At 40.2% G+C, this 144,179-nt stretch overlaps 3 protein-coding genes, 2 non-coding genes and 3 pseudogenes across 7 annotated transcripts; 4 read left to right on the top strand and 4 right to left on the bottom strand.

The window, feature by feature from the left end:
* Positions 1-7,439: 7,439 nt before the first annotated feature.
* Positions 7,440-10,720, top strand: LOC118988344 (methylthioribulose-1-phosphate dehydratase-like; annotated as a pseudogene).
* A 6,644-nt stretch (positions 10,721-17,364) lies between these two features.
* LOC118989016 (small Cajal body-specific RNA 18) lies at positions 17,365-17,447 on the bottom strand. The gene has a single exon (XR_005066916.1).
* Positions 17,448-17,530: 83 nt separating this feature from the next.
* Positions 17,531-17,674, bottom strand: LOC118989026 (small Cajal body-specific RNA 17). Its single transcript, XR_005066924.1, has one exon.
* A 5,477-nt stretch (positions 17,675-23,151) lies between these two features.
* On the top strand, positions 23,152-84,279 carry PPP3R1 (protein phosphatase 3 regulatory subunit B, alpha). Of its 3 annotated transcripts, XM_037048073.1 has the most exons (6): positions 23,152-23,232; positions 59,587-59,626; positions 74,971-75,147; positions 76,437-76,496; positions 77,432-77,616; positions 82,184-84,279. In XM_037048073.1, exons 1-6 carry the CDS (start codon positions 23,230-23,232, stop codon positions 82,229-82,231), a joined length of 513 nt encoding a protein of 170 aa, XP_036903968.1. In that variant the 5' UTR covers positions 23,152-23,229; the 3' UTR covers positions 82,232-84,279. The 3 variants fall into 3 exon arrangements, with proteins under 3 accessions (XP_036903968.1, XP_036903970.1, XP_036903969.1); XM_037048075.1 differs by lacking the exon at positions 76,437-76,496; XM_037048074.1 differs by lacking the exons at positions 23,152-23,232; positions 59,587-59,626 and adding an exon at positions 74,813-74,861.
* On the bottom strand, positions 60,402-65,994 carry LOC118988956 (40S ribosomal protein S20-like; annotated as a pseudogene).
* Positions 84,280-85,840: 1,561 nt separating the features above from the next.
* Positions 85,841-93,790, bottom strand: PNO1 (partner of NOB1 homolog). Its single transcript, XM_037048072.1, has 7 exons — positions 93,515-93,790; positions 93,131-93,280; positions 90,789-90,872; positions 90,547-90,607; positions 90,192-90,309; positions 87,419-87,489; positions 85,841-86,762 (listed from the first exon to the last, which is right to left on the bottom strand). Exons 1-7 carry the CDS (start codon positions 93,719-93,721, stop codon positions 86,695-86,697), a joined length of 759 nt encoding a protein of 252 aa, XP_036903967.1. The 5' UTR covers positions 93,722-93,790; the 3' UTR covers positions 85,841-86,694.
* A 364-nt stretch (positions 93,791-94,154) lies between these two features.
* DNAAF10 (dynein axonemal assembly factor 10) lies at positions 94,155-120,241 on the top strand. The gene is made up of 8 exons (XM_037048071.1): positions 94,155-94,420; positions 102,324-102,424; positions 107,827-107,957; positions 109,984-110,085; positions 113,095-113,210; positions 113,858-113,992; positions 116,863-116,960; positions 119,298-120,241. The coding sequence occupies exons 1-8, from the start codon at positions 94,238-94,240 to the stop codon at positions 119,503-119,505; spliced, it is 1,074 nt and encodes a 357-aa protein (XP_036903966.1). The 5' UTR covers positions 94,155-94,237; the 3' UTR covers positions 119,506-120,241.
* Positions 99,031-99,129, top strand: LOC118989003 (uncharacterized; annotated as a pseudogene).
* Positions 120,242-144,179: the final 23,938 nt, after the last annotated feature.

The following is a 144,179-nucleotide window of genomic DNA, read 5'->3' as shown; positions in this document are numbered from 1 at the left end:
ACCTCATGGATCTTTTATGGGCAAAGGCTCATTCTTCGATGTATGCCAGCTTGAAGAAGAAATGCGTTCTTTGCTTTTTTTTTCAGATTATTTGCTTTTCGTTCTAGGGGAGGATTTCTCATGAGCCATCAGAATTATTTGGGGTGCTTGTTAAAATGCAGGTTTCTGCACCCCACCTTTTCATACCTGCCAAATTAGATGAACGCTGAGCAAATCCAAAGCATCTGCATTTTAATAAGCACCTTAGATGATGCTTATCAGAGTAAGGTTTGGAAATTACTGCCCTCAGGGCTATTCATTGCAATTCTTCTTTTTGACGTTCATTTAGTCATTCCAAACACATCCATGTGCCAGCTAGTCTGTGTGGCAGGAATTGGTGAGGGCACTACCGTAAGTATTCAGATTGCTCATTGTCAGATAAATACCATAAAATGTGGTAAATGCTCTAATAGAGAGGGATATAAAATACATGAAAGGCTAGAAGAGGAGCCTGCTGGAGTTGGAGGTGGCTTCATAGATGACGCTTGGGCTGCATCTTGACAAATGAGTGCAACCTAATCAGGGCAACAGAGGACAAAGCACATTTTGGGCACAGAGAAGGTTGTTGCAGTGTGTTGGCACAGGAGGACACACGGTCCACTCTGGAAGCAGGGATTCTGAGCTGCTGGAGTGGAGGGAGGGTGGGAGAGGAGAGAGCCCTGGACCACATAGGGAGGAGGTTCGCACACCTGCTGAACGGTTTGGGCTTTGCTCTACAGAAAATGGGAGCTGGAGGGATTTTTTAAGCATAAAATAGCAGAACAATCTGTGTGTTATAGAGTGACCTCTCTGGTGGAAGTTTGGAGGCAGGGAGAGGGTTAGAGAAGCAGTCTGCAGAGGTGAGGTATGAGAATGCTAAAGCCAGACAATGGCCATGGTGGCAAAGGGTCTGCATGGAAGCAAGAGAGCTCTCCGAGGTGGAGTTAATGGACTGTGAGAGGACAGGAGAGATGGACGCTTGGACCCAGATGGCCCATTGCCAGCTTAGGCCACAGGATGGAGAGGTAGAGGGCCTGTCTGCTGCTTAGGGCAGGGAACACGATAGAGACCAAATAGGCAGGGGAATTGGTAATGGCTATGGCTAGCCTGAGGCAAGACCCTCATCTAAGGGAGGGCATTCCAGGCGGATTTTGACAGCTGACCCGACATTTGAACTTGTGAGCAGGTTGTAGTGTTTGGGCCCACTGGTGGTAGCTTCTGCTGTGATAGGGAATAGATTTAAAGATATGTCAAGCAATATATATATATATATATATATATATATATATATATATATATATGTTTTAAACCAAGAGCATGGAGAGAGATTGAGAGAAACAGAGGTAGAGGCAGAGACAGACAGAGAGAATAAAGAGAGAGACTGGGATTTGAGGAAATGCACAGATCACTGTACATAAGGACAAGGACTGGGACTGGGAGAGGAAGTGAAAGACCCTTAACAATCTGCTCTGAATTCTTAAGTGCGTTTTTAAGTGTGTTAACAATGAGCTTTACCAATGCATGCTTCTGTAACGTTTTAAACCGATTTGCAAAAGGACGCTTACACATCTTCCTGGCTGCCACTAGGTGGCACTAGTGACAGGAGCGATGGGACGGCCTTTAAGCCTCCTGTGTTCATCCGCCGCGCCTGCACAGGGGTCTGACTTGTGACTCTGAAGGGTGAAATAAATTAATTCACCCCTTATTGTCAGCGTGTGTGCTTGCAGCTTAGAGCTCAAGGCCCTCAGACTTCCCTTTTATTCCCCTTCAGATATGAGATACTGGATTTTCTATTTCATTTGTATCAAAACATTTTCGAGTAAAAAAATGTTTTTTCTGGCCTTGGCCAGTGTGGCTCTGTTGGTTGGAGGGTCATCTCATAACCAACAGGTTGCGGATTTGATCCCAAGTCAGGGCACATACGTAGACTGTGTGAACCCGGGGGCCAGACGTGTGCAATCCCTGTCTGGGCACCAATTCAGGTCTGGGCATGTATGGGAGGCAACCAATCGATGCTTCTCTCTTGCATCAATATGCAATCAATATTTCTCTCTCTCCTCCTCCTCTTTCTCTCTTGAAGCAATGAAAAAAACATCTTCAGGTGAGGATAAAAATAAATAAATAAAACATAAGGAATGTTCTTTCTGCATTAATCTAAGATGTACATAGTTTGGTTTACATATATTCAGATTCATCTCAAGATCTCCACTCTACAGTTATATTCCCAAGTCAAATCTTAATTAGATACATACAAATAACTTATCATTTCTCTGTGATGGTACCCTTTATCTGAGGTTCCTTGATTCCAAGACCAGGCCTTTCTTTCCATCTACTTATCCTTAATTTTCTTGGGTAGTCACATCTTCCATCACCATGAATGATGTGAGCAAGAGAAGGAGATGTTACCACGTATTATCTACCTCCCAAGGTAATGCAGCATTTGTGATTTCACCTTTAGGGGCTTTTTCCTTTTTTAGGGGGGCTTCTCTCCTCTTCTGTCATGAAGTGGTCTGAACTAGCTAACAGGTTGTCCTTTGTTCTAAAGCAACATTTCATTCCAACACTAGCTGCCAATATTCCTAATCCTAGAATCATCAGAATCTCACAGGACTCAGTGAAAACACTCATGGACTCTCTTTGGGGTGCCAATGAGGCCAGCCTGGCACACACAGAGCTCCTAGTCCCACAGGGTCAAAGCCAAGAGGTGTCTGCACTGGCTCCTGGTCTTGATTCTTACTGGACCTGACATGACTCATCACCTTCTTACTCCCCACCCCCACCACACATTGCAGCAGGGGCCGCCGTTTGCTGGGTAAGCCCTTGGAACAAACCCAAGAAGAAAGTGACAGATGTGATAGAGCTGTACTTGACACTCCCCACGTGGCCAGGTGAGTCACCCGTAAATGCCAGAGGGGAAAGTTAGAAACATTCCATGCAAAGGACACTTGACATTAAATGGATATTAGCCACTGCCTATCACTAACAATAACAAAGACTTGTTTATTGAGCTCTTGCTATTTGCCCAAACCTGTGCTAAGAACTTTATGTATTATGTCTTACTTGATTTTCTCAGCTACCCCGTGAAGTAGCAGTATTGCTCCCATATCCTTCATAGATGAAAACAGAGAGACTAGGAAAGGTTCAAGAGACAGGATCAGGTTTATGTATTTCCAAGTTTGTCTTGTGAATTCCCGTCCTATTCTGAAGACAGTTAAGGGCTCTGATTCTTCAGAGATCTGCTTACCGAGGACCTTGACCTTTCTTCATCCTCACCCCTCAGTTCACTCTGATTTTCAAAGTCAAGAAAAAAGGCCAAGGCAAGAAAGTGAATGTAAATTTATCCATGTGCTTTGTACATATGTTTAATCTTAGCCATATATATATATATATATATATATATATATATATATTTAAAGTCAAGAACTATGGCTTTTTGTCACTTTTTGCCTGTTTCTCAGCCCCTCCCATCAGATTTCACCCACAGTGGTGAACACTGTTCACCACAGTTCAGAACACTGTTCTGAACACTGCGTTGCTTCAGTGACTGGCTGGCCCCTTGTCCACATCTGAGGTCAGGAAGGTTAGTGATAGGATATAACTGAAAGTCTGTGCAATTTTGTAGGTCATGGTTATTTTTACCACTTGTTTCTCCTTACCATGAATCCTTAAAAATTAAAGGTAAAGTGGTTTCACTATTGAAATATGTAATGTAATTTTATATGGGTTTAATTCTATTATTTTAAGCAAAATGAATTAAGCATGATTGATTGAAAGTAGTCAACAAAAATAAACCCACCACAACCTTCTCTTTCCTAGGACATTGGAGTAGGAGCTAGTTTTCATGATATAATTAGATAGGGACTTCTGTGACTTAATTTAAAAGCCTGAGTTATAATCACCTTTCTTTTTTTTCAAAACAGTTTTCTTCTCGGCTACCCCTGGATGAACCTGGCTAGGCTTTTTCAAATTCAATGATGTCAGGTCCGCAGGGAGCAAATTCGAGACTGCACAATTCCCATCACCTGTTAGCTGGGGAGATCTCTTATCCCCAAGGTCTAAGTTCAGTTCCAAAGGGCATGTTTTCTTTTCAACATACACAGTTGCCCCTTATTAACAGGAATGGGTGTTGTGTGTGAACATGCACAAGACTCTCTAAACCTCCCAGACTTTCCCAAGCATGAATCGTATGAGGCTAAAGTAAACACATTTTTGCTTTTCCGCTCCATTCTCCTCTGCATGTAGATAGAAGCTGACACCTGAGTAAGAAGACAGTAGGCGATGAAATGCCAACACGCACAGCTTCTGCATATGTTATCTGAAGGACGTGGTTTTTAAAATGGGTTCCTTTCTTCTCTGTTTAATTCTTGGCCTGGCAAGCCATTGTAACTCTGTGAGGGAGGCGAGAAGGCATTTCTGAACAGGTTCTTTCCCTGCCCAGGTGTACAACATGTGGCTGAGTGAGATATACCCAGTACTGCATTAATGTCCTTTTCTGATATGCTTGCATCCTAGTCTGCCTTCGGTTGATTTGATCAGTATCAGATACACTGGTATCATCCAATGAAAAACAGGCATGAAAAAAAAAGTGACTGGAACATGAATAACAAACTGTTCAAGATGAGACAGTCCTAGAGGGCTGGCTCCACTCACCTAAGAGGCATGTACTGATGCCAAATAAGCCAAACAGGCACTCCTGTTGGACTAGTGCTTAATAGGCCCCAGAGGGAAAAGGGGCAGCTCAGTGCAACTGTCTCTCCTGATTTCCATGTGACTCATGATTTAGACAGCTTCCTAAAGTGTGACGGTTTTGAGAACACCAATCTGCCAAGGCCCTTAAAATGTATGTAGTTATCAACAGCAGCAGGGACATTGAGCATGTACTTGAACTCAGCAATTTCTGCATAGGAAGCGCTTTCCTGATGTTTACAAATTCTTTGCCAGAAAAAAAAAGAGTGGAAATAATATGATTAAGAGCAATATTAAGACTCTTTCATTTTTTCTGAAACAATGTTCAAGGCCATGAACAACTCACCCCTCATTGCAGGTATCGACCTACAAAACACAAACAGTCAGCATGTGGTTAACTTTTCATGGCTGTTGGCCTCAATTCCTGGCTCAGGAGATGATACAAAGCAGCTCAACTGGTTTTGTCTTGTTTGAGAGACCAAAATTAAAATTTCAGGACTTATTTGTTTTACCCCAGACACAGGAAGGAACACAGTCTATCAGAAAAAGTCATAAAGACAGTTTTCCGAATAGATGGACCTTTTTAACATAGTACCAATCTCATAAAAAGTAAGTTTTTAAAAGGATTTTTTAAATGTGTGGTTTTTTTATATCTTTCTGTAGTTGCAACTTGACACTTTAGGTTTTATGCTCATCTTTCAGCTACTGGAATATTATAATCTAGGGAGCGACGGCCTAAATTACTATATCCATAAATATTCTAGTGGAAAACATTTGCAAAGCTCATTTTCAGAAATATATTGCAGTACCTTGAAGCTGAAACCTATCTCATAAGACCAAATTCAATCCTATTTTTCTATATTACAGTCAACAATTTCAAGTTGTTATTTTAAGTATTACAACTTCAAAAGTATGACAGAAAAGAGTTATATGGGTGCTCTATAAACCAATATTGCAGTTTATATGGGAAAAAACTACCCAGTGATGGTGAATTCTATTTTTCATACTACCTTACACTGTGACTTGAGCCGTCTCTAGCATTTATTCGTGGCTAGGATAAGTGATTTTCTGGAAAATTAAATTTGGACAAATGTATGTTATGCTGGGTTTTGACATATTCAATCTCTTTCTGTTTTATAAAAATCATAAATCAGACCCTAGTTGTCCAATTTTTAGCTTTTGAAAAAGAAATAGCGCTAGATGTTTATTTACCAAATGTAACTACATTGAAGTCATCACAGATATCTTTGGCTCATTCCTAGGATTCTTGTAATCACAAATTACTTGCTTAGATGAGTAGATGTGCTATGTTAGCTGAATGTTCGAGAGAGTAAAGTTGTTTTTACATTGTGTTGCCCACTATACAATATTTTATACTAGTTACTGCTCAATGTATGACTGAGAAGGGTACTATGCTTTGGCTAATAAGAGTCTGTTATGCACGAAATGGGTGGGAGAGAGAAAGAGATTACACAATAATCGCAGGATTACCTTACAAATTACAGTTATTGAGACAAAAAATCTAAAAGTAAAACCACAATAAACAAGTAAATCACTTATTCAAAAAGGGGAAGATCCTTTTTTGTTGTTGTTGCTCTTAGTCTTCATGGTTCTTCTTANGGTACTATGCTTTGGCTAATAAGAGTCTGTTATGCACGAAATGGGTGGGAGAGAGAAAGAGATTACACAATAATCGCAGGATTACCTTACAAATTACAGTTATTGAGACAAAAAATCTAAAAGTAAAACCACAATAAACAAGTAAATCACTTATTCAAAAAGGGGAAGATCCTTTTTTGTTGTGTTGCTCTTAGTCTTCATGGTTCTTCTTAAATTCCATTTTCAGTCTATTTAGAGGAAAAGTTTGAAGCTCACTAAACAACAGTAGGCCTCCAAGACTGAAGTGTTCGCATTACCAAAAATCATTTGCCATTGTAGTTCTTGGAAACAAAGGGCTAACGTTTTTGAGAGTCTCCGTAGGACACACAACCACTCCTGCCCCACACGCTCTATCCACCTACAGAGAAGCAGAAATGTTTTTGTACACGAGGAAGGGAGGAATGATTCTCTGCCTCACTTGTGAACAATGGAGCTCCAATTCCAACCTCCGGGGCTTTCTTTTCCGGCTAGGCTACGTCTTCCACATATCCCCAGTGTGAGTTGCTTGGTCTGCATCCTCATCTCCCTGTCTGGTAAAGGGGAAGGGGAATAATAATGCTCTCACCACAGGGGTGTTGGTAAAATTTAATTAGGATTTGTAATGTGCTGCATTAAGGTCCTCAGGTAATTCATAACTTAGAATTTATATGGCACTTGATCACTGCTTATAGTTTTTAAAACAGTCCTTGGTTTTTTTAACTCAGGCAAAAAATACAAGTCCCTCTACTTTGAGCAGTAGGGTTAAGTGGGGAATATTATGGTTTTCCTAGGAACAATTACTTTCCTGAGGTGAAAATATCAGCATGTTACAAAAGCTTATTTCCTCAACTTTAGACTATGAAAATAGAGTTGCTTTTCATTTATAGCTGATAAAAAGCAAAGGAAGAAAAGGATTTATGAAAACCATTTTAATAGTTTATTCTGCCATCTATTGTGGTGTTTTCAACTACTCACTGCTCAAGGGGAGTCAGTTCATCTGCTGTCTCCTGCCCGCGATGATAGAGTGGAGAGCCCACTCTGCAAAGCAACATTCTCAGGCTGTAGATAAGAAAACTGAGCCCCAGTGAGCGTAAGCAATGGAGCAGGGATTTAAACCCACACCACGGAACACAGCCCGCATTCTCTTTCCACCACCTCCAACAACCGCCTTCACGAAGTTACCCCTAGAGCTGCTTTGCCCCGTACAGACGGGTATTTCTTCTCTTTGTCCCTATCCGCTCTGAACTTAAATATTAAACTAAGACATTCTAATAAAACTTTAGTCCCCCCCCACAGAGCTCAAGAGTACCCCCAAATCATCAGTTAAAGGTTATTTTGAAGGATAAGTAGTTTGAAATCACTTCAAAATGACACTTTCATAAAATTTGGTGAAGAAACAAGAGCCACATATATCCTTTCTTGAGAGGTGACTTAGTTTACTCAGTCTTTGTCATTTTTCACGCTAAATTGAAGTGCACATTATGTTACCAGAGCCTTTTAAACTTTGTATTAAGGTATAATATACATACAAACACAAAGTACGCTTAATTTTTCAAACGTCTAAGATTCATCCTATCTTCATCTTGTAATAGGAGAAGATGCCATTTCACATCTCAGAGAAACGTATACAAGTAATAATGAACTCTAATAATGTATAAATTAGCTCACATACTTGAGGGTGCCTTGAAAGGTTAAGCTCATTATTTAAATTAAGGTATTATTATTAAAGTATTATTACACTTGTGATTGCTATCTTAAAGAATAATAATGTATTTTATATGACTTTGGACTGCAGGCAAGATAAGATAAGATAACAAGATGGTATAGGCACCTCTGCACACTATCTTTAAATAGTGATCAATAACCTGCACAATATACGAACATGGATAAAGTTTTATTCATACAATTTGCCTCCACATAAATTGCATAAATCATCTTCATGGCCTATTATTAAAACAGTGTGGCCTTCAAGTCCAGAAGTACTTAAGGATTTGATTAGCAATTGAGAAAACTCAGTCATACGTTGATGTCCACCTTTGTCCTTTCATTTTCACTCACTCACCCTGTTAACACTCACTGACAGTTAAGGGAATGGAGGGCCCTTCTCAAACAGATATCACTGTTCTAAACTAGTAAATACCAGACTCCTAGTTGTGGAGACTGGATGATGTTCCGGGCTTGGAACACAGATTTACTGAAACATCACCAGTGAGCAGAGGTCTTTCATTGTAGTTGGTTGCACCCCTCTTATCTCTAGACAATAAATCATCCCAGCTCTGCCTTAATTCAGGTGCAAGGACATAGCCCACCAAATATCCTTCTCTATGTTAAGACTCAAGTTAAATGAAAACATAATAGCCATTCCCCACACACCTGGAAAGACTGGCACGGACCTAAGCCCTGTTCTCAGCGTCTGAGCAGCCCTCTGGGGACCGCAGCGCAGGCGCGCAGCTCCCTCCGGACACTGGGGCTCTGGCAGCATTAGCAGAAAACACCCCGAGGAGATTCCTCTGTGGGCCCAGATTCAGTTTTTGTCTGCCTGGTGAAAAACATAATTCTTCTCCAACAAGTCCCCTAGGATTTTCCCTAGGAGGGCCATATAACACTAAATGGACCCATGTTGAAGAACAAGTTAGCTATGGGAGAGAGAAAACAATGTCCCTTAAATCTATTGACTGAAACGTCAGTAATTTGAGTCTAACTTGTTATATGAAGTTGATTAATTATTCTATTATACCACTAAAATCTGTCGATAAGGTTTCATGGAAAAAATCATATTTTAGGGAGTATGAAATATAAATGCATGTATTAAAATATCATAAAAACTCTCTAATTGAAGAGCTTCATTGAGAGTAGATTAAGTTATTTATGAAATGTGTTGTTGTCCAATACAATGATCTATTTTAAATCATTTGGTTTTCTAACTTTTTTCTATAGAGGTGAAATTTGTACACTGTCTCAGAGCAAAAAAAAATATATATATATATTTACATAGAAATATTTTTAAAGTTCTTTATTTAATAAACATTATATAGTCCTAAAACTTAAACAAACAACCAATAAAATAGATGTCATAGGGTAAGGGGTGGGGGCATCGGAACTGATTCATGGACACATAGTACATATTCCTGCTAAATCAGACAGGAATTCTAGGCCAACGGATAAAAAGCTATTCCGGTTTCTCTCATAAATGCATATCCATATTGTAACAACTCCCATGGTGAGGAAGAGTTTTCATGCCAGTGCCATGCTGTTTTGATTACTATGGCCTTGTAGTATAGTTTGATATTTGATATCAGGTAGGGTGATTCCTCCAACTTGTTCTTTCTCAAAATTGCTGTGGCTATTCAGGGTCTTTTGTGGTTCCACATAAATTTTTAGAATATTTGTTCTAGTTCTGTGAAATAATGGCATTGGAATCTTGATAGGAATTGCATTGAATCTATAGATTGCTTTGGGTTATGGACATTTTTAATGACAATTCTTCTTATCCATGAACATGGTGTATGATAGCAGTGAAGATCAAGTTTCCCTCTTTAAAACTTGACTTCAATTGCTAATAGATTTACTAAATTAAGGTTGGATAATCACTGCTCTATGAAAAAAATTGCTATGAGAGGAAGTGTTTTCAGGTATCTAAAGTAAATGATAAAGGATTTCCAGGAGCAGAGCCTGCGAATATTGAAGGCTCAGATGCCCTTAGTACAGGCCAAGTCCTGCTCGGGAGGGAGACTTGCTGGAGGCAATGCAGCGCGCAGGACAAGGAACATCTGAGATACTGACCCCGGAGCTTTGGGAAGAGTTTCACCCTTTGGGCTGGGTACTAGAGGAGGAGAGGAACTAACTTGAAGAATGGCGATGAAATCTACATTGCTCCCTCAGGAGTGCAACAGGGACGGATTGAGCCTTGGAGACGTGCTTGTTTGTGACGTCAATGAACAGTACACGAGTGGACCTTCACCATATAAGAATCTAAAAAAAAAAAAAAAGGAAGTGTACTCCTCTTTCAATGAATGCTCACTCCCCGAGAGGCGCAGGTGCAGTGATTCATACCGGCTCTAACACTGCTGTCATTGTGGCCGCCCTTCTCTCCCCAGGACGGGAGTTTAAAAATACGCATCAAGAGAGGATAAAAGGAATAAGATATTGTACCTCAGGCGGGCATTGTGGATATGATGATATGTTGGCTCCTACAGGGAAGGAATACCCAGACTCCTGTGCAATGCTAGTCAGAAGTCACGGCGTCTCTGGGGGAAACGAGGGAGAAGGCTCAAACTGCGCAGAATGGTAAAACCGTCTGTTTGATATTGCCATATAAATGAAGAAAGGAGAGCTGGTGCCTACACAGCTTCCGGTTGGAGAAAATGGGGCTGTCTAAGCCAAATATTAATAGGAGTTTTTATAGAGACAAAACTTATCTTATTACTTAAATGAAACAGTTTTACTCCTTTTTACTTGATTGAAAATTTCCACTCTGCCATTAATTTGTCACTAAATATTTCACCCCTAATCTCTCTCTAAGATTTTATCTATTTCTTTTTAGAGAGAGGGAAAGGGAGAGAGAAAGGGAGGGAGAAAAACATTGAAAGATGTGAGAGAAATGTAATTCTTTGCCGCTCCGACACACAGGTCTGGGTACGGAGGACACCCTCCCCCACTACCCAGCCCCCAACCCAGGCACGTGACCTGACCAGGACTCCAACCCCAGACCTTTTGCTTTGCAGGAGAATGCCCAACCAACTGAGCCACGCTGGTCGGGCCTCAATCTCTTCTGCCGGTTGGGTGATATTTGCTTAAATTATTGTAATTTTAAGTGACAGTGTAGTAGAATAAAAAATGTTATAATGAATAAAATCAGTGATATAGAATGAGGGGTCATTATCTGCATAGAAACATGGTATTTTTGGTATAATAACTCAAAAACTAAATTTATAAAACAACTAAAAATAAATAAACAAATTCTATATGGCGCTTTCAGAGATGAAGTCTCTTGACTAGTTCAAAAAGTGTCCGTCGTCCCTCCTCTTCAAACATTCACTTGATTTCCTTAATTTATCTAGTTATATAACTGCTTCTGTGACTTATAAACAAACAGCCTTGTTGCTTGACAATTCTGGATCTGTGGGTTTGTTCTGCTGTTTCCCTGTGTAGGTTGAGAGCTGCATAATGATTTATTCTTTTTCCGCCCCTGCCTTCTTTTCCTACTTGGCTTCCTTTTTTTTTCTAAGCAGGTTTAAAAAAATCTAAGGAAACTACGTGTGAAAACAAATCCTGGTGCTATAGGATGGAGGCCATTAATTTAAATACCATTTAAACACACACACACAAAATCAAAACATGAAGGTCTCCGACTCGGAGGAGGTGCTCACGGGGAGACATGTACTTTTCAGCATCCCCTTGAATCTTAACCGTATGCTTTTTTGTATAAGGCAGCTTTGATTCCCCTCATTCCCATGCACGAAACGCTCATAGCTTCAAAGAGAGCTCTGCTTGCAAAAGATACACGGGGGTGTAGTTCTGGAGGAGAATGGGGCTAGTAGGCAGAATGTGGGGGAATTAACATGCCAGTCTGTGCTTTAATTCCAGTGCCACCTCTCACTGGTGTGCCCGTTATAACACTCACTGCTGACAAATTAGAGACATTCTATTTTGGTGATTAGACCTAATCAATTACCTGGGACTGAAACACACCTAATTCTACCTTAGAGAAGTTGAAGTCCAGGTTGATTTTTAGGCTGTGAATTCTATTTATTTTTGATGGTGCAGTTTCAGTACAGTTTACATGGTGGTGTGGTGTGCCATGCACTGCTGCCAGTTTGTGTTGCTGATGGAATCTTCAGGAAACATTTTTATTACATCATAATTTAATGCAGGTAAAATAAATCTAGAATAAATTATTTTGGATTTTTAAAATCTAGAAAGTAATGCAGTCTTAAGTAAAGAAAGACAACAGAGCCTTTAAATACCTTCAAAGATTACCTGACATTTTAATTCATTTCCTGTTGTCTATTTTAGAAGACCTTTATTTCTAAATATTTTCAAACATTTTTCTCTCCCATGTATTACCTTTTCTTCTACCACTAGGGGCATTGTAAGTCATTTTTGTGCCAAAGTAGCTCTTAGAACATTAAAGTCTAATCTACTAGTAGACTTTCTTCTTTTAAAACACCAGAGAGTACTTTATTAGCTGCCCCAGGGCAGCAATAAGGGTCTTTTGAAATTGCAAAGGGCCTCTTTAAACGCTGTCTTTGGACATTTGGTCCACATCCGTGAATGTAAGTAATTTGTGATTAGGGAATATTTGATGATCTCTGTATAAGAAATCAAATCTACCCCCTCCCTTAAAAATTGTTTTGTCATGGGAACTTTTTTTATGTTAGTGCATTTCCTAGCTTTATTTTTAAATGAACTTTTATGTGTATGTTGTCCATAAGAATATCCGATGCTCTCTGCCCTTGATCCATGTGATCCAGGTTGAAATGGGAGTGGCAGGCCCCAGTTCTGTAGCCAGCAGACGTTATGAGATTCTGAAGTCACTGAGCCAAGAAGCAAGAGAAGCCTCGTGTTGCTCTCAGAGGCTGCAGCGGGAGCCTGCTGGGGTTTGCTCTGGAGGTTTTCAGAAAGTCTGTGAGAAACATAGAAGCTCCAGCCTTTAGAGCTGGAAGGGATGATTCCTAGCCTTCATCTCTTCTCAGTCCCTCCTGTTAGAGATGAGAAAATGCATCCTAGACAGGAATTGTGGTCTTGAGAAGCATGTTTCCTATTTTTATTACTTTTTAAAAAGAAATTTTAAATTCAAGTTCATCTTAATTTTTATACCCTACTAATGGACAGGAACGCCTGAATGACTGTCTACATGGTGGAGAAATTGGAGGGAAAAAATCATTTTCTCCTCTGAAAGGACTGAGAAAATACAGAGCAAACCATTGGATAAAACTTAAGCACCTGGATCTGTAATGGAGAGTGGATATACTCTACTTACATAAAGCTGCCCATATTAATCTTAGCAAATATTTTTTTTTAATTTTTAAAAAGATTTTATTTATTTTTCTTTAGAGGGGAAGGGAAGGAAAGAGGGAGAGAAATATCAATGTATGGTTGCCTCTGATGTGTCCCCTGTCAGGAACTGGCCTGCAACCTAGACATGTGCCCTGAGTGAAAATCGAACCGCGATCATCTGGTTTGCAGGCCCGTGCTCAATCCACTGAGCTACACCAGCCAGGGCTAATCTTAGCAAATATTAAACCCAGCTTGTTACTCTAACCTGATTTTTCTCTCAACACTAGAGTCTACATGTTAAAAGTTTCTTTTCTAAGTGTACTTTACAAGCATTAACGGGGTTCAGTTCCTTTGTAAACCTAAGAAAGAGTGTGACCTTGGAGTCCCACCAACTCAAGGACGCTGACCATAAAGATCCACATCGAGACCTGCAAGAATACTGCCTACATGTCCACAATCCCTCCCCCTGATCTCTTTGTTCTGCTTTACCTCGTCTCTTTCCTATTAAAAACCTCTGCCTGCGCTAAGATGCATAATTTTAAAACTAAGATGCGTAACCATAATTTAGTATCTCCCAGCTAGTAATGAAAGTAATGTCAACCCTATGCTCTGGTCCTCCTTGCAAATGCAAGCTATGCTGGTGCCAGCCAAAATCACAGGTCTCTGGGGAAGGGAGGAATGCTGATGCAAACGGAGAGATAAGCCTTTCCGTTCCCCCTTCTCTGACTCCCAAGAGAAACAGCATGTTGGTGCTCACCCTAGGGATCTTCCCCCTCCCCAATCCCTACCAACTCCCTATAAGAATCACTGACGTGACCAAAGATGTTAAGATGGACTTTGAGACACAAGTGCCCCATTTTCCAGGTGGCTGGCATCTGAATAAACCACTTTCCTTTATACCAGAACCTGTCTCTTGCGTATTGGCTTTCAAAGATGCAGGTGGTTGGGCTTGTATTTTGGTTACAGATCTAATTCACCAACTTCCATGTTAGTAAAACATACCATCATCAGATGTACTTTATATAATCACTAAACTCCAAGTATGAAATATAAGACAGTGTTATTGAAACCTACATATTCTTTGCAATGGAATCATAATTGGTTTTTTCAAAAAGGTTGTTTAAAAATCCACTTTCTTATTTCACATATCAGCTTCCTGTGTACTTGGGAATCACATTTATTTACTGTATAAACAAAATTAAATTATTTTTAAGTTTACTGTTATATATTATTATCCAGTGAGTAGAAACACCAGTTGAGGAAACAGTAGAGAAGATTATATTTCTGCTATTCTAGACCAAAGCCCAAAACATTCTAAAAGAGAAAAAGTTGGTGAGTCTATGGCCATGAATGCTCCCAAATGTCTCCGTGAGTTTGTGTAGTGTTTGGGAAATGTGCATTGCTGGTGGGAGGCTATAGTGGCACAAACTTTTTTGAGAGTAATCTGACTACATATATTTCTTTAAAGATTTTATTTATTTATCTTTAGAGGGGAAGGGAAGGAGAGAGGGAGAGAAATATCAATGTATGGTTGCCTCTCGTGAGTCCCCTGCTGGGAACTGGCCTGCAACCCAGGCATGTGCCCTGACTGGGAATTGAACTGTGATTCTCTGGTTGGCAGGCCCGCACTCAATCCACTGAGCTATGCCAGCCAGGGTTGACTACACATATTTTTAAAACCTTTAAAATGTGTATAGATTTTGGTTCTGTAATTACTCTACTACAAATGTATCCTTAAAAGAAAAATCAGAGATGTGCACAAAGATTTACAAAGACGTTTAGTATTCTGTTGTCTCTAATAGGAAAAACTAAACCTAACTAAAAGCAGAATTAAGTTGCAGAAGTTTTTTAAAATAAATTAAGGCATACATTAACATTGTTGAATGTATAAAAATTAAAAATCATGTTCTCTAAGAATATTTACAGATATGGGAAACATTTCTCAATTATTAAGTAAAAATGTATGCTACAAAATAGTAGGTCCCAATTGTATATATAATTTTTTTCTGTGTATCTAAATAGAAAAAAAAATTGGATATACAGTACATCCAAATCTAAACAATAATTATCTCTTGCTGGTATGATTACAGATGATTTTCCTTTCTTTGTAGTTTTCCTTATGTAACATATTTTCTCTAATAACCATGTTGATCCACTGGTTTTCCTCCAAGGGTCCTTTAGAATTTAGCTATATTATTTATGTCACCAAACAATTACACAGTGTCCAGAGTCAGGCAAAAGAGAGGAACAGGCTTACTCCAAAGTGGAAAGTTCTGAGTAGCTCCCACTGTGGAAACAATGGAAGTAAAGGATAGGTTACTAACATCTAATATTTAGCCTCAGTTTCCCCATCTAAAAATGCCATCCTAAGCTCTGCCCCAGTTATGGTCATTAACCATAATTAATAACATTGCAATGGCATTGTATTGCTTCCCTACCCCCAAGAGAAGACAGTGGGAATTTCTGAGGTTGGCTACCCAAAGTCAGTTCATCTCCAGTTCATCTCCAGTACCAGTGGACTAGAACTGGTAAAACTTGTTCCCTTTCCTAGGGGTCAGCTTGATTCTGGTGCGTATACTTTTTCAAATGTCAGATGAGTTAAAATTATGGATAGTCTATGCCAAACTAACCTTTGTTTGCTAATTTACTTATTTCCCCTCGTTTAGAAGCCAAGGTCTACCATAAAATTCCCTGAGAAAAACCCTGACATTGGGAAGGACTGGGTTCAGAATGTTTCATGCCCTGATTCACCACTAAGGAGTGTTCGTTTTAGATGGAATATAAAACTGAAACACTGACCTTCTGTTTATTAAAGATCTCTTAAGAATCTTTGTGGGCTGACAGGGTCAATACTTTCTCCTCTGTACATCCTTGTTACATTCTAAAAGTTCTCTATAGTGTCTTGATTGTTACTTGGAATCTATGAGTATATTAACACTGTGGATAAAATGGAAAACTAAAATTATAGTAAAAAGTAAAAATCATTAGTGAAAATAAATGAAATCAGTTATTATTTCTCTGAAGTTGCTAAAAATATATCAATTTAAAATTTTCTTGTTTGTTATAACATATTATTTGATTTTGAAAACACTACAGTAAACATTTTAATGTAGACTATATGTATTTTTGTCAGTAAAGACACTGACAATATTTTTATATTTGTTTCTCTTAATGTACACAAACACATTTTTCTTCTGACATTAGCATATTTCATTTGTTCAAATATATTTTTCTGAATTTTTTTGAGTGTCTATTATATGTTTGTTTAAACATTGAGGGCACCTAGGGTAGGTTCAATTAACTTGTTACATTTGGCCCTAGCTGGTGTAGCTCAGTGGATTGAGCACGGGCCTGTGAACAAAACGATCGTGGTCTGATTCCCAGTCAGGGCACATGCCTGGGTTGCAGGCCAGTTCCCAGCAGGGGACTCACGAGAGGCAACCATACATTGATATTTCTCTCCCTCTCTCCTTCCCTTCCCCTCTAAAAATAAATGAATAAGATAAGAAAACTTGTTATATTTTAAATTTGCATACCCAATAATAAAGAAACATTATATTAGTGGTTAGTGATGAATATTTTTAGGTAAAGAACTCAGATGAATGCTATTCAATAGAATTTTCTGTGAGGTCCAATATAATAGCCACCAAGGTATACAGCTACCAAGCACTTAAAACATACCTCAGGAGACAAAACTGAACTTTAATTTTCTTCAATTTTATTTTAACTAATTACTATTATCATTTATCCTTACCCAAGGGCACGCTTATTAATTTTTAGAGAGAGGGGAAAGGAGGGAGAGATGGAGACAAACATCTATGTGAGAGAGAAACATTGATTGGTTGCCTCTCGCACACTTTCTGACTAGGGACCAAACCTGCAACCCAGGCATTCCCCCTGACTGGGAACTGAGCTTACGACCTTCTGATTTACAGGAGGATGCTGCAACGGAGCCACATCGACCAGGGCCGATTGTAATTTATTTATTTATTTATTTATTTATTTATTTATTTATTTATTTTTCGGTCTCAGTCTGTTCTCCGAACACACTCCATCACCTGGTTTCCAGAACTCAGGTTGTGCAGTGGTCTCGTCATCATCGACCAGGGCTCACAGGGACAACGAAAAAGGCCTCCCTAAACGTCCCCCATCTGTAGCCTAACCCCTTGCTCCTCATCTCATCTCCCCGCCCCCGGTTCCCTGGCCCCACTTCGCCAGACTCGGTTTCATAATCCTTTTAGGCTCCGGGCAAGCACTGCCACCAGCCACAGGGCCCGATCATATAAGGAAAATACTGCAGGCTCATCCTGGGGGTCGCAACCGGACCCGGGGGCACCCCGCCCTACGACCGACCCTCCCCTTAGGGCATCCCTCCTACACCACCCTCCCCGCCCCCAACTCTGCGCCCCACCCACGGCAGAGCCACCGGCCCTTGGTCCTTAAGGTAAATAAATATTCACATAGAATGTGAGAGCTAGTGTCTCCCATATTACACAGCACAAACATAAGACTTAAATTACTACCCAAATTCACACAGAAATGGACTGGAACCAGAGGTGGAATCAGAACTAGAGTCTCACCCTAGTCTGACACATTGTCTTATGTGGAGCACATGTAGATATAATGACTGTGTAAGTATGTTAGTAAGTTAACAAGTATGACAAACAGGTATTCTCTAGTGTCATAATATTGATATGTCTATTTTACATTCAAATCGTATTTTCTGTTACATTGAAGTAAATACTGTTTAGGTAAATGCTATACGGTAAACACTCTTAGTAAATTAGTAAAATGGAAATACTATCAAAGCCTATATAAATGGTTTTTGTAGTTCTCATTTTTATATGCAAGAGACCAAAGAAATAAGTGATGCTTGTAATTCAGAAAGACTATTTCAAGACATAATCTAAGACACCTCAGTGGATGTATTCAGATACGAACCAACTGCCTGGACTTCTCCGCCTGTTTGGCCCTCCTTGACCACACTCTGTCTTTCCTCTGAACAGCTCTTGGGCAGCTTCCTGCTCATCCTGGCCGCTGAGTCCGTTGTATTTTCTGTCACTTCTTTCTCTTTCCACTACTTATGGAATAAGTATACGTTATGTAACGTATACACTCATGTATACGTATAATAAGTAACGTATACACTCATGTATACGTTACCTTTGTTTTTGCCCTTGGTCTAGTCCTATTGCTTCTGTGTTTTCTAATTTCTATCCTCTGCCTCATGGTTTCAACTCTCATCTTCATACAGATAATGACCCAACCAATTATCCTTAGTATATGAAAAAATAATCAACACAGAAAGGGAATAAAGCCCATCACGTGAAATGTTAACAGCCTTAAAAAAACACTGGAGTTTTCCTCCAACATTTGAAATTAGATGTGGATTCAAGAGGTTTAGGAGTAAATCTTAGGAAGCCCTTTTCCCCTTTCTTTTTGGTCCAGTAAGTAGTGTAAAAATAATGTACATAACCAATTTATCACATAAAATTTGAAAACTTTTCCTAATTAAAAAATATTTCTAATTTGGGATTCATCTGAAAAGTGAATAAGAGTTTATTTTCAACAAATTCAATGTTATTAATTCCCTTATCAGAATGAGAAAATTTGCATACAACCCTTTAAAAAATTTTTTTAATTAAAAAAAATGTCATCCAGTATGTGGAATACATCTTCCCCAAACTCATTAATTCATAAAGCTACATATTTTTAAGAGCATTGTTTTTCTATTATTGTCTTCTTAATAGCAAATATAGAGTTTTAGCTATGTGATAATTTACATAGGCTTTGTAGGAGGGTCATTGTTTACAGAACTTTGTAAAATGGTTTCTATGGAGAATGAGGTTACAAGATGAAATTTAGAATCCGTGGTTCATGCCTCTGCTGCTTAGGAAGAAGGAAACTGGCCATTTCTCTGCCACCTCAGGTGTCAAGGAACCTCTTCTCAACTACTCCCTGGAGCCAGGGGCCAGCTGGCACTCCTGCTTTCTTCTCTGTACAAAACAAAAAAAGGAAGGAAGGTAATCTATTTTACACGCAACCCCAGTGCCCCCTGAAAAAGAAGTCTATGATGTGAAACTAGGTGGAGAAAGATACAAAATACTCTTAAATCTGGGTTTTTGAGCTGGTACATATACATTTATCCAGGAGGACTGATAGTTGCTTCCTCTTCAAGTGGTTTTAATTAACTCTCCATTTTAATTGGCATTTTCTTTCATATAGAAGTATAAAATTAAATATGGTTTCCAGTCAGTATTATGCAACGTAATCATGAATAAGAGCAGATATTTTGAGGTAATGCTGCACTGGAATACCTTAAAAACTACAGGATTGGTAATTTGTTTCTTCTGTCATCCTTAAATATTATATGTAAACATATGACAGTGATCAGTCCTTTAAGAATAAGGCAGATTTCTAGATATCACAATGACCTTAAAGGTCTACACATGACCAAATTTCCTGTGACATTTCTAACTTCAAGATAATTGCAGAGACACTGAAGCTTGAGGTTGCCTAATAGTCCAATATAACTGTAAACATTACTTTCTTAAAACTTTCTTTTCCTTTCATTTTCTTTATACTTAGCAGCTTTATTACCATCTCTGAGTTTTTTCTTTTTATTAACACTAAAAAGGGAGAGTTTGAACATTTCACTTTCAATCTGTAATTTTTTAATTTTTATTTATTTATTTTAAAAAGATTTTATTCATTTCTAGAGAGGGGGGAAGAGAGGGAGAGAAACATCAGTATGTGGTGGCCCCTCACACACTCCCAACTGGGGACCTGGCCCACAACCCAGACATGTGCCCTGATTGGGAATTGAACCAGTGGTCCTAGGGCTTGCAGGGAGGCACTCAATCCATTGAGCCACACCAGCCAGGGCTCAATCTTTTTTTTTTTCAACTTGATTCCTTTTTAATTCTTCAATGGAAATATTTTCTTAGAAATATGTAATCCAATAAATTTCGTTTCTTTCTAACCTGCACTTCCAGCTTCCACTTGGGTGCTTCTACTGGGATATCTCATCAGCACCTCAAATATAGCATTTTAAAATCCATACTCATCTCTCTTTATTCAGCAACCAAACTTCTCCCGACTTCTCCGTTTCTCTAAAAGGTGGCACTATTTTCTGTCATCCAAACTAAAACTTTCCATCTTTGATGTCTCCCTCTTCTGTTCCCTAGATCCACTAAGTTGCATAGTCAGTCCATTTTTGCTTCCTGTCTTTCATATTTACTCCTTTCTTTTCTCTGCCATTGGCAATTCTCATTATCTCGTGCCTAGTAACAGCTGTTACTGTTTCTTGTAACTGGTATCTCTGTCTTCAGTGTCTTTCCTTCCAACTTATCTGACATCATACTTCTCAACAACCATCTTTTGGCTGCTAAGTTTTCTGGATAAAGTAATCCACTTATTAGAATCTTTTCTTTTTCACTTACATATTTTAAAACATGTATGCTTTTGGCAGGACATTTGGTACCTGTTCCCTCTCCTACCAAGTTTTACACCAAAACAATGGAAAAAGACAAAAAAGGAGAACTATTTACCACATCTCTTTCTCTCTCTTTTTTGGCCTTAGGGGGAAAACCTCGGTATTAAAAGTGCATTTTAGATTACTTTTCTCAATGGATTTGGAATGGACTAATTAGATTCCATGTCAAAGATGCAACCTGCTACATGCCTGCATTTTATGCAGTATAAGATAAAGCTGAGAGAATGTAAGTGGTGAACTCTGGGAGATTTACAATATGTGAAGGAGCGAGTGCACTGACTGACTGTCTTGTGTTTCTTGCTTTGGTCAGTAACAGAGGTTAACCCATCTTTCATAAAGCCTACATCTTGTATTTCTGATTTAGTCATAATAGACATTTGTTGAATGATTATAGTCTAAATTGGCTCAGATTATGAGCCAATTCCTTCCAAACACACACACAACATCGGTTACAGCGACTATCTCTGAGAAGTGGATTTAAGAGTTTTTAAATGTAGTATTTATTAAAATGAGCATGTCTTAATTTTACAATAAAACTAATACTCTCAAATGACACACATTTAGTTTAGGAACTTTCCCGTTTTGGAACATATCAGTATCTAAACACAACATATCTAAATCAAGAAACTTAAATGGTGGAAGAAACTGTCATTTCCGGACCATTCCAGGATACATTCACCATGTTATTAGTCTGAGTTACTTTTTCTGGTTCATCCTGACACAAAACCAAAATAGTTCTTAAAAAGAAAAAAAAGTAGGGGAGGGGGTAGACTAGGGCACATACCTGAGCCTCTATTAGAAAAAAACAAAAACAAAAACCCAAAACAGTGCTATGGCTTTTTATAAAATTCTCTAGGATTTGTCAATAAGGAGTTTCTAATCATTCAGAAAATGTTCTTTCCCTCTCTTCCACACTTATGCAAAGATGAGTTTATCAAAATTTGAAAAGGAATAACTGGTTAAAATTGCTGCGAAACGTTTTCTTCACTATCCTTATCACACTTCTCCTGTCAGCTCTCTTCTATTTTTCCCTGAACATAACTTTCTTTCCTCCTCCTGTTTTACTGGACTCCATTTCCCATTCTAGTCTATATTTTCTGGGAATGGTAACCGCCACCAAGTGGATACAGCCTTACTCAAGGAACAAGTGGGCGTCTTCCTTCCGAAAACAAACACCGATGCACCCTACAAAAGACAGGTTGGGCGGTTTAACGAAAATGCTGAGCTGGGTGGGGAGAACCTTGGCGCGAGTGGGAAGCAGCCCCTTTACTCGATTGTCCTGTGGCTCCCACGCCTTAAACTGCTTTTCTTCCCTAAGTTTCCAACCCGGCTCCTGACCGTGCCAACCAACTCAGACTTGAGTGTAGGCCTGCAACTGCTGCAGCGGGGCAACAGTGCAGATGCGCTAAATTGCGTCCAAGTCCGCGCACTGATGGAAAGATACCCCTCTTCGGAAGCAAACTGATTCTCTCCAGCTTGGATTTTTCTTTTTAGTGTGATGTCTGGATGGTTCTCACACTCTGGTAGCTCATCTGCTGCTCTTCCCCCTACTCCTGCTCCCAGGCACCCCTCCGCTCCGGGCTCCCTCACCCCTCGCATTTCCTCCCTCCAGGGAACCCTTGCATTTCCTCCTTCCCCATACAGCCCCGTCTTCCCCCTTGCCCGCCTCCAGCCACGTGACAGGAAAAGCTTCGCCACGCAACGTCACCGACGTCCGCGACCCCGCCCCTGTCCTCCCACAGCACCGCACGCAGGGGGGCGGCCAGCGGAAGGCTGAACGTGTCGGCGCGCTCTGCGATCCCCAACCAGAGCTCGCCAGAGCGCCACGGCCACCGCGAGCGAGCCGCGCGCGGGTTCCCGGATGTGCGGCGCTCGCGGAAGCCCCGCCCCCACCGCCGGCTCCGCGCGCCCCCGCCCTCTGCCCCGCTGCGCTCTGCTTTCCCCTCCCTCTCCCGCCCTCCGTTTTTTTTCGTGCCTGGAGGTTGCGGGTCAGCGCGAACCTCTGCAGTGAGTCCGTCACGGCTCCGGCAGGAGCTTGAGCGCGAAGCTGCAAGCCCCCAAGCCTCCTGCCCCCCTCTCTTCTCTCTCCATTCCTCTTTGCCTCTCCCGCTTCTCACCGTCTCTCCTCTTGCTCCCTCAGTCTCTGAATCTTGACTTTAATTTTCCTTCTACTCCGCCCGCTCCCGCGTGCCCAGTCACCCGGACGGCGCGGGGCCCCGCGGCGCCGCCTCTCCTACCAGCCCGCACCCCCTCCCTTGCGGGCGTCCCGAGGGCCGCAGCCGCCCCAGCCGAGCGCAGCTGGGCCGCAGCCGCTGCTGTTGCCGCTTCCCGCAGGAGCCCGTTGAGCGCCGACCCTCTTCTCCGTCCGAGCGAGCCGCCGACCGCTGAGCAAAATGGTGAGACCTCTTCCCTAATGCACCAGCCCTTCCCCACCCGCTGCTTCCAGGGGCGGGGGCGGAGGCGGAGGCGAGCCCCGATGCCCCGGGTCGACTGCCCTCGGTGGAAAATTCGAGAGACCCGGCCCAGGCTGGTGCCGCGGCGCATCCGAAAGCTCTCAGCGGCCTGGGTATCTTGATGGCCGCGGGGGCGTCGCGCGGTTGCCTGACAGGACAGTGGGGCCCCCGCGCCCGCCTCCGGGCCTTTGCGGCACCCCCTCCCTTCCGGCCTCTGGGATTCCGCCTCTGCCTCGACACCTCCCCCCCTCCCCCGCCGAGGCCATCGGCTCGGTGCGGTCCCCTCGCCGCCCCGCATTACTTCTTTCGGACCCTCTCCAGTGTGAAGCTCCCTTTCACCTCCCAGACTCTGTAAAGTTCGGGGACATTCCAAAATCCTATGGAAATAATGTGTGACAAATGGCTGTTTATATAAGACCCAGTTTCTCTCCAGGGCTGCTCTTTTCTCCCACTCACACTCCATTTTCAAACAGTGCGTCTTGGCAGGAATCCTGCCACTTAGTTCCCCCTCTCCGGTTGATGTTTATTTCGCTTCTGTGTGCAATCTTTCGGGGGTTCTCTCGCTGCTGCTTTTTTCTGCACTGGCGAACCGGAAAGGGCCATGGTGTATATTCATGAAAACATAGCATAACTCGGTCTTTGATAAATGGGGATGCCTTTTTAAAAATGCTTTCTTACTACCTAGGGTTTTCTTTGTTACCTTCGTAAGTCTCTTTCTTGTGGCTGTTTCTGAATCATGGCGATTTAAATTTGTCTTTCCTTACCCACAGTAATCCCTAGGTAGAATTCACTGCTGTAGTGTTTCAAACCGACGCTAGGGGTGTGTCTCCCGCCTCTGTCACTGTAGCCAAGAAATCAACGACGCCCTTTTAGCCAGTTACCGGTTCTCTCTCTCCCGGGTGGCCGGTGTAGTTTCCTTTTGTAATCAAGAATTGTGTACAAGGTAGCAAAGGTTCGCAGTGCTTTTCCATCTGTATCAGGGATTCGAATACGTGATTTGGTTGCTTAATGCTTTTTCTGAAAGTCTTTAAACATTTTCAGGAGATATTTAGATTGACCTTAGGTAATTTTTTAAATTGCATTGCATCCTGTATGTAGAATTTGGGTATTTCAAAATAGAGTGATGGATTAGTGAAGAAATCCTATTGATTGCAACTTAAAGTCAATTTGGCGTGAATGTGCGGGAAGAACGTGAAATTAGGATGTTTAAGTCTGCTTTTATTTAAAATACAGTTAAAATTATTTTAAGTGCACTTATGAATATACTTAGAATCCAAACTAGAATAGACTTAATAAATGACTAGTGATTTTGGTATGTATAAGTTTTTCACTGACAGTTTGGGAGGCATCTCAGAAACAACTTTGGCTCACAGTCAGAAAATTTAGGCTTTTTCAGGCTTTAAAAACAACTTAGATCAGCGGCGTTCATACACAACTTCATTATACCTGTATTTTACTTGAAGGTCAGGATCTTGAAGATCTTCCTGTATTGCAGCGGGTGTTTTCACCTGTATTTATAAACAGTAAATTTTGAGGAACAATGATTCATTGTTTTGTTGTTTGTATATTGTATAGAAAAATGATCTAGTTTGCAAATAGTTTTGCTTTCTTGTAGTGTTTTTTTTTTAACAACAGACTGGATTTGGGAAATTCTCCTTTGACTCTTAAATTTATCTTTCAGTTATATTTAAAAAATATACCTGAGTGCAAGTCTCCTAGGAATTTCCCCAAATCTTACTAATGGTCGGTTGTCTTTGGTAAAGTAAATAAATAGATGTTGCTGAATAAATAAACATATTTTCAAAATTTCTTCTCTAGGTAGACATTTACAGTTTTAAACTGTCACATGTAAAGGAATGGAAAAAATTAAAAAGAATGTTTAGGTTGCTGTGATTGAAAACATTTTTCTGAGTAATTTTTGAAGGAGTAAATTTTGGAGGGGCATTTTCAGAAACCAAGTTAACTTTAAACAAAAATAGTTCTTACTATGTGCTCAGTGTAGTTTAGAAAGGTGATGCTGGTTTTGTATCTGTTATTGGGACAGGTATATGGGTTTAATTTGAGTGCATATATGAGTATAGTTCATAAGTCATTACTGCGTAGGTAGCTACTTTAAATTTTGTTACTTAGGGCAACCTTAAATTTTATAACTTTATGATTTTGTGTTTTTAAACTTTTTATTAGTTCAGATTCTTTGACAAAGAAAGGCTACTTCCAGAACAAAACCCAGCAACGTGTCCTATGGCCAGCAGAATTAAAAATCACATCAGTCAGGAGAACATTTCTTTACTCATTGTGTCCTGTGGTGTGTGAGAAAATTAAAAGGGCTCAGAGTACAAGGTAAAGAAGCTGACTAAGGGTAGGTCAGGAGAGAGGGACACAGACCACTGTGGGAGGATTAAGCATCTGTCATACATAGCAAGGCAAGCAGAAGTACAAAGCAGTATAAGGAAGTCAGCTTGGGCCAGAAGGATTTAAGAGTTAGACAGGGCCCAGAGTCTGGGCAAGCAGCAGGGATTCATTTATGTTAACAAATACTTAAATAAGATTTTGTCTGTTGTTCACTGATTATTGTGCTTGGTTGTGGAAGATCATAAAATGGCAGTAGGTGTGAAGAAGGGTAGCATGAGTTACCCTGTAAATATAATATGCACAAAGCCAAATAAAAATTGAGAGAGCAAGATCAGTTTCATCTGGGGTTAGGGAAAGGTTTGTGAAGGAGGTGACCATTGAGCTGAGGCTAAAAGGATGATTAGATTGTAGTAGGCAGAGGTGGGGGCAGCTAGGAAAAGACTCTTTAAAATCCGTGAGATAGGGAGAGGGAACATATATGAAGCACTGATAACGTAAAATGTGGTTCCTAGATAAACAGCATCAGCATTATCTGGGAATTTGTTAGGCTCTGCACTAGGCCAGCTGAACCAACCAGCTTGGAATGGTGTCTAGCAGTATAGATTTTCCAGGCAATTCTAATGTATCATACTTTTGGTCTATAGGATGCATCCCACCCCCAATTTGGTAGGAATAATGGTTGTTAATGCTGCTGTTGAGTTTTGTTTGCATTTACACTGGTGAAATACTGTGTTATTTGTGTTACTAAATATTTTACCATATTTTCTGCTTCAAATTTTTTTTCCTATTTTCCTCTAAAACCTAGGTGCATCTTATGGCCTGAAAAAATACAGATCTGGTAAATTTTGAGAGTCACTGTTTGGAGAAGAGCAAGAAATGTATTTGTTTAAATTTTAGTTGAGTATCTCTTGATATACTTAGCACTGACTATACAAACATAAGACATAATAGTAATTTCCAAGGAACTTAAGTAGGATAGATAACTAAATATGGGTGCTGTAAGAGCACGTGTCAGGGGAGAGACTTAATCTAAACTGGAGTGGGGTGGGGCAGGGAGATCAGTGTCACTCAAAGAAAGCTCTGAAGAGATGGTGTCTGAGCTGAGTCTTAAAAGGATGAGTATATAGCCAATGGAGAAGTTGCTCTAGATGAAAGCTTTGTGTTTAAAGCCGCAGAGGCATGAGATATTCATGTTAAGGGGTTAGGGTAGAAGGGAGAGACGGTGTTCAGGTAGACTGAGTTAAGATCATAGTGGGGTTTGCATGTCCTCCAAAGGAGTTTATATTTTTCCCCCTAAAGCCAGTGGGAAGTTGTTATTTTTAAGCAGGAAAGTGACGTTATCACATTTACAATAGTTTCTCTGCTTTTCTGAGGGGTCTACTTTCTAAGACTCCTGGTAGATGCTTGAAACCAGGGATAGTACTGAACCCCATGTACTATAGAGTGTTTTTTCCTATACGTACATACCATAAAATTTAACTTATAAATTAGGCACAGTAAGAGATCAACAACAATAACAAATAACAAAGCAGGACAAGTGTAACAGTATACTGCAATATAAGTTATGTGATGTAGTCCCTCTCACACACAAGCCAGGCAGCTACTGAGTGACTAACGGGCAGGTAGCGTACACAGAGTGGATCCTCTGGACAAAGGGATGATTCAGATGGGCGGGATGGGGTGGAACTGAGCAGGGTGGTGTGAGATTTCATCATGCCCCTTAGCATGGCACACAGTTTATAACTTATTTTATTTCTGAAATTTTACATTTAATACTTTTGGACTTTGTTTCACTACAGATAACTGAAACAGTGGAAAGTGAAATGTGGCTGAGGGGAGACTGCTTTTTTAGAGATCAAATTGATGGCCATGTTGAATAATAAAATAGGATAGATGAATCTAGACATGGGGACCAGTTAAGGAATTACGGTAATTCATGTGAGAAATAAGGACTTGAAAGAATGTAGTGACAGTGCATATGGTGTGAAGGTATGAGACATGAGACACACATTTAAGAGATAGAAGGTAGGACTTGGTGACTGTTGGATTATGGGGAGAATCCTGTGGGGCTTCTGGCTTGGGTGACTCTAAAGGTGATAGTGCCATCCATTCAGCATATATTCATTGAGCACCTCCTTGGATAGAATCCGGTTTAGGGATACATGGAAAATGTTAGCCACCCTCAAGAAACTTATAGTTTGCTGGTTTCATCTCTAGGCTTCTATTGTCTTTTGGTAGTTAATGTTCAGAATGCTGTGTTGCAGGATTCTGAATTCAGTACGACAGGGTGCTCTGAAATATTAACAGTCCCTGTTGCATAGATACAATAATGGCCAAGGAAATAGCAGGAAGAACTTCAATACAACAACTATGGGACATTTGTACAATGGAATACTACTTGGCCATGAAAAGAAAAATTTCCCCTTTGCCACAGGATGGATGGACCTGGAGAACATTACTCTGAGTGAAATAAATCAGAGAAAGACAAATACATGATTTCACTCACATATGGAATCTAATGAACAAACTGAACTAACAGGGAAAATGGGGACAGACTCATAGATGGAGAGCAGGATGACAGCTAGTAGGGGAGTGGGTGAAGGGGTGGAGGGATTCTTCGAAAAGGAAAAAAGGACTCATGGGCATGGACAACAGTGTGATGATTGCTGGGGGGAGGGGGATATAAGGGGACTAAATGGTAATGGAAAAAATACAGTAAAGGTTAAGTTTAAAAGGAAAAGAATTTGTTAGTTTGGATATAGGAAGAGGCAACATGTTTGAGCATTGATTCTCAAAGTGTTGATCCTGGATTCTAGTAGTATAGCCATCACCTGGGACTTGTTAGAAATACACGTTGTCTGCATAGAAGATACGGGACAGTGAGATTTGGAGGAGTGATGATGATTTATATAGTGGACATGTTGAATTCAAAGTAGTCATGGGTCATCTGGGTAGATAAAGCCAACAGGTAATTGGCTCTATATCTAATCTGTATCTGGAGCTCAGAAGAGAAATTGGGGTTGGGTTAAGGATTTAAGCATTGTCTTTGTATTTCTATTAGGTGTTACTTGAAGCCATGAAACTTGCTGATACCCTGTAGCGAAAGAATATAAAATGAACAGAGTGCAAACCTTAAAGAACATTGCATTAGAGGCAGGTAGAGGATGAGGAGTGTGTGAAAGCTCAGAATAAATAGCTATAGGAGTAGTTGGGATATTAGAATGATGTCGTATCTGAAGGAGTCTGCAATGTCCAGATATTGCAGAGATCAGGAAAGAGGAGAACTTAAAGTGTCTTCAGGAGGGATCAGGTGACTTGGGAACAGTACAAAAAAAACTACATACTGGTTTATACTGGTAGCAAGGAAAGCCAGGATGCAGTGAGCTGAGGAATAAATAGATGGTGGCTAGACATTGAGTGTAGATAGTTGTTTGGAGCTTTTGACTACTGGGAGAGAAAATCAAAGCTAGAGAGTATAGGTTTGATAGGAATTTATTTTGAGGCTAAGGGAACATGCCGGGAAATAAGGTGCAGTTGAAGATTCAGAGGGATTAAGATGGAATTATTGGTAGTTTGAGCAAGGAGGTAGGAAGGCATATGACTCTCCTTAGACAAGAGAAGAAATTTTTCTTGTCTGTCAACATGAGAGGTAACAGGATGAAAATGAAGGCTAATGTAGAGGCCTTAATTTTTAAGAGAGGAACTCAGTTAAGTTCTGGGTAATGAAAATAAGATTTCAAGGGAATGTAAACTGAGAATGCAGAGGCTTATCTTTTGTTTTTTCATTGTTATATTCCAAATATTTGGTATATAATAGGTACCAAGTAGTGTTTGAAGAAGGAATATGTAAATGAGTAAGTGGACAACAGGACTAAGTGTTGATGAGATGGTGGAGGCAGTGAGTGTGAGTTCCTTTTTTAAGACATTTATGAAGAAAAGGATAAAGAAAAGTTTAATAGTTTACAGTTAGGGTAAATTCTTTTTAGCATACAGAGATGAAGGTATTCTTTAGAAAAAGGAGAAAAGCCAGGAGAGGGACCTGTAAGAAAGAGGACGATTAATAGAATGAGCCCTGGAAGAGATGGAAAGAGAGGGATTAAACAGCAGGAGGGACATCAAAAGAGAGACAAAATCAGGGTGAGGAGAGTAGGCCAGAGCAACAGATAAGTGGTTGTTTTAAAAGTTTTAACTGTATTTTATTATTACCATTTACTCCCCTTTTTCCTTTTGTTCTTTTTCCTTTTTGTTCGATGCAACAGATATGTTTTCATGAGACGTTCATACCATACGGCTTAAAAATCATCTCAGTGTCTTGAGAATAGTTTGAGGCAAGATAACCTGCTGAAGTTGAGATTGAGGTTGAGGCAAATGAGGTAAATTAGAGGGTGAAGAGTATAGAGAAGGATTATAATATCAATTCTGGGGGATTCGATAGACAGTTAACAGGGCATTAAGTAAATATTATTAAATAGTAGGTGGACCCAGGAGAAGACAACAGTGGGCCAGTGACCTAGGAAATGAATCTGGAAAACAAGAATTTTAACGAGAAAAGAGTTTACTGCTTTGTCAGTCTTTGCTTTACTAACTTCTGATCAAATTTCATGGCACTAAAAGGAATGGATTGTTTTCTGAGTTTGGTTTTTATTGTAAGGGAAACAGTTGTAGATTGATATTGTTAGTTTTTTTAAAGTTCTAAAGACATTATTAATACAGTTGATTAAAAATTAAAACACACCAAAAGGTATAAAATGGAGAGAAAAATCTTTGCTGGTCAGCCCTTCCCCTTGTATTGATTATAATTTAGTTTTTATTAAAAAGATTACGAAGGTCAAACTTGGAGATTTTAATGATGCCATGCTGTAGTTTACTCTTTGCAATCAGTTTATTTCAAGATTTTAAATTGTATTTCAAATGTAAACATTGAGTCAATAACAGTTGAGCATAATTTTTCTAATGAGGTAGCGATTTCATAATGGTCGAAGTTGGTACTTTAAAAGAGTCTGAACTATGATAGTATTGTTATGAAATTACTCATAGTGACGATAATATATTACTGATATATTGTACTTTTCCCACTTACCACCTTATTAAACATTAACTACGTGGATAACAGTCACTACTTAAATTAAAAAGAAAATGACCTTGGAAGTGTAGTGGATAAAGCATCTATTTTATTTCAGGCTTACCAGATTAAAACTATTCCTCACTTTTAACCTTCCAAATGAGCCTTTTCTTCAACGGCCTACAGCTACTCTGTCCCGTTCTGAATTGTTTCCTTGGACTTCCTCTTTGTGGTCATGAGTTTGACAGTGTAGTTAAAGCCAATGTATAGATGTAGCACAGGAGTAAAATTTTGAAGTGGAATGTGACTAATATATGTTTCTGGGTTTGTCTTTGTTTTTTATAGTCTTGTACTATAAAATATTTAAAACACTTGAAGATTTCTGTAGGAAATCCTTTGAAATTTAGCACTGATAATCAGGACAAGTTCTTCTAGGTTCCCTCCTCAGAGTTTTGTTAGTTACAGACCTTCCTTACGAGCATCATAAGGAGGGTCATGTTAATACCACTCTTGTTACCTGTAAAACATATTTGTAAATGAAATAGCAGTTTGATTTGTTTCTCTGGAAACATCATTAAATTCATATATCCTCTAGCCAGGTCTTTCTTGTCTTTCATAAGTAATACAGAGTATTTATTTTTATTCATGTGTTAGAATTAGGCATGCATTTTAACACTTGGCCACAAGAGAACGAAGCATAGCAGCCTACAAAAAGGATCAAATCTTTATCATTAGCCTTATTAGAGCTATTAGCATTTTTATTTATTCTTAAAATTTTTTCTATGAGGATTTTTTTTTGCTTAATCCCTTCCCTTTTCCATCCAGCACCCCCCAACTCTTCTCCCTTCTGACAGCTGTCAGTCTGTTCTCTGTATCCATGACTCTGTTTCTATTTTGTTAGTTTATTTTCTTGATTATATTCCACATGTTTGTGAAATCATAGGTATTTGCCTTTCTCTGGTTTATTTCACTTAATATAATACTCTATTTGTATTCTTTTCTTAAAAAAGATTTTATTTCTTTATTTTTAGAGAGAGGGGAAGGGAACAAGAAAGAGAGGGGGAGAAACATCAATTGTGGTTGCCTCTAGTACCCCTACTTGGGGACCCAGCCTGCAACCCAAGCATGTGCCCTGACTGGGAATCGAACAGGTGACCCTCTGGTTCACAGGCCGGCGCTCAGTCCACTGAGCCATGCCAGTGAGGGCCCATTTTTATTCTTAATCTGCCTAGTTTCAGGATGATTTTCTTTCATATTTTCCTGAGTGTGATGCCACAAGCAGTGTCCTATTAGAGGCATGCAATAAAGTGGCATCCTGTCATATTTACTTGTAAGGTAATTTTTAATAAAAACTAGAATGTTAGGAAAAATAGGTACTAATAGATAAGTGAAATCTGTGATTTTTGTATGTGCTTATGTTGCAACAGTTTCCTAACAAATAGAATTCTGTGACTTGTAAACTAACTCACAATATTTATCAAGTAAATAGTGAATTTATGTACAGGTAAACTTCATCTCTGCTTTTCTGTCTGGTCGTCACTGTCTCTCTCTACCTTTACCATCATATTTCTTGACTTTTCGTCTCCTTTTGCTCTTTTTGTTTCTCAGTCTGCAACAGTCTAGATCCTCTGATGTCCAGTTAAGTAGATACTAGCTACCTGTGGCTGTTTTTAGTTAAAATAAATGAAGTGGAATTCAAATAAAATTACAATTTAATTACATGAATTAAAATGAAATAAGATTATAAGTTCAGTTCTTCAGTCACAACAGCTGTATTACAAGGCTCAGTAGCAACTTGTTGCTAATGGTTATTCCCTTCAGGTAGGTAAAGACCATTTACTTCCATTATTGTAGATGTATCAGCATTTCGCTGAAACTTAGTGGTTGGCAGTAATCTTATAAACCAGCATGAGTTTTGGAGTTGGAATGATTTGAAGTTTTAGATTCTGATTCTGCCATTTATTAGCTGTGTGACTGAATAAGTACCATAAACTCTCTAGGCATTATTTAGTACATTGTAAATCGGAATAACAGTATCTCAAATTGTGACAGTAGTGTCTGGAAATCCAGTAGGTACTCGTTAAATTTACTTGGTTTCATTCTTCTTCCATGACTTCTTTGTAATATTGGATGTTGTTGGAAATTCTTAATTCTCTCCTCTTTTGGCTTCTGAGACTTTTAAATATGATTGTATCACTTCCCATTTAAAATTTCGTATATTATAAAACTAAAATATTTGACATAGCCTATAGACTCCATAGGTTCTACCTGTTATTTGCTTCAGCTTCTTCCACATGTTCCTGCTTTCTCTCTATACTGTAGCCACTATGTTTTTCTGTTTATTCTATCATCAGAGCCTTTTGCATGGGCTGTGTTGGAATGCCTCAGTTTCCTCAAGGAAAGGCGCCCGCAAGGGGAGCCTTGTCCCCCTACACCATGTTAGGCTGTATTCCTGTGTGCATTTTTTATGTCGTCTTGGTAGCACATGATTAATTGGTGCTGTAGGTGATGGCTAGCTTTCTGTCTTCCCATGATTCAGTGTGAGCTCCCTCAAGAGTGGGCATTGTGGCTGTATTGTTCTTCACTCTTATATATCCCTGATGCCATAATAGGCCCCTTCCTACATCCTGTAGAAATTCAATAAATATTTGTTAAGTGAATTCTTTGTTTATTTTCAAAGTTTCGTAATATTTTACATAATGGTTTGTATTTAAGTCTACATCACTCGCCAGTCCATGAATCAGATTGCTTACTGGGTGGATATTTATTTAAATAAGAATATCTGTAAGACACCAAACACTTCAACATAACAAAAACTACATTATTATCATCTTACTTATGCTTCATTATTCCCTATTTCTTCTTTTCTTCCTAATTTTTCTTAATGGAAACCCTATCTGTCCATTCACTGCTGTCTGGAAACCTGGTATTCCTTTCTCTCCCCTTTACTACTACCCATGTCTTAAGCAGTCACCAGTTGCAGTCTGTACAAAGAGGGACTTCTGAGCCATTTCAGTCTGGCTCCCATACTATTGATAAAGAGGAAAACGGGTAGATATATAATGTTCCCAGCATATTAGTACTTCATGCCATGAAGCAGTGGCAGCTAAGTCCAAAATACACTAACACAGTTGAAAGCAGTGAACTGAAGAATGCAGTACTGTGTGCTCTCCATATAGTCCACATTCTTTCTCTTGACTCAGTTTGGCCATGGATCAGTGTTGGAAGAATTTATTTCACAATTTTTCCAGATGTTTGTGCATTTTCCCTTTGTTTTTATAATTTAGCTGGAAACAGACCTTGTACTTTTTTCCTGTTACTTTCATCTGTACCTTTAACAAGCCCTATACTTAATTAGTACATCTTATGCTTATTAGTATTTTTGTTATACTCTGGTTACAAAGTGGCATGGGTTTTGAGTGACTGCTTCCAGCTCTCCCTTAAGCCATGTTCTTTTTAATGCATAGTGTTAGGAACATATGAAGTATTTTCAGAAATGTAAGTATTAAGTTATAGCAAACATGCCCTCATTTAGGTGCCCCAAATGTGACTTGTATCAGCTTCTTCATCCCCATTGCCACTGACATTGTTGCAGTCCCATGTATTTCTCCGGAGGACTATTTCTATAACCTACTTAATGCTTTGCTCTTTCTGCCTCCAATTTCTTCCTCCTCCATTCTGTCCTCTGTATTGCCACTAGAGTTTTTCATGTGAAGGGAAACTCTAGTGTCATCGCCTTATTTGAATGTCAGTGCTACATCTTTTAGGATTGAAAATTTAAACTCCTTTCATTAACACTCATGTTCTGATCCTTAATTCTGGCCATTCTTATGCTTTATCCACATCAAGTCACTTGATTCTCAGATGTTTCATCCTTTTTTATTTATTGGTGCATTTGTATATACTCTTTCTTCCATCAGCAATGTTCTTTCCCTTTTTCTGTCTGGCAGACATCAAGATCCCATTCCAGTGGCATTCTATGAAAACTTTCCCACCTTCCACAGGCAATTAATGGCCATTTGTAAATAACTTCTAATGCATCCTATATTTCATTGTGTTTAATTGTCTTTCCTCCTAAACTGTGGGCTACTCTAGAGCAGGGAATGCATTTTAATTCATCTTTGTAAAGCCAGTTCCCATTATAGGTTCTTTTGTGGGACTTAAATGTAAATGATGATGGGTGAGTAGGCTTTTGTCCTGCTGGCTTGGGAAGCCAACAGCGGTGCAGTTGAGTTAAATTTTATTTATAGTCATTGCTAGAGGCAAAAATGACAAAACTGAAGCTGCCCCACTTGAGGCACATGGTGAGAATGTAGAATTCTTTGGAAAAGATAATAATGTTGGCAAAAATAGAAAGCAGCAGGAAGAGAGGTGGGCCAAATATGAGATGGATTTATTCCATCAAAGCAGCCATAGGCATAAGTCTATAGTAGAGCTGTAACAAGGTGCTAGGTTTCTTCTGGTCACTCTGCTTGTCCAGTTTGAACTTAACATGTATGTAGCAGCTATTTGGGCATTTTATCATTCAGTCTAGTCACTTGACTCATCAAAGAGAGTTGTATAGTGTCAATCAGTTATTTAGGTGCTGAAAGAATACTGTAATTTTTGATTGTGTCACTTTCAATGAATTTTGTTTGATACTATGAGACATAATATGTGATGGGACAAGTATGGAATATAGAATTGGATGGATTATAATAGAGTAACCTGAATCTACAAAATGGCCACAAGACTGCCTGATTTAGAGTTCTCGTGGGTGTTGGGCAAGGTAATTACCCAAGGTGCCTGTAAAGTGCAAAACGCTGTTTAAATTTTTGAAAATCAAACTACTAAAAACTTGCATGTGTGAGTAGTAGTCTTGGCAGATCTGGATTTCATATACTTCATTTTAGTTTGTGTGCAGCTAACAAAGTAGAAAAAATACCAGAGTGTTTTGGGCTACAAGTAATAGAATACCTACCTAACTAAAAAATGGTCCAACAATAAGGAATATATTATTTGCCAAAATGAGAAGCCCAGAGCCAGAGTCACTCATCAAATTCCGTCATGGACACAGGTCTTAGTTTACTGTAGAGCTCGGCATGTCGGGAGAGAGTTGCCGCAGTTTCGTGTGCCAGCATGTGTCTGAAGGTGAGGGCGGGGGAGTAGTACTTCCTCAGGTTTTTCTTTTTATTTGTGAGGAAGAAGGAGAGGAAGAATTTTCTTGCAAGTCTCATAGCAGGTTTTTTCCTTAGGTCCCATTTTATTCTTAATGTTTCTTTGCATACCAGAAAAAGATCAAATTCGCTACTCTGGCAGGGTTTTTTTTTCTTCCAGTTTTATTGAGAAATAATTGGCATACATCAGTATAAGTTTAAGGCATACTGCATGATGGTTTGATTACCACAATAGGTTTGGTTAAAATTCAACATCTGATACAGATACAGTGAAAGAGAAGAAAATTTTTTCCTTGTGATGAGAACTATTAGGATTTACTGTCTTAACTTTCTTATGCATGATACAGCAGTGTTAACTATAGTCATCATGTTGTACATTACATCCCCAGCACTTTTTTTTATCTTACAACTAGAGTTTCATACCTCTTGACCGCCTTCCTCCAAGGCACTTAAATTCTTAAAAACTGGCTGTAGCTTACCACTTACCACTGATTAGGTCTTAGAGCAGAAAAAACAACCTCTTTTATTTTAAAGTACAAAATATACTTTTATTTTGTACACTGAGCAATCTCTTACTTGGTACTCTGATGGGATTGTAGGCAATGAAAAGTATATTCGGCTTCTGATATTATACTGTACTGCTTCCCTCACCGGTACATGGCAATTATTCTGTATTGTTAGCCTATTCACGAAAGTATTTTCTGTACCTAGTTTACCTTAACCAAAATTCCGTTTCCTTTCAAAGGATATCATTTGCCTTGCAGCCCCTTCTGTTGAAGGAACTCTGCTCCTTTTAAGTTAGAGGTGGATGGGAGTTGGCCATTGTGTTAAATCAGATGTTGGAAAGCGTTTTCTGTAAAGGGCCAGATAAAAAATATTTTAAGCTTTGTGTGCTGTACAATCTTTTGCAAATTCTAACCTCTAGCATTGCAGCTTGAAGCAGCTATAGACAACATACAAACAAGCAAGCATGGCTGTGTTTCGATAAAACTTAACTTACAAACACAGTTGACAAATTGTTGTTTCAAATATAAATAAGTAAAAGCAACAAAAAAAGAAAAGAAAAAAGATAAATTGAACAATAAAAGATAAACAATAAAAGAAAAAAGATAAATTGAACATCACCAAAATTAACATCTTAAGTGCTTCAAAGGACACCAAGAAAATGAAAAGACAATCCATAGAATGGGAGAGAATTTTGGCAAATCATAGATCTGATAAAAGACTCCTATCCAGAATATGTAAAGAATTCTTAAGACTCAGTAACAAAGACACACCCAAGTAAAAAACAGGTAGAGAATCTGAGTAGACATTTCTCCAGGGAAGATAATCTCACATTCAATAAGCACATCAAAAGATGCTCAACATCATTAGTTATTAAGGAAATGCAAATCAAAGCCACATGAGATACCACTTCACACCTGCCAGCATACAAAGACCAGATAAGTGTTGGTGAGAGTGTGTAGAAATTGAAACCCTCCTAACATTGCTGGGGAGAATGTAAATGTTGTAGTTGCTTGAGAAAACAGTTCTTGAGGTGTTAAACATAGTTACCTGGTAATTCCATTCCTAAGCAGTATATACCCACAAGAAATGAAATGAAAGTTTGTATGCGAATGCTCATAATAGCATTCTTCTTCTTTTTTTTTTTAGAGATTTTATTTTTTGTTAGAGGGGAAGGAAGAAGGGGAGGGCAACAAACATTAATGTGCCAGAGATACACATTGATCAATTGCCTCTCTCACACACCCCAACCAGGGACTGGCCTGCAACCCAGGCATGTGCCCTGACTGGGAAACAAACTGGCGACCTTTCTCTTCGTGGGAAAATGCCCAACCAACTAGGTGACATGGTCAGGGCTGGTATTACTCTTAATAGCCATTAAAAACCAAAAAAAGAAAATGGTCCAAATGTCCATCAGCTGATGAATGGATAAATAACATGTGCTCCATGCATACAAGGAAATATTTGGCAGTAAAAGTATTGACTGTTGCTACTACGTAGATGAACTTTGAAGGTATTGTGCTAAGTGAAAGAAGCCAGTTACAGAGGAACACACACTTGATATATAATGTCCAGAATAAGCAAATATACAGAGACAGATTACTGGTTGTCTAGGATTCAGGCGCAAGGCAGAGAGATAGGGAATGACTGCCCGTGGATGGGGCTTTCTTTTTGGGGTGATGAAGATAGTCTAAATTTGATTGTGGTAATGGCTGTACAACCTTTGGGGATGTAACACACAGCATGGTGACTATAGTTAAGAACATCATATTGCATATTTGAAAGTTGTTAAGAGAATAGGTCTTAAGTTTTCATCACAAGAAAAAATTTGTGGTAACACGTTAACTGTAATGTGATCATTTTGCAATATACATAAATACTAAATCATGCTGTACACCTGAAACTAATATAAAATGTCAGTTATATCTCAGTTAAAAAAAAGATACCACTAAAATAAAACCCAAGAGATAGTAGGTCTGATTTGGCCTGGGGCTATAGTTTGCTGACCACCCCCCCCCACAACAGATTATTACTTATTTAGTCTCCTACAGTCATTTTCTTGTATCTGACTGTCCCTCCCTCCCTTCCTTTTAAAGGTTTTGTTTATTTACTTTTAGAGAGGGAGAAACATCTATGTGAGAGGAAAACATTGATCCATTGCCTTTCTTACACACCCCACCTGGGAACAGAATCCACAGCCTAATTAAGCATGTGCACTGACCCGGAATCAAACCTTTGATCTTTTGTTTTGTGGGATGATGCCCAACCAACTGAGCCACACTGATTGGGGCTGTACTTCTCTTTATTTATTCTCATTGTTATCATCTAACGTCTTTCTGGATGCTCTAGTTTTCATTCAGAATTTAGGTTCCAGTGTCACACATTTTCCCACTAGGTTCCACCATCACTTGAAGTCATTATGCACATCCTGTTTTAGTGTTCCTTGACCCTCTCCATTTTACTAACCTGTACTTTCTCTCTACTTCCACTGTTTCATATGGCCATAGTCAAGGTGATCTCTTACCATCATCCAGAACTATTCCACTGCTAGGACTTTGTTTTCTCTGTTTTGATATTATTTTCTCAATTATAATGGCTTGAAGTGCTATATCTGTAGAATTTTTGTTTGGTTTGGGGATTACATGTGTTTTTAAATTAAAATACAGTACCAAATTAGTATTGCTCTATACAGGAAGTTGTTGGATAATTTCCATGTAGTAATAATTTATATTTTCTATCCCTTTATGACATATCCTCTCAGCTGTCTCCTCCTGTCTCCTACCCTCTTAGCATCATGTTTCTGTGATTGTGACGACTGTATTAGATGCATGAGCACTGTGTTTGATGTTGCTGTGCCTGTGTGAGTTGGCCTTGATGAGCCCCTTGAATTTGTGTTCTAAGATGAAAAGAAAATGGCTTCGATAGCTTCCTGCTTTTCTTGTATAATGCAGAACAGGTGTAGCTCTATGCTATACAATTGGTAAGGATACTGTGGGAATTACATTAGTTTAAATTAAAATTTGGTCTGTACCACTACCAGCTGTGTGACCTTGTACAAGCTTCTTAACAGTAACACCCATTTATCCAGAAGATTGTTTGGAGGGTAAATGAGATGTATGTAATCTCTAACAGAGGGTCCAGGACATATGCGTTACTTCATTTTCTTGTGTTGAGTAAACTTTCCTTTGTTCCATTCATGTTTGTATTCACAACGTTAACTTTTAAGATTAGTTTCTAGATCGATCAGTTTTTACCTTTTAAAAACTCCATTAGAACTTGACAAAGCAACCTTCATTGTGTTTCATATTCAGTTTGAACAAAAAAGTAGTTATTGCAATTTAAATTAGTATATCTGAACTGTCTGAAGGATTTTAGGACTTTAAGTAAAAAATTGTCTTAATTTGAAGAAAATTAATTCCATTGTTAGAATAAAACCAGATGAAAAGAGCCGGCAGGTTTTTTAAAAGAGCTCTGCATTAATAAAGATTTGTTGTGTGTCTGTTGCTTCTTGAGGGATATTTTGTACATTTGGGAATGAAGTTTTATTAAATCCTTGGCTTTACTGATTGCTTACAGTGTGTTAAGTACATTGTAGGTTATCATTCTTAACCTTTTGGACAAATACTTTGTCTTCTAAGAGTTTTCTTGAGACAGGACTTCTGGCCAAGATGGAGGCATAGGTGGAAACACTGTGCCTCCTCGCACAACCAAAATTAAGGACAGTAAACATTTAGAAACATAACAGACAGAAAATTGAACTGTATGGAAGTCTGAGAACCATTCAACCAGACCAGTAAGAAGGGTGGAATTGGCGGCCTGCAGAGAGGGATCAGGCAGGAAAAGGTGGTGGCTGGTAGACCCTGGGCACACAGGTTGCGTGGGGCTAGCGGACCTCTGACACTGGGAGGAAACGAGCAGAGCACGCAAGGTGGCTGGCTGACTGTAGTCACACATTTGGGCGCAGATAAACTAGGCAAAAACAGGCAGTGAGACAGACTGCGCAACCCAGGGCCCCAGTGCTGGGAAATAAAGCCTAAAAGCACCGATTAAAAAGGTGCGAGAGAGACTCCCAGCCTCACAGGAGAGTTGGTTGAAGAGACCCACAGGGTCCTAGAATGTACACAAGCCCACCCACCCAGGAACCAGCACTGGAAGGGCCCAAATTGCTTGTAGGAAGTGTCAGAGGGGACTGGAATCTGAAAGAGTGTGGAACAAGCGCAGTTGTTCCCTCCCTAACCCCACCTCCACACACATACAGCATCACAACCCAGAGATGTGGATTGCCTTGCCCTGGTGAACACCTAAGGCTCCGCCCCTCATACAGAACAGGTGTAAACAGACCAAAACATTATGGCTCAAGAAGAACAGCTCAAAGCCCCAGAGCCAATACTTCTAAGCGACCAAGAGATACCCAACCCATCAGATGCACAGTTCAAAGTACTGGTGATCAGGATGCTCACAGAATTGGTTGATTTTGGTCACAAGTTAGATGAAAATATGAAGGCTACACTAAGTGAAATGAAGAAAAATGCACAGGGAACCAATAGTGATGGTAAAGAAACTGGGATCAAATCAAGGGAGTGGACCAGAAGGAAGAAAGAAACAACCAAACAGAAAAGAATGAAGAAACAAGAATTCAGAAAAATGAGGAGAGGCTTAGGAACCTCCAGCACTTCTTTAAACGTTTGAACATCGAATTGTAGGGTACCAGAAGGGGAAGAGGAAGACCAACAAGTGGAAAACAAATATTGAACAAATAGTAAAGGAGAACTTCCCCAGTCTGGCAAAGGACATAGACTTCCAGGAAGTCCAGGAAGCTCAGAGAGTCCCAAAGAAGGTGGACCCAAAGAGGAACACATCAAGGCACATCATAATTACATTACCCAAGGTTAAAATGAAGGAGAGAATTCTAGAAGCAGCAAGAGATAAGGGGACAGTCACCTACAAAGGAGTTCCCATCAGACTGTCAGCTGATTTCTCAAAAGAGATCTTACAGGCAAGAAAGGGCAGGAAAGATGTATTCCAAGTCATGAAAGACAAGAGATACATCCAAGATTGCTGTATCTCACAAAGCTTTCATTTAGATTGGAAGGACAGATAAAGGGCTTCTCAGATAAGGTCAAGTTAAAGGAGTTCATCATCACCATGCCCTTACTATATGAAATGTTAAAGGGACGTATCTAAGAAAGGAGAAAAATATAAACAGTGAAAGGACAGGAAACTCAGTTACTAACAACCACACCTAAAACGAAAGCAAACTAAGCAGACACCTAAAACAGGAGCGGAACCACAGAAATGGAAATCACGTGGAGGGTTAGCAACAGCCGAGTGGGAGAAGGAGAGCAGGGAGAAGATACAGAGAATAAGTAGCATAGATGGTGGGGAGAAAATAGACTGGGTGGGGCAAGTGTGGGAAATGTAGAAGCTAAAGAACTTAATGACACATGGACATGAACTAAAGGAGAAAATGTGGGGGGAGGGATGTGTAGGGGGAGGGGAATGAAGGGAAATGGGACACCTGTAATGGCATAATTAATAAAATATATTTTTAAAAAAGTTTTCTTAAATGTTGGAAGCCTCATTCCTGGAAAAATTGTGAGTTCACATAGAGGTGATTGATTGATAAATGAAAAAGTTTAAAGTTCACATACCAGTTGTTTAGGACATGATACATTTTTCAAAGAAATAAAAAGGATAATGAAGATTTACAAAAACATGTTTCAGTAATAATTCAAAATGTTTTAAGTATTTTTTTGTGTATTATACATGGAAGAATAACTAGTAAAAACAAAAAAGTGCTTGGCTCTCGTAGAGCTTGCAGTGTAGTAAGGTAATCATAGTAGGTAACTGATGCCATGTCTGGAAACAACTCCTTTGCATTTAATTTAGGTCTAGTTGAAAAAGAATCTTGGTCCTGACCAGTGTGGCTCAAGTGGTTGGGGATTTTCCAGCAAAGTGAAAGGTTGCTGATTTGATTCCCAATCAGTGCACATGCCTGGGTTGTGGGTTCAGTTCCCTATTGAGGTATGTATGATGCAACTGATCAATGTTTCTTTCTCACATTGATGTTTCTCCCCCGCCTGGCAAAAAAATAAATATATAAGATCTTAAAAAATAAGAGATAGCCTGGTTAGTGTAGCTCAGTGGATTGAGCATGGGCTGCGAACCAAAGGATCCCTGGTTCAATGCCCAGTCAGAGCACATGCCTGGGTTGCAGGCCAGATCTCCGAATGGGGGATGGGTGAGAGGCAGCCACACATTGATGTTTCTCTTCCTCTCTCTCCTTCCCTTCTACTCTCAATAAAATTAAATAAATCAACCAAATCTTTAAAAAAAAAATAAGAGAATCTTATTCCATCCACACCCACTGTAGCTGTGTGTCTACTCAGAAAATATTTTTCTCTGATAGGCCCACAATAATGTGGTTCATTTTTGTGTGTTCATTAAATAAGAAAGTACCTAGAATTGTGTGTTACAATAAATTGGCAGATCATTTAAAATACTGCATCCATGAAGGTTATTTTAAAGATAATTTTGTAGGGCTACTGTTGGTAATTACTCTTAGTATAGCAATCTGCATAATTTAGAGTTATTATTGATCAAATTAAAGTTATACTCTTTAATAGTATGATTTAGTAAAGTCTGAACCTATCAAAAAAAGTAATTGTTCCTTTTGTCACTCTTAATTCTTTCTGACTTAAAATTTTTCCTTGGGTGATTTTTTTTTGTAAGATTTTACTTGCTTATTTTTAGAGAGAGGGAAAGGGAAGGAGAGAAAGAGTCTGAGAAACATTGGTGTGTGAGAGAAACGAGGGTCAGTTGCCTCACATACGCACCCCGACTAGGGGCTGACCCCGCCACCCAGGCATGTGCCCTGACACCGAATCAAACTGGTGATCTTCGCTTTGCGGCATGATGCCCAACCAACCAGTCAGGGCTCCTTACATGATTTTTAAAACCATATTAGAATATGAACCATAATAGAACCAAAGTAATATGTGTGCTCCATTATGAGAAAATATTATAGTGTACTATAGATCATGATAAAGCTATAATAAAATACTAAATTATTAGACTAGAACCATATTCTGCTGATTCTCTTTGTATTTAATCATTCACTTTGTTTTTGATGAACTTCTCTTGTATTAGTTTTCTAATATTTTATTTTCCATGTTTTATGAACTTTTTCTTGAGTGGTGAAGACTACCCATCTGTATGCTGACCATTTCAAGTTGTATCTTTAGTATGATCTTTCCCTTGAGTCTAGGTTCTATGCTTGCTGGTACATCTACCTGGATGTCCATAGACCCCTGCATTTTAAAAATTGTATTTTTGAAGAACCTGAGAGCCTGTAATATTTATTACTTGATTTATGCCTAACATACTGCAATGCACAAAGCATTTGAATCCCTTCTCCCTCTCACTAATGGTTCTGTAAAAGGGTATAAGTAGTGGGCTCTTGCCTTTTTTACATGCAGAAAATTGCTTCAGAGTATTAATAACCAATATAAAGATACAAAATCATATAGTAAAACTTACATTTAGGTAGCCCAGTAAAAATAATCGGGTGTGCTTAGAATTAATCATAGTTTAAAATGATTAAAATGAATTTAAAATTAGATGATTAAATTAGGCTACATGAAAGTTAAGGGCCTTTCTTCAAGTGACACCATTCTGAGCTAAAAGGACCCCGGCTCCTTGGAGAAATAGCTGATTTCAGGACTGGGACAGAGAAAGGACAATGCTTGGAACATCCTGTGCCCAGGACATAATAAGTGCCGAGAGGATGAGGGGGACTTGTTAAAAGGACACAGGAGCCAGACTGAAGGGGAAGGACTCCCATTGGCCAAATGTGAGACAATTTAAGAATCAAATTTGATAATGATAATAAAAGATTATAACTCATTAAAATAAAACCCCTGCTTTCACACCAAAATACATGTAGAAATGGAGGAGAAAAGAAAGCCTTCCCCTATAGGAGAGAGGCAAATAATAAATGTTGAAGGAATGACAGAATTAGAAAACTACCATATGGCAATTATATGAGTTAACCTATTGCTCCATAACAAAGTACCCCAAAATGTAGTGGCTTAGAATAACACACATTATTTCACAGTTACTGTGGACTTAGCTGGGTTCTCTGCCTCATGTTCTATCAGAGGCTGAAATCAAGTTATCAGCCTGGATATGAGGTATCATGAAGGTTTGATTGGGGAACGATTCACTTTCACACTCACTCATTGGTTGTTGGTGGCATTCAGTTCCTTGTCAGTTGTTGGCTGCAGGCCACCCTCAGTTTCTTGCTATGTTAGCTTCATTAAAGCATGTAAGCTGAAAAAGCTATAGAAAATGACTCTTGGCAAGACAGAAATCAGGCTTTTGAAACCTAATCACAGAAGTGATGGCCTGTTAATGTTGCCATATTTGGTTGGTTAAAAGTAAGTTACATAAGGGATGGGGATTGATTATGCAAGGCTGTGAATACCAGGAGATGGTGATCAGGTTAGAGGCTGGCTCTCCCCAGCAGTCATAATGTAATGAACTCACACAGAATTATCAATGGATGTTAAAAGCGAATGGGGGAAAGTTCGTGGAGTAACTTGATTATTTAAGTAGTCTCTAACTTCCCATGAGATGCTTATTAAGTATGAAGGAGAAAATAATAACTTTGCAATGGAGAAAGCTGGCAGACCTTAACTAAGAAAACATTACCAGTAATGAGAAAAATAATCATCTCTCTCCTGGTATCTGGGAAGAACATATCACTAACTTGGTGATTATTTTACTGGAAGGGTATAATCTGAATCTAATAATGATGAAGCATCAGGCAAATCTGTTGAGGGGGACAATCTACAAAATAACTGGACAGTAATCTTTAAAAATGTTCAAGTCATGAAAGACATAAACAGATTGAAGAATTAATTGTTCCACTTTAAAGCATGCTAAAGAGAGACATGACAATTGAATACAATATGTAATCCAAGATTCTTTTTTTTTTTTTTTTGCTATAGAGAATGCTATTGGGGAAAAAAGATTTTAAAGAAGAATGCTATTGGGACATATTTATGTATTATAGGATAATATAAAGTATTATTATAGAACCATAATAGAATACTAGGACTCGTAGAGTTATATCCATGGTGTACTGGTTCTGTTGCTGTATTGAGGTGTTTTCTTTTTCATTGGTGAATCTCATTTCAAATTCTTTAAATGTTGTTATTCCCTATTGGCAAAATATAAGACAGATCTTTAAACTGTATCAACAGTTTTCACAAGTGGTCCGTGGATATCTGCAAATCCCAATATCATTTCAGGGGGTTCACAAGGTCAAAACTGTTTTCATAATAACACTAAACATTATTTGTTTTTATTCACTGTGTTTACATTTGCACTGGTGATGCAAAACCAGTGGTTGTAACTGCCGATACCTTACATCAGAGGTGTCAACTCATTTTCCCCAGGGGCCATATCAGCCTCGCAGTTGCCTTCAAAGGGTCAAATGTAATTTCAACTCCCTAACAGTTAAATGTAATTTCAACTCCCTAACAGTAGTTACATTTATACAATCCCAAAATTATTTCGACCTTTTGAAGGTAAAAGTGAGGCTGATGTGGTCCTTGGTGAAAGATGAGTTTCACACCCTTGACTGACTTACATGAATCAAAACAGTGACAACATATCGTACTTGTAGTCCTTTTAATTCTTCACTGCCATGCATTTGCAGTTTGAAAAAACACCAGCTTTGCTTAAGAATATCCTTGGTAAAGCAGTAAAGAGTATTTTATTAAATCTGATTATTATGTATGTATATATATCTTAATACTCTATATTGTAAAATGATATATGTGCAAGGTACCACTTCTGCATACTGAAATTAAGATGGTGGTTTTGAGGAAAAAAACAAGTATTTATGTGATTTGCACGCTGAAGGAGCTGTCTTTTTCATAGAACACCAAAATAACTTGAGAACAACTGACAAAATCTGGTTATTCACACTTGAATATTTGGCACATATAGTCTCAAAAAGGAGCAGTGAGCCTGCCACCTCAACAGCTTGATACATAGGAATCATGAAAGAAATAGAAAACCATGAAATAAATAGAAGATATAAAGAAGGACAAATAGAACTGAAAAATATAATAACTGATAAAGTGGCTCAGTTAGTGAGCAAATAGAGCAAAGGAAAAAATTAGTGAACTGGTAGGTAGAATACAGGGAAGTGCCCAATCTGAACAACAAAAAGAAAATACCATATTTTGGCATATTTATTGCACACTTGTTTGTCCAGATTTTTGAGGGAAAAGTAAGGATGCGCATTATACATGGGTATAATTACTACACACTATGGGTATAACTAATAGGACAATAATCCTGTGTATAATGTGCACAAAAACGTGGGTGCACATTGCCACGGGAGCACGTTATACACAGCAAAATATGGTAGACTGGAAAAAATTATCTACAGAGCCTCAAGAAACTGTGGGACTATAAAAAAGATTTAACACTGTGTCACTGCATTCCCAGGAGAGGAAGAAAGAGGGCAAGGATGAAAAAGTACTTAAGGAAATAGTGGCTGAAAATTTCCCACATTTGTCAAAAGATGTTTAACCTACAGATTCATGAAGCTGAGTGGACATTAGGCAAGATAAACCCGTTGAAATTTATAAGAAGATACCTTAAAGTTAGACTTCCAAAAACTAAAGAAAAATTAATGTTGAAATCAGCTCAAGAGAAATGATACTTTATATAGAAGGGAGAAACAGTTCAAATGACAGGTGTGTCATCAGAAACCGTGGAAGCCAGAAGGAAATGACACATTTTTCAAGTGCTGAAAGAAAGGAACTATTAGTCCAAAACCCTATATCCAGAGAAAATAACCTTTTGGAATAAAAGGGAAATGAAGACATCTCAGATGAAAGAATTACAAGAATATGTCTCCACCAGAATATACCCTAAAAATTGCTAAAGGATGTTTTAAAAAAAGGAGAGAAATGGTAGTAGAAGGAACACTTGGAGCATTAGGAAGGAGGACAGAACAATTTGAAGTATAAAAGTTTGGGTAAGTACAATAAGCCTTTGAGTTTCCTAAATTATGTTTGACAGTTAAGCAAAAATTGTAGCATTGTGTGATGTGATTCTAAAGGTATGTAAAGAATATTTAGGACAGCTGTAAGTTATATATAATGTGATACATAGAGCAATCACTAAGAAAGCTGTATAAAGAGATATACTTGAAAGTACTAGATAAATCAAAATGGGATTTTCAGAAATGTTCAGGTAACCCACAGGAAAACGGGATAAAGAAAACAAAGAGAACAAAAGGGAAAATGGCACATTAATCCCTAACATGTGCATCATGACATTAAATATAAATGGTAAAATATACCAATTAAAATACATATATTGGCCAAGCAGATTAAAAACATGACCCACTTCTGTGATGTCTACAAGAAACTCACTTCAAATGTAATGATACAGGCATATTTAAAGTAAAAAGAAGAAAGAAGGTATATCATGCAAGCAAGCATTAATCTTTAGGAGTTAGGAATGACTATATTAATATGAGAAGTAGACCTCATAGCAAAGAAAATTACCCAAAACAGTGAGTGGCCACTATATAATGATGAAAAGATAAATCCATCAAGAAAACATAGCAGTCTTAAATGTGTTTACATCAAGCAATAAAGCTGCAAAGTACAGTATATGATGCAAATACTGATAGAACTGAATGGAGAAAAAAGGCAAGTCCAAAATTATACTTGGAGACTTCAACAGCTGTTTCTCAGCAAATGATAGAACAACTAGGCAGAAAATCAGCAAGAATATCGAAGCACTCAACAGTAGTTAACGATTAGTATGTAATTGACACTTACAGGACACTACTGAATAACAGTGTATACCACCTTTTCAAGAGCCTGCAGAACTAGACCAGTAAGTTGTGTATTGGGCCATAAAAACAGACCTCAGCAAACATAAAAGAATTGAAATCATTTTAAATGTGTTCTCTGACAACAGCAGAATCAAACTTGAAGTCACCGACAGAAAGATGCCTGGAATAATCTTTGAACACTTGAAAACTAAACAGCATAACTCTAAATAATCCATGTTCAAAGACAAAGTCCCAATGGTAATTAAAGATATTTTGAACTGAATAAAAATAAGAATGCAACCAATTGAAGTTGGTGGGACATCACTAAAGCCACACCGAGAGGGAAACATAAAGCACTAAATGCACATTTTAGGAAAGAGAAAAATATCTCTGATTATTTAAGCTCCCATCTCAAGAACCTTAAAAAAATCTGCAAAAAAATTTACCCAAAGCAAGGAGGAAAAAGGGACTAAAGATGAAAGCAGAAATAATTGACGTTGAAAATAGAAAAACAGAGAAAATCAATGAAAAAAGAACTGGTTCTTCAAAAATATCACTGAATTGAAAAACCTCTAACAAGACCAAGAGGAATAAAAGGTACCAATTGCCAATATCGGGAAGGAGTGAAAAAGAGGTATCACCATAGACCTTGCAGACATAACACAATAATAAGGGAATACTGTGAATAAGTACATAAATTTGACAACTTTGATATAATAGACCAGTTCCTTGAAAAATACAGACTACCACAGCTCACCCAGAATGAAATAGATAATTTGAATAGCCCCCCTTGCCTCCGTAGCAGAAATAAAAAGGGATGGACAAAAAAGAAACTGTAGGTTCATATTCTAGTATTAAAGTAGATACACAAATCTTTAGCAAAAATATAAGCAAATAAAATTAAGCAGTACATAAAAAAATACACCATGACCAAGTATGGTTCATTGCAGGGATGCAGGGCTGGTTCACTATTTTGAAACTCAGTTAATATAAATAACCTACATTATTAACATGCTCAAGAAGAAAAAACACATCACATCAGTTGATGGAGAAAAATAATAAAATTTAGTCCTCTTTTATGATTTAAAAAAACTTAGAGATGTAAGATATACAGAAGGAACTTAGTTGGGTAAGGAATATCTATAAAAACATATAGCTAACATACTTAATGGCAAAGACTAAATGCTTTCTCCATAAGATCAGTAACAAGGCAAAGATAATAGGCTCTCAACACTCTTTCAACTTAGTTCTAAAAGTTCTAGGCAGTGCAATAATTCAGGAAAAGAATACAAAAAGTATACAGGTTGAAAAATAAGAAAAATTGTTCCTATTTGCAGATGGTATGGTTGCCTACATAGGAAATTCTGAGAAACTTACAAAAAACCCAAAAGAAAACCAACCCTGGAATTAATAATGACTCCAGTAAGACTTCAGGATACAAGATAAACATACAGAAATCGTGTTAATATTGAGTGGTAGAGAAAAGTAGGATTTGCATAGGTGTGATTTAATAGATTAGTTTTACACTGTAAAAGTGAGTATTAGGTAGGATTATTTCTGGCCCCATTATACAGTAGTAAGATCTTTAACATAGCATATTATATATCTTCAGGCATTCCCTAGATAAGTCCAAGCCAGAGTGTGGTTTTGGTGGCAGCATTTATCAGGCTAGATATTTTTAGGGGTTTTCCCTTCCTAAAATCATTTGAAAAGTACAGATATGTTTTTTACTTCTCCTGGAAAACTAGTCACTGTTTAACATTGGTATACTGTCTTATATACCACTCTTGTTATATGATAGCATCACTAACTTTTATAAAGTATCCATAAAATCCCTGGTACCAGATTTGTTGCTTGTAACTATGGATAATGTTCGATTTATATTGCCAACAACATTTGCTTCTGAGATTTACTGGCTGCCCCTTTTTCACGCTAACTGTTGTATTGGCCTGCAAAATAAAATAATAAAAAATTAAGTATACTGTATTTGGGAAACTGTCTCTTGGACCAACAAAATGCTTTTAGTTTCTGTGTTCTCTCTTCCTTTCTCTCTGTGTCCCACTCTTCCTTATAATTAAATACGTCTAGCATCTTCATTACTAGTCAAAAAATTTTTTACTGTAGCTTTAAGAAACCTTGTACTCATCTAGTCTTATTTCCTCCATGGAGAAGTCAGTGCCTAGACGGAGGGTCACTTGTGCACTCACAGCTTGAAAGACAAAGACTGGTCTCTGGAAATCTGTTGATATCAGCTATTTTTATCTCTTTTGATCTTTTTGTTTCCTTTCCTCCAATTCACCTATCCACAGTTTCATACCATATTTTTTACTTCTAAGTATAAAGAATATCTTCTAGAACAGCAGTTATTAAGGTGGTCATTGATTTTTACCCTTTGGGAAAAAATTGATTTTGATTGATTTTGTTGCAATAATCACATTAAGTAGAAAGTTGGTAACCTTTGTTTTTTAGCAGATAAAAACATTTGGACATATTTAACTTTTTCCTTCAAGACAACATTGTCCAGTATTATTTTAAAAATATACTTGATTATGATTATCAATTTTGGTCCACATTAAATTAGGAATAGGAAAGTATTTTCTAAAGAAATTTTCTGGCAAAGAAATGAAAATATTTTGCGACCCCTTTTATCTCATTTTCTTAGAGTTACTTTGATCTTAAGGGTGTGAAGATACAAGAGAATAAAAATAAATGTTATAGGTGCATACGGTAAAGTTTAGAATGCTTTCAAAGGGCATGCTGTCAGAATATTTAGTTATTCGTCTGGTAGACTTGAAGAGGTGACAGCATTGTCTTACTTGGTTATGGGCTCTCCTTGCAAACTTTAGTGTTAAAGTACTACTTACTTAGTGTACATAGGACCTTGTTTTAGTGTATGTAGGACCAGATGCTTAATAGATGCTCATTATGAAAAGTGAACATCAAGGAAAGTGAACATCTAAAGTTCTTTTTTAAAGTATATTTTATTGATTATGCTATTACAATTGTCCCCTTTTTTTTTCCTGCCCATAATTCCCCTCCACCCTGCACTGCCCTCCAACGAGAATTCTCCCCACCCTCCACCTTAGTTCATGTCCATGGGTCATACATGTACATTCTTTGGCTTCTCCATTGCCTATACTATTCTTAACCTCCCCCTGTCTATTTTGTACCTACCATTTAAGCTTCTTATTCCCTGTGCCTTTCCCCCCATTCTCCCCATTCCCTGCTGATAACCTTCCATGTGATCTCCATTTCTGTGATTCTGTTCCTGTTTTAGTTATTTGCTTAGTTTGTTTTTCTTTTTTAGGTTCAGTAGTTGATAGTTGTGAGTTTGTTCATAGTTTTAATCTTCTTTTTCTTAGATAAGTCCCTTTAACAATTCATATAATAAGGGCTTGGTAATGATGAACTCCTTTAACTTGACTTATCTGGGAAGTGATTCATCTACTCTTCCATTCTAAATGATAACTTGGCTAGATGGAGTAATCTTGGATGTAGGGCCTTGCCTTTCATGACTTGGAATACTTCTTTCAAGCCTCCCTAGTCTGCAAAGTCTCTTGATGTTAAGAGCTCACCAAACATTTTTTCCAAAATGGCTGTGCCATTTTGAGGTTCCGCCAGCAATATATAAAAATTTCAGGTGCACTCAACATTTTCACCAACACTTGGTATGTCAACATTTTTATTTTTAGTCACATATACTGTAAGTCTGGTTGTTAGTTTTCTATTGCTGTGAAACAAAATATAAACTTGGTAGCTTGAAACAGCACCTATTATTTCATACTTAGTTCTGTAGGTCAGAGTTCAGGACAGGTTCTCTTCAGGGTATCACAAGGTTGAAATCCAGATGTCAGTGAGGCTTTGTTCTTGTCTGGAAGTTCTGGGTAAGATTCTTATTCCAAGCTCTTTTAGGTTTTTGGCAGAATTCAGTTTCTTGCAGGATTGGGTCTCTGTTTCATTGTTCACTGTGAGCTGGCTCCTAGAGATTGCCTGCATTCAGTGGCACATGGCCCACTTCATCTCCCTTAGGTTGAATTCTTCTCATGCTTTTCATCTCTGACTTCTCCTCTCTGTTTTTAAAAGGCTCTTGTGAGTACAACAGACCCACCTGAATAATCTTACCCTAAGATCAACTGACTTGGAACTTTAAATGCATACACAAAATTCTCTTGCAGCAGAACCTAGATTATTGTTTGAATAACTGGGAGAAGAGGTATACCAGGGGCTGGGAATTTCAGAAGGCCACCTTTGAATTCTACCCAGCACGTAACCATTTACTTGTTACGCATTTTCAGCAACCCTTTGCATGTTGTCAACTTTTAGCCATATATACAGTAGTTGCACATATACTGGTATTTTATTGTAATTTTAATTTCTCTAAGGTGTAAAGCATCTTTTCATGTGCTATACTATTGTTGTAAAATTCAGGTCTTTGTCTCTTTTTAAATTAATATCCATTCATTTTAGCATCGTTTTTTGCAAAGATTTTTCCCCATTGAATTATTTGAACACCTTTGTCAAAAATTACTTGACTGTGTGTGTATGAGTGAGTGTGTGTGTGTACCATTCTTTAAGTCAGAGAGAGCAAGTTCTTCAGCATTGTTGAAGTTCAGAATTTTTGGCTACTTAAATCCTTTGTATTTCCATATACATTTAGAATTGATTGATTTCTATAAAATGTTTTACTGGGATTTTGATTGGAATTGTTTTTATCAGTAGATGGGTATGAGAGGGTTGTCATCTTAACTAGTTTTCTGATCTATGAACGTGATGATAATAGGACTCTTTTTTAAGGTCATCTTTAATCTCTCAGCAGTATTACATAGTCTTTATTGTATAATCATTGCACACATATCATTAACTTTATTACTAGGTTTTTGTATTTTTGTTGGTTATCTGAATGGAAGTGTTTTCTTAACTTTCTTTTGTAGTTGCTTCCAGAATTTCTTGCATCTTGTCTTACTGTACTGATGCAGATGTCATTATCTTGTTTCTGATCTTAGGTAGAAGGCATCTAGTCTTAAATCATATGATGATGATAGCTATAGGCCCTTTGCAGGTAGCCTTACAGATCAAGCAAGATCCTAAGTTTCCTGAGTTTTTGTAATTTTATCATGAATGAGTGTTGAAATTTGTCAGATGTTCCTGTTGTATCTGTTACGAAAGTCATGGTATTTTTTTTCTTTTTTTAATCTGTTAGTGTAGTGAATCACGTTGGTTTTGAGTATTAAACCAACCTTGCATTGCTGGAATAATTCTCAGTTGGTCATGATTTTTTTTTCTGGATTTAATTTGCACAAATGTATTTTTATTTTTAGCTTCACTTGAAGAGTTTTTTTCTTTGGCTTTTTTAGAGAGAGAGGAATGGAGAGAAACATGAATGTGAAAGAGAAACATTGATCATAGGTCAATGTTGCCTCCTGTGTAGTGGGACTAGGGATTGTCTGTGCCCCACCTGGGATTCGAAACTATAGCCTAGGTATATGCCCTGACCGGGAATCGAACTCTTAACCCTTTAGGTACAGGATGACGCTCCAACCAACTGAGACACACTGGCCAGGGCAAATTTGCTAACGTATTTGTAAGGATTTTTATATCCATGGTCATGAAAGGAATATTGAAGTATAGTTTTCTTTTTTGTAGTTCCATTATCTGATTTTGCTGTCAGGATAATGATGTTCATAAAATGAGTTAATAACTATTTTCTCCTCTTTTACTCTCTGAAGGGATTTACATAGTGTTGGTATATGTTTTTGAACCTCAAATACATTATAGTATTGACCATTGAAGCCATCTGGGTCTGTAGTTTCCTTTGTGAAAAGGTTTTTAACTCAAACTCAGTTTATTTTAACAGCTATAGAGGAGTTCAGCCTTTTTTTCCTTGAGTCAGTTTCTGTAGAATCTATCTTTCAGGAGACTCATCCATTTTATTTAAGTTGTACAATTGATTTTCATGTATTGTTTAGAATATCTTTTATCTTTCTTTGAAGTTTTTGGTTTTTTTTAATCTTTCTGTTTGTCTACTTTTTGTTTTGTTAATTTTTTTCTCCTTGTTTTTGGGTTTAATTAGTTAATTTATTTTTTTTAGGTTTTTAAGGTGGGAACAGTTATTTGTGGTTTGGACTTCTTTTGTAAAATAGCATTTTCTTCAAAGTGCAGCTTAACCTGTATCCTGTAAATTCTGATAAGTTCTGTTTTCACTCTCTTCAAAATATTTTCTGATTTTTGGTCATTTTCTCTGTGACTTATGGGTAATTAGAATTGTGTTGTTTCATTTCCAAATACTTAGCTATTTCCAAATATTCTAGTTTAATTCCATTGTAATGACATAGTCTGTATATTTCAAACCTTTTAAGTTTATCAAGAGTTTTTAAAGATTTTCTATATTTATTTTGGGGGGTGAGGGAGAAAGAGAGGGAGAGAAACATTGAATGGTTGCCTCTTATGCACACCGTGGCTGGTGACTGAACCTGCAGTCTAGTCATGTGCTCTCACTGGGAATTTAACCGGTGATCTTTTGCTTTGTGGGACCATGCCCAACCAACTAAGCCATACTGGTCAGGGCTGTTGAGAATTTTTTTGAGGCTCAGAATAATGTCTGTCTCTGTCAGTGTTCTGTGGGAACTGGAAAATAATATTTTGCTGTTTTAGGACATGTTAATTGATATAGTGTGTTCAGACCTTTTGTAATGGTACTGATTTTTTATCTTACTTTTTTTCTGTCAGTTACTGTAAGAGAAATGTTAAAATCTATTATGACTGCCTTATTTTCCTTTCAGTACTCTTAAATGTATAAAATAAAAGGCTTCTGGGACCTGATTACTGTGCGTGTGTGTGTGTGTGGGGGGGTTTCCCCATGGATCCACATATCCACCCAGTTCTGGGATACCAATTGGGTGTGCTATAATTTTACTTAATTCTGACACAATCTACCCAGAGATAGCACCAGATTCCACAGTTAAGGCTCAGTCCTGCAACACTACTCCTCTTTCTCCCCTCCAGATGCCAGTTGCAACTTCAGGTTGTTGCCTGGGGTTCTACATGTTCAACTGGCTATAGATTGGAGTTTCAAGTAGTACTTCCTTGGGTTTGATTAATTTACTAGAGCAACTCATATATCAGAAGTACTTTACTTAGTAGATCAGTGGTTTATTATAAAGGAGCTAACCCAGGAACAAGCAGATGGAAGAGACACATAGGGTAAGGTACAAGGGAAAGGGCAAGGAGCTTCCCATGCCCTACCTACCTTGGTTCTCCACTCTCCCTGTATCTCCACATGTTTGTGTTCAATAACCTGGAAGCTCTCTGAACCCTTTTGGCTTTTTATGGAGGCTTTATTAGAATACATAGGTGCGATTGATTGTATCATTGGCATTGGTTTTTGGTTCAACACGCAGCCAATTTTTAAATAATGTAATGTTTCCTAGTATAAGAGCTTGACAGTATACATTCATTTTTCTGTCTCACATTTGTGTTGCTGTTGTCAAAGATTTTACTTTTACACCTTATATACCATACAATGCATTGTTAACCATGTTTGTGTTAAATAGTTTAAAAATGAGAATAATGTCTTATATGTACCTGGAAAAAGCATTTTGCTTTTATGTTTGAAAAGTATTTTTGCTGGGTGTAAAATTAGACAGGTGGAGGTAGAAATAAACTTTTGAACCTTTATTTATTTACTTTTAATATGTTTTATTGATTATGTTATTACAGTTGTCTCATTTCCCGCCTTCATTCTCCTCCACCCTGCATACCCTCTCCCTCCCACATTCTCCCCTCTAGTTCATGTCCATGTGAGTTAAGTTCTTTAGCTTTTACATTTCCCATGCTATTCTTGCCCTCCCCCTATTTTCTGCCTGCCATCTATGCTGCTTATTGTCTGTACCTTTCCCCTCTCCTCCTCCCACTCCCCTGTTGCTAACCCTCCATGTGATCTCCATTTCTGTGGTTCTGTTCCTGTTCTAGTTGTTTTCTTAGTTTGTTTTTATTTAGGTGTGGTTAATAATTGTGAGTTTGCTGTCATTTGAGTATACATGTTTTTTATCTTCTTTTTCTTAGATAAGTCCCTTTAACATTTCATAAAATGAGGGCTTGGTGATGATGAACTCCTTTAACTTGACCTTATCTGAGAAGTACTTTATCTGCCCTTCCATTCTAATGAAAGCTTTGCTGGATAGAGCAATCTTGGCTGTAGGTCTTTGGATTTCGTGACTTGGAATACTTCTTTCCAGCCCCTTCTTGCCTGTAAGGTCTCTTTGGAGGAATCAGCTGACAGTCTGATGGAAACTCCTTTGTAGGTGACTGTCCCCTTATCTCTTGCTGCTTCTATAATTCTCTCCTTCATTTTAATCTTGGGTAATGTAATTATGATGTGCCTTGATGTGTTCCTCCTTGGGTCCACCTTCTTTGGGACTCTGAGCTACCTGGATTTCCTGGAAGTCTATGTCCTTTGCCAGATTGGGGAAGTTCTCCTTTATTATTTGTTCAAATAAGTTTTCCACTTGTTGGTCTTCCTCTTCCCCTTCTGGTACCCTACAATTCGATGTTCAAACGTTTAAAGAAGTGCTGGAGATTCCTAAGCCTCTCCTCATTTTTCTGAATTCTTGTTTCTTCATTCTTTTCTGTTTGGTTGTTTCTTTCTTCCTTCTGGTCCACTCCCTTGATTTGAGTCCCAGTTTCCTTCCCATCACTATTGGTTTCCTGTGCATTTCCCTTCGTTTCACTTAGTTTAGCCTTCATTTGTTCATGTAATTTGTGACTAAAATCAACCAGTTCTGTGAGCATTCTGATCACCAGTGTTGTGAACTGTGCATCTGACAGGTTGGCTATCTCTTGGTCACTTAGAAGTATTGGCTCTGGGGCTATGAGCTGTTTTTCTGCTTGAGCCATAATGTGTTGATCTGTTCTCAGCTATTATGTGTGAGGGGCGGAGCAACCCGAGTCTGGGTTGTGACGCTGTATATGGGGGCGGGGTCTGAGAGGGAAAAAATGGCACTTTGCTCTATTCTCTGTTGCGCCTCAGTTTGGGCCTTTCTGGTGCTGATACCTATGTGGGTGGGCTTGTGTGCGTTCTAGGACCCTGCGGGTTTCTCCAGCGAACTTTCCTGTGAGGGTGGAAGTCTCTCCCGGCGCTAGGACCCTGGGTTGTGTGATCTGTCTTGCTCCCCAGTTATCTGCACGAATGTGTGGCCACTCCGGCCAGCCAGCCACCTTGCGTACGGTCCCTCACTTCTCAGTCACCAGCTTGCTGGGTCTGCCTATTGCCACCCCACACCTGGGGGTCTGCCTGGTGCCGCCCTGCCGCCCGGGGTGCCTTGCGTGCCCAGTGTCACCACTTTCTGTGCCACAACCCTTCTCCACTCCTCCACTGGACTCCTCCAGTCTACCAGTCTGGATGGAATGTGTCTATTTTAACTCCTTGGTTGTCAGACTTCTGTACAGTTCAGTTTTCTTTTAGTTTTGGTTGTTACTTTGCTTCTGAGTTGTTGTTGTCCTTATTTTGGTTGTTCGAGGAGGCACAGTATGTCTATGCCTCCATCTTGGCTGGAAGTCTTTGATATATGGATTCTAAGCTTAGAAGAGAGATGAGGCATTCATGTTGGTGGGAAAGTTCTGAGGAGTCCTAGCCAGGTTTCTCCTTGACTCTTAGTGGATGCTGGCTAGCAGGGGGTGATATATGATGGATGGCATCATTTGTAAGGAATTGAGAACACTGTGAAGGTGGGTGTGGTAGAGAAACCCAAATCTGGTTTCTGAGTCCTCCCTGAAATTCACATAACCCTTTTGCCCTCACTTATAAAACAATTATAACATTAATTATTTAAAAACTCACAATGATGATCCAGAGTATCATTATACTCTTTTTAGAGCCTTGCAAGAAACATAATTTTAGGTCTGGTAAAATAAAAATTTTTAAGTGTATTTTAAAAACATAGGCATGAAAGGATATATGAGGCAGTAAGTAAAAGATAGGAATCATGGTAAGAATTTCTTTTATCTTTAATGTATATTTGCTATTTAAAGTGATCTAGTAAATTAACCAGTTCTGGAAAATTGTAGTTATCTGCTATAAATTTGAATTATTAGCAACATGATAAGACTTCAAGATATTAATTTACTAATAAACTTTTTTAGACCTTAAATTTACATAGAATAAGAGATACTTTTCAGAGTTTGAAAGCTAGCCAACAAAATTAAAATGGTTTTTTTGAGTATTCAGTAACTTCTTAGGGTATATAAGTAAATACAAGAATGGACAAAAATAGCTTAATAATAAATAATACAAGATTAAATTCTGTTCCATGTACTCGCAACTGTAAACCTACCTTTGCCCACCTGTGTATTTAAATGTTAATCATATTGCAGAGTTGTTGTCCGTATTAGATTAATAAAAGTATAGGATGCATGGTACTTAATTTCATCACTGAACTTTAGAAACTCAATTTCCATTGCTTTAAATTCTGTGGACTTTTAAAACAGATCTTTATGATTTTTGCCTCATGTGGATCTGTTATACTTAGAATTTTGACCATTTTAGATTTAGAAGTGCTCCTGGTTCCATTTCTAATTAAATGGTGTGACCTGTTCCCAGGCACATAACCTCCCTGGGCGTAGCTACCGAGATTTATTTGGTGTAAGCATTGACCCAGGGCTATAGTTTTTCTTGAGTATTTTTCTTCTTAAATAAAATTCACATAGAATCCTAGTATAAAAACAGGTAGTTGGTTTTATGTGTTTTTTTTAATAAATTAGGAGTTTAGAGAAATTATATTAACTTAGAATCTAATTTAGAATAAGAATCTAACTTAGAATAAGATGAAAAGAAAAATTTGAATTGGCTGTCTGACACTGGACCCATTTCCCTATTAATATTTTTCTTATTTTAATTGCACAGCATGTAGAAAATTATGTTTCAGTGCAAGTATAAATGGTAGTAAGCTTTTGCTTTTTTTTTTGCTAACAGCTTTGCAGTCTAAGGAAACTCTTCAGTTAAATAGAGATGGCAGAAGCCTTATTCTGAGCTCTACCTCAGCAAGACAAGTTAAAGCATTAATAGTCTCTAGTGTGTTAAAATTTGGTATGCAATATGTTTATGCTATTAAACATATTGAAAATAAATTTTAATCAAATGTCTGTGTAAGTCTTAAGAGTTAGAGACATGACTCAGGCCTGTTTGATTCAAGAGCATTTCCTATTGTATACTTTTTAAACTAAAAAATACAATTTTTAGATCTCGATAGATTATTTTCTGGCTTATTTCTCCGTTTGACTCAAACAGCGTGACTTAAAATGTTGAACTTTATAAAGAAATTTGTGCTAATTTTTCTAACAACTTTTTTTTTTTCCTGCAGGGAAATGAGGCAAGTTATCCTTTGGAAATGTGCTCGCACTGTAAGTCAAATATTCTTGTTATCGAGAGTTTCTTTCACATTCACATATCTCTCTATATGTATGTATATCATATTCTATATGTCTGTATAGCAAAGTTAGGCCATAATGATCTAAAATGGGTAGTGAGTTTTACTTACAGTCTTAAGTAATCAGAGTAGAGAAATATTTTACAGACTTTTATTATTAGTATCTGCAGTATGCTGTAGTTACAAATCAAATCTCAAATCTCAGTTGCTTAACCTATAGATAAACTAATAGTCATCTTGTGTTTACATAAAATAAATTACTTATTGGAGGCAAGTTTCTGTGTTTTAAGAACAAGTAGCTACTGTAAAGATGTTTCTGGGGAGAATGAGGAAGTGTGGGTGGGCTGGTTATTTCTAACTATTGGAGAATGTAAAAGCAGAACATGACAGTCATAGATATTCTTGATTCAGAGATCAGTGAGAGGACCAAGGAGCTTAATAAAAATCATAAGGTTTCTTGTGTGGAAGGCTAGTGATCAGGGAGAGGAGGATCCTGAGAATTGGAATGGGGACATTTGGTCATTTAGGTATCATCAGGAGGTCCCAGAACTCGCAAACCATTCTGCATCTTTCTTGACCTTTCCATCCCTATTTGATAGAGTTGGTGCTGCATTTTTTTTGAAACCTCTACCTTGCAACAGGTGCTTCTTCCTTTTTTTCTTCATTAAAACCACTTTCCTTGTTGCTCATTATGTTTCATTAGTTTGCTTTCTTTTACCAAAACACTTGTCAGTTCCATTCTTACCAACATCTGTGCTTGTTTATGAGCTCTGGGTAGATGACCTTGTATAATAGATTTTTTTTCTTAATTTAACAAGTGATAATTTATTTAAAAGATTGACTTAAGCATCTACAATGGCAACTTCAAGTTTAATTCCTGACTCAATGCTGATGGAAGTAATCTGCTTAACAGTCTTTAGAAGTACTGTACAAGTCAGTGAGTTGCTTGTGGATCCTCATCTAAAACCTATCCCAAGTCTCAGAATTTTCCTCACAGGTGTTTTACTTGTACTGATCCTTAGTCTTGGTAGGCATCTGAACTGGACCTTTTATTTTAAGGTCCTTTTCCTTTACGCTTCGGATCAAGTCTCCATACACCTTCTTCCAAGATGATGTTGCTGCTGGTTAGAGTAATTCTAAATCGCTTGATCTCCACCTCTGGTTCCATGGGTGTCTTTTTGCTCTTTAAAAGCCATGGCTGAGGCACAGCTTCCTAGCAGACTTGTTCCTTGGGGGGAGTGAACAGTGGTGAGGCAGAAGCGGGTGGAATGGAGGTCTACTGCACCTGCAGCCTTGTCTTCCTCAAAGAGTTGTGTCAAGTTCTTTACTTAACTGACTTCATCGTCTTGGAGCTGTCAGCCTAAGTGTCACCTCTTTGGAGTTGTTGTCTCTCTCTCCTCTTCTAGAATCTCTCTGTTAGAGGTGGTATGTCCTGTTTTTTTTTTTCCTTGTAGCAGCCACCATAAGCTGATATTGTTTATTAATCCATTTTATCTATTTTGTAACTTTTACAATTTTTTAAAATGGTGACACTCTACCATCAATTACCCACGATTCTGCCATCCCAACTACTATTTACATTTTATTTTAAGATATCTTCTCAGGCTTTTCTTTATGAATTTCTTACTAGTTATGATCATATGTTTCTATTTAACATGTTTTCAACATATTGTTGAAATTGACCAAAACCAAACCTAATTATGACTAGATCAGGGATTGGTAAACTACTGCCGATTGGCAGTTTTGTTAATGAAGTTTTAGTGGAACACAGTCATGCCCGTTTCTTTACATGTGGCTGTTTTTTATGCCACAATGCCAGCGTTGAGTAGTTGCAGCAGAGACTACAAGGTCTACAAAGCCTACAATAATTACTGTATGGCCTCTTACTGAACAAGTTTCTTGGGACCCTGTTGTAGATTGTAGTGGTCTTCTGGATTTGAGAACTATCACTTCTACTACTGCCTGACCTATCTGAAATATGGTCAAGATAGAATTGTTACAGGCTGGTGCTTTGGGTGTTACCTAGATCTAGAATTGTCTCTGGCCAAGTTAATGTGTCGATATTACAGTTTCTTTAGAATCGAAAGGGTTTGCTTAAAATTGTACCTTGGCACTCACTATTCATTTTGAGCATGTGATAATTACCGTATTTTGCCATGTATAATGCTCATTTTTTTGCCCAAATTTTTTAGCAAAAAGTTATTCCATACCATGGGTATAATAATCCTGTGTTTACATGCACAAAAACGTGGGTGTGCATTTTACACAGGACTGAATTATGCACGGTGAAATAATGGTATTCTTCCAGTTGCTAATGGCAAGAAGGAGGTGTTTGGAAGTCTGATTAGCCAGGCTTCAGGTGCAAACGGATTTGAGTAGGGTGTTGAGAGTAGTTTTTGTGTCTTGGTCAAGAATAGAGATCCTAGAGGGACAGTACTTGGCAGGTTCTTATCTCCTCCTCCTCCTTTACCTGGTTGCGGAGGAAAACTTATCAGGGCAAAAAGGCAAAAATGGATATTACCTCTCTAATATCTGGACATCTATATGGCAAAAGCCAAGTTTTTGAAACGTGTAGTATTTGAAATAAATGCCATACACTGTTACAGCTGTTTCTTTCAGCCTTATCCTCCAAATTTAGGTCTTTTTTGTGACTACATCTATGCCTTAGTGAAACTTGAACCTTGTCAGGAAAGGTTTGTACTTGTCTGTGAGTGTTCAACCTGCAATGAATCTATCTGACTTCTTCTGTTACCCAGTAGATATCTTTTTTTCTCTGTTCCCTACTTGGTTCACTAGAATACAATGTACTTTTATTGTATTTTATACATGATTTGGAGTAACTTCTCCCAAATGAACTTGTCCCCATTAAAACCACCATTTTTTCCTTCCACTCAAACATTCTAGGAAAGTTTTTCCCCTCATTTACAAACCTCCATTATTGGAAGAGCTTGCTGTTGTCTGTAAACAGCTAGTCATATATTGGAATGTTAAAACCAATCCTTGAGGCACTTTAATATTTATACTTCCCCGTTCAGGTTAAATCCTACCATGTCTTCTCATCCCTTTAAGACCCAGCTAAAGTCTGTGTGCTCTGTTAGGCCTTTTATCCAGCTTGCAGTAGTCCTCTCAGCTCTTCAAGTAGTAACTCCTTTGTTCTTTCAGTATTAAATTGTACTACTTTCTAAAAAGGTAATTAGATTCTAAATCGTGTGCTGTAAGGTATTGTCTTCACTCCTGTGACACACAGGTAGGCACCCACAAAGTGCTTAAGGTCTAGTTACTAGGAAAAAGAGAAATGCATAAATTATTATAATGGAACTAAACCATTAAAATAAATAACAGACAAATATCCCAGGGAGGGAAAATTATCCTTGGATGAGGAAATTAAGAAAAGTTTCATGGAAGGACTGACTTGAAATGGTTTTTGAAAGCTATGTTATATTTCAATACTGATGAATTCTTTCACCTCTCTGGTCATTTGTCCCTTTCACTCCCCTTAAATTGCATCTAGATTTTCAGCATTCGGTCCAGACACCTGCACAGTCATTTTTAATACCCCATTTTCACTCAATGATTACTCTCCTAATTTTTAAGAAAACTGAGAACATTTTAAGTGTTAACATAATTACCTTGTTACTGCCAACCCCCCTACCTGCCTTCTACCATCCCTCTCAAACACAGAAACTTCCCCAATTACATACTCATGCTTACTGCCTCCTTCCCTTCAGTGTCAGAGTTTGGGTTATACCTCCCTTATTCTAGGGTCAGCCTCTTTGCCTGTGGTTTTGAACTCATCCTTTCTCATCTCCAGGACCGAATTTTTTGTTAGGGTCTGTTTCTCAGCTGCTCCATCTCTCTTCAGTGTATAGACATAATGAACAACTCCTTGATCCTGATCATACACCTTCCAGGGTTTTTTATTCTTTTTCATATTTGAGCTTTTCCTGAAAAGAAAAGTCTATATAGTTATCTCCATTTCCTTATTTCTGTTAATTTCATGGCCTTCTGCAATCTGGCACTCATTCCTTACTACTCTATTGAAACTGTTGTTGTTATTAAGGTCACTATCATTTTAAGCACCTTCATTTCTTAATTACCAAATCTGATGGATTTTAAAAAATGTGTAAAATCATTTGTGACATTTGGGGAAATTTGAGTATTGGTTATTTAATATCAAGTAATTAACTTAATAATTGTAGGTATAATGTTACTATCTTTTTAAAGTATATTTTAGAGATAGATAATAAATTCTGAACAGTTACAAGGAAATGACTTATAAGTACAAAGCCTGGCATAAAGCAGATGGGCCGAGTATCTCTTGACTGAATAAGCTAGTAAGAGTTTACAGCCAGACTAGCTGGTTGGATAGACAACTAGTTGGATAAATTTTAAAGGCTGTCTACATTTAGGAAAACTCAGTAGTTAACAATCACCGCACTTATTTTTATAAATAATAACAACATATGTGCCAGGCACTATTTTAAGTATTTTGTCAACCTTTTAAATCTTCATGAGAGAGGTGCTATTACTTTACCCATTGAGTAGATGAGAAAGAGAGGCGGAGAGATCTTCAGTTCTGGCCTAAGGTCACACAGCAGCAGGTGAAGGAACAAGGCCATGGTTTGATCTCAGGTGGTCTGCTTTCAGATTTCTCTGTTTGTCTACACGTGAAGGATTTTAGGCAACCTGGACCCAAGACATAAAGGTATTGTATTCCCTGATGACTTTTTTTTCTCAATTCATTGTTCACTTTTTCTTGCCTTCACTTATTCTAGGCCATTGTGACTTCGTTTCTGTCTGTTGGCTAACCTGTCTGGGCTGTAATGGAAATGTATACTCTGTTGGGGTGATTTGCTCAAAGTTGAGACCTTACTTGTAACTTGGCATGATAAGTTGGAAAACTGACTGTGCAAGATACTACTTCAGATAGTTTAAGCAGTAGAGTAGATTAGGGCACAGTTGGAAGTATTAGTTGGAAATCAGATTCAACTATTTTTTTTTTTACTGTTGATAAAACCAGTATAATTCTGAAGAGATTTGATAAGATGAAGTACAGGGTCTATTTTGTAGACTGAACATAGATGAAAGACTAATAATAAAGATTTCTAATTTTTTTTCATTGGAAGGTGACCCAGGAGGAGCTTGGTAGACATTTAAAGAGCGTTTTCTTTTGCATATGAACTACATGTAGAAATCGCAAAGACATATTTAGCTATATGGACACTGCTCTGGTTTTTATATAAACAGACTTACTCACATTCAAGAAATTTTGTTTTTGGTTTCATTATTTACTCGTGACTTGAAAGTGTAAAGATATTAACTTTGTGCTGTTAATTTCTGCTCTCAGTCAGCTTATCTCATGTCTGTATTCTTAGACTAGGGCTTTTCTTTGTTGTGAAAACAAAACTTTTTCAGAGAATAATTTGACTTCCTCTTTTATATCTACATTTCTCTATGTTTCCTTTCTTTTTTTTTCTTTTATTTTTTTAAAGATTTTATTTATTTATCTTTAGAGGGGAAGGGAAGGAGAGAAGTATCAGTGTATGGTTGCCTCTCGTGAGTCCCCTGCCGGGAACTGGCCTGCAACCCAGGCATGTGCCCTGACTGGGAATCGAACGATAATCGTGTGGTTCTCAGGCCCGCGCTCAATCCACTGAGCTACGCCAGCCAGGGCTTCTATGTTTCCTTTCTTAAATGGACTAGATTAACTCCAGTTCTTAATGTGTGTTCTAAAAATTCTGGTTTTATTCCCAAGCCTTTATTCAGAATTTCTGGAATCTTTGGAGGAAGCTTTTATTAGTATCCTTAAAAATTCAGTTTGAATGTGAACAGGTAAAAGTTTTTAAACATTTTATTCTTAAAATGCCATTTATTATGAAAAATTTTTGTCATTAACTTTGAAATTGACTTACACATTTGTTACTCTAGATTAAAAACTTCATGAGTGTATCACATAGTTCATGCTTCTTAAACACTATCAGCCATGAATTATCATTTACTTAGTAACTTAATGATCCTAAATTCCAGTTTCACCTCATTCTCTGAGAGGTACTTCTATTCTGCTTTCTTTCAGTAAAGTTTTAGAGCTGTAATGAAGAGGGATGAAAGGTTTTCTAAAGTATTGTTCATGAACTTGAACACCTAAGCTTTGAGTTGTTTCCTTATTCTGCTGTTACAGTACCTGTTTTTAAGTGCTTGGATTGTCTACTGTAGTCTAAATATTTCAGGTTTTTAGGTAAGTAGCCTTAAGAAAAATGTTAGCCTTTTAGAATTCATACTGTCAGTTTTTGACATTATGACAGCACTTACTGATTTGTCAGTCATTCCAGCAATGAAGTCCATGATGTAATGATTTAATAGTCTAACACAAATGTGAAAAAATGTATATTTGTGATGTAGAAGTCAGTTTTTTTAGTTGGTAAAAAGCCTAGCTAACCATTTCCCAAAGTATAAATTCTTGGATCTCGCTCAGAGTATTAGAGGAAAATATATGAACAAATACGTAAGTAAAAAAGGACTTGGGAACAAATACAGGGAATAGCATTTGTTCTAAAAGAAATTTCAGAAAATGTATTAGGTAAAATGGAAGCACAAATCATCAGTGAAATAATGGGTGAGAATTTCCCTCTCCTGAAAAATCAATCTAATCTGATTGAAAGAGCATTCTTCTGATAGTCAAGAAGGTTAAATGAAAAAGACCTATATTTACTTAGTCTCGACCTATTTTATACTTTTAAAACTCCAGGAGTATAAAGAAAACACTTAAACAGTGGGGGAAAAGCTGCCTAAAAAGACTAGGAGTCTGTCTACTGGCATTAGATTTCTCGGCAGCAGCAGTAGTTACTAGAAAGCAGTCAGGCAGTTCATTCAGAGTTCCAGGTTCCTGAACCCAGAATTTTACCAACCAAATGTTTGTTCAGGTGTGAGGTCAAATTAAATACAACTCCAGAAATTTAAGGACTTGGGGAATTTACCTTTTTTAACTTCTTGAATATTTACCTAGAAAAATGAAATAGGAGATAAAGATGAAACGAGACCCAAGAACTGAATCTCTTAAGACACCACTAAAAATCCCAGAATCATAACTGTGCCATGAACATGGTTCAAGTTAGAGCAGGAAATTGAAGCATTTATGAAGAATGTCTTCAAGAAGAAAGTAAAAGCCATTATATAAAACATGTGCTGGAATTTCTTGATGTGTTAAGTAAGGTAAAAGGCAAGTCATAAGAAAGAAAAGGCGGAGTCTGGTGGGGGTTACAGTGTGATACTCTTGGTGATAAGCTAGATTGAAGTGTGGAGCAGCTGTAAATAAGTCTTGAATAATTGGTGCACAAAGTAAAAAAGATTCTTGAATATGCATTCTTTTGTGAGATACCATATTTTTTTGAGAGTTGGGGATGGGGAGTGATAAAAAACTAAAACGTTCAACTAACGTCTTTAAATGCAACATAACCAGAAAAGATAAGAGAAAAGCCTGAACTATAATAGGTTGGGGTTGAATTTATCTTGTTACAAACAATGAAACAAGTCATTAAGAGCCGTGTCTTTTGAAAAGGATGTATTACTGACCAACACAATATACTTAGGCTTTCTAAAAAATGAGTGACTTTTAAGCTAACTTATTAATAATATTGAGAAAACTTAAAAGATGTATTTTTATGAGCTTAATAGATAGATTAGGAGACTAGATTCTGTTAAGGTATCAGTTCTACTCGGATTGGTCAAGACAATCAATGCCTATCATATTATCAGCAGGCTTTTTATAAAAATTACCAAACTGTTAATTTCATGTAGAAATGCACAGATCTTGGAAGAGCCAGGACAATTTTGAACAAATTCTCCCTGATTTAAACATTTACTATAAAACCAAGACTGTGGTATTGGCATAAGATAGATGAAATCAATGGAAAAAAGGAACAGAGTAGAGGTTATTGACCCAAATATTGAATATACATACATATTGATGTGCCTGTGTCCATATTTCATAATATGCTTTTTTAATTCTCTTATATCTATCGGTAGGGTGCTTTCTTTGCTTTGTTCTGTTGTCAAACTATTCTTCACAGAATGTAAATATTAAACTGCTAGTTTATACAAAACGTTGTTACAAAATTGTGGGGGTGAGTGTTTGAATCTGCTTATTAGGAAGGTTTTATTTGTGACGTGTCTCTACTGCACCCCCTGGTGGTTTTTATTTCTTATTTGGGGTAACATATAAATACAGTCTTCACTTTCATAAGTTAAATTTTACAAAAGACTTTAAAACTTATAAATTAATCTTTATTTTAAAAAACTACCCAATAGCTTCTGTTAACACTATACAGCTTTGTGCTTGTGGCAGTCATTACAAGAGTCACTTACTACCTGTTTCTGCGTAGGTAATTGTGTTAGGTCTAGTGGCTCTTTCCAAAATACCTTTAAGGTACGTATTTTGAAATCCTTTTTCAGAGTAACCTAATAGTTAACTTTATTGCATAGTTCTAAGTATCCTGTCATACCAAAAAGATTAGGGAATCTCTTTTTAGAAATATTACAAGTAGTCGGAATGAGGCTGGAACATTTTGTGGTGCCAGAAATGAAGGAAGTGCTTAAAATCGCAGTTGTTGAAATTTCATGTGGGAACCAACTTAAAGACCAAAGCTGGAACAATTTGACTAACAAATAATGAAATTACTGGATTTTAACCAGTAGAATAAAATAAATATCCATAAATTTGTGCTGATTTAATAATCAAATACATAAATGGGAAAAGTTTTTCTAAGGAGTATTTCAATTAATATAGAAAGAAAAAGAAAGTCATTATCAGGCAAATTCCATAGTAACAAAATCTTGCCGATACGATCTACCAGTGGATGCTAGAATTAGGCCAGAGTTTTAGGAGAAATATTTGCGTATTTTTAAAAGTATCCCTTCCACCTGATTTTTTTTAATACAAAGGGAAAGGTAGTAGATTTTATAGCAAAGAAATCCGCTAGATACCATGTTGACTGGCTGATGAAAATTAACATCTCTAATAAAAAGACATTGACATCATGAACCCCTTAATATAATGCATTACGGAGGACATATCATTTCTATCGGGGTCTTACCCCAAATGCCCAAATTTATTCTAATCATGAGAAAACACCAGCAAGTGCAAACAGGGATGCTTTACATGACACTGGGTCAGAAGTTTCAAGGTCATAAAAGACAAGGGAATAATTAAAAGCCGTCATGAATTGGAGGACACTAAGGAGAAATTACAGAAAAGTTAGAAAAATAATAGAGTTCTCAAATAATTTTTACACAATTTCCTCTAATGCTAACATCTTACAGAATCATCATGCGATTATCAAAATCATGAAAATAACAGCAGTACTATATTTTGTCTTTCTTGTTAAATCATTTATAAACTAATAGGTAATACATTATTTATGAAGTGGCTATTAAAAGAATTTCCTGAAGAAGCAGTAATAGTCTTGTTCCTGTTTACTACTGCACAGTTACTGGGATTGCCTAAAATGTGAGGAAAGTTTTCAACTTTTTTATTTTTCAACTATTCTGCTTATTTATTTACTTTTTTGATTTGAAAAACCTTAAAAGTTACCTGTAAGAACTTACAAATTGCACTTACCATTTTTTTAAATTTAATCCTCACCTAAGGATGTTTACTGATTTGAGAGAGAGAAACATTGATTGGTCGCCTCAGGTAAGAGAGATTCCTATATAACTAGGGATGGAACTCGCAACCTGGGTATGTGCCCTGACCAGGGATCAAACTGGCATCCTTTTGGTTTATGGGATGACACTTTAACCAGCTGAGTGACATGCCAGGACAGTTATTTTTACTTTTAACTCTTAATGGTAGAAAAGCAGCTTGTTGTGAATTTAGTAATAACAGCGCCTTAAGAGCCAGAGACTAGATCTCTGCTATTTTGGAATCTCTTAAATTCCTTGTTTTAAATGAGAAAATATATACTGGTACATGTAATAAACAGAGATGATTGTTTCTCAGTCTGAGAGGGTAATGAGTGAATATGCAACCTTTTATCTCATAATATTATATTGCTCTAGTATTAATGTATCCCAGTTTAAAGTATTTATTAAAATTTACTGTGGCAACAGGAGCTCTCTAAAGGCAGATTTTCAATAGGATTTGTGAAATCACTTGTCAAAATGAGTAACCATCTAGATACCATATTTATCTCTGAGTACCATATTTTGCTGTGTATAATGCGCTTTTTTTTTTTTTTTTGCCCAAAATTTTGAAGGAAAACTAAGGATGAGATTATGCATGGGTAGTGCATGGAATACCTTGTGTCTGTTCTTGTGTTTTATAATTATCTGTTAAATAAAATTTCTTGTACCATAATATGTAAATAAGAGATTGAGTTAAAAAATTACAAGATTTTTTTCCTGAAAGTTAGGGCCAAAAATGTGGGTGTACGTTATGCACAGGCATGCATTATACTCAGCAAAATATAGTATGTCATGGTGGGCAATGTGTCAGCAATTTAATTTGGTGTTTTTTGTGGAAGTAATTCTTAATAATAACTACTTCATGAACTCATACTAAAAGATCTAAGTTTTTGGTCTTTTGCTTAAATTTTAGATTTTTATACACACACATACACACACACACAGGTCAGGGCAAAAGTAGGTTTACAGTGTGAGTATGTGGAGCACAGTTTATTCTTGGTATCATTTTCCATATGAACAACTGTAAACCTCCCCCATATGTTATTTTAATGTGATTCTTTATCTCACTACTTGGTTTGATTTAATTTAAGTTAAAGTAGCAAAATAAAGGTATCCTTACAAAAAGTAGAATAATAACATCTGTTTCAGCTTGGCAAAACATATGAAAAAGAGTATCTGAGTCATAAGATGAGTCAGGAGGATTAGGTTTGTGGGTTCTTTTTTTTGGGGGGTGTCCATCTGTTTTAAGGGAGTATGGTCCCAAGCAGTAGGAAAAATCTTTGATGAAATTTGATGCCAAAGGTTGGAATTTGTTCTTTAATATTTAACTTGTACTAAGTGAAGATCTGAAACATTTGATGGTGCTGCCACGGTGGGTTTGATCTATGGTTTGATCTGTTGTAGAGATCTGTGTTTAGTTTGGAGGCAGTTGGTAAACGCTGATATTTCAAGACTTGAGACCTGTTTTGTCCTTTAGGATCCTCTTAATTTTTTAACACATCTAGTCTGCAGTGCTGGCAAGTGGGAGAGCTGAATAACTGCTTCTATCCCGACAGTAACAACCAAATAAGTCACTGTTTCGTTTCTAAAAAAGGACTGTTTACCTTTTGTTTTAGAAAGCTAGCTTTCTTAGATCTTGGCTTTTTAAAATACTCATTTTATTTAGGTATAGATTCCTTCACTGCTCGGCTAGCCCCAGCTAGATAGTAAGTACAGAGTAATCTAGTGTTTTACTCATCACCATTGTAGTCCAAGCAGGAAGGAAGGGACAAAAAGGGGAAATGAATGAGTGGTTGGAGAATGGATGACTGCCTTTTTCCAAACTACACTGACTTCTTAAGGAAGCTCAAGATGAGTTGTCACTACATGGGGTATGTGAGAATGTTGGTGGATAGAAGATTAGATGGAGGTTGTTCCCTCCAAGTCATACTTAAGGGGCTTTAAAAAAAATAGTTATTGTCAAGTTAAGTATCATCACTGGTACCTTGCTTTGCCTTGAGGAAGGTTTAAATGACTCATCCAGAACAGGTGTCAACAAGTTTACTATGTTTCATACAATATTTAAAGCAGATGAAAGTGAAGAGGTTTTAAATGCTGCTTTTTAAGGGCTTTTGCTAGAGACTGTGTTCATTATACTCATAACAGCAGAATATAGTTAATATCCCCTTTTATTCAATCAGGAAAATTAATAGGGGTTTCATAAATGGAGTGTTAAGACAAGGACATTCCAGCAGAGGATTTATAAAGAAATGCATGCATAAAATTTATGCTGTCGAAGAATTGTGCCAAGAGCATTGTAACTAAGGTAAAGGTAATGGGAGGGAGGGATTTACATTAAGGCTAAATATTATCAAGGGCCTAGGACTTTTTATCCTGTAAGTACAGAGCCAGCAATTTGGCTGAATATAAGTTTTAGAAAGATTACTATTTGACAGTGTAGGAAGGGTTGGTTGAGCCAAGTATATTTGATGATTTATGATTCATTTTTGTTATTATTAATGTTTTTAATATTCCTTATTCATCAAGACTGTGTAATGCTGTCTTCTGGGTTAGTGGGGTTTTTCAGGTAATTGAAAGATAATGTTTGTACTTCAATTTCAGTTTTGTAATGTAAGTTTCTAAACTTATTCATGTCCCCTCCTCAGTAAATGGAATCTCAGTTTCCATAAATATTATGGCACTGCATTTCTGCCTTTTCTTCTTTTCCATTAATGATATAGTCCAGCTCTTGTTAAAAGAAATGACTGATTTATCCGCATGCTGTTTGTTGCGACACTGTCGTCTTTTCTTTTCCACTTGTAATCTACTTTAGTTGTTTGTTATGTTCAGTTTCCTCGTCACCTTTTGTAGTCTGTAGTTTGAAACTAAGACAAACTAAAAATTGCTAGAAGAGAATAGTAAACTCTTCCTTGGTCTGTACCTAGAATTAAGCCAAGCATGAAGGAGGTGGCTTTCAGATATATCTATGAACTTTAAGAACTGTTCGGAAAGGTTTACTGATTGGTGTCTGGTTAGATAAGTAGTTTTACTTTAAATACTGATGGCATTTTGATCAACTAAGTTTAAAATCCAAAACACTTAGAAATAATACTCATTTAAAATCTTTATTGAGCACCCTGGTTGGTATGGCTCAGTGGATTGTGTGAGGGCCTGTGAACCAAAGGGTTTCCTGTTGGATTCCTGGTCTAGGGCACATGCCTGGGTTGTGGGCCAGGTCCCCAGTAGGGGGCGTGTGAAAGACAACCACATATTGATGTTTCTGTCACTCCCTCCCTTCCCCTCTGTCTAAAAATAAATAATATGTTTAAAAAATGAAAACTTTTATCAAGCACCTATTATGCTTTTATGCAACAAATGGTGTTGCCTTGAGGTGGCCGAGACATGTATATAAGTCCAAAGCATGTGTAGGATTTAATTTATTAAGTTTGTTTCTTCCAGGAGTAAGAGTATGTAATTGTATCATGGAAAATAAAGTTTATTTGAACAGTTCTGCTATTATCCATTTATTTATTTCATTAAAGAAGGAATATTCTTTAATAAAAGGATAAAATGCTCTATGAAGTTAGTGTTCATGAAGTGTATATTTGAAGTTTTTATTGGGTTATTATATCTGTATTCTGCAGTTTGAAGCAGAATTTAGATGAATCATTAAAGAGCATAAAGGCATTTCCGCTGTACTACAGCGTATGTGTTCCTGAATTACCTTACGTGCTGCAGAATCGTGACTGGGAAAAATATGGACAGGGCAGAGCACTCCTTACGTAGTTTTGTAACAGAGCACTAACAAAAATCAATTTGACCTTTAAAATACTGACACAGGTTACCTCTGCTGTTTGTATGAAGCCCATAGCTGTCCACCTAATAGCCTTAAACTGGGGCTTGTGTTTTCTGTTTTGAGGTACAGGTTCTTGAGGGTATTTGCTTCAGCAGAAACTAATTCTGTAAAAATTAAATAATGGACCAGGATATAGTCATCTTTCATAATGGCTTTTTCAGGATGGGGGGACATTGGGCCAGCAGAAGTAGATGAGAAATTGTCTTTGCAGCTTGTTCATTTGCACCCTTAGTTTTCACCAGATAACAATGTTGAAAAGCCTTGGGGTTCTTACAGCCACTAAACATGATGTTATTTCTCTAAAGAGATACTTGTTATTTTTCATTGTTTTTAAGGTTTTCATATTTTATTAAGACTTTCTCTTTAACTTGAGAATACTTGTCCCTGATCCCTTTATAACATTGCAGGAAAAAACCTCTGAAAATAGCTCTGGCCATGTGGCTCGGTTGGTTGGAGCATTGTCCTGTGGACCCCAAGGTCATGGGTTCAGTTCCTGCTTAGGGCACAAAATTGGATTGTGGGTTTGATCACTGGTTGGGGTGCATGCTGAGAAGACAGCCAGTCAGTGTTTCTCTCTCAGGTCGATGTCTCTCTGTCTCTTTCCCTCTTTCTCTCCCTTCCTGTCTTTCTAAAAGCAATGAAAAAAATGTCCCCACGTGAGGATTTAAAAAAAACCTTGTGAATCAATGACATTACTTTTCTCTACTGATGTCACTTCTCTACCAACTGCTATGAAACCAGATTCATGTCAGAGCAGCATCTTCTAGTTGTACAGTATGTGCTTTAGTGGTGCAGGTAAAATGATAGTTCCTATTCCACTTCAACAATAATTTTAGGTTTTAAAAATATATACTTTACCTTTGAAGTTCCTACAATGAGGATGCCATGTATACTTGAGTTTCAAAACAGTTTCAATCTCAGTATCTAATATCATGGGCACATGTATCCCTGCCTAGTACGTAATATATGCACCAGAAGAGGGCGCTCGTACCATCGTGGTGGCACCCTGGTCATGGGCTTCTACTTTCTACTGTAAGAAAGAAATGTAATTTTCTATATATTTATATTTTTTAAGTTATGAAGAAAATTATTTATGTGAATTAGTCTGATTTTTTTTAAAGGAATGAAAATAATAATGTAGTTTAGAAGAAAGTGAAGAAACCTTTTTAAAGAATGCATTATGATAAGAGACCTGATGCTGAATTTTGATAGATTAATTATAAAGTAATGCAAACATTTTTAAATTTAATTTTGTAGGTTGTGGGCTGCTTTTTTTTTTTAAGTCGGAGCTATGTTTAATTTGCTTGTACTTAGAAAAGAATATTGAAAAGACTGGCAGAATTGCCTCCAAGAAGGGGAATTGTAAATCTGAAAAGTGGGATGAAAGGGAGGCTCTGAACTTTGAACTATGCTCAAAATTTGTAACATGAACTATTAGAAATAAAGTAAAATTAAAATGTAAACAGAAAAGTGAAAGTCAAGGTGCTTAGGCACAGGGCAGAGGTTGGTTTAGCCTGCCTGGTAGGAGCCACCTGACTTCCACGATCAGCTTAGCATTGTCAGTCCTATTAGATAGATACTTTGGTGTACTCAGCATATTGTTGGCTGTATGTTATGATAGGTGCAGACAAACAAAAGGGTGATTAAATAAAAATGCGTATGATGTACTTTCTCTGTTACAGGGAACTAGTCAAAAGTATATTTAACTCTCTAATTAGAAATTAAATGTTTAACTGCTGGATGCTTTTTCATTCTAATTATAAAATCATTTTGTAAGTTATACCTCTCTTTTTGTTTGGTTTCAGTTGATGCTGATGAAATTAAAAGGCTAGGAAAGAGATTTAAGAAGCTTGATTTGGACAACTCGGGTTCTTTGAGTGTGGAAGAGTTCATGTCTCTACCAGAGTTACAACAGAATCCTTTAGTACAGCGGGTAATAGACATATTCGACACAGATGGGAATGGAGAAGTAGACTTTAAAGGTAAGAAAGCAGTTTTAACATCACAAATTGTAGTCTTAAACAGCTGTATGTACAACAATGTATGAAAAATTTTAGTGTTTCAATGCCTTTATATTATTGGTAATCTTATAATCATAGATTATGTCAAAATCTCAAAATCTGTGGGATATGAACCTTAATGAAGTAAGATGTTTCAGTTTTTGGTTAATAAATGATCAGATTGTCCTTATAAGGTAATTTTAAAAAATGAAATTTAGTATTTTGTTTTGAGAAAATTGGTCTCACTTTAGGGAGACATCACATTAGAGGCTGCATTTTTTAAACCTTTTATACAGAATGAGGCATATACTAAGTCATCAATAAAAAAACAAACTGTAATAATAAGGGTATGGGCATTACCGTAGAAAGGATCATTTTAGTTCATCTAGATTTGACAAAGACACGTGGTGGTGCTTTTGATGTTAACATGGTGCATAATTTTGCACTCGATTCTGTACTTTTTAAAGCACAGTTTGCACTCGATCCTGTACTTTTTAAAGCACAGTTCCCAACGTTTTTGGCACCAGGGACAGGTTTTGTGGAAGACAATTTTCCCACCAACCAGGTTGGGGGGGGGGGTTGGTTTCAGAATGATTCAAGTGTATTAAATTCAGTCTCACCTCCTGTGCAGCTTGAATCCTAAGAGGTTTTGACCCGCACCAGTCTGTAGCCTGAAGGTCGAGGACCCCTGTTTGAAAGTAAATCAACATTTCTTTCCACTGGGGAATAAATAGATTTTGATGTTTCAGTTTCAGGAACTGAGCTATGTAAGTGAAGTGATCTAAAAGTGATTATGATTCACTCTAGTGGGCAGAGAAGAAAAATTACTATTTTCATAAAACTCCCAACAGTTTGTCTAAATAATTCTGAATTTTGGAATCAGAAATCCAAAATTATTTTTGTTCTGGGAAAACCAAGTATAATCTTTATATAAAGTCTTCCTTTAGTAGTCATATTTTCAAAGACGAAAGTTAAGTAGCTTAAAGAACATGGTTTTGAGTGTTATTCTCTGTGATACATAATAAATATTTGTTAAATTCACTTTAGAGAACTTCAAGTTCAAATTTCCAAAAACATGTAGTACCTTTTTTGTTGAGGTTTCACATTTGGCACTTTGCATCTTCAACATTGCTAAGTATTATTTTCTTTTGCAACAAGAAAATGTACTCTTGTGGGCATGTGGGATTTTTTTGTGTGTATTGGGTATGTGTTGTTTTTCTATTCAAAAAATTGAAACTTCTGACCTCTGAACATGTTTTATTCTTATTCAGAATTTATTGAGGGAGTCTCTCAGTTCAGTGTCAAAGGTGATAAGGAGCAGAAGTTGAGGTGTAAGTACTTTTCTTCACTGAGTTTTTCTCTCTTATACCACAACTACCCCATACTGCATTATAACCTCTTTTTAAAATATTCTAAAAGATATCTTTTATTCCTCATCCTTAGTAGACATAATAGAAGTTTTATATTCTGGAGAAAACCCTTTTAAGACATTTGTAATTAGTAATTTTTAACAATGTGTCGTAGTTGCTTTTCATTTGGGTAGAAGGAAATAGAATTTTCTTCTATTTAAAAAAATCCTATAAACTATATATCTTGGATAAGAGGGTTTTTTTATGAAAGTGGAGAAAATACTGTAATATGACTAGGTTTACTTAGTTTATACATACTGTTTCAGAAATATTTACCCAGAAGCCCACTATTTTGGTTTATGTAGGTAGCCTCCATTATCGTGAATATTTGATAATCTTTTTTAATTATTCAGTTCTTAAATAGGGAGACAGTTTATTCAGTAACATTCTCTGAAGCACAGGATATATACAAACATCCTTTGTAAATAAACTTTTGATATAAATGAGCATAACAACAGCAGCAAGTGCTACTGTCTTTTGAGCTTTTACTGCGTGTCAGACACTGTTCTAAGCAGTTTACATGTATGATTTCATTCAGTGCTCTGAAGAACCTGGAGACTAGGAACTGTTACTAGCCTCAATTTTATATGTGCAGAAACTAAAAGCTTAGCAAGTTTAAATAATGTACCTTAGACTACACTTACGGACCCAAGCTCTCTGGATTCCATTGCCCATGCTCTTAGGCAGTTAGTTACAGCATGTTACAGTACACTGAAAGGTGGCATCTGTGTGTAGAAAGGAGCCATCCTCATAGTTACAATTCTAGATGTTTGGCAACTTAACCGTTTTCTTTCTCAGTGAAATCATTCACTTGTGATGTCTTCTACTTGCCATTGATATTTTTTTACTCTTTTTAGTTGCTTTCCGGATCTACGACATGGATAAAGATGGCTATATTTCCAATGGGGAACTCTTCCAGGTGCTGAAGATGATGGTGGGGAACAATCTGAAAGATACACAGTTACAGCAAATTGTAGACAAAACCATAATAAATGCAGATAAGGATGGAGATGGAAGAATATCCTTTGAAGAATTCTGTGCTGTACGTACAAAACATCTGATTCTTACTTAGTTTCATTTAAAAAACATTTTGAAAAGCACTTAATAGAGAACTTCTTACAGTTATTTTGTCATAGAAAATTATGTACCTCATTTTTTCTAATTGCCCCCATTTGAAGTTTTGAAGTGTTTTCATTGTAATTGTTAGTGGATAATAATGATTATTCTCAAGAGTTAATACAGGGGTGGGTGGACAAAAGTACATTTACAATGTGAGTGGTGAAACAATTTATTCTTGTATCGTTATTTATTAATTATTGCATTCTTTTTATGCGCACAAATAATTGTAAACCTATGTTTGCCCACCCCAGTATTCTCCGCGATTGTCTCATAAAATGCCACAAGACCTCTATTAGTATTTACTTACAATTGTTAGTTCCCCAAATTAGATCAGTTTATGTTCTTAAGATTCATTTAGAAATAAACATGTTTCAAAATCCTTTTGTGGGAAATACATGTTCATGAGTTTCAGAAGCTTGGTTTCATGACGACAGCAGAGATGGACTCCCTTGTCCATCCTAAATTAAACTCACCAACTAGGCAGTGTAAATGGTGATTCCCCACCCCGCTTCCTTGTATAAGCTCCTGATGGGTACATCTGTGTTTAGGGGCAAGGGCTCTGCAGAGGTGGGGACTGTAGTTTGGGGGAGCCCTATAAATTTAACTAACTTTAGGTGGGGTATGGGGCAGTAGCTCAGCTTCCAGTTTACTAATTTTCTTCAGTAGGTCCAAGAATCTACCATTTGGTTTCTTGTCTCTGCTCTGCCCCTGATGCAGAGAGATGTTAGCTCTCTGATGTGTTATAAGGAGTTTTAACTGCAAGAATCCAGAGGAGTGCCAAAGTGACAAGGAAAAAGTTTTGATGTTTTTCAGTTTGTTGGATGCTTCCATAGGAAGATTTTCTCCTTTTTCTTCCCATTTTTTAAATTTAGGTCACACAAGGAACAAGGAATTACTTTGGTTGGTTGTTATGTAAAGACTGAGGTAGCTACTTTGGTTCTTACGTAGAAGTTCACACTATCCTTTTTTAAGTATCTTCCTTCATCTCAAGGGAATACTGTCTTTGCATTTTGTTTAAAAAAAATAGGGTGGTTGCTCTAGTTAAAGAGCAGGCTGGGTCTTTTCGGAAGAGTGTTAGGTTTGAGAGTTGAGACTTGAAACTGTTGCCAGGTGTTGCAGGGCCTTCACTGTGGTCAAAGATCATTGCAGGACTCCCGTGGACTGGCCTCGGATTGCGCGGGCCGTGACAACAGGCTGGTGGTGGCATCACAGGAGCAGCCAGTTTTCAAAAGAAGGAAAGAAAAGAAGAAATATCAGGCCTTGAGGGAACAGAACAGAAATGGAAACCTCTTGGAGTGATAAGGAAGGGATAAATGAAGACTGCTTGCATTTAATAAGTATAAAATGTAAACTAAAATTACATATAAATCACCTGTAGGGGACAGAAGTTAAAGTAGATCTTTGGTTATAGAAATGATGCTAAAAAGAAAAAAAAGAAAAAAAAAAGAAATGATGCTATTTACACTGAAGATATAAGCTAAGGTTTGAGTTCATTTTCCAGTATTTTTGTTAAATTGCTTTAATTTGTATTTTCAAGGGTCATAGGTCAGGAAGGGAGAAATGTTTTCTTTGTGTTGTAAATCAACCTTTCTGAACATTGATCAGGCCCTTAATTTTGGCTTTATTGAGTTCTTTTTATTCTGATTTCTCAAGCAATAACAGTGAAAGGGATGGGAAAAACTCTTTTAAAAGATCACATATAGTATATACCTACTTTAAAATTTTCACATTATTTAACATACAAATAAATGTATAAATAGTGACAAGATTGAAGTTGGTGGATTGAACCTAGGTATTCATTTTACTTCCTCTCAAAATGCTAATTAAGTTAAATGGATTAAGAAAAAAGGATTATAAACCCTTAAGGACAAAGTGAGCAGCAGAGGATAGCAACTTAATTTGGCAATTTATAAGTCACTAAACCGACTAAGCAGACAGGAGAAAATAGGAATTCTAAGCTGTCAGCTTGGAAAGCTTAGAAGAAGCCTGGTTTATAATGCAGAGGCCCCAGAATTGGTGGCACAAGGTAACTGAAGGTGGGGGTGGAGGTGGGGCTTTAAACAAGGAAATAGCTTAGTCTGTTGAAGAGACGAGAACACCAGGTCTCCTTCCTACTTTGTTCAAACTCTCTTGCCTTTTAGTGGGAGATTACAAAGGGTGAAACAAGTAGGGAAACAAGGCATAGATGTGGGGGGGGCGGGTTGGTGGTGGGGTGTGTGTGTGTGTGTGTTGTGTAGGAATTCAGTGAAGATAAGCATACTTGCATTTTGACAATTCCAGCTTTCTTCCTGATCAGACTCCCTGGCAACTGTACTTAACTCCCTCCAGTCAAAAGATGGGAAAAGCCCTCTTTGGGAAATCTGATCTTCCCAAAGTAAAGGTCCCACCAAGTCAACTCAAAGTGGTGTAGCCTGCTGTCTGTAGCCCCACCTTACACATGAAGGTTGCAGTGGCCTGGTTTACCACAGAAGTGGAGAGCCAAGGATCACCAAACATTAGAGGAGAACTTCTCATGTGGAACATAAATATGAAGCCAAGCCCAGAAACAAAACTTGGGAAAAAATTTTGCAAGTCCAGTAAAAACTTGAGAAGTAAAACAAAATGTGTCATTATTCTCAGGAATACAATATGTTGAATCTTTGAAACAAAAATTGAGTAATATATACAAGAGCTTTAGGAAATTTAAATTTAAAGGATTACTGTAGGACACCTAACACCTAAATGCTCAGTGTTCCAGAAAGAAAATGGAGGGGAGGGAAGGAAATCATCAAAAATGAATACAAAATAATGAACCAAAAGTAATGCGTTTACTGACTTGAAAAGACTAAGTACCCAGCATGGTATATAAAAATAATCTGGACCTAAGGCACATTGTCATGAAATTTTAGTGGAAACATAAGTGATTTTATAAATTTCCAAAGAGCTGGGGTACAGCGGTGGGGGCTTCATACAAAAACTCGAGATTCATTGTGGAAAGTCCTCAGAAGTACATTGGAAAGATGACAGTGGAGCATAGCCTTTATAGTTCGGAGAGACAGTTAGTTCCAAACCAGAATTCTCTACAGACCCAAACTAATGGAAGAATAAAGACCTTTTCAGGTATGCAAGGTCTCGCCTTTCAGGAAACTACTGGAGGATGTGCTCCCACTAGCAGTAGGGCCATAAGTCAGAAAAGAAGATAATGTGGGGTCCAGGAAGCAGAGGGCCCAACGTGAGAAAGAAGGAAATCTCTGGGAAGACGGCGAAGGGAGATCTGGAGATGGCAGGCCTAGGCAGGAGCAGGTTGGAGAGCTCTGGGAGTGATCTTAAACACACTAAAATTGATAGAATTATGTGTAACATGTATGAATGTGTTTAGAACCGAAGTTTGAGGTTGACCTGGTAAATGCACAGAACACCCAGCAAAGGGGAAGGTCAGGCAATTACTGACTGTAGCCAGTCAGATGTTCCGGAAAAAAGTTACAGTATGTGTTTCTGTTCTGCTGTAAATAGTGTTACACAGTCATAATTAGAATGCTGTGTTTCTGTCTAGTAAAAAATAAAGATACAACTATTGAAAGAGGGGTGGGATGTATGTGGGGTGGGAAGATAGATGGGAAAGATGTGTAAGAAAGAGCTAAATCTTCTCTCATGGGAAGTTAGTAATGCTTTTTTAACCTTGAGTACAACAAAAGATGATGTAGGAGTGTTATTTGTAGGTAAACACTGAAAGTCAGCTGAAAACGATTCCCTGGTGAAAAGAATAGAAGATGAGGGCAGGGTAGTGGACCTTCATAGCAGAAGTTGTACAAGTACTTTGGCTGTTCAACCTGTATTTTTCAAATCAAATTTTAAGCAGTAAGTTTGAATTAAAAAATAATACAGAGCCCTGGCTGGTGTGGCTCAGTGGATTGAGCTCCAGCCTGTTAATCAAGGGGTTGCCGGTTCGATTCTTTAAAAAAGTAAGTATAAAAGACCTAACTAATCCATAAGTGTTAAGTCGTGAGTGTGGCTAAATGTGCAGAAAATCTTATTCACTTGGTGGTACTTCAATATTTTCTAAAATAGACTGACTGAAGCCATATTTGGTTTTTGAGGACAGCTTTTATGGTCACATCTGGTAATCACTTAACTGAGAGGACTAAGGTAGGGGTCCTGCCCAAAGCCTGCTGTGCATGTCTTTGAGCTAAAATTTTTTTGCATTTTTATAAGTGGAAAAAGAAGATGCAAGTGAAATTATGCATGGCCTACAAAGCCTAAAATATTTATTATTGGGCCTTTTGTGGAATAAGTTTGCCAGCCCTTGTCTAGAACACAAGAAAATGCCTGTTCGTGGAAGAAAGAAGCCATGAAAATTCTAACTAGATACAATGCAACTTTTTTTTAAAAAGCAGCACAGCTTCTGAAAATGGTTAAAATACTATGTTTGTATATTATAGTTTTGGTAAGCTGTTTAAACTAATAAAAAGGAATGTTTTCAACATGGCTAAGCTTGATTTGTTCTGTTACAGGTTGTAGGTGGCCTAGATATCCACAAAAAGATGGTGGTAGATGTGTGACCTGTTTAAAGAGTACCACCCAACACTTTTGCTTTCTTCTCCATCTCTGAAGATCTGCTCAAGACGTCCAGCAATGCTCTCTGTGTATTTAAATGGAAGTATTTTTCTCTGTGAAGCCACATTTTCCAACATGAGCCTCATGAAGCCAACTAAGTGTTATTGAACTCTTCTCTCAATAACTCAGTGTAGCACTTTAAAGTCTGAAGGACAGCAACACGAAAGAGCATATATCAATGTGGTGAAGAAAGGGAGGGGGTTGGCTTTTTAATTTATTTTTCTTCATCTTTTATAACAAGAAAGTATCTATATATACATATGTAAATATTTATATATAGATATATGTAGCTTTCTATATGTGTAGTAGGTTGGCTTTAATTTAATATACTTGATTCAGAAACAAAATGATGAGTACAAAAGTGCCAAGCAGAACATAAAGCATCCTTACTTTTATTTCACACAGTTTTATATATAGGTAGAAGATTGTACAATTTGAGCCGGGTGTTAGGCCAGCTACTTTCCTTTTCCTGTGCTTTCTCCTTTGAGAGATTGACAAAGCATTTGTTAACGTCCTATTATTTACCTAATTACATTTTTGTAACAAAGGAGTTTGTAAACTTTATTTATACCTATGAATATATTTCCAGGGACTAAGTCTCATTGCTGAGCAGCTTCTACTACATCTCTGCTTGAGGAGAAAGTGTAGTTCAGTGCTACTTACTGCCAAGAGCTGGTTCTTGTGTTCATATAGTACCTGCACAAGGCTTACGGCTGCTTCCTTCTGTTCCTGTTACTTGGTCACTAGGAGCCATTATGTTTATTAAATGTCCCTAGTACTTGTAAGTTTCAGTTGTGATTTCATAAAGGCCTGAAGCTATGTGAGGCAATCATAATTTAACTTAGACAGTACTTAATAAAGCGTACCTGAAGAAAACATGTAACTGCATAGGATATCCATTTATTACTTGGGTAAATAATTTGTCATTAAACCTGTTTGAACCATAAAAATTCTCTTCTGTGTTTCTTTCAGAAGACTTGCAGCTAATATAAAACACGGGTGATACTTAATGTGCATGTATATATCTAAACACCCACATATATTTGTGACTCAAATGGAAGAAATTCTCACCTATACGTCACAGAAGAGCAAAATTTTATCCAATTTATACCTCTTGAATTTCTTTACCATAAGCATAAAGAGCGCATGAGGTGTTTTTTCTTGATTTGCCCATATTTGTAATGGATAACAATAAATTTGTGTGATATAAAAGTAGTGTATCATGTTCTACCACTTGTTATTGTCCCTTCCCTTTTCTGCAAAGGTACTGTTGGCTGGAAGAAAACATTTTGGTTAGCTTTCTAGGACAGTATTTCCCTATATAGTTTTTCACCAAAAACTGGTTTTATAGTCAGGAGTGGAAAGGGGCAGGTTGAGTCAAGGTGACCGAACCTTAAATTGGGCACACCTGCTTGCCATTGCTGTTCCTTCGACTGAGTGCTGCACACCATGGGCTCTGTCTGTGAGAGAGAAATCTCGGTGCTTGGTGTCCTTGCATGACATGGAGTTTTGCATGTAGATCGATTTAAAAATGTACCTCTTGTTTACATAATTTGCATAATTTTAAAAGAAAATATTGCCAAACTTTGGAAATGTTAATGTTCAAACTGAAAAATCTCCACTACATGTAACTTTCTTCCTCTGGATCAGTACGTGGCTTATAATCCCAGCCAGTGGTTTGATCTGTTCCAGTGTCAACTGCCATGTGCTCTGCTTCAAGGGGGAACTAGTCTTTTGTGAATTTTTTGTACATAAGTATTTGTTACAAATATTTTAGCAAATGCTTTCTATTTCTCTTGCTTGTGCATATCTTGGCTGGCGTTACAGAAAAATAGTGCAAACAATATTTCCTTACTGGGGAATGGGATTTTTTTTTTTAATTTTAGTGTGTATGGGTGGGGGGTGGAGGGGTGGTTTATGTTGAATGTTTAGTTTTTCTTCTGCATGAAACATCATGTTGTGGGAATCTTTAGAAAACTTCCTACTGTATGAATAAGAAAATAAAATATTTGGAACTTGAGCATATTCAGTGGTCTTTGGTGGGCTTCTACAGCTATCAGGGGTCTTTTGGTGGGGGTGATTTTTAAAAATCTGATACGTTGATGTTTGATCTTTGTAATCCATAGGTAAAGACATCCCGCTTTATCACTGGGTAAAAACACAAGTCATTATAACTTACAAAGCCCTCTCATTCTTTCACTACTCCTCACCCTTCCTCTGCTTCCAGCCACTGAAGAGACAAAGAAGGGCAGTGTCAGGGGCCAGGAGGTGGAAATGGGGGAGTGAGTGTTGCACGGGTAGTTTCGGTTGGGGAAGGTAAAGTTCTGGAGATGTGTGATGGTGATGATTGCACAATAGTGTTGAATGTACTTCATGCCACAGAACTATACACTTAAAAAATGGTTAAAATGGTGAATTTTATGTACTTACCACAATTTGAGCATACATAAAAGGGTGCAAAAGAATCTCAATTTTTCTGGATAGTTTCCAGGACTTAAATATTGTTCAAACTCCTGTGTATTGAAACATTAGTACTCAAAAACTCCCACATGCCCAGAAACTCACATTTAGCTGAAGTCCTTTGCCACTTCAACCTTTCACTTCCCTTGGGCATCATAGATCTATCAGCTAACCAGATCAAATTAACAAGTCCTAGCTCTCTCAAACCTAAAAATTTACTAGGTTTCTCTGACCAAGTAAGTAATTAACATTTGCACAGTATATTTTGCAAGTTGTAGGATGGCTGTGTACAATACGATGTCCCTGTGTACCCTCAGTAATCTAACATGAAGCATGCTGGCCCAGCCTTATCATGGCTGAGATGAGGAAAGTTAGGTCTTTCTTGTTCGCTTAGTGAACATGAGCTTGCTTCTCTACTATCCCAATTCTAGGTAGTGAGCTGAAGCCCAAATCTGGAATAACTAAGAAATATCTAGGTCTTTTTCCCTTAGTCGGCCACTGAATATTTAAGAAAATACTTTGCAGGCCCATTCTCCAGCCAATATTTAAATTGTTGTATGTCAGAAACGGTGCAAGATACCGAGTATCCGAAGGTGAGAGGCAGGTGTAATTACAGTATAACGTGACAAATGCCACAGAAACATGAATGTGCACGGGTGAGGTGTCAGTGTCCAGGCCTTACAGAATGCTTTCAAAATGCTCTGATCCAGGCGAAGATCAACTATCATTGTGACAGTCAGATTTATCTGATTACTTTTTCCATCATTCCCATCCCCCAAATCCGTTGTTTTTCCTCCAGCAATTTGTCTCCCTTTCAAACCCCAAGCAGTGCTGCTCCCCTGGGAAGAGAAATGCTAAAAACCAGTGCCCGAGACTCAAGGTGCTAAATGAAAGTTCGGTGTCCTAAATTTGTGAGTAAAGTGATTTACTACTGTCGTACCCATACTCTCTTCATGCTGCTGTGTGGCCCAAGGATAGAAATTATTTTGGTTTGGAAATTTTTCCAGCAATTTCCCATTGGATTCCCACCATAATCTAAATGCATCCAATCCCATGCAATACACAAAGCTGTCTAGGACAGTGGCACAGGTAACTGATGTAAGGGAAACGAGTTTAACAAGCATCCTTTCTCTAGTTCTTACATGAACTTTCAAATACTCCCATCTTCAAAGATGGAAAGTTCTGGTTGGGTTTTAGAGATGTACAAGCACACGTATCACTCAAGTTTAAGGAAGTGATTTCTTTCATGTAAATGCATAAACTGAGTCATAATGTTTAAATAGGCAGACACTAGTTAAAACATTCTATTACATTTGAAGAACATTTTCTTAGGAGTAAGAACATTCTATCATCTTACTACTTAAAAGAAACCCAACATACACACTTATATAAAAAATAACATTCTTTCCTCGTGTCAACCTGGTGATATAGGTCTTTAATTTTACAAGTCGCAAAACAGGTACAAAGATTAGCCTTTTTGGTTCACTCAGTGCAGCCGAACTGCTGCTTATGAATGACCCTACTGTAAAGTAATGACATGCCACCCAGTACTCGGGGTCATGATTCAGAGAGGTTTTCTGAGAGAATTCTTTAATTACAGCCCAGAGAAGAAATCTTCATAAATTTATAAGTAAAAAACTTATAAATTCATATAGAAAAGAATTTTCCCTCCAAATGAGAGAATCAGAAACTGCAAATTTCATACATTTAATTTAAAATAAAAAAAGTTATAATTAATGTTTAAGTATAATCCTGGTACTAAATGGTACTAAAGTTTGATACTTAAGTTACACTCAAAGTTGTTGAATGAACACCATTAAACTTTCTCTTTGTTTATTCTTCCAGTGGAGACCTGAAGTGACTGAAAAATCCTTCACATGGCTTCTTGTGACCACTTTGGAAGGGTAAGGTGTCTCTGTGTCCAAAGACAAAAGTCTCTGAGTTGAAATCAAAATCGATCTGCTGCTCTGCTAGCCACAGCCCGAATATTGCCATAAACCTTTGATGGAGGATTTCCTGTAGAGGAAAAAAAGCTTATTTATACAGAAAAAGACTCACATATATCCAAGCTACATGGAAAATGGTCTACAAAACTCTAAAAAAAAACCAGAACATTTTCTTTTGGATCTACCTTAAATCAACAAAAAGCCTAAAAAGGAAACCAAACGCAAATATTCTAAAAATCATTAATTCCAAGAGCCAAAGTATTTCAGAAAGACCTGGTCACCAAGGGAGAATCCGAAGTGTTTTCTGAGCAAATGGCTCCACTCCTGTAACTCCTGTCACAAGTTACTGACTCTGCTGCCCCAGGTGAAGTGGGACCAAGTGGATTCAACTGACTGATGCTGATCAGCAGCTCCCTCTTCGCTGCACCTGACACATGGCGTTGCTTGCTTATGTTCCGGAATGGCTCTTCTGTGCCCTCGTCAGAGGAAGGCAGCAAAGATTTCAGTAATAGACGCTAATAAACCCTTTCTCTTCTCTAACGGACGTGAAATCCAAGTAAAAGGATTCTGACCTTCTTCTCTTAGTCCCACAAAGATTCGCCAGCCCCCTGGAGTTTCTGTTTGCTGTCTTTCACATTTCCCTAAACTGACTTGCAAATATGGTTTAATCTAGATCCCCATCCTTTACTTTCCAGAGAAAATACCAAAGAAACAAAATGCTATTACCCAGAATGAGGTTGCATATGGCAGTTCTTGCCATCTTGATGTTTTGGAAAGAGCCAAGGATGTGAACTTTCCTGCAAGAAAAAAAGTAGTAAAAGTCAGCAACAAAAAACATTTTCTTAAACTAAGTCCTATAATCCAGAAACTGAAAAATCAGGATACAGATGCTTCAGTAAAGGTTGTGATGATGGTAGCAAAACTCGGCAAATATGCTAACAGCCCACTTTGAAAGAATTTTATGATGTGTTTACTGTATCTCAAAAAACACAGTCAGACCTTGGTTCTTAAACTTCTCGCATGTTGAACAATTTGGTTCTGGACCAAGTTCATAGAAAAAGTCTTGGTGGTTGAACAGAACTTTGGTTCTCGACCTAACGACCCTTTCATGCTTATAACCTGTATGATCAGTCACCTGTATGATTTGGTTTTCGAACAAATCGCTTCTTGAACAGCACAGACACGTCAAGCGTCCGTTTTCCTACTGAAACATCCAAAGCAATGAGGCAGTAGTTGGAAGGGACTGTGGTCTCGGGACACACAGGCAGCACTGATTTCCCTTCTGCTATACTGAGTGTATCAGGAACAGGAGTTTTTAGTTTTATATCCTGCTCACATTATACTGTATTTTGCCAGATTAGCAGCTCATAAAAAATAACACTTATAGGCATATAGTAGTCCACTTCCTATGGCTTTATCATAATATAAATTTTTCAACGTGTGGATTTCCAATTAGCCTGTTTATAGCAAAAACTACAAAACAGTACATTAATTTTGAGTAGTGTAATTCAATTTGTAAAAAACAAACAAAAAAAAAAGCACACAACCATACAAGGTATAAGAAGTAATTCAATAGCAACATTATTCATAACAGTACCAAACTGAAAACCACCCCAGTGTCCATCAACTGTGAATGGATAAACAAAATGCAGTACATTCACATGATGGCCTGGTACTTGGCAATAAAAAGGGATTACTAATACATCTAAAAAAATGGAGAGACAAAACATGCTAACTAAAAGAAGCCAAACACCAAAGACTTAATACTGTGAATTTCTAGAAAAGGCAAAACCAGTGACACAAAACACTGATACATGTATGTGAGAGCCTGGGTATAGGTGGAACCATGGGGACCCATGGGGAACCTTCGGGGGGGCGAGGCTGTGTGGGTGGAGTGGGGCTGCAGGGCTGGAAACTGCCTCAAACTCATTGAACTATGTACGTAACAACAGGTGACTTTAATTGTACGTAGACCATATACCACAACAAGGCTGTTTAAAAAATTAACTAGTAAATTTTAACTTATAAATACATTTACAAGTCATACACTTTAGTATGATGATACTACCCATAATTTGATTAGCAAATCAGTTACATTTTTAGATTTCCAAATTAAAAAGCTAAATACAATACTTGATTACTTTTTTTTTAGATTTTTTAAAAATTTATTTATCTTTAGAGGGGAAGGGAAGGAGAGAAACATCAATGTATGGTTGCCTTTCGTGCGTCCCCTGCTGGGAACTGGCCTGCAACCCAGGCATGTGCCCTGATTGGGAATCGAACCGCGATCCTCTGATTCGCAGGCCCGTGCTCAATCCACTGAGCTACACCAGCCAGGGCAATACTTGATTACTTTTTAAAATCCTTGACCAAGGTACATTGATTGGAGAGGGAGGATGGACTTTGAGGGGAGAGAGAAACCCTGATGGCTGCCTCCTGTACACGCCCTGACCAGGGATGGCACCCCGACCTTCTGGTGCACAGGGCAGTGCTTCAACTAACCAACTGAGTCCACCAGCCAGGGCTATATGAGGTGTTTTAGAAACTTCCCCCTGGCTCCCTACTCCCAACTCTAGACTCATTCATAAAAGATCAAAATTATAATACGTCTGTCCTCAGGTAAAGAGGGCTACCAAGGTAGTATTAACAGTTATTCCTGAACTATAAAAAATATTAGAGCCCCTCAGTTTAGAGCAAAGATGAGACGACTTCAAATAAAATTATTTCTGGATTCTGGTGCAGGCAGATCCCTCCCGTCGTCTTCTCAATCCACTGCTCTGTTTCCCAACTTTGTGGCATTACGCAGTCTCTGAGCCAATGGCCAGTAATCCCAAGTTGGCCACAGAGCAGCTTCAACCTCACAGACAGGTCATCCTAGCTTGATGTCTTGCACCTTTATTTTAAGTCTGTATCTTCTTATTTATGATCACATTGACTGTTCTTTCGTTCTCACCCAACGTGCACTACTCGCCTTCCTTTTAAGAAAGGTATATATATATATAAAGTAAAGCCTCCTAGTGGCATTTAAAACACCCACACTGTGCCCTGGCCAGGTAGCTCAGGTGGTTAGAGTGTCATCCCAATACACCAGGGTAGTGGGTTGGTCTCCTGTCGGGGCACATACAGGAAGCACAGAATGCATAAATAAGTAGAGCAAGCGGATGCTACTCCTGTCTCCCTTCTCTCTAAAAACCAATTTAAAAACCACCTTTTGTTTTCCCCTGACTTACCAGATTCCTATGAGATATTTAAATTTTCACCTGTCCTGTGATTTCTTTTAGTGATGTTTCTAAACATTGCATTCATTGCCAATTGAGAAAAAAGATACAATTTCTAAGATTTTCCTAATTTAATCTGCTTTAAAGTCGGTACCTACCTATTCATCCAGAACCAAATGCTGACAAAGATTTAGTGGGAGTATTATACAAAAGCACCTTTAAAACCAGCAAAAGAGCAAATATAAATTATGACAATAATTTTCTCAAGATCACATACTTACACATCAGCTAAAACTATCCGCGTCCGTGTCACATTCTCTATGGTGAACTTGGTTTTTCCTCCTTTGCCAGCAATTCTTCCTATTGCCCTTGACAGGTGGTCTCCCTTTAGGGGCTTCACTAAATGAGACAAGGAAGACCTCAAGGGGCAAGCCACTCCAGTACACCACCCACTTCCACATAAAGTTCAATCACTAACAAAGTTTCCCCACTAACAGACATAAAAAATACATATATATATTTAAAAAGCTGCTAATAACACAGCTCAACTGATGCTCTTAGAAAGCTGAGAGTCACAACAAAGTCAGCAATTCAAAAGTACAGTGTTTGCATAATAAATGACTGCTATACACTCACCATCTGTAATTTCAAAAGACTCTAAGAAGAGGTCATCCAGCCTAATTAGGGCAAGTGCATCCTACAATATAAAAATAACACTGTGAAGCCCTTCCATTTAGATACCTGAGAATGAGTGTCAAAGTAAAATTCATAAACTGTAGAATTAGAAAACTCAAATTAGAAAAAAAGCCCCAATGCACTGAAACATTCATACTGAATACTTTTCAAGCCTCCATTTCCGATGTCATTAAATCACTCACCTCCACCTGAAACCCGAGAATAAAGGCTTTCACAAAATCAGCTGCTTTTGTCAGTGCGCTGACATCCTTGGTTTCTTTACAAGTCTGTTTTAAAAAAGGCACAGATTATAGGTGGGGATGAAAAGTACTCTAACTGAATACCAGGAACGATCTTTTCCTTTACTGTAATTTCCTTCTTTACCACCACCCTCCCCCAACATATTCTCCATGACCCAGTTTTTGCTGAAGTACTGTGGTTAATTTGCAAAACAAAACTTTCCCAGATCCAGAGGTAGACAGTTCCACCAAAAGACTGTCACATGACTGTACTCCAAGCCTTATCTGACCTGCGGGCTGACAGCAAGACTCCTCTGGCACAGCCCAACTGCACACACACTGGACTTCATCACCCTCAGACTATCCTGTAACGCACCCATACCCAAGGTAGTCCTCTTCCAATCCTGCCCTCCCTGCAAGTCGTCATCTCCTGGCTTCAATAATCATTTGTGCTGATGCTTCCCACTGCCATAAGTCCACTACTAACCACCAAGAATGGTTTAGGCAGTTTATTCAATAATTACAGAAACAGCAGCTACTCATGACATGCACAGCGCTGTAAATGACAGGCACTACAAAGGTGCTTTACGTGCTGCAGCCCTAAGCCTCATGACAACCGTAAATATTGAGTGACATAAAGGTGAAAATGGTAAGATTCGAACACAGGTCTAATGTCAAAACTGTCATTTCCTCTATCCCACACAGACCCACAATCTAACTGAAGAGACCACATATGTGGCAAATTTGAAACCATACAGGGTTGTGTAAGGGGACATTTAAAACAAGATCCCAGTCTTAATACTATATTTGATCTTGGGCAAGTCTCACAGAAACTACAGGTCTTCTGTAAAATAAAGAGGTTAGAACAAGAGATCCTGAGAGGTCCCTACTAGCATCAAGATTCAATTATCAGCTTGATGACTTTGGACAAGAAACTCCTCTGACCCTCAGTCTGCCCACATCCGTAAGATGTGGCTATGTCATCTACCTCTCAGGGCTGTCCTGAGGACCAAAATGATGCAGTGTGTCGGAAGGCCCACTCTGTGTCTGGGGTATAACAGTATCAACAAATGTTATCCAATGTTATCAACAAATGGAATCCAAGTTGATGATGCTGAAATACATATGACAGCTAGGCACAGTAAGAGTTTAGACACTGAAGGTATGACTGAAAAATGGACTGATCACAAAGAACTTGAGCTAGATCCTGAAAGATGAATGGAACTGAGGAAGGACCAAGGGTGTAGGGAGGAGAGGGCCTTCGTCAGAGGGAAGCCACCGGTACAGGTGATATTTTCCTTTGAAAAATGTTCAAAAAGGTGGTGAGGTGAACTTGGGATTCGGACTCCTAAGTGCAACATTCGGTCAAAACTTAACTCCTACCTTTCAGAGACGCTGAACGTACCAGGATACCATAATAAAAGCAGTGTGGTCTGGGAAAGTATATCTGGCTCTGGTACTGAGGGTGAGGTGGTGAAATGACGTAAAGCAATGTAACAAGGGAAACCTACAAGGAAACAAGTTTTGGCATGAAACCATAAAAACCTGAATGGAAGTGGCAAGGAAGTCCACTGTCTAGTTCTACATTTTAAACTTCACCAACTATTTAGAGTGGCACCTCTCAACTTTACCCCATTATTCTAGTCCCTTGGTGGAGCTGAGTCTATACATCAATCCTGATGACAGCATAACAATCCTCAAAAAGAAAGATTATGATTAATGTTGGCCTTTGATTCTGATACAAAATTGGCATTCAGAAAAAGTAGTCCAAAGTCAAATAATTTTGACTGTCTAACTTTTGGACTGACACCATAAAATAAATCTATCTATCTATATATATATATATAGAGAGAGAGAGAGAGAGAGAGAAACAGATATAAATGTAAGCACAGATATAACTTGGATATGTACATATAAAACTTATTTCTAAAACAATACATTTTCCCCCCAAAATAATACCATTAAAATATATAGTGCCTGTACCGAAGCAAGTACTTCACATTATTTACAGACTTCGGTTTACTTACTCAGCCTTTTCTCAGTTCAACACTGAACACTATAAAGAATATGCAAAGGCATAAATAGCCAGAATTTTGGTATGATCTCAGACTCAACTTATGAATTCAACTACTATTTGTGTTCAATGCAGACTCTGAAGGCATTTGAGAAGTTCAAATTCACTAAGTCAGAAAGCTGAAAGAAAACCATTTAACAAAGTAAATCCGACTGAGGAAAGTCTATGCATCCATTCTCATCCCTCAACGAGGAACCCTAGTACACTTGGAAATGGTCGGCATTCTCCTCACCCTGATTTCTACATTCCTCGATTTCAAGTTAAAGCGTATCTGAAGTCCCAAATGTTCAACAATAGGCGTAAATATCTTCAACCAGTTCTCTTTTAACGGTGTGTATCTGTTAGCTGGGACTGGAATTTTCCTTGTTTCTTCTTTCCCGTCCTGCAATAAAAACACACACTACTGAGCTGTCGGAAGAAATAGGGGTGGAGCTGTAAAGTGACAACCGAACCACACACAAAAAAGCTGCTTTCATCTGAACAAATCAAACTTCACCGGAGCCACTTAAGGACGGCACGCCAGAAGAACCCCTGCAGTATCAACATCACCCAGAGACCTCCAACTGGACCTCCCTCTGGCCCCTACCCTGTTCCTGTCCCAGGGTCCCCCCAGTACCAGGATCCCGTCCCCGGAGAGGGGCGGAAAGACCGGCCTCTTGGCCGGCCGGGCCTCCTCCGTGTCCATGCGACTCGCGTCCCCGTCTTCCCCGGCCGCAGACAACTCTTCAGCCTGCCGCTTCTTCGCTCGCCGACCACCTTTGCGAATGACCTGGGTGAAACCGTCCTCGGTCCCGGCGTTCCGCGACTCCATTTCGGTGGCCATCCTCAGGAAACTCCAGCCACAGCAGGCGCTTCCGGCTGGAACACGTGCACGGTTGCAGTGCGCAGGCGTACCTCGCAGGTTCTTGTCTCCTCCCACCAGTCTCAGGGCTCCGCCCCTTTTCCGAGAAGTCCCCACGCGAGGGACTTGAAACCGGATTTTTAAGACTATTTGCTGAGTAGGATGAGGGGCTGTTCTAACATATGCCGTATTCTTATGTTCTCCCTCTGGCCCTGACACAGCCAAAACAGTTCGTGATCTCTAACCTGTATATATGCTAAAGGCAATCTGTAAGGCAAAAAAACAAGTTTGTGCCATCTGTAAAAAAATGTCTTGCGTGATTTCAGTAGTGCATCTGGCATTATCTGAGACTACTAAGTCCGACTTGCCGAGGCGCCAGGGGGCGGATACGGCAAGCGGGAAGGACAAATTGTCATTTATGTTTGTAGTCTGGTTTCTAGGTTGGGGTTTTGTCAGGGTCGGGAAGTACTGGTTGACGAAGGGAAAATCGGGTGGATCATGTCGGCCTTCGAAAAGCCTCAGATCATTGCCCATATTCAGAAGGGCCTCAACTACACAGTGTTTGACTGTAAGTGGGTGCCCTGCAGCGCCAAATTTGTGACCATGGGCAACTTCGCACGGGGCACCGGCGTCATTCAGCTGTACGAGATCCAGCACGGGGACCTAAAGCTGCTTCGGGAGGTGAGTGCTAGGTTGAGACTGCCCAGTTTCGGGATCTGGGAGTGCCGTTGGGGGCCGAGTGTGGTTCCTGGGGGGTTGCATTCCTTTTTGCCAAAACCTTGGTACAGTGACCATCAAAAGCACAACTCGAGCTGCGCGGGAGTAGCCAAGTTGATCGCAGATTGAGGAATACTTTCGGTCAAGTCCTGAATTCTCAGTGGGCTAGTTCACCCGCGCCCTCCCAGCTCCTTCCTCCAGCCACCCCCGCAGTAAATTGTAGGTCTTTCGGGGGCGGTGCACAGTTTGTGGAAAATCTGTTAATTGGACCCTGTTAGTAAAAGGCGTTTTCATACAAGCAGAGCCAAAGCGGGCACCGGTATCCTACAGTGTAATCGGAGGAGGCCATCTACCATTTATTCTTTCAACAAGTCAGTTGGTTGCCTGGTAGTCCCAGGCTTCTGATGACAATCCCCGATCTCATGGAGTTTTCTAGTGGGAGAGAGAATCAGGTCAATAGTCAAACCGACGGTGCATGGATATAAACCGGAATGAATCCTCCAACATAAAAGCACGGTTCTCTTAGAGTAAAAACAGAATGGGGATGGGAAGAAACTATCCTGGCCAAATTGGAGTAGAGAGGGAGGTTTCCAGAGGAAGTGGCCTGGAAAGCTCAGTGGTGGAGGAAAGATTATCTTCCTAAGAAACAGGAGTTGTAAGCAAGGACCAAACGTTGCAAGATCTAAAAAGTATTTTAAATTCATGCTTTTTTCCCCCTGGGAAAAACAAGACATCATTGAAGGGCTTTAAGCAGTGTGTGGCATTAGGTTTACAAGTTTTGTAAAGGTCGCTAGTGAAAGAATTTAAAAAGAATGTTGTTAACTAACATTTTATACTTTCTTAAAGTTTCAAAAATGCCTCGATTTTGGTTGCCTGAAAAAATAAAGATCATACTCAGGTGTATGATAGTGTTGTAGGAGACTGCAGGGAAGGTTGACAAATCCAGGGATCAAAAGCTATGGAGAGAATCTGTTTGGAGGAACCGGAAGTTGAACTGGTAGGTAAGGGATGAATATAAGATAGTAAAGCTTAGATTAAAAGGTAGGTTGGGCCCCATCCCACTTTAAACTTCTGTGAGTGCCAGTTTTCTTGTTCGGTTTAACTGTCTTCTGTAGTCAGGGCCTCAGAGTAAAACATGGCTTGTTCTTTTCTGCCTTTCCTTAAATTCATCACTTAATCCCTAAGTCACCTGTTGCAATTCTAAGGTCCATCAGATTATTTGATATACAAGGGGGGACCCTAAACCCCCCAGAATTTGTTTGTTAAAAAATTATATATTTATTCTTTACATGATTAAACTTCAGTCACCTTCAAAGTACTCTCCTGTTTGATGCAGCACACCTATTGATATATTTTTCCCACTGCTCAAAACAGTTTTTGAACTCTGCGATTTTGATGCCTTTCAGCGCTTCTGCTGTTTTTGTTTCACCTCTTCTACCTTGGCAAAGTGTTTCCCTTTGAGGACTTTTTTCATCTGGGGAAACAAAAAATGTCACTGGCGGTGAGATCTGGAGACTAGGGAAGGTGGAACACGGTGGGAGGAGTGATTCTGGTTTTTTGTTTTTGGGGGGTTTTGGGGGTCAAAAACTGCTGAATAGTCAGCAAGGTGCGAGCAGGTGTGCTGGTAAATCACCTGTCATGAAATGGGCAAACATGTTGAGTCTTCAAAAAAAGAATTAGCTGAAGCTGATTCAGCTAAACACACCCTCTCACAACAAAGCTGATACAGATGGGTTCCCAGAACACTCACCTGGTGGGGGAAGCCTGTACCACAAGGGGCCTGCCCTCCAGAAGATAAGTCCAGTTCTGGTTGGCTACCCTCTGGTATGAAGTCCCTTCCTGGTCTCCACACAAGGTAACTTTTCTTATGTTGCACTCCTGCGGCACTTACTATCTGTGCCTGAAATATGTCATTCTGTCTCATTACTCTCTAATTAGATTGTAAGCTCCTGGAGAGTAAGGACAGTACATTTATTTATATGGTATGTAAGAAGCAGAAACTCAATTACTTGTTAAAAGAATGAGTAAATGTATACCTATAAAGGGTAATTTTTTTCTTTCAGTTTTATTTGTATTAGTTTCAGGTGTACAGCTTAATGGTTAGACAATCATACTTTACATCGTATAATTTGGGTGATTTAAATATCAATTTATTGATCATTTGATTGGGGTCAGGAATTTAAACAAATGGGAAACAGAATAGCAGAAAGAAATTTAAAGGTGAAGTGTTAGGAACAAATACCAACCAAAGCTCAACCAGGGAGCAGCTACAGGCTTGTGACGACTTTTTTATAAGACTGCATGATTTACCTGTTCCACAAAGTGAAGTCGTGCTCTCTGTCTCTTTTAGAGATTCTGGAGGGGTCTAACAAGTTTTTGAGATAATTTTGCTTCTTAGCAAAAGTAACGTGCTAATTGTAAAATATCTTAGAAATATAGATAGGAAAAATATCACCCATGATCTCAACCCTAGGAGTAACCACTTTTCATATTTCACCTGTGTCTTTTGGGTCTTCTTTTTTCTACCATAAACTATCTGCTGAGGACCACAGGTGTTTGAAAGATGTGTTCTTTCTCCTAATGAGCCTGCTGTTTAAAGAGCGGATAAGCCAAATGCAAAAACGTAAGAATTTACGTTGGAATTGGCCGTGATGGTGCAATGGAAAAGCACATAGACTAAGTACAAGCTCAGTGACCCTCCACTCTTACTGTGCATCATGATCACCTGAATGTGGGTTGTTACTGTTGGTTTTGTGTGTGTGTGTGTTTTAGAATATTCGTGCCTTGGTCCCACCTCTAGAAGGTCTGATGCACGGGCACTCTTGCATCTAGAGTAGACTGAAATCTGAAAATCAGTAGTTTTTCAACTTCCACCAGGTGATTCTGATGAGTCCCCGGTTTGGCTACAGTGGGGCTAGGTGAATGATTTTATTAAAATATTAGGAAGCATACCTGATTGTATCATTGGGGGGCCTCCTCAAGTCATGTACTCCAAAGCCTGTGCATCCAGGATAAAAAGGAAGGAAGGAAACGGGTCTTTCTTGGTGCCTTCGTTTTGGTTACTAAAGATAGCTGCGGAATGAGGGCAGGCCTCCCTGCGCAGCACAGCGGTTTGTCTCGTCACCCGAGGGTGTCTGGCCAAGAGTTTAGCGAGCGCTGAAATCCATCTTTTCTTCAGGCCTTCCCTTGTGAGACCTCACTGGTCTGTCAAAGGTACCTTTTTTCCTAATTGGCACAAAGGACGAGGGGCAGCCCTGAAAAATGGAACTGTAGTTGGGGATATTTATACTTTAAAATTTAGTAATAAGCTAATACAGTATTGCTTTTTTAGCCCCTGTGGCACTGAATTCACTGCTTGTTAGCATTTGGTTGACTAAACCTTTTAATGTCAGTGAAGCAGTGCCAGGATGTGGAGGAGGAAATACTGACAGGCTGTATTAGACTCACTCACAGACAGAACGAAAATAGCTCTCACTTACATCAGGGGCTTCTTTTTAGTCGTGTTAACTTAATGTAGCAAAGAGAACAAACATCCGGGTCAGATACAACCATGATGGATGGTCATTTTCACTCTCATGTAGCGGAGGGTAATGTATACTAATTATCATTGTGTATCAGCTTCACAAAGTAGAGCTTCATTTTTTCCTTAAGTTCTTACCAGAGAATGTGTTTATTGATTTTAGAGAGAGGGGAAGGGAAGGAAAGAGAGAGAAAGGTGAGTTGGTTGCCTCCCATACCTGCCCCTACTGGGGGTGAAACCCACCCCTATCAGAGGTCGAACCCACAATGTTTTGGTGTAAGGGATGATGCTTAACCAACTGAGCCCCCGGGCCAGGTTTTCTAGCAAGAAAAATCGTAAGTATTTTTCATCAGTTGGAGGGGCAGGGAAGGCGCCTTCTTTAGAGACGGTGACATTTGAAATGAAATCGAATTGGGAGAAGGAAAGAGCAGCCCAGGCAGTGGGGAGAGTGGAGGAAAGTGCCCTGGGGTGGAAGTGCCTTGGGTGTGTCTGAAGAACAAGGAGCCAGGGAAGCGGGGAAGCCGGAGAGCCGAAGGCCCAGTTTCAGAAGGGTTTTGTGTATTTTGTGTGCCATAGGTTAGGTGGCAGCCCTGTGAGTCTGTGCCTCTAAGTGTAGATGCATGTTATTTCATTCCATCATATTTGCAATAAACATCCACTTTTAGAATCTAGGAAGTGACAAAGTGAACCTACTACACTGGCCTGTCATGTGATAGGTACACACAGCATACATAGTTCTCAGTTCAGTTTCTTCTAAGGTGGGAATTCTACGTGTTCAGGTGCCAGAACCTCTGGACATTGTGCTGCCATTTGTGAAATATTTCATGAAATATGAAATACTGGGATAGTTCTGTCTCTGCGCAGGAAAGGGTTTTTCCAGTAGGAAAAGCTGACCATATTATAAATACTGTGATATCTACATCACAGGAGATTTCTTATCCTCGGTTCCAGGTTTTCTTGTTGGTGTTCATTTGCTAGTACTATTTAAGTTCAATTTCTGGGGGAAAAAACAACAGCTTTAAAAAATTATGTTATTAGCTGTGCTTGCATCGCCTAATATTGTTCTAATACTAATATTAGAACAATATAGAGAGGATTAACATGGCCCCTGAGCAGGGATGACATGCAAATTCATGAAGCATTCCGTATTTTTTTTAAAAGAGAGAGAAAAACTTATGTTGGTACGAAAAGGTTAGTGTATTCCAGGAGCATGGTTTGAGATTCTCTATTCCAGAGGGTCTGAAGGGAAAGGTACAGGAATAACACGGAGAGCAAACTTCGTGCTTCCCAAGTTTTTATTACCAGCATTGAAATCTTAGAAGAACTGTGTGCTCACTGGAGGCACTGAAAAGTGGAGGTTAAGCGTTTCTCTCCCATGACTTGGGAAGAAGACTGGAAACCCCATCAGAGGCTCTGGGCAATAGTAGCAGTGGGATTATGGGGAGCTGAACACTTCAGCTGGTGAAGAGAATTTCCAGAGTCGAGATCTCAATATGTGACAGAGTGCTCATGGCTCCTAATCCTCTGAGTCCCTGGAACCATACTCTTGCCCATTAGGGCCCACCTGGAGAGGTGGGCTGTTTACGGAGAGGGCTGTTTTCACCCTCTGCCTCAGGGTGAGAGGTCATGGTCATTCCCATGACCTAGAGCTGGGGCAGGCCAAGGCCCCTGTGAAACCCAGCGGATGAGGGCTCAGTAGCTCTTTCATCAGTGGCCTGAGCTGGAACTTTGAATTAGCTTAACCATGGAAGCTGTGTCCTAGCACTGGTAATGTGCTTCTCAGTAGTAATAGAGTGTTATTCCAGGTACTTTTCATTTGAGGGAAGAGGAAGGTGGGGAGGACCTAAGTGATTTGAAAACTGTCTGCTTTGCTAAATGGACAAAAAATTTTCATCCTCTGTATTGCCCCATTGTAAGATTTCTCTGCTTCATAAAATTGGAAAAATAACTGAAATAATATCAGTCTGATACAGTGAACCTTCTGTGGTTCTGTGCTTCCCATTGTCTTTTCCAACCGTGTTTTTGTGCATGACTAATTTTGTTTACTGGTCAATTTTAAGGAGGTTGTGAATGCTTTACTTTATACCTGGCTGCATAGTAATGGCTCACATATATAGATCCCAAACCATGAAAAAGCTCAGTAAGCTGAGAGTTTCCAACGCTTTGTGCCATATAACCACATCTTTGAGTCATGAAAGAAAACTTTAGTTGTAGTTTGTGGGAAGTGAATGTTCTTTTCTTTTTCTTTGAAAGTTGCTGTGTGTATTCTATATGGAAATGTCCAGCCAAACATTGAGAATGGCAGGGAAAGTATTTTTTAAGTTACATGGACCAGGCCAACCCCAGTGGGAGAGGTGGAGATTGGCACAGGACCCGAAGGGCTGCAAGGAGAGATGCCCTGGCACCCAGAGGGCTCTGTTCACCCAGATACGTTGTTCGTTGGAAAAAATTAAGTCAGAGGACAATATATGATGATCCTCTTTATATGAAAACAAACCTGGGTACGTTCATAAATGTATAGAAGGATGGGGAGGACTTCTGGGGAATGTCAAAGGGAGACTCACTTTTTGCCTTTTAGTCTTTAGTTTTGTTTCAGTTTTTAGAGGGAAATGTGTTACTTATGTAAATGTTAAAGCTAAAAAATTGTAAAGATTGTAGACGCCAAATAGGAGGAATAGTTTTGCCCTATCAAGGCTGACAGTAAATGGAAGGTGATATTATGAGGCTAGAGAGTGGTGTGGCACTGGCCTCAAATCCTGGCCTCAACCAGTTCCAGATTGTCTAGAGTTTCCATGGGCTGAGCCAGAGGAAACACAGACGCCAGGTGGGATGTCAGTGACCTGACAGGTCAGGCGAAGTGGGGTCAGTGGGGACTTTGGAGAAATGAGAAACACCGGAAAGTAAAAGATGGATGGAAGACCTGCAGTGGTGTGGGAGTGGGGAGAGCAGCATATTGCATGTGTGTACGTGGGAGGAGTTGGGTAGGCACCGACACAGTATCCCCCCCTTATCCACGGTTTTGCTTTCCACAGTTTCTGTTAACTGCAGTCTGAGAATACGGAATGGAAAATTCCAGAAATAAGCAATTCGTGGGTTTTAAATTACACGCCATTCCTAGCAGCGTGATGCAGTCTCCCACCATCCTCCTCTGTCCCACCCGGTGCCCGCACTGGATAACCTGTTAGTCACTCAGTAGCTGCTTTGGTACCAGGTTGATGGTCCCAGGATCTCAGCATCCCAGTGCTTGTGTTCAGATTATCCTTATTTTACTTACTAACAGCCCCAAACCATTCACGTGATTATAATAAGTACCTTGTTATAATTGTTCTATGTTATTATTAGTTATTGTTAATATCTTACTGTGCCTAATTTACAAACTAAACTTGATCATAGGTGTGTGCAGGAAAAAACATAATGTATATAGTGTTCAGTACTGTCTTCTGTTTTAGGCATCTGCTGGGGGTCTGGGAACGTATCCCCTACTGTATTTGGGTTGTTAACTCCTTGAGGGCATGGCCAGTCTTACTCGTCTCTTCTTCCCGTGTATCTTCTTCTGCCCAGGTCATTGACTTGCACATAGTAGGAAATCATTAAATGTTGAATGGTTGAATTGGGTGAATCTGTAAAGCTCTAGGCTTGCATATCTTTATCTATGACAGGGGGATAGTATATTAGGTAATTTCCAAGGACCCTTTCAGTGATACGGTCTTCTTCATGTGACTTCCATAAGCACATGCATTGGTGTGTGGTTATTTTATTAGTGTGACTATAGACAGTACTTGGAGCAGTAGGCTTAAATGAAATGAACCTGAAAAGATTGGCTCATCCATACCAATAGCAGTGCCTTTGGTCTACATGGATGTACAAATCTCTGTATTACAAGGGTCCCACAGAGAATAGGTCATAAACATTTTCTGTTTAGCAGGTTCTGCAGGGAAAACTGTAAGAGACTCATAAACATCTTTGTTCCTGTAGCCATCTGGAAAGTACAATATTTTCATTACGTTCTCATTTCTACAGAGGATTTTAAAGAGGAATACCGCATTAAGTCCTGAAAATTTTCATATTTGCAAACCAGTAGATATGGTTGAGTTGTTAGCATTTGAATGTCTTATTAGCAAAATGAGAGGAAAAGCAAAATTAAAACTCATTTTTTAGACAGTTATATACTGTTAAACTATAGGAGAATGACTAAAGGAAAAATATCATTTTATCAGAAAACATTTTAATTGCTCTTTATATTATGTGCCTTATTTAAATCCCATAATAAAGGTGTAAATGTCATTGGATTGTAAGTATGTAGCTGCTTACATAAATAATGTATCCTCTCTCTCTCCCTTTTATAAGATTGAAAAGGCCAAACCCATTAAATGTGGAACATTTGGTGCAGCATCTTTACAGCAGAGATATTTAGCTACTGGAGATTTTGCTGGAAATCTTCATATATGGTAAGATTACTTAATTAGTATGAGACGAGCAGTTTCTTTCATAGTCACGTTACTCTTCCTCTGAAAGAATTCTAATTTTTCTTTAGGTGTTTCAAATGATGTTGTCAATTTTTATTTCTACATATGCTGTTTGGTGCTTGCATTTAATGCCTTGCATTTGTAAATAAGGTCTGTCCCCCACCACCTTGAGGGATACAGTATATAAAAATGAACATGTAGAATGTGGGGGGAAATTAGATATTGTTTGCATTTCAGTAATACTTTTGGCACTACAAAGTGATACATTAAGTTTTTGTTTTAATTTTTTAATGTAGAACTCCGTGTTCTTTAAAAAAGTTTTGTAATGCATTCGCTAACATCTGAGCACAGCTTATTTGGAACACATCTGTTGAGCACATAGATAAGCCTGTTTTGAATGAGCAAAATCACAATTGTGCCAGCTGCTTTTTATCATGTTTTACCAAGAGTTATTTCTTCATATTTAAATTGAAGTTGAGTGAATTCAAATTCCTCTGTAATTAGTTTTCAGGAATATCTCTTCATCTTCTGAAGTACACAGTCATGTTCTGGAGAGAAACTGTCTTCCTTACTTAATGTTTTCTAATGTAACTTTTCTGTTTTCTGTTTATAAGTAAGCTTTATTTATAAAATAGGAATGCCCAACCATACCAAACCCCATGTGTGTAAGCAATAGCGACGTGAGACTTGTGTGAAGGCCTGACCGTAACAAGGCTTCCACTACTTGAGGGGCATGAGACGGAGGAGCCGGTGTGGAGGAGACTCAGGGCCCAGAAAGCGAAATCCGCCTCCAGGGGCTCGTGGTTCTGCTCTGCAGCCACCAGGCCTGGGCCAGGACTGTGGCAGCTGTTGTCGACATAGTTGTGTTTATTATTGTAGAGGTGAAAGGCAAGAGGTGGGTGTGGTGACGTGACCGCATAATTCCACGTACGTGAAATGTCCAAAAGAGGTAAATCAGTAAAAACAGAAAGTAGATTGATTGGTGGTTGCCAGGGGCTGAGGGAATATTACTGGGTGATAACTAACGGGTGCAGGATTTCTTTGAGGGATGAAAACTGTTCTTAAATTAGATTGTGGTAATGATTGTACAACTCTGTGAATACACTTAAAGACAGTGATTTGTACACTAAAAAATAAAACGAAATGTTGCAGATTCAGAAAATAACCAGGTGGGTACGGCAGCCAGTAGGCCAGCCCTTCGAGAAGCCTGTGCAGCTCCACTCTGGTTCCTGTGGGCAGAACACCCCCTGCTGCTGCCTCCAACCCAGAGCTGAAAGGTGCTTAATGCCCCTTCTCCCCTTGCCTCCATGTTCCAGACGTGGAAACTGAGGCCCAGAGAGGCATGAGGACCAGAGCCCAGGTTTCCAGCTCCTAACCCACCTGAGCATGCGCCCTCTACCTCAGGAAAAGGAAGGGAACACAGCAGCTAGGGCCAGCCATCCCCGAGGGGCCACCTTTTCATCTCTCAGGTTCTGGCTCTGTCTCCACATAAGACAGAACTGAGCGCTCTGCTGAGAGTGGCCCGCTGAAGATGACAGTCCTGTCCCTAGCAGGTTCCTCTTTGAACATTCCACTCTGGCCCCATCTAGGAGCAGTGTGGGCTTTCTGAGGCATTCGGGGCTTCCATGGATTCAACAGAACACAGGGAGCGTTTGCTAATCCCAAGTACCAGAGGAAGCTGTGGGAAGAGGAACCAGTGAGCCCAGTGCTGTGTGTGCCAGAGTGCTCTGGGGAGGCTGGGTGCTGCAGAAGTGACCCATTCAGGGCTTTGTCAGTCAGCCAGACCCTGCATTCCTGTGGCATTATCAGGGTATCTAAGCTTATTTTTATTTTATTAAATATATTTTATTGATTATGCTATTACAGTTGTCCCATTTCTTCCCCTTCATTCCTCTCCACCCCGCATACCCTCTCCCACCTAGTTCTCCCCCTTTAGTTCATGTCCATGTTTCTTACGTTCTTAAGCGTTTATATTTCCCATACTATTATTACCCTCCCCCTGTCTATTTTCTACCTACCGTCTATGCTACTTGTTCTTTGTCCCCCTCTCCTCCTCCCATGTGCTAACCTTCCATGTGATCTCCTTTTCTGTCGTTCTGTTCTAGTTGTTTGCTTAGTTTGCTTTTGTTTTAGGTGTGGTTGTTAATAATTGTGAGTTTTACTATACCTGTTTTTCATCTTCTTTTTCTTAGATAAGTCCCTTTAACATTTCATATAATAAGGGCTTGGTGATGATGAACTCCTTCAACTTGACCTTATCTGAGAAGCACTTTATCTGTCCTTCCATTCTAAATGAAAGCTTTGCTGGATAGAGCAATCTTGGCTGTAGGTCTTTGGATTTCATGACTTGGAATACTTCTTTCCAGCCCCTTCTTGCCTGTAAGGTCTCTTTGGAGAACTCAGCTGACAGTCTGATGGGAACTCCTTTGTAGGTGACTGTCCCCTTATCTCCTGCTGCTTCTAGGATTCTCTCCTTCATTTTAATCTTGGGTAATGTAATTATGATGTGCCTTGGTGTGTTCCTTCTTGGGTCCAACTTCTTTGGGACTCTCTGAGCTTCCTGGATTTTCTGGAAGTCTATTTCCTTTGCCAGACTAGGGAAGTTCTCCTTTATTATTTGTTCAAATAAGTTTTCCACTTGTTGCTCTTCCTCTTCCCCTTCTGGTACCCCTTTAATTCGGATGTTGGAACATTTAAAGATGTCCTGGAGGTTCCTAATCCTCTTCTCAGATTTTTGAATTCTTTTTTCTTCATTTTCTGTTTGATCGTTTTTTACTTCCTTCTGGTCCACTCCATTGATTTGAGTCCCAATATCCTTTCCATCACTATTGTTTCCCTGTGCATTTTTCTTCATTTCACTTAGTATAGCCTTCATTTTCTCATCTATTTTGTGACTAAAATCAACCAGTTCTGTGAGCATCCTGATCACCATTGTTTTGAACTTTGCATCTGATAGGTTGACTATCTCTTGGTCACTTAAAAGTATTGGCTCTGGGGCTTTGATTTGTTCTTGCACTTCAGCCTTTTTTTTTCGGTCTGGTCGTGCCTGTTACGTATGAGGGGCAGAGCCTTAGGTGTTCACCAGGGTGGGGCAACCCACATCTCTGGGTTGTGATGCTGTATGTGGGGGCGGCGTCAGAGAGGGGCAGTGGTGCTTGTTTTGCTCTCCCTCAGACTTCGGTCCCCTCTGCCACTTCCCACAAGCAAACTGGGCTCTTCTGGTGCTGGTTCCTGGGTGGGTGGGCTTGTGTACATTCTAGGACCCTGTGGGTCTCTCCAACGAACTCTCCTGTGAGGGTGGGAGTTTCTCCCTGCATGCCAACCCCCCACAGGTGTTTTCAATTGGTGTTTTGGGGCTTTATTTCCTGGTGCTGGGACCCTGGCTTGCGTGGTCTGTCTCACTCCCCAGTTATATGTGTGCAAATGTGGGACCACCACCTGGTCAGCCAGCCGCCTTGTGTGCAGTGCCTTGCTTCACACTCGCCCAGTCACCCGGTCTGCCTGTTGCCAACCCATGCTCGGAGTCTTCCAACTGCTGTCTGGGCACGCAGGGACTGTCTGCTGCCATTTTGTGCACCCCGGGGTGCCTTATGTCACCGCTTCTTGTGCCCTGACCCCTCTCTGCTTGGCTGCCCAACTCCGCCCTGCCTGTTGGTCTGGATCAATGTGTCTGTTTCAGCTCCTTGGCTGTCCGACTTACTTACAGTTCAATTTTCGGTCAGTTCTAGCTTTTTTTTTGTTTCTAAATTTTTGTTGTCCTTATTTTGGTTGTGTGAGGAGGCACAGTGTGTCTACCTACTCCTCCATCTTGGCTTGGAAGACTCCTAATGTAACTTTTTGATTTCTCAGAATCTGCTACTTTGTAATTAAATTACTTTGACCTATTTATCTATCTTAGACTCCTAAAATAAAATATGAATCTACTTTAACTCACCCTTGTTTTAGCTGCTTAATAATTAAGTTAGCATTTATTACAATGTATTAGTTCTTAAACATAGAGCCATATATTTTGAAAGAAATTGGGGAAAGACCAATCTGAATGTTATTTTCTAAAATAAATATATATATAGAACCAGTATTACTTATTTTCATTGATAAGTCTTATAATTTTATACTTAAAAAAGTAGTTTTTAAAAAATCTGTAAAAATGATAAAACAGCTTTTTTTAAAAAAAAGTTTATATATCTTTAGAGATGAGGGAAAGGAGAGAGAAAGAGTGGGAGAGAAACATCGATGTGAGAGAGAAGATAGGTCGCCTCTTGTAAGCGCCCCAACGGAGGACTGAGCCACAGTCCAGGCGTGTGCCCTGACCCAGAATTGAACCAGTGACCTTTTGCTTTTGTGTAATTATGCCCAACCAACTGAACCATGCTGGTCAGGGCAGTAAAATAGTTGTTTAAGTAGAACCTCAATCCTGTTTAGTATCTTGATTCTTTTACAGTAATGCTACAAAAGTAAATGTCGTTTCTAAACTAGATTGAACTATCTCAAGTCTGCTAAGTGAGATTTTACTAATCTTGGCTCATTAATAAATTGGGATTACATCATGAAGAGCTACACTCTTTTTTTTTAAGTGTAAGTTGTTGAAAGCTGACTTGTTAAAGAGAAATGTGGATAGAAGCTTCAATAGAAAAGCAAAAGGGGACAAGCAAGAAAAGGGATGTATTAACATAACCTGCTTGAGCCAGTCATCACCCAGCCGTCTGCTGTGGCCGCAAGCACACATAGTATTGTAATCGGTACTTGTCTTCAGTAACCTAGACCAACTGCGGCCAGTTTGACTGAAATACTTGTGACGAGGATGATAATAAACTGAAAAATGTAAAAGCAGATGAAAATCAGTATGGAATTCAGTGAGGAAATGTAATAATACATATTAAAGGGAGAGTGTGTACAAGGTACGCTGTGCTCATATAATAAACCTCAGAAGGTGAAACTACTTCGGAAGCATTCTGAATCCTTTGAATTTACTCTATATTTACAGAAGTAATTATCAGACTTCAGTCTCAAAGAGCCAGCAGGTTTAGGACTCCACCCCAGAGATCCTTATTGATTATGTTTGGGGAGAAGCCTGCGAATCTGCATTTATTAATAAGTGGATTTGGTAATTCATGTCCAGAGGTCCTAGGTAGATTGCCTTTGAAGAACCCTAAGTCAAGTGGACTCACGAGTTTGAATTCTAAGTTGGATAAATGACTGTCCTCATTGAGGGCTCAAAAAGTGCTAAAATGGAGAGAAGTGATTGGGAGTAATTGTACAGATTCATAGCAAAAACCCTTATTTTTAAACAAAACTCTAAAGCTGGTATGCATTCTTGCATTTCAGTAGTGGACTGAATGTCTAGGACATGCAGTGTGAGTAAGAAACTGTCCCCTGTTGTTTAGGAATTTGGAAGCTCCAGAGAACCCAGTATACTCAGTGAAGGGCCATAAGGAAATTATAAACACTATCGATGGTGTAGGTGGACTAGGAATTGGGGAAGGAGCACCTGAAATCGTGACTGGCAGCCGAGATGGTAAGTCAATGTATTTTAACTTTTTTAAATGACAGAGCTCTGTACAACAGTCCATACTTTCTATGTGGAAATCCTTAGTACCCTTGACTGACTGAATCTAACAACCTACTTTTTTAATAGGCAAGTTTGACTGCATGTCCCTGGACTGTTTCGTTTTGAGTATTTTGACCTAGAGGCCTGGCACCTCCTATTTTACTTTTGAGCCAGTTCAACTACAGTACTAACCATAGTTTCCCATGAACCTTGAAGGATTTAAAATTTCTTTATAGGTGTTCAAGGCAGCTGACAATATAATGTGGGTGGCAGCTTCTCGTTTTCTTTTTTTAAAAAGCAGGATCAGTACTTGTGAAAATTGTCACACGGACAGCTGGCTGAGGGCGGAGGTGCTGCGGCCCGTCCGTGGAACACTGTAGAAGGTGCCCAGTGTGCCCGCTCTGCGTTTCCGCTCTGCAGAGACTAGACAGGGACAGGTCTTCGGAGAAGAGTGAAGTGGAATTTTCTCATTGTCACTCAAGGGCGGCTGTGTTTCAGAAATAAAATATTCTTTCCAGTCCTAAAAACAGTACGGAATATAGAAAGAAAAATAACATTCAGACTACCACGCTAGCGTCATTCTTAGGTTTGTCTATACAACAGTCTGTAGTTATCGCTGTGGGTATGGTTTTGCTGTTACTTTTTCCGTTTAATGTTTTGTCGTCCATAAATGTTGCTGTTCCATATGGTTCTCAATTGTCATTTTAACGGCTGTGTCACATTCCATCCTGCGGATGAGTCACAATGTTTTTAACCATGCCTCTGTGATAAGCATTCAGTTTACCTTAAGTTTTTTGTTTATTGTTTTGGGAGAGTGACTTAAAAATAATGAAGGAATAAATATGATCATGTATATAATTCTTTTGGCATAAATGTATCGTATGGTTTTTGAAATTTATTGTCACACTTCCCAAAGTTGTCTTTTAACCTTACCATCTACCATAGGTGGGGAAGGTTTCCCGCCTGTCCTACCAGCAGCGATGTCCTTTCCCCCCTAATTTTACAGATAAAAATGGTACTTCATTCCACCTTGGGTTCTTTCTCTGTTTGCTAGTTTATTTTGATCTGTGAATTGTCTGTAGTCTTTGTTTATTTAACTATTGCAAACTTAATATGAATTTTATCGATTTGTAAGTGCCCTATAGAGTAATATAAACCTCTGGTTACATTTGCAGGAAATATTTTCTCCTTCAAGCAACCTTTTCGATGACCGATTTTATTTTATTCTTGGAGATAAATCTAGTGGAATAGCGCCCCCTTTTCTGTGTTTATTATCCCTTTTAAGGATTTTTTTTAACCCTTTTCCTGTCCTCTCTCGGGTACTTGGCTTTTAGCCATTTTATTACGTGCATTTGTGTTTCTCCAGACGGTGACACCATTTAGTTAGTTGTCCTGTAATTTGCATTAAAATGAGGAAGTTGGAATTAAATTGAGAAGAATTATTTGTTAATTTTATTTAATGTTTCCCTGTTCTCTATTGCCCCAGGGAAATTAAACTTAATTATATATGAAATAGTATTCTAAAAGCCAATATAAAAGATCACAGATATAAAAATTAGTTTATTCATCTGTATAAAAATAATATCAGTGATCATATGGGCACTAAGGAAATAATTAAAATGGCACTAGTATTATTCTAAATAAATAATATATTAGCTTTGAGCTTAAGCAAAGAAAATAAAGCATGATTTGAATTACATAACATTTATATTTGCCTTGTCAATCATACTTTGTTGATAACCTAGAAACAGGTGTTGGCTTTTCTCTTTATCCGTTTGGAAATACAAGTCAGACAGTGACATATGAGTTATATCTCTATATTAAGTTATGTTAAGTGCAACTTACCCAATGAGAAGTCAGATAAACCTGAATATTTTTCAGATGTTACATCTATAATGTCACCATGTACATAGGAAGCCATAGGAAGAGAATGCAGAAAAGAAATGTTGTTATTCACTGTTGCATTTTTCTGGCTCCCTTTTATTTGTGGCAGGAACTGTGAAGGTTTGGGACCCAAGGCAAAAAGATGACCCTGTTGCTAATATGGAACCTGTACAAGGAGAAAACAGGAGAGACTGTTGGACCGTGGCATTTGGTAAATTGTTGAAGGGCTCTCAGATTTGAAGTATCAGATGGTTGAAGGCACAGTGCTTCAAGGAAGTCCTGGTCGTATCTTTAGAATCTGTTTTGTGATTATTCTGGCAGCTTATTGGGTCAAGTAGGCATGGTAGTTAATGTCAGCCTCTGCGGCCTGGGTTTAAATCCTCACTGTGCTGCTTACTGGCTCTGAGACCTGGGGCAGGTTCTTAAGCTCCTCTTGTTCTTGGTTCTGGATGGAAGTTATAGTGGAATTTACTTAATAGCGTTATGAGGATTCAATGAGGTAGTGCATGGAAGGTGCTTAGAATTGTGCTTAGAAAGTGCTCACAAATAATTTGCTATTACTATGTACTCGTGTTTAACCAGGTAATACTGACTTAGTTAGAACCAAATGCCAGTAATGGGGCTAAGTAGAGCCCCAAGGGGAAATGGGAACCTAACAAATCTTATATTAATTATACTCTGCATAAAGTATGTTTATTTTCTAGGAAATGGTTATAACATTACACATTTATTTCTTATAAATTTGGTAACTGTGTTCCTCTAGTAACATATTTAAGATGAATGTTGATTTTGTAGGACTAATTGATGTTTACCTTGTATTTCTTGCTGAGCATCAAAATTAAAATAGTTTTTGTTAGATGGGTCATACTAATTTTTAATAAATTTATTTTATTTTATTTTATTTATTTACTTTTAGAAAGAGGGGAAGAGAAAGAGAGGGAGAGAAGCATCCATGTGTGAGAGATACACTGATTGGTTGCCCCTCACACGCCCCAGCTGGGGACCTGGTCTGTAGCCCAGGCCTGTGTCCTGATAGGGAACTGAACCAGCAACCTTTCACTTCGCCAGCCGGGCCTCAATCCACTGAGCCACACCAGCCAGGGCCGTACTTAGTTTTAAGCCTCTGTTTTCTTTCCCCTTTTTCTTAGTGTAACCCTGTGGAGATAACAGGCATTAAAATGGGGATTTAACAATATGTGTAAACTGTTCAACTTTTTATGTTATTTTTAAATTGGACTGTTATTTAATTAGAGGAAAGTTTTAGACTTCCGATTTAAAAATTAAATTGTTGTATGGGAATTACATTATGTGTGTATATTATGAGCAAAAATATATAAACTTAAGACATACATACTTGGGGAGAATTTCATTATTAGTATTTAGGATAATATAAAATTGATATAATAATTAAAAGGGCTCATTAAAGTCCTTCATCATTGATCTAAGGAATGTAAGTACAATTTTAAATATAGGATATTAAATTTAAAAAGAAAATCCACTGATCTGACAGTTTTTTATGGATGCCAAGTAGGTGCAAAGTTGGGCATATAAGGGTGAAACAGGTGCATTATCTAGCTTCAGGATGCTTATCGTTTAGTAAAGAGGACATGATAATCTGCATTAACTGTAGCACAAGGTAGGGGCAATGAAAGTTCACAAGAGGCATGGGCCAATGTAGGAGGAACCCTGGGGGAGAGATGACTGGGAGAGGAGACATTTTGACCAAGGGCATATAGGATTTGAACTTCTGAAATTGGAAGGAAATGTCAAGTAGAAGGAATAGCTTGAGAAGTGTCCAAGAGGGTATGTAGAAGGAAACACTGTGGTGGAGGAATAGCTGTAAAGATGGCTCGGAGCCACACGAGAGGCGTTTGGGTGGTCTGGAGGTAGTTGTCAACGTTTGGAGGATTTTCCAAGGATGAGATACAATCACAGCTTTAGGAGAATTAACCTGGTGTTGTGTAGTGGTGCAGAGGTGGGTGGCAGAGGGAGCATGACTTCTGAAGTTTTGCATTATTTTAGGGAAGACATAAGTTAGAAGCAGTGAGAATGGGCCAGAGGGGATTGATTCAAAACGTAATATTAGGGCAAAATAAATAGAATTTGGAAAGTTTCTGGAGATGAGCAAAAGAAAGGACTGTGTCCAGGGTGACTAGATTTGGAGGCTGATTGTGGGGAGAAGGATATCATTGATTGAAGAAGTCGCACAAAGGATATGGTGGTTTATAAAGGAAGATGGTGAGGTCAGTTTTGGACATCTGGGGTTTAAGATGCTGTTGTATCATCTACGTGGAGCCCACAGTGGAAATGGGGCTAGAATTTATGAAAAAGGAGGAGGTGGAAGGAGTAGAGAACAAAGGCATTGGGACAAGATGCCCAGATAGCCTACCATATTACAAGGGCCTCCCTCTCGCTTAACATTTCCTTGGAAAAACTGCAAAAGAAATCTCTGGAACTAAGCAGGATGAATTTAACTACAGATTATAAATTTACAGATGTAGTCATATAACTAAAAATATATCACAGAGTGCTATAACTTCTGGTTTCCTTACAAAAGCGGAACAACATCAGAGCAAACTTTTGCAAAATAAATAAGTTTTAAAGTAGTTTCTACTTGCTTTCATATATAGTTACTACCAAAAAAAACAGTAAAAGCATAGCTAGATCATTCTGCCAAACCCTGTATGTTTGGATGGTAGTTGGCCTTTTTGTCTCTGCAGATACAGTATAGAGAGAACATTTGCTTTCAACTTAGAATCCAATGAACATTTTCACACATCCCTTCCATTTAGAATGAGCTTTAAAAAGCAGTATGTCAGCCCTGGCTGGTGTAGCTCAGTGGATTGAGCACAGGCCTACTAATCAAGGAGTTGCTGATTCGATTTCCAGTCAGGGCACATGTCCAGGTTGCGGGCCAGGTCCTGAGTTGGGGGCACACAAGAGGCAACTGCACATTGATGTTTCTCTCCCTTTTTCCTTCCCTTCCCCTCTCTCTAAAAATAAATAAATAAATCTTAAAATCTTAAAAAAAAACCCAATATATCAGATACCAAGTTAATAATTCTGATGTCCTCTCAAAATTGGTAACCTGAGGTTCTACCCAACATGATTTTTAAAAATCTGATTCATTATAAATTATATGCATAGCTTCATAAAATTATTTTAGCAGTCTTCAGATTAGCATTTATGAAGATCTGAAATGTCGTGTCTTGCTTTGCAGGCAATGCTTACAATCAGGAGGAGCGGGTTGTCTGTGCTGGCTATGACAACGGGGACATCAAACTGTTCGATCTCAGAAGCATGTCCTTGCGGTGGGAGACGAACATTAAGAACGGGGTAGTGTGCATTTGGGTCCTTGTTAGTTCTCTGAGCATGTTTTCGTCCCCCTCTGAACTGCTATAAAAGGAAAGTGACTCTAGTACCTCATCTCAGTACAACCCCTCTACACCAGTGGTTTAACCTTTGGGGGCTGTTGAGCCCTTTGGGAATCTGATGAAAATCACAGACCCTCTGTCGGGGAGTGAACCACCCCGAGGAGGTAGACCAGTGCCAGGTGAGTGGCAAGTCCTGCAGCCTGACTGTGGACCCCTGGGGCCATGCCTTGTGATACCAAAGTAGACGAGTAAGGCCTTTTCCTGCTGTATTAGAAAGCCTGAAAACAGCCATGGCTTCCCCCGTACTGTCACATGTTTGGTTCCTGAGTTGTGTGACTCTTGTGGAGAATGTGGTTCCCTCCTGTTTTCTAGAGTCAGCCTTCACTTAACTGTGTAGATATAATAATGGGGAACTCAAGATGGTTTTGCTCTTTTTAAGCAAGAACCAGTTTTTCTATGGTGTAAAAGTATTTGATATATTGATTCAAAACACAAAATGATTGTTTAAATGCTTGCACATGCACTAATAAAAGTTGTTTTACTTCGTTTGAAAGAACCTCCTGAATAATAATCATGAGACCATCAATAATAAATATTCTCTGTTTTCAGGTATGTAGCTTGGAGTTTGACAGAAAAGATATAAGCATGAACAAGTTAGTAGCTACATCTCTGGAAGGAAAGTTCCATGTTTTTGACATGAGGACACAGCATCCAACCAAAGGTTTTGCTTCCGTTTCAGAAAAGGTAAGCCTGGGGGAAACGTCTTTCTGCCAAGAGGGGTGTTTACAGCTTGCTTCAGACTAACATAGACTTCGCCACCAAGGTGCCTTCCAGATCTTTATGTGGAGGGAGCTATTTTTATTATGTTCTTGTGGGGTCTTGACAAGGTTTTCTGTGCAAAGGGTACTTTTCCCAAAGTTTATCAGTTTTAGACTTCTTGATTATAATAAAGGCCTCAGTTGGCTAGGAATCTTATTTTATAGTTAAGGAGCAATCTTAGGACAACTAGCTGATGATAGGAATTTGATCGATAAAACCTAGCATCATGTTTCCTAATGCATACATAATATTAGTGTTAATACCTAATTATGTACTTTTGGGTGTATACCAATGTATACTTTAGTATAGTACTTATACTTTTCAAAATGTATCAACATATATTATGTAACTTAACCACATTTTATTTAATATTCCTGTTGGCTACATTAAAAAAAATTATTTAATGTGTTAACCACTGTGATTGATACATGGTAGGTGTTCATAGTCATGTACATACATACTTTGCCTTGTTTTAGATAGTTGTTTTTTAAGTATTTTTTCAGTGTTTTTTTTTTTAAGATTTTATTTATTTATCTTTAGCGGGGAAGGGAAGGAGAGAGGGAGAGAAATATTAATGTATGGTTGCCTCTCGTGCGTCCCCTGCTGGGAACTGGCTTGCAACCCAGGCATGTGCCCTGACTGGGAATCGAACTGTGATCCTCTGGTTCGCAGGCCCGCGCTCAATCCACTGAGCTATACCAGCCAGGGCTGTTTCAAATAGTATTTGATGTAGTTTCAAAGAAAACATAGTATTACAACATGAGAAAAATGGATGAAGAAAGCAGGGCAAATACTTGTTAAGAAGATGAGATGATATCTGGAGTAAGGGGATTGCATAAATTTCATACTGAAACATCCTGTTGTGTGCAAGAGATGGGTTAGAAATGTGACTGAGCTTCCACTAGTGTAAAAATAAAGATCAGTTATAGATTTGTAGTTTCCATAAGATTAAAATATATACATTGTTCAGGAAATAAAAATTCACTTCTTTTCTTACTCTACCATGGATTTAGTAGTACTTCTCAAATGTTTCTATTTTGTCTTATATTATTATTACAATAATCATTATTGCATGTAAATTATATTCACTGCCTGATGACCTAAATTCTTAAAAAGATAGCTATAGATTAAAATACTGTTTTGCCTTTGTTGTTTTAGAATATGTTAAGTATCTATCAACATAAAGCGCTTTACTAGATTGTTTAATATACATTTGCAACATGTTTCTTATTATCTGTAAATTATAGTCTTTTATCATCAAATTTTTTTTTCCAGGCCCTGATGGGGTAGCTCAGTTATTACAGTGTTGACCTGATACACCAAGGTTGTGGGTTTGATCCCCAGTCAGGGCACATACGAGAGTCAACCAATGAATGCATAGATAAGAGGAACAGCAAATTGATGTTTCTCTCTCCCTTCCTCTCCCTGTCTCTCCCTTCCTCTCTCTCTAAAATCAATACATAATAAAAAAATTTGTTTTAAATTTTTTCATCTAGTTAATTTAGTTCATTGCTAAGTCTGACAAATAAATGGCTGTTTTTTTAAAAGGCTGTACTCCCTCTTGCCTTTTGTGTTTTTATCAACTTCCAGAAAAAAAAAGTTTAAGGCACAAAACAAATTAAGTTTTAAGACCTTGAATCCAACCACTTGAGGACTCACACACTAAAGTGTGTATTTTGAGGTGTGTTTTTATCAGCTAATGGTAATTCTCTTAAAAGACTATTAAAATCAAACATCAGGACTAACTACTCACTAAAATGTGCTGTGTCCTAGGTGTGGCTTAGATTGACTTAGCTGGTCTCCTGCTTCTACCGAGTGGGAAGTCTTCCACCCCGCCCCTCCCCCCCGCACCCCCCACTCCCCTCAGTGAATAGAACACTATTAGGGTTGATTTACTGGCTGTTAAGGTGCTGACACGTTGTTAACTTTATCCAGTTGCCATTTTTATCTTTTAGTTTAATATGACTGATAAGGCTTATTAATGACTCAAGGAGTCTGTAAGTCCTTGCGGCCCTTACAGTGAAGACCAGGCAAGTCCAGAGTGCAGACTGAAAAAGCTCTGGGAGCTTTAAGTTCCGATTTGTTCTGTGTGTGGGAACTCGTTCTCCATTCAGTTCTGCTGTGAACCCAGAACGCCACTCAAAAATAAAGCCTATTATTTCTTAAAGGATTTTATTTATTTATTTTTAGAGAAAGGGGAAGAGAGGGAGAAGGACAGGGAGAGAGACACCAGTGTGTGGGAGAGACATGGATGAGAGAGAACCGCAGCCCCAGGCAGGTGTTGCCCCGACCAGAGTCCAACCCGCCAGCTTTCGGTCTGCAGGGCGATGCCCAGCCCACTGGGCACGTCAGTGGGGTCAGCCCAGTCAAGGCTGACGTTTATTTTTAAAAAATTTATTCTATCTTTATTTTTTCTTTAGCAAGAAGTATGTGTTTTTGTATTTTGAGGGTTTTTTTCCTCTTCAGAATGAGCTGGAGATATAAATGTATAAAATCTATTTGCATAATGTATATGGTAGCATAAACTTAGACTTTTAATCTGATAACATCTTTTTAAAAATCCTATAGAACTTTGTTTCATGAAACAATAAAGAAAAATGATGCCTTTCTTAATTTCTGATGGGTTCCTATACATCTCTGTGGCCATCATAAAGAGAAGTACCAGAAAATAATTTACTTTTATACCAGTCATTGAAATTATAGAAGTAAAATTTCTTTATTTACAGGGCTCCCGCTCTAGGGCAGTCTTTCCCATATAAACTTACAAACCAGGTGTGTGCCTCTCCCCCGTTCAGGCTCACAAGTCCACGGTGTGGCAGGTCCGACACCTGCCGCAGAACAGGGAGCTGTTTCTGACCGCGGGGGGCGCCGGTGGCCTCCACCTCTGGAAGTAGTAAGTCTGCCAGCTCCCCTGGCTTTTTTTTAAGTTACTTGTGGGTGTAAAGTAGGATTAGATTGAACTTTTTGGTCTTTTTTTCTTCCTTTGACTTGGTTCATTTTGATACGATTTTAAATTTTATGGTATTACATAAGTACTTTCTGAGCATTTTTTACAAATCTACTTATTTTAGACTTAGATATTAACCTTCTTTTGACATATGAAATATGTTTGTTATTTAGTTGTCTTCCCTATATTATAATGGGTTAGGAACAGTTCTCCATAGATTTGAAATCATGGGTTTTTGGTAGTTTTTTTTTTTAATAGGAAAACTTTTCACCAAAGCTTTTGGGAAATATGATCAGGTTGTTAGAACATACCTCTTGGAAATAGGGAAAGGACTGGAATTGTTAGTTTCAGATCCTAATAATTCGCTAGCCCAAGTTCTGATAGCATTCTTGTGACTAAACTGAAGCAGAGCCGGAGGATCCTGCTTGGTCTCCAGCAAAAGCCTTGTCGGTGAGCTTGCTTTCTGCATTGCCCAGCGAGTGACGGGGAGTGACGGGGAGTGACGGGGAGCTCACTGTGCCCTGCGCCCGCACTCGGAAGCCTGGGGCCGGAAGGTGGCAGGTACCAGACTGGCTGCTCATTTAAAAAGCCTGGTAAAAAGTGTGTAAATGGTTATCTCCCTGTAAACATCACCCAAGAAAAAAGAAGGAAAAAAAAAGCCATAAGTGAAAGATATTTTAGAAATACAGTTTGGAAAAAAGACATAGAAGAAAAACACCATCTTTGAAACTTCTGAAACTTTCACATTTACAAAATAACTTTCTATTTGTTAGCTCCTTTTAGAAGCTACAAGGGGTTCTGAAAATAGGCGTACAAAAGTATTTAGGGATATAGCTGACACAAAACTGGGAGTGAGTGCTCTAGATTGAAACCATATAGTTTCTGTGAATAAAAAGCAGAGGAAAAGTGTTAACAGACCTGGGAGACTGATTGGTAGATGGTTCATTGGGTAACTTCTCTGCAAGCACCTTCATCCACAGCACTTGCCTGTGCCTTCCAGCTCCACTCTGGGAGAGATTGCGGATTCCCCCCTACCCCCTCCACCTCCGGCCCAGCCTAGCAGCCGCAGGGCCCTGTGCTATCAATGCCTGGTGGCCAGAGTCTTTGGAGTCTTTCGGCTGCTTGCTGGAAGCACTGAGTCCCAGTTTTCTTTGTAATCCGCACATGGATTGTTTCCCATGTGATGTGAGAACACTTTTGCAGCTCGGATTTTTGACTGCTGTGGATTAAGTTAGTATCAGTGAAGTGGGGTCTTTATGCAATTTGAAAATTGTGGTTTATCTCAAAATTAACTTTTAGTCCTTAACAAGGCAGGTATCTGGTCTAATCTTCAAGTTGGTTTGGAGCTTTGTGTCAGGTAATACTCCAGCAGAGGAGAATTGGTCTAAGTAAAACATTTAGCGTCATTTCCATTTGCTAGTCTCTCTTGGTAGTAATGCAATTAAGTTATAAACATTTCTTGAGCACTAGTCAGGAATTTCTAAGGAAACTCATCTAGTTATTCAGGAATTGTTTTGTCCATTGTGAACAAATGGACTCCAACATGCTGATTTTTTTTTGCATATCTAAAACATCAAAACTTTAGTAATATGGAGGGTTTAAAAAACCTTTGCTATTTTTTAAATACTAAATTATTGCAGCCTTTACCAAGAGACATGAAAAAAATTTGAAGGCTGTTTGTCCATCTGACTGTTCCATTCCTGTTAATCAGAGGGTTGTAGGGTCTGAGGAGGGGAGAGAGTAGGTTATCTGCCTGTCACTTCTGTGTCACTCTGCCTTTTAGTTGCTTTTTATCCTGAAACCCTTAGCCTTTATTAGCATTTATAAAATATAGGTAGTATCATAGTGGATACCTAACAGGCTTTAAAAGGCCTTCTAACAAGGAGCAATACTCCACTAGCAATATTTCACTAGAAACACATCTCCGTGCCTGGGGGGATGTTTCTTTCCCCTTCTCTTGAATCTAGACCAAAGAGTATTTATTCACCTTCATCTCGTATTATAAATTTATGTTTTCAGCTGAAAGGAAATCACGTGTTTCAGAATGGCTTTTTTCTTTTTTGAAGCATGATGTTTAGGTCTAAAATCTCCTCTAGGCAGTGTCTCCCTGTAGGAGTGGGACACAAAAGACCCTTGGCTGGGACGGAGTAGCGGAGCCCTGGGGTAGGAACCAGCGCCCGTTGTCCGTCCTGGAAGTGTTAGATGAGGTGCTGCCAGGCTCACTCACAGCTTTTGCCTGGGCATGTGCTCTGCCTCGTTTTACCTCTTTGTTCTTGTTTTCAGCGAGTACCCTGCTCAGAGGTCCAAGAAGGACTCCGAGGGAGTGGAGATGGGAGTTGCGGGTTCAGTCAGCCTTCTGCAGAATGTTACATTGTCTACCCAGCCCATCTCCAGTCTGGACTGGAGTCCAGATAAGAGGGGCCTTTGCATTTGTAGTTCATTTGATCAAATGGTAAGAGTACTGATTATTACAAAACTCCATAAGATCTGATCTGAAGACTTCGGACTTTGAAACCACCCAGCAGAACACTCACAGAATTCCGAATGTGTTCCGGATCCGTGGGCCCTCATTGGACAGAGCTGGGTTTGACCGACGGAAGAGGCCCGGACACAGACCTCCCGGCTGGCCTCTGTCTGGGTGTGCAGTGCCTGGTGCTGCATTCCAGCCGCCTGGAACAGCGATCCCCTCCCGCCCACGGGAGCACCGCTGTCTCCAGAGCCAGCTCTGGCCCTCCCCTCCGCTTCTGCTGGGAAGTTGGTACTTGTCTGTATTTGAAGACATTTAAATTTGTTCTGCATCCCCAAAGTTCTATGTCTTATAGTAAACGCTTATGTTGCATTTCAGCATTCACACAGTTGTGGCAGGGATCACTTAATTTGTTTTAAAATGGTTTGCCTTGGGGAAACTGCTGTGAGTTAACCTTCACACTTTGAGAGATTTCACAGTGGCTGAGTTTCAGTACAAAATATTACTTCATAAAAATACCAAAGTAGCATGGTCAGACTAGATTGGGGTTCATGTTTTTAGCAGTATAACTCATACAACGATACACCATGATCTACAGAGACCTCTTTTTTACTTAAAAAGGGGAGCTGAATTAATGAGACTTTTGTTCGTTGACTGTGGTAAGTGACGTTGAGATATATAACATTGTGGGGGTTTTGTAGCCTTGCTTTTGGTCAAACTTGTAAAATATAGTTTATGAATAAATTTTTGTTTTTGAAATTTATGGTAGATTTGATTCTTTTAACTTAGTAGTAATAAAACTTAACACCATCACTTATTTAGATTTATATATAAATGCTTAGTAAGTAACCCTGAATCACTGTTTCTTCAGCGCTCACCAAATCTTCGGCTGAGCCGTGAGAGGTGTGGTTATTTCACACGTGCGCCGAGCCTGCCCTCCCTCGTCCACTGGAGGCACAGAGCCGCCTGAAACGTGTAATGCGTGGAATTCACGCGGGGTTCTTGGAAAGTCATTTGTTTGGAATATTAAATTCAGAAAATTAATTTTTTTTTTAAAAATCCCAAAATCTTGGATACAGTGATACTATGGACATGATTATGAAAGTGAAAATCAAGTTGAACTTTCAGAATGCCTATCCCTGCTGACTTTTTCTTTGTGATTTTCAAAGAAAACGTGAAAAATTTGTAAAATCGTTTCTTACACCACTTGTATTTGGTGGTATAATTAGAGAGGTTGAAGTTAAGAACAATATATACTTGTATTGGCCCTGGCTGATGTGGCTCAGTGGATTGAGCGCAGGCCTGCAAACCACACGATCACGGTTCGATTCCCAGTCAGGGCACATGCCTGGGTTGCAGGCCAGTTCCCAGCAGGGGACGCATGAGAGGCAACCATACATTGATATTTCTCTCCTCTCCTTCCCTTCCCCTCTAAAGATAAATAAATTTTAAAAATATTTTAAAAATTTAAAAAATAAACAAATACTTGTATTTCACTAGACCTAAGATGTCATTGATTGCAGAATTATACCACTGAGAAGGAAAAGTGTTGCCAGGGAAGCTGATACAGTGCTTTCTTATCACTTAGCATTTCTTTAAATGTTCATTGACTATCCTCATTAAAGTTATTTATATGTATGTTTTTTTCATTATACATTACTCTTATGCATCCTTAAAAAGGAAAATATGTGCAAAATAAATATAGCATGGTAGTCCTCAGATTTCTTCCTGTTCAGAGTCTGATCGTTCTAAGTCACTCTTTGAATTGACTCATCCCTGCCCATGGTTTTCCTTAGTGTTGACCTTCATGCCATTCAAAGTGTTGATGGTTCAGCCATTCTTGAAAACGTGCTTCTCTGTTGTCTTCAGGGTTTTCTTTCAGTGAACAGACACTTACTCTACAAGTTTTGTTATACTCATGCAGGCTGTGACCACTATTGCTGTATAACAAACAGTCCCAAAACTCAGTGTCTTAAAGCACTAGCAGTCATTTACTGGGCCCAGGAATCTGCGATTTGGGCAGGGCTCAGCAGGGGAGGTTCATCTGTGCTCCACCCAGGCGGCTGGGCTGGAGCGTCTGCTTCTACCACCATGGCCTGTGAGTTGATGCTGGCTGTCAGCTGGGACCCCAGCCAGGCCTGGGAACCCGGAGTCTTTCCCCAGGGTATGGGCTTTCAGGGAGTCTGGAGATTGGGTTCCAAGGATGAACATCCCAAAAGGGAAGGCAAATAGATGCAGTGTCAGTTTTTAATGGCCTAGGGTCATAATTCACGTAGCATCCCTTTTGCCACAATGTTTTTAAAAAAATTTTAATCAACTTCTCAGAAAGAGAAACATTGATTTGTTGCTCCACTTATTTATGCAATCATTGGTTGATTTCTGTAATAAGTGCCCTGAGCAGGAGTCGAACCTGCAACTTTGGCATATTGGGACAGTGTACTAACCAACTGAGCTACTTTGCCAGGGCTGCCACATTCTATTAAATGAGGCAGTCATCAAGCCCCCCACTTCTTGGCTAGGTTCTAGAAGAACATCTGAGACCTGAAATACTGTATTGATGTTTGGAAAATACAGTCTAGCACAGGATTATAAGAGGCCTCCCAACTTCAAAGATGTAAAAATCGGGGATGCAGGGGCTATGTGGCTGGTAGAGTTGGTGAAATACATCACTTGGAGTGCAGATGCACCTGTCCCCCTCACTGCCTGCACCCTTCCCTGCCCCTAATCTATTGTAGACATTACTAATCAATCACGGTACTCATTTTCTCTGAGCCTCAACACTCCTAGGAGCCACTACCAAGTCTGGCAGGGCAGCTCAAACTTACTATCCTGAGTGCCCTATGGAGGCCAGCTAGCCTCCTGAGTCAGCATCATTGCCTTAATGTGGACCCCCACATCTTTGGTTTTTTTACAATTAAAAAAATGATGACCTTTCCTGCATTAGACCATATAAATAAAAAGTGCAAATACCAAAATGGCACCTTATTTATTATAGTGAATGATGAGTCTCTTAGGTACCATAGTGCTTAGGTTTGCCAATTGGTGCACCCTCCTCTCCATGTCAACTTATCTGAGATGCTGTGTGGTTCAGGAGGCTTCCTGTGAGGGTAGAAGTAGAGATAGGTTGGCAGTAGTCAGAAATAATTCGCGCAGGCCTCAGTGAGCCCTAGAACAACCTGTCTCAAAGCAGTGAGACTTGGGTGTTTTGTGCATTTTTTACCGCTAGTTTTCATTAGTAGAGTACCTTGCTAGGTGCGGTGGTAAATTACAGAGTGCTTTGGTAAGGGGCCCCTGGAATGATTGCGATGGGGCCTGGCCCCTTCTTGGCAAGCATCAGTTTGTAGAGAAATACTTTTCCTTTGGTCACCAGACTGTCCTCTGAAGAAGGGGAAGCAGGTAGGCTTGGGATTTAATGCTGGCTTGTGCAATCTGAGCAGGGCATGGCAGTCTGTACTCAGGTGCTATGGCTGGTTTGGAAAGTAAGGGGGCAGTTGGCTTTTAGCTGTGTGTGTAAAAACTGGTTGGTGTTCAGGAAGCCCGCATCCCTGAATGCTGGCCACTCTCACTGTGCTGTATGGCCCCATCTCTTCACTGGATGGAATCCAGCTGCCAGGCTCCTGTTGGGCCTGGGGCACTGGACCCAGCTGCTCTCAGACCTGTGGGGACCTGCGGCCAGAGCCCTGTCCCTCATCCAGCCAGCTGAAGACTCAGGGCTGCCAGGACATGCCCCTACCCCACTCCACCCCGAGCCCCCGAGTGCTGCCTGGAGTGGTGAGGAATTTTTCAGCCAGTAGACTCCCCTCTGTGTTTCCCTATGGGGCTGGGGTGGACACATGGCAGCACAAAAACTCCTGCATCTCGACCCTGAATCTGTGTCGGGATCTAAAGGGAGGAGAACCTCCCTCTCCTGAACCTCAAACCGGAAAGGCGGTTGCCAGTCAGAACAGCTCAGAGTGGATGCAGACTGGCCTCACGTGCCCCGGCCATTAACGCATTTGTCCAAAGGATTTGTGTGTTTTGCATCAAAATTGAGTTTGAATGATGAAGGCACGGGATTTTGACTTCTCAAATCTTAAAGGGAAATTCCGGATAAACACTACCCCTGTTCCCAGAGAAAACACAGATGTCAGAAATAGCTATGACCCAGTATAGCTGCATTCGTACAGTAGCGCTGCAACAGTTTTCATTCATCAAGGGCTTTCTGACAACTGGGCTTTGCTTATGGTGTCATGACCCAGCCCTCTCCTCAAGCCACTGTAAGGTCAGATCACTCAGCAGTAATATACAAACACATTGAATAAGCATTGATCGGTGATTAAAATGAAATGATGACAAAATGAGTAATTAGGAAAAAATCCCATTATCTCAGGAGCTATTGATTAGTACCCCCTTTCAGCTGCAGCCACCTGAAAACCTACAAATGCTTTTATTTCTCTCTTGTAAAAATCTAAGGTAAGCAATCCAGGCTGCTGTGGTGGTTCCACGATGGTGGAGACCTGGCTCTCCATTTCGTTTCTCTACTGTCCTCTTCATGTATCGTTTACCTCATCACCTAATGTGGCTGCTCCAGCTCCAACCATCACACCCACAGTTCAGCCATCTGGAAAGCAGGAAAAACAACCGGATCTGATCCCCTACCACTTGAAAGACTACCACTTCTGCTTTCGTCCTGTTAGCTGTGGTTTGGGCATGTGACTACACTTGCCCTAGTGAGTCTGAGAAACTGCTCGTTCTGTGCGGCGATATACTCAGCGGGCATCGGGAGTTCTGATATTGAGGTAGATCAGGAGATGGGCATCAGGAGACCTTAGTGGATTCTGCCTCAATGGGACAGAAGCATGTGAAGTCTCCCTGGCTAAGTTCTCCTCCTCTGAGGTGACAACTAGGAGGTGGTCAATCCATGCTGCTTTGGCTGAATCTGGGTCTTGGCACCTGACAGGCACTTACGGCTTCTCCTTCAGTGGCGAGAGTCACGGCGCTTTGGCATGACTTGCTCTCCGGGCTGTTGAGTCACTTTTGTTACCCATCATGTGTATTCAGTGCAAGTCCAGCTTAGTGGAGAAATATGAAAGGGAAATTTCCCCTAAAAACTCAAACTGCTCTATCCTAAATCTATTTGGGGGTGGGAAGGGAATTTATTTTTACTTAATATAGTTTACATCCTATGCACCATTTCCAGCCAGGAACAGCCCAAACACCCATGCAGTACAACATGAGAGGAACACGTTTACTCACGCATGTCTATAAACTCACACAAGAAATGTGAAGGGAAAACAAAAGTCACTTTTGGTGACTTAGGTGGATAAACTTTGTATTTATACAGGAAAAATAATTTGTTTTTGTTCATGTCCAAGGATTGTCCATCACATGAAATGATCTTATCCTTTTTCTCCAGGAGAGTAGCCGTATCTTTTCTGGCAAATAAGTTTCAGTTACCCAGAGGCCCCTGTCAGATCCGCCTCCTGGCTTTCAGGAAGGAGGCGCCTCCCCCAAGGCTAGACCCTCTGTGATGCACTGACCCCTTGTGGAGAAATGTGGTCATTGCTGACCTTTCATCCCAAGAAAGTGGATTTTGCCTTTCAAATGCAGCAGCTAAAAATCCTCTCTGTTCAGTTTACACATCCATTTGAACCTTAAGAAAGACGCCTTGGATGGTGTAGCTCAGTGGATTGAGCACCAGCCCTATGAGCCAAGAGGTCACCAGTTTGGTTCCCAGTCAGGACACATGCCTGGTTCACAGGTCGGGTCCCTGGATAGGTAGGGGTGTGCAAGAGGTGATAAATGGAAAAAAAAAAAAGACATTACCTTAGAGAAATTACTTCCCAAAATATGAGTGTTTATGAAAAGTAACATGTTATATACAATAACAACTTTAAAAGTTTGCAATCCGCTTTATTATAGATTCAACCTTATTTTTTGTATACCATAAGAGCTAACTTCCAGGAGGAAACATTCAGCTTTTTATAAAGTGAGCAATTATCTTGTAAACTAAAATAGTGTATGCCTCCACCTTCCACCAACAACTTATAAGTTCTGATTGTAATGTGAAGTAATAGTTCTCAAAGTAAGAACTTTTTTATAGCATTGCTTAACTTCACGCAAGCATTCTATAATGTCCCCCACCTTCCTCGCTCCGAACATGCATGGCCATTGTTTTTCGCAAGCTATTTCTGCACAAGGAGGTCAGTGAGCAGGAGGCCTCCCATCTGGCCACTTTTGGCTCAATGCACAACGCAGCTAAAATAAGCAACACAAACTGTGTGGTCAGAGACTCACAACTCTTCTCATCCAGGGGGCTGAAGGCGCACACGCTTTCTGCTCCTCAATATTATTAAGTCTTCAACCTTTCTTATCCTTAAGAATGCTCACACTGGGCCTTTTGTAGCAAATCGGAATGTCAGCTCTGGAAGAGGCCTTGGAGTTTGCTGAGGCCAATCTCCCTTGGTGCCAGACTCAGGGGAGACAGACTGGGGTGCTGCATCTCCTGACCCCTGGTCCAGCGGCTCTTCTCCCAGCACCACCACCCACCACCACGGGGGGGGGAGGGGGGCCGCTGCACACTCACTCCATTCTCCCCGGAGGAGCCGGCGCCTCTCAGTCTAACAAAGCCAGAAAGAGATCAGGTGTGCAAACAACACCACAGCTCTGAAGCGATAAGGGTTAGCAAATAAACAACCCAGGAGGAACAGAAGCAGAGGTTTGGCTCTTGGCACCTTGCAGATAAACAAGCGTTTGATCTGGGCTGAGCACAACCCTTATCTGGTGAGAGATAACATTCACACTCAGGACGTCTGAGTGCTGGCCTGGCCCTCCTGCTAGCTGAACCAGGGCTCCGACAATGGACTGGGAGAAATTGTTACCACCCACCAGGGTTCCCTGAACTCTCGAGAGGTCAAAGACCCTGAAGAAAACAGACCCAGAAATTTTAGAGGAAGAGTCCTGGTGGCCACGGCCCACTCATCCACTAAATGCTGGGGGGGCACGCTCTGGTTTTCCCAGTCTGGTTAGCAAGGCTCCTTACGTGAGAGAAACACCAGAAGCCTCATTCTCTTTCTCCCTCTTCAAGTAATGGAAGCTGAGATTGAAAGCAGTGAAGCCTGAGGCCAGAGAGAAAGCCCTTGAGAGGCTTGACCAGGATAATGGAAAGAGAATAATATGGACAGTGGTGGCAGCTGATACTTACTGAGCACTTACTATGTGCCAGGCACTATCCTAAGTGTTTCTGCTGCATTATATTCTTCGATCCTCACCACGAAACTCTGAGGTAGGTATTATTGTTGTGGACACTGGCAATTGAGAAACAACCTTCGAGAGGTTAAAAGACTTGCGGAAAGCCCCTCACCCAAGCAGGAGTAGGAACATCGTTTGTCCATCTCTAGTACTCAAACTCTGTGAAGGAAATTTTTTTATTGATTGATTTTGAGAGAGAGAGAGAGAGAGAAACATTGATTTGTTGTTCCACTTGGTTATGCACTCGCCCGTTGCTTCATGTATGTGCCCTGGCCAGAGACAGAACCCCCAACCTTGGTGCATCAGGACAATGCTGTGACCAACTGAGCTACCTGCCAGGCTCCAGTACTCAAACTCTCAACCTCACCTCTTTAATATACAGGCAGCAGCTGTTTGACGCTTCCCCCCGACTAACTTCAATACTTTAAGGATATAAATCCTATTGATTTGGGAGGGATTCTGATGAAATCATGAGAGAGCAAGGGAGGAAAGGAGGACCAGCCCTCGGTGGTGGCCCGGCTGCGCCCGCACGGTCTCCACAGCCCTGTCGCTGTCTCCCATTGTGGCGGCAGCAGGTGGCCTCCCCACGCCCACTCTCCCCCTTCCTCATAACCAGAGCCCAGTTTTTACTGCAGCACGTAATCAAGACTGCATGCGCCAGCCTCCCTTTTGGCTGAGTGTGGCCACGTGGACCGTGAGGGTGAGCCTGTACTCTGGGGATGGCAGACCCCAGAACGTGAGGTGCCCGGTGCCTGTGGAGTGGGGGGCCGCCAGGCCCGCCCGAGGCGGATGAGCTGCACTGACTCTACCTGACAGACAGACAGGCTGGTTTCTTGTTTAAGGCAATGGTGGCTTGGGATTTCCTCTTGTGGGCATGGGTCTCTAGCCCTAACTGCTTTGTTTTTTCCTTTTTATATCCAAAGTCACGCAAGTATCATCTGGCAGAATTCAGACTTGAATTCGTCTATTTGACCCCCGAGTTCTTTGTCTTTCCAGGACTGTCTGCACTAGTAAAAGTAATAGGGACACACACACACACACACACACAGAGGTACTGCTTTGTAATCTGAAAACATTTTCTTATGTAAATACTGTGCACTGTGTATGGTGTGGGATTTGGGGGCTGTAAGCATCAGAAATAGATTCTAGATGATTTGTACAAAAGAAGACTGTTTTAGGAGGATGCAGGGCCTTGCATCAATCAAAAAAGCCAAATCACAAGGCCTCTATTACAGGGATCTGATCTCAGAGGGTTGTGGGAGCTGGTTACGAAGCTCTGTAAGGCGGCTGTCCTCAGGCCTGATGTTGGAGCTTGGAGTCCACGGGGAAGGCAGCTGGGAAGGAGAGATGGATATAAAGTGGGGAAAGGCAAGGACCAGCTGGGACCAATACACACCAGCTAGGAACTGGGAAAATGGGCTGAACCTGGTGCCTCTGACCTTGGTGGCATGAAACATCCTGCTTAAATCAGGACCCTTCAGCCTGGAGCTGAGGACAAATGCCTGGCCTGGAAGTTGGAGAGGCTGCATGTGGTTCCTGGGGAAGGCGGGGCCATTGCCACTGCCTCATGCTAGTAAGTTGAGCCAGCAGACGAACCACAACCGTGTTTGACAGAAGGGAGGAAAGTTTTGCCCTGGCCCGGAAAGATGTGGGACAGGCCCGGGGAAGATGCTGATGGTGGGATGTGTGTGGCAGGTGGGGAGAAAGAGACATGGTGCGGGAGAGTGGACACTGAGCCTGGGACCGAAAGCTGCAGCATGTCAGTTATGCGTTTTGGGATTCAAGATTCATGCTCGGTTCATTAATAACAAGGGGAGGCGTGTGACTGTGGAGTCTGGGGGTAAATTTTCTCTGGGAGAGGCTGAACCGCAGAGGCCCAAGTTCCCACTCTGCTGCCAGGCAGTATCTCTGAGTCCTCGTTCTCTTCCCCCTGGTTGACTGTGTTCTCAGTCAGGCTCTCCCCGTGCAGTGGCCAAGGGGACCGAGTATGGGTCATCCCAGGTGAGAGACCCCAGTGGGCATGTTCCCCTACAGTTCCAGCCTGGCTGGGCCCGTCCCTTCCCTGAGCTGATCGTGGTGGTCCGGGAGAATGGGTGTTCTCATTATTCAGGCCCATGTGTATGCCCACAGACTCTGAGCACCACCAGGAGGCTGGGGTGGACCCCACAGTGGAGTCAGGCTGCCACTGCCACGAGACGCGGGGTGACGGCAGGGTGGGAGGCCAGAAGAGCAGGTGCTTTTAGGGGAGAGGCTCAGTCGGGTAGGGGCTCATTCGCGTAGGGGCTCTGGGTCTAGCTTGGGGTCGGCACCTGTAACCTATGAAACAGACACATCGATGGGATAAGGCATGCATACACCTTCCGGAAACTGAGACAGCCCCCCTCAAACCTTAATGGCTGTTGGTGAGAAGAAACCAGCCTGGCCGGACAAGAGAGATGGCATCTAGAGCGAGAACATGGGAAACAGGGACACCGGGGTAGGGGCGGGCGGGACTCTGAAGAGGACAGCATAGAACCACGATGCAGCTCCCAGAGGGCGGAACGTGTCCCGCGGTGCTGAGCGACTGTGATGTTGGACACAGGCCGAGCAACATCAAAGGATAAATAAGTTGCAGAAGCGTCAACACAATCCCAGCTGCGGGCCTCAGCCCTCAGGGACTCTCATTAGTAGCCGGCGGGGGAGACAGGGCCACCGTTCTGGGCCCCCGGGCCTCTCGCTCCCCACGGTTCTGTCGGGCCCACCTGGGAGAGCAAGGACCGAGGGGGGCCTGCCAGTCGGTGTGGCTCATGCCTAACTGCCTGCTGGCCCTGGAGAGATGGCACCCTGAGACAGGCTGGTCCCTCGAGCTGGGCTGTTATTTACCAGGCCTGCTGAGTCCCGAGGCAGGAGCCCTCTGGTGTTGCTGGTCCCCAGGGAGGAGCCATCGCTGAAGTCAAGGTGGAGGGCAGCAGAAATCCAGGGAGCCAGGTGCCCAGCAACCACTCAAGCAAAGGCCTCTGAGGGGAGCTATTCAGACCTTCATGTCCGTGCTGCCACCCACTGGAAGGACCGAGTGTCCTGCTGCTGGGCTTTGAGTGGGAAAACTGGAGAAGCCCAGGGAGACCAGGGGGGTTCTCACCCTACCCCACCTCCTTACGCCTGAGTTGTCCTCTGACCTCTGAGGAGCCTTCCAGGTCGGGTCCCCGTGTGTGCGAGGAGGGCAGGACAAACGAGGCCATTTCAGATCATGCCTGCTTCTGCGTGGGTGGCCTTAAAACAGGGAGAGAAACCAAGTTGTCTGCCCTCTGGTGGCTTGTCATGAGCTTCAAAGCAGGTGACACCATCTTGGCCCTTGCAGGAAGACCTGCAAGCTAAGAGAGGTACCCTACAACTAGCAGGTTCTGAGAGGAAGCAAAAATGCTGCCTGCCTGCCGATCATTCGCGAGCCAAAACGCAGGGGCTTCCAACGTGAGAAGGAGGAAAAGCAGTAAGGAAATGCTGTGGTGGGAGGAGAGGCGGGGCTGGTGAAGACAGGGGGGTTGTCAGGGCAAACCTTCCTGGGGGCACAGGGCTTGTCCTGCCAGCGTGCGTACCCAATAGATTCAGAGCCACCTAGCTTCACTGAATGGGATTGAGATGCACTTTTCCCATGGAATTATTCCAACCCTAGAGAGTAGAGATTATCGTCCCCATTATACTGAAGAGAACCACGGCTCAGAGCCCTTAAGCGAATTGCTTGAGGTGACCTGCTTGGGTGTAAGTAGAGTCACAGAGCTGTCTCAGTGACTCGGGCATCAGTGACAAATGACTCATAACGGACATCCCCTGGGTGTCCCAAAGGAGACGGAACTTTTGTCTCAGCCAATTGCCATTTGTCGAGTTCTACAGGACCTCTTGCAGATTAAAAAGGAATTTTATTTGCTGTCCTTATTTACCAAGAAAAGCAGGAAAAGTGAGATTTGGTTCGGGGCCAGAACTCACTTGTTTGGCACTGTCCGAGGCACCTGCCATCAGCAGTGTGGGGGTGCCTGATATGGGGAGAAGGGGACCCTGGCGAGGGGGTAATGGGCCATGACAATGGTCAGGAGGGGTCCCGTGGGGGAAGGTGAGGAGAGTCGTTCCTCACCAGGGACAGGAATAGGCTCAGCTGCCACCCAATGGCCTGTTAATCTTTGGAAGGCCATAGCATTCACATTTATTCAATAGCAAATATGGATTGTTAGCCAAACTGACTGTAACTCAGGACAGCAGTGTCTAGACTGTGCTGTTGGTCTTTACCACTATAATAAAATTGTCTGATTGAAAAAGTCCAAATTGATAAACCAACAGGAAGTGCATTGATTTAAGAGCAGTTTTGAATTACTAATTCTGCTGGGGTTTTTTTCCATAGAGATGCCCCATTTTTCATCAGATAGGCCTTCTCTTATTTCAGAAGATTCCTCGGACTGAGCAAAGGTTTTGTGGATGCTGTGAGAAGCAGGTGGTTTTTGTGGTGCTGGTGTGTGTGTGCTGTGGTAGGCTGATTCCCTTAGGTGATCTGAGCCAAGACTGGGAATTTAATGTTCGCTCTGTTAATCCTGTGAACTGAGACCTCTGTTTGGGGAAGGAGTCCAAATACAAGGTCACATACTGGTTGCACTGACCCCTCCAAGAAGGACAGCCCGATTTAGGCATAAGTGAGGACATTGTGGTGATGATCCAGAGCATGTGACCGGACTCAGACAAGGTACTTGGAAAAGACTGGTTTATTGCTTATGTGATAGAGAGAGCACCTTGGAATCTAGGAACTGCATTCAGCCGCATTGAAGAAAGCACCAGAAAATGGTGGGTTTATTCTCTCATGCACTGGAAGTCAGAGGTAGGTCGTCTACGATCACGTGGCAGCTCTCCGTGGTCCAGCCGCCTCCCTCTGTTCTCCACAGTGCCTAGTGCATGGCTCCATCCTCAAGGCCACTTCATGGTCCCACATGGCTGCCGGAATGCTGGCCACCAAACCACTCGGTGGGCTTGAACAGGAAATGAAGTCAGAAAGGCAGAAAGTGGCCTATCTTCCAGCAGGAAGTCTTCCAGGATGTACCCCCAACACTTCCACTCATAGGTCAGTGGCCAGAACGTAGTCTTGTGCTCACCCTTAGCTCAAAGTGAGGCTCTGAAGCAGTCTTTAGGAAGGCACACCGCCATTCTAAAACAGACCGGGGGTCTCTCCTTCAGGGGTCAGGGAAGGTGGATCTTGAGTTGGCATTAGCAGCTTCTGTCACAGGGACCATTATATTAGCGTGACTTTGGGGGGAGACAAATTGGCCACATCCATCAAGATGTTAACTATTTATATTATTTTTATATTATCTGAACCAAAAATTTTTTAAAAAAATCCTTTCAATATATTTACTCTCACATACACAAATAATTGCAAAAGAACACTATTTTTCATGCCCAAAACTTATGAACGATATAAACTTGTAAACATCAGTAGCCAAAGAGTCCGTAAGTTCATGATCCATGTGAATGTTATGCTGCTCTGAAAAAAGAAGGGGAGGTGACTATTAGCATTAAGATGTTTAATGACACCAAGGCATTAATTAAACAAAAAATCAGGCTACAGATTAGCTTCCACGTTATAAGAAGTATAACATGATGAGCAGAATTTTCTGACACGTGTTCCTAGAGATGTATCAGCATCGTTGTGGGCCATGAGGAAGGAGCCTGTGTGATCTGAAATTCTAAAAGACAAAATCGGAATTAATGGCTATGAGCTGAACTCCCAACACTAATAACAAAAGTCACGTCAATGGCCAGAGAAAGGGGTACCAACCTGGTTTCCAGGAAAGAGCTGCTTGTACCAAATTTGCACCCAAATCTAGGATGGGCCAATCCCATGCAGAGCCTTTGGAGCCTGTCTTAATGGTGAAACTGGGCTGGGACTGGCAGAACTGTGAACGGACGCCCTGACACAATACTCTGCTACGACGGCCTCCAGAACCACCAGATGATGACGGTTTTAATACAGTGAGCACTCGCCAGAAACAAAGGGAACTTCCCCAGAGTAACAGAAGGAAACATAACAACAACAACACACAGAGATGCACAGTGAGCTAACCCAGAACTGACAGAAGAACACTCACTGTATGGCCTGGAGGCCAGAGGCCAGTGCCAGCCCTAAGAGCAGGATCGGAGCTAGGCTCTGAGCCGGCTGCCTGCCCGAGTCCTCGCTGAGAAGGTTAGCACCTTCCCTGTGGGCAGCACATGGGACTCTAGGAATAAACAAACGCAAATCTTTCAGAGGAAGGTTCATGAATTCAGGTTTTTAGGATTCCCACAGATTATGTAAAACCAAATGAGATTCCAGTAAAAAATAACCAAACACACAAGGATACAAGACGGTCATATGACCAATATGACCGATACATCTCGGTCATATCACTTAGGACTAAATTCAGCCTCACTTGGCAGGAAGGCAAAATAACGGTGACTTAAACTCACAGTTTTATTTGTTTTCATGTAAAAGGAGTCAGGAAATAGGTGCCCAGGGCAGGCCCAGCACAAATTATTGGGAACCCGTTTCCTTACAGTCCTTCAGTCCTCCGAGATCTCAGCTTGCGGCCCTTGCTGTGGCCCAAGGGGCTGCTGGAGCCCTTGTTACCCACATTCCTGCCCTGTGGCAGGAAGGGCACAAAGAGAGCCACCTACCCTCTCTCAAAACATATTCTGAAAGTTGCACACTGCACCTTCACTTACAAGACATCAGTAAAATTGCAATCCCCTGGCACACCTAGATCTCAAAAAACAAAGCCAAGCAAAACAAAACAAAACAAAAAAAACTCACTAGGGAGTTTTAACTGGCAAGCAATGAGCCTGGAATAAAGGCCGAAGTAATCAGTAATGAAATTAGCATTTTCCTTACTAGGAAAGAACAGGAGAACAGATACTTTGTTGGCAACCAGCAGTCTCTGACACAGTAGTGTATGGTACACTGGATAATGGGCCCCCATAGAACAAAAGGGGCTTTGCAGGTGTGACTAGAATCTTGAGATGGAGAAGGTATCCTGGATGAGCCAGGTGGAGTATAAATGTAATCACAAGTATCCTTATAAGAGAGAAGAAAAGGATTTTGCCAGGGTCCAGCCTCGGCAGGGTTCAGAGTCCCCAAAGCATAGACAGCGCAGGCAACAAATGAAAGGTCAGACACCCTGTTGGATGTTGGAGAACAGTCGTCCTCTGTGGGTCTGACTGAACTCTCAGTGTTTGATTTAAGCTTTATTTTTATAGAGATTGTTACATAACATTACAGGAGCAGGTGCATGGCATGAAGTTACATTAAACAAAGGTTATTTTGACCAGGAGAGTCATTAATTAGACAATTAGAGCCAGCTGTATGAATGGAGCTTTTGATGTCCCATTATTTATTAAAGTTCTCATAATTAGGCATGGGGCAATTATTGCTACAGGCTTAGTGTGTAATAGTTAATTAGCTTATCCTGCTTCTTTTATCTGTCTAATTCTACTTGATATATAATTTTGTCCAAGGTAGAAGAGGGCCTTTTACTTTATCAACTTTTAGATATTCAGGGGCTACTTTATTAAGGGGGACTGTTCTATGGCCAAGAAATCATTCTGTATAACTTCACTGGAATTATGCAGATCATTGGACCTGAAATGCAGGTGTCTAAAAATCCCACCACCTATTAATCACAAAGACAAACATGCAAGGAGAGATAGACAAGAAATCCAGCCACAGTTGCCCCTGCTGTGCAGATGCATCTCATCCGTCCCGACTGTGTCAAGGGATGGCTGCTGGTCGGCTCCCAACAGGATTTGGTTATAGAAATAAGAGATGTGAAGATGGAAACAAGAGGCAAAAGTCATGCAGGGAAGGGGCCACGAGCCAAGGAATGAGGGCAGACTCCAGGCACTAGAGAAGTGAAGAAAATGAATTCCGCCCCATGGCCTCCAGGATGACCGGCTTGGCCAGGGCCTTGGCCCTAACCCAGTGCTTTCGGACTCCTGGCTTCCAGAACAGTCAGAGAATAAATCTGTGGTTTTAAGTCACCCACTTTGTGGTACTTTGTTACAGCAGTCGTAGCAACTAAAAGGAGTGAGAGCCAGCAGAGACAAAAAGTAAATACAGCCCCCCTCAAAGAATTCAGATATTGTCATGATTAGATGCTGAAAATTTAAAAGAAAATTTAAAGATAAAAAATATTCACTTTAAAACTGTGCATAGAAGATCTATGAAAAATGACCTGAAAATCAGAAATGAACTCCATTTTCAGAAATAAAATAGTATAACCTTGATATTAACCAGGCAATAGGTGGGCTAAATGGCAGATTAGAAACAGCTGAAGGGAGACTTGGTAAACTATGGAAAAGAGCTAAAGAAATGATCCATGATACTGAACAGAGATAGGGAGACAAAGAAAGACACTGACCGATCAGTTAAATGATCTGGAAGATGAATGAGCAAATAGAGGACAGACAGTATTGAAAGTGATCGTGGGCAATAATCTTGGTCAAGCAGGTGCTCGGTAAACGTAAGGAGCACCTGCTGCTATTGTTTTACTTCCCTCTGGTCCCTGTGGGCAGCCAGGCTCATTGAGCCTCCTACGGAGGGTGTAGCCCTCCCACGGTCACCTCCACCCGCCCAGTGCGTCTCACATTTTATGCCCAAATCCTTACCCCCTTCTCTCTGCTCCCACCTCATACATGTAAACAGGAGCCGTGTCCAGGTTTGCCCAACAGGGCACTTCAAAGCACCTGTATGGATGCCAGAAAGGGAATCTTAAACATAAAGGCCCAGAAGCTTCTTTGTGTGAGGCCCAGCGGGTGTGGCTGTTGTTTCCAAACGTGCCTAGATGGCTCTTTGGCCTTTTATTAAACTCTGAATGTGCAATGTGTAAGTGAGGCATCCTGAGGGCTCCAGCCAGGACAGCTGTGATGGAAAATGATCAAGAAACAGCCCTCTGGGAAGATTTGGATGCTGATGGGGTCCGACTGGCTCACGGAAAGAACGGGGCTTCCCAAGGAATAATGAATTCATAGTTGGTTAGGGCATTTTAACAAGCCCTTTTAGAACCCTGGCAGCAAAAGTCTCAAGCTGAAAGTGTCTGTTTTCATTGTACCCTTGAGACTAGAGAGAAATAAGTATAAAGTCATCCTCTTCCCCCACTTTCTTCTTTTTTTAGCTTCAGTACGGCACAGGCTGACTGCGTCTGGCTCAGGAACGAGGCGTTTCGCAGCCTGTTTTGGAGTGTTTCCCCTGGTGTTCTCCGGAACTGCAGTTGCTGTTCTTGGCTGGAAACAGAGATGGGAAGACAAGCTCATATCTAGTTCCCATCAGGCTCCTCCAGATTCCTGACTCCCAGCAAATACAGTCCACGGCATGATGCCACGTGTGGTTCGTTTGTCCATGGCTGCCAGCTCCCCACTTTTCCTCAGGCTTTTGTCTTCCCTGCCTGCTGCCATTGCATTATGTAATTGGTTGATTTGTGTCCCCATGAAAAGATATGTTGAAGTCCTTATTAGGTGGGGAAGCAGAGAAACAGAAATGCACAGAAAGAGATTAATTATGAGAGATTGGCTCATGTGATTACGGAGGCTGAGGAGTCCCACAGTCTGCAGTGGGAAGGCTCAGCAAAGCCTGTGGTGTAGTTCCAGTCCCTCCCCACAGGCCTAGGAACTAGAGGAGCTGCTGGTGTAAGTCCCCCACAGAGTCTGAAGGCCCGAGAACCAGGAGCACCGATATCTGCGGTCAGGAGGAGATGCACGCCCCAGCTCAGGCTGAAAGCAACTTTTCCCTTCTTCCACCTTTTTGTTTTATTCAGGCCCGAGGCAGATGGGGTGAGGCCCGCCTGCATGGGTGAGGGTGGCTCTTCATTATGCCCTCTCTCTGTTGAAATGCTCTTTTCTTCTGGAAACAGGTATTCCCAGAAGGAATGTTTTACCAGCTAGCTGGACATCCTGTGGCACAGTCAAGTTGACACATAGAATTAACCATCACCCATCCTTACAGCTTTACAAGTTAGGTAAACAATTGTTTACCTAACAAGTTAACCTAACAAGTTGGGTTGACAATCGTTAACCTTATTTTGTAGATGAGGAAACAGAGGCTAAGAGTTTAAGTTGGTTGTCCAGGGTCACCCGGCTACAAAGTAGGAGAGCCAAGATTCAAGCCAGCAAATCTGACTTCAGAGCTTTGCCCCTGGCCCCCTTTGCTTTGGGGACCATCACGGGTGCTGGACGGTGGTTGCCCTCAGAACCTGTCTCAGCTGACAGCTGTGCCTTAGCCCGGGCAGCCCCTCTGCAGCGAGACTCGCCTGGGGCACGGGGCAGATTTCCACCCTCCCAGAAAGTCCCGTCCAGTAGGTCTGGAGTGGGGCTCAGGAGTGTGCGTTTTCAACCCAGTGGTTCAGTATGACATCTGCAAAGTCAGGGATTATAGGATCCGCTTACTTCTAAATAGTATGTTAGTCACTAAGGGAGTTTTGCTACCAATTCCAATGTGAGGAAGGGATGTCTCCCACGCCACCAAGCAATGCTCTGGACCCCAACTGAGTCTCCTAACAGTTCAACTCAATTCTGACACTACCCAGGGATAGCTTCAGATCCCATTGGTTAAGGGCTCAGTCCTACAAAACTGCCCCCCATATCCCATGGCCCCTCTTGAGACTCCCAAAGGTTGTCTGTGGGCCTGCAAGGTTATTACCTGTACTTCTGATTACTGACCGGCTATCGGGGTTCCCACAACCCTATCCTTGGGTTCAATCAATTTGCTACAGTGGCTCTCGAACTGAGGAAATCTGCTTACTCACTAGATGACTGGTTTCTTACAAAAGAATATAACTAAGGAACAGCCAGATGGAAGGGATGCATAAGGCAAGGTATGGGAAAGGGTGTGGGTTGAACTGGAAGTGGAGCCTGAGACAGGTATTCAGGCGCATGTAGTTTATCAAGGGAGTGCTTTTCAGAAACAAGCAAGCAAGCAAACCAAAAAACAAACAAACAAACAAACAAATAAAAGGCTGGGGAGCAGGATAGGGAAGGGGAAAGAGTGAGCAAGGACTTTGCATGAGGCGAAACCTAGCTGTGGCCTCATCCATGGGAGGTGGGCCCTGAAGCATTGCTGTGCAGTAGAAGTTATTGCAGTGATGGGAGTGTTCCATAGAGCTAGCTAGAACTGTGCAGCAGTTTCCACCAGCGACTTGTGGTCACCGAGCATTTGAAATACGGCAAGCTGAAGAACTGAATTTTAAATCTAAATAGCTACATATGAGTCATGGCTACCATGTCAGACAATGTACTTCTAGAGTATAAACTTCAACATAGAGTTGAGGTGAGGGGGGTGGCCTCTTGTGCTGTCATTGGCTATGGGCAACCCTGGCCTTGGTGGGAGGGCGGGGCAGGGCACAGTTTCCCAGGCAAGGCTGGCAGGACTTTCGTACACTGAGGGGTGTATGTACTGGTCAAGTAAAGGGGACGGGGTGCACCACGGTGCCCACTACAGGTTAGTTCTCACCTGGGTCGCCTTGTCATCCTACTTTCATCCCACCTCCTAGATCGCTCCAAGAACTGAGTTTTAGCCATAAAACAAACCGACCCCAACAACTGGTCGTGAACCTCATGCAGCAGGACAACCTTCCTACTCCAGCCCAAGCCCTTGGTTGCTCTCCCACCCCACTCTCAATCCTTCACTGCAATCCTTCTGGTGGGTGGGCTCAAGAGGAGGGTCGTGCTCTTTTGCGTAAGTATATGTCTGAAACTTTACTGTAGAGTTCTGATTATCACCGGTTTCAGCCACAGAGAGGAAATCTGTTTGACTCCAGAATATCTCCTGCAGTCTTTGAGACGGCTAGCCTGACAGCTCTGAAAAAGAAGAAAGAAAAAACAACCATGCCCCTCCCACACCGACGTGTCATAGATACGAAGTGATAAATGAGGAGCCCTGGTTCATGTTTTATGGACACCTATTACACATGATTGATGGTGTTGAAACACATTCAGCTTAATTCATGCAGGAATTAACTTTGGTAGAGATTCATTTTGGATCTATGGCACTTTCCTAAGGTTTATTACCTCAATTTATAATCTTGGTTTGCAGACAGAGAAGATAGTGAGTGAAAAAAAATAAGAATATAGACAAAACAAAAAAATAAAGTCCTTAAAATGAAAATAACAAGATATTTTTAAAATTAGTATACCTAGGGTTTTACTGATGCTGACAGAATTTAGAATTAATCTAACTGTCCTTTCCACTGAATTTGGACATTCAGTAGAGGGTTTTATGTGAAAAGACATAAAACATAAGAAAATAAAAAAACAGGAACTTATATACATGTCAGTATTTAATAACAATAAATTGATAACTCTAACATATTAATCAGCATTACACTTATTGTTACCTATGCCGCATTTTTATAGACGACAAGGCAAGTGTGTGTGTGTGTGTGTGTCTGTGAGAGAGAGAGAGAGAGAGTTGGGACAGGACAGGACAGGACGGGAGGGAAAGGTGGCTGTGTTGAAAAATCAAAGGGGATCACGAAATACAGCTTCGAGCCTCTTGACAGTCAAGGGAGAAAAGGGAACGATAGATCTCATGCCTGATACAAGGAAGTGTTACTTCTCCAAAAGGAACTAATTTTGTTTTTGTTTCAGACCACTGTCTTTATTTTAGTACAGGGAGGTATCTTTATGTAAAAAGAAATAAATCATCTATAGACGTCTTTTTTTCCTTTTCTTTAGCCCCCGACTCTGTTTGGCCTGACGCCTGGCCTGTTCACCCCCTGAGGGTAGCTGCAGAGCCCAGCTGACACCTGGGCGTGTGCCCCTCGGGGTCGGCGGATGCTGCTCAGCGCTTCTCACGCCCGCCTCCTCCTGGCGGAGCCTCAGGCCCATCAGAGTGCCTCCAGGTGGGGGGAAGAGGAGACAAAGTGAGTTTTTCCCACCCTCCCCGTGGCAAATGACACCCTCTCTCCACCGCTAGTGCTGTTTCAGTCACTCTTCTTTCTCTAGCCTCCTGTCGCCCTCGCCGTGGTGGTCCCAGCAGCCAGCCAGTGCCCAGAGCTCTGGGCTACCTCTGGTGACGGGGTAAGGGTGTCAAAGCAGGGTGGCTGAGGAGAGGGTACCCAAAAGCTCTCCCTCGCAGATGACACCCTGTCTGTCCATTATTACTTGAAAAAGATGCAGGGTCTTTCTACCCGTGCGTTTTATTGGACAAAGAGAGTATTATGTCATTGTCCTGTAGATGACCTCACCCGATGAGGGGTCCCGGTCTGCTTCCAGGCTGGCTCCTCGCCATTGTGTGATTTCCTTCCGAAAGGAGAACAGACCCGTCCCCTTCGCCACCTCCCCACCGAGAGCCACGCGGGAAGCTTGGTCAAGTGCACACATCTCTGCCATGGACTTTTCCACCATGTGCGGGGAGCTGCGGGCCCTGAAAGCTGTCGCTGTCCGAGAAGAACCGGGTGGTTGCGTGGTTTGACACGGGGTTTTGAATGGCCACGGTCAGAAATGGGCAAAATGCAGCTTAAAAGGCACCATTTCAGGAGACTGGGATTTGAAATCGTGTTTCTTTATCTCGCTGTTTTCTTCTCACAGGCTTTCCCTCTGGCCTTGCCACGGAGCTCCTTTCCCTTCCTTTCTTTCCCCAGCGCACAAACGAAGGTTTGCAATGGTTCACGCTCGAAGGCTGGAGAAAAACTGAGTAAATTCAATATGACCGACTTCATAGTCACCGGCTGCTCACGCATTTGCGTGCCGTGAAGAGGAAAGCACGCGAGGGAAATACCCTGCCCCTGAAGGAACGAGTCTGTCTCGGGGGACAGCCGTTCGTTTTTACCCATCCCGTGTCTCACAGGAGTAGGCCTGCTGAAGAGGCCGGCTCTCGGCCCGCAGCCCTTTGGGCTCCCGGCTCCCCACGCGGGCTCTCGGGGTCTCTAGTCAACTCCCTGACATTGCAATCCCCTGACATCGCTGGGGGCTCTCCCAGGGCTGCATCCCCTGGGCTCCGGGCAGCGGGAACAAAACCTGGAAGAAATCACTCGGGCCTGTAAACAGTGCGCTGCTGCGGAAACACACCCACCGCGAGGGGCCATTCCCCTTCGTTTGCGGCCTGTGGCTGCGGCAGCCGCTGTGCTCAGAAGGCTGAGTTTGGGGCCCGGGGACCTGAGACCAAACTCCACGTTCCGCAGGGAAGAGCAGGTTCAGTCCGCAGCCCCAAGTCGCCTCTGTCTCCCGAGAAGTAAGGAGGAGGCAACCGCTCATCTCAGACTTCCCGGAGCAATTCTGTTTCAAGAACTCTTATTTTGAGGTCACGGGAGGTTTTTCTGTCCTTATTAGAGCCCGTGTTCTAACTGCCGGGGTTGGGTGCGGGGTTGGGAAAGGCGTGGGTCTAGGAGCTAACAGAAATTGGCGCGGGAGAACTGCTCACCACCTTAGGGCCATGTGTCACTAAGAAGGCCCTGCTCTACTGCAGCAGGCAAGGCTGGCCTATCCGTTCAGCCCATTCTCAGTGTTGTCAGTTAAACAGAATTTGGGGCTCTCCCGAGCAGAGGAAGAACGAGAATGGCAGGATGTGGAGCTGGGAGCACTGGTGAGGGCCAACAGCCTCTGGCAGCGTGTCGCTGGGGTGACTGACAGGCTGAGGCCGTCCAGGTGGCCCTGGTACCTGAGATGGAGGGAAAGAGGGAAAAGGAGCAGACAAAAGGGAGGACTGGGACGAGCCTCGCCTGTTCCGCTGTTTTGCTTAAGCCAACCTCCATCCCTGGGATTTAACTTCTGAATCATGCTCATGATTTTCCACCTTCCCATCAGCCCCTTGCCCTCGTCCTTCCCGGCTCTGCCCTGTTCCCAGGCACACCTGCTCTGACGCTGCCTGGAACACGCCCCCTCTCTCTCCTCCCCGAACATTTCTTACTATCTCCTCTTCACGTTCCCTGCTCGGTTCCTTCGATCACCGCAATTTTCCCACCTCCCCAAACTAATCCCAGCCTTCTCAGAACATTCCTTTTTATGCTACTTCAGCTTATTCAGAATCAGAATGATTTCTTCACTGCTCTGGCTCTGCTAGATCACATATGCTTTAAGCAGGGAGGCCAGAGTTAAACTTATCCTTCATTACACTAAGTAAACAGTCTGAGATATGCAAGGACTCTCTCAGTATTTGGTAGGAGAGAAGAGAAGTGGGGGAGGGAAACTGTCCCTGCTCTCCAGGTCGCATGCTCGCGTACACACATACTCACTGAACAACATTTAGGTGTGTATACACACATATATAGATGTATGGAGACATTGTGTATCATGTACGTGCTAAGCAAGTTTACTGGGATATATTTTTTTAATCCTCACAAGAGCCTCTAAAGTGAGTAACAGTAATGCCTCTATTTTAGAGCTGAGGAAATAGAAACCTTTAAGGACTGAAGTAATTTGACCAAGGTTACATTGGCAGTAATAGAGCATAAATCCCAATTCAGATAGTCTGACTTGGAGCCCAAGACTTCATCTGTTATAGTTAATTACCTCCCTTTATCACACCTGTAATGGACAACTGTCATTTTCCCACTTTAGAAGCTGGGGGGTCCAGACGTTGTCACAGCCTCCCTTGCTGCCAGGGAGCAGGCATGTGACACAGGGCTGACTAAACAGATGTACCTGCGAAGTGACTTTGACGTGGGAGCCGATGACATAAGGAAGCAGAGACCGTGGGGAGTCCAGAAGCATCCAGGCAATGGCAGCAGGAGCGGCATGGCCCGAAGTTCAGTGCTGGTGTCCACGGGGCAACCCGCAGCGCCCACTGTTCAGTGGCAGTGCTGGTGGCTTCCTCACTAGTGCAGCTGGGGGACTGTTTCTGGCCGGCCTTCACCAGTTGCCCGGCTTTCCATTTCTGGTCTCTCTCCGAGCTTGGTCCCAATCATGCTGAACTCTCCAACAGCTCAACAATGAACGCTTTTTTCCTGCTTAATCAGCTGTAGTTAGTTTCTGTTGCTTGCAGCCAACAGCCATGACTGCTATAATATTGAATATAAATGGACACTCCCCCTCCCCCCATACAGCATGGCTATGTGGAAGAGAAAGCGCGTATATATCCAGAATTTTATAAAAGTTCAGCGGAGGGGGAAGGGGGCAGATTGGGAATCACTGGGAGCACTTTCTAGCTCCCCCATCAGACCTCCTGTCTGTGGTTCCTGTCGCTGCTGCTGCAGGGTGATCGGGAGACTCCTCAGTACGTCGCAAAACCACTACTACTGTCCGGAAGTGGGTTTTGACCTTCCAAGTGGAATTGGATTTCCAAGTCTAACTCTGGGCTTTAACATTTTTGTAATGAATTTGGCTTTTACTTTACTGAATCTTCTCTGGTCATTATAGGCAAAATGCCTTCCCCAAATGGTAGTATTTTAAAAGACTAAGATCAGAGAGAATGTTGAATTTCTAAATTATCTAATCTAATCTGACTCATTAGAGCTTGTTTCCATCTCATCTGAGATGGAAAAAAGATACAACAGCTTAAGCAAAGGTTACTGATGAATTCCGAGATGGAATTCACTCTGAAGGGAATGCAGTGTGGTTGGGGGTGGGGCTGATGAAATCTCTGACCTGACGCAGCCAGGACTGAAGTTTACAGTTTGACAAAAGGGGTATCATTACAAGGCATCTCTGAACTTCTGGAAGAAGCTTCTGACTCAGTCAGCCTCACGGTCTACTGAGATGTCAGATATTAGACAGGAATGGCCCTCACAGAGGCCAGCGACTTGACCTTGGTAAGTCTAGACAAGCTAACTTGATTATCATCACTCTAATCAGATTATAAAGTAAACACACACCCTACAAAGCAAAGACTCTCACAAGGTTGTTATTTAGAAAATGATGAAACGCTACTTTCTGTTTCTACCAAGGGCACAGAGAGAAGGAATGGGGTGTTTGCAGCGTAGGAAATTTGGGTTAGCCCAAGGGCTCTTAAGCAGGGGCGATTTGGCAATCATGGCAGGAGGAGGAGGAGAGAGGGTGCTGCCGAACCCTCTACAGTGGACAGACCCCCCCCAGCCAAACATTATCTGACATCCAAAATGTCGATAGTGCCAAGGCTGAGAAACCTCAGGATCGATGTGAGCAATTTCTGAACCTGAAGTTATTAAAAATATTGAAATGGGCTTGCAGGTCCAAGACTCTTGTGAGGTGAGTGGAGCACCTGCCTCGGATGCCAAATTTGAGAGTGCTGAAAAAACTTCAGTATTCAAGAAACACAATAGTTAAAAATCATCACAATCAATGCAAAAAATCCCTGATGAGCAAGCTATCAAAGTTAAAATAAAGATAGCATCCAGCAGAGATGGGATTTGGGTAGGGTGAGTCAAAATATTATTTATCTTGATGATGAAGGTTTGGGGCACCTTTCCCTACCGCCTACGTTCAGTCTCTGCATCCTAGTCCTGGCCTGTGGATTATCAAGCATGGAATCGTTTTAGCTAAAAGGTTATTTCATTTGATTATTACTAAACTGGGGG

This window comes from Sturnira hondurensis, unplaced genomic scaffold, assembly GCF_014824575.4.
Source record: "Sturnira hondurensis isolate 20B ecotype Veracruz unplaced genomic scaffold, ASM1482457v3 Scaffold0006413, whole genome shotgun sequence".
NCBI classification, from domain to species: domain Eukaryota; kingdom Metazoa; phylum Chordata; class Mammalia; order Chiroptera; family Phyllostomidae; genus Sturnira; species Sturnira hondurensis.
This window is presented reverse-complemented; position numbering and strand designations above follow the sequence as displayed.

Coding starts and splice junctions, on each gene's coding strand:
- PPP3R1 (XM_037048073.1), top strand. Junction 59,627..74,970: donor TTTGGAAATGTGCTCGCACT/GTAAGTCAAATA, acceptor GTTTGGTTTCAG/TTGATGCTGATGAAATTAAA. Junction 75,148..76,436: donor TGGAGAAGTAGACTTTAAAG/GTAAGAAAGCAG, acceptor ATTCTTATTCAG/AATTTATTGAGGGAGTCTCT.
- DNAAF10 (XM_037048071.1), top strand. CDS start 94,238: ATGTCGGCCTTCGAAAAGCCTCAGATCATTGCCCATATTCAGAAGGGC. Junction 107,958..109,983: donor CGTGACTGGCAGCCGAGATG/GTAAGTCAATGT, acceptor TATTTGTGGCAG/GAACTGTGAAGGTTTGGGAC. Junction 113,211..113,857: donor AGACGAACATTAAGAACGGG/GTAGTGTGCATT, acceptor CTCTGTTTTCAG/GTATGTAGCTTGGAGTTTGA.
- PNO1 (XM_037048072.1), bottom strand. CDS start 93,721: ATGGCCACCGAAATGGAGTCGCGGAACGCCGGGACCGAGGACGGTTTC. Junction 90,873..93,130: donor CGAGGAATGTAGAAATCAGG/GTGAGGAGAATG, acceptor TTTTTAAAACAG/ACTTGTAAAGAAACCAAGGA. Junction 90,608..90,788: donor TTCTCGGGTTTCAGGTGGAG/GTGAGTGATTTA, acceptor TTTATATTGTAG/GATGCACTTGCCCTAATTAG.